We start from the raw sequence: 107,225 nt of genomic DNA, 5'->3' as shown, positions 1-107,225 counted from the left end.
TCTGGTTGTTACATAAGAATACAACATGTTTGGTTGTTTCCAGAAGTCCACACACTGACAGAGACCATCTGGATGCCCGTGAGTTTCAAATTGCTTGTTGGACCACAAAGCCCCAGTCTCAGCCACATTAGATCATCATCATCATCACCATCCTCTCTCCCAGAGTTCATCATCAGCATCATTCTTTGAGCAGAAATAATACTTTCCTCTGCACAACCCCTTCCACTCCAGTTCATCCATGTGAATGCCAAAACATTCATACAGAGGCTTCAGAGCAGCAGTTTCTCTAAACAGAAATTCCTTCATAAAAGCCTCGAAGTGCTTATCTAACAGTAAACATTTCCACAAACCCTTTTCCTAAATTGATTTGCATTTTTTTGTAAGCATGGTTTCAGAGGATGCAAAGCCAAGGAGCATGGCTTTGTAAGTTTGTCAGTTTGTCAGAAAGGAAATGGCTTAATAACACTAGCCTATATGTCGTTTTTAAATCCACCTTCTGTTTTAAAAAGGTCAAACATAAAGATGTCAGTTAAGAAAAAACTGGCCTCAGAAATCACATTCGTTCTTTTTCACATAAACTTTACATGTTGTTGGCCTTAGCCTCTTATCTCCTTCCTGATTCACCTCATTCTCCTCCCTATCATCTGTTGCCAATAGACCACACTGATCTGTAGATGCCTGCTTCCCCTGGTGGGGGCAGTGAAGGATCTCTAACAGCAGCGGCCCACTAAGTATTCATCAGAACTAGAGGACCATGGGAGAAGTAATTAGATAGCGCCAAATCAGACCATCTGGGCAGCGTTAGACACCATGACTAAGTAAATCCCTGCACTGCATGGTGGGTGACTGAGGCACCTCTTGTACTTAAAAAAAAAGGCTATTTCCTATTCTCTTCTGGATTTTCTGCCCTTTTAGTGAGGTCAACTATTATTTTTATTTTGTCATTAGCAGCAGCAAACCAGCTTCCCCAGGCTAAAGACAACCACGTCAGAGTGCACCTTTGTTTTGAATTTTAAAAACCTCTATGGCTGGTAAACAATTGGAGGACATTGCAAACTTGACTTTGTTCCTATGAATATATTTTAACTGCACTATAGGAGCTTCATGATGAGCAGATACCAGAATGTAATTTCCAGCTAAATTTGAGTTGAACCGTATTGTCACTTCCACTGACAACACTTACATTTCTTTTCTTTTTTTTAAAGTAGCCTATATATTTTTTTTTGTGTGGCTTTTTTGCCTTTATTTGATAGTACAAAGTGAGATAGACAGGAAAGGGGGAGGCAGAGAGAGGAGGAATGACATGCAGGAAAGCCCGACGCGGGATTCGAACCGGGGACACCTGCGTTGAGGACTGCAGCCTCTACATGGGGCGGCCGCCTTAACCACTGTGCCACGCACCACCCCACACTTACATTTCTTACTTAGTAGCTTACAGTAGGAATGCTAAATCAGAAATGTTACTGATACTGATACAAAATCTGAGATCATCCTGACATAAATATATATTCTGGTCACTAAAATCAGTATCTTATGATGATAATAGATCAAATGTAGCCTACTTGCTGCTACACGTACTGGCCTGACCTGACTCTATAGTTCCCTCAACTTCTACAGCTTCATAACATCTTTCAGCTCACTGATCTCATCCTGCACATACAGCTTCAACTTTCTGTCCTGGCTAACCAATCATTGTGGCTGCACGATGGAGCAATTTACTGCAGAACAGCTCTAAAACACACATATTACATGCTCAGCATCAAATCACAGGCAGACAAAGTTATCAGTGAGCTGACTGGACACAGTGCAGCATTAGCAGCTAAACAAGCAGATATTGTGGAGACTGGAGAGCAGAACAGAGTTCAGAGTGAATATTGGACTTGGATTCATCAGGTGGGTGAATGCATTTGAATGTTGCCCTGTGACGACACACAGCCTGTTTCCACTGTGACTTTGCTGAACATTTTAAATCACACAGTCAAAATTATAAGGCAATACATTATAAAGTGACTATTTCCCAATGCAAGATGAAATGAATTTTTGTTCAGGTCTATTTTGTACATGATCTTATATTTCCCCAAGGTTATTGAGAACAGTGAAACAATAATATTTAAGTATGAATAATAAGTCATAGTCATAATGATAATATTCTGTAATGGTACCTAGAGACAAGACGTATACTGCATTCTGTTTCTTCATTTAGAGCTTCTTGTCTGATGTATCTTTAAACTTTTTTCCTTCTTCCACTTCCCTTGTGTTCTTTTCTCCACAATAAGGAGCTGCTATGAAAACTACTACTATCAATGATTTAAAAACACAGACACATCATGTTGAAAATGAATTACATGCACACTGACCTCTTTACTGTAACTGATGACGATCTGACTTCATTGGACTCATGACCTTCATTTAACTAAATGTTATTTGTATAAATGACATGTATAGAACATGTCATTTATCAAATATCATTTTTATATTAGACAATTTGTAATGAATTGCGTTGACATTGCTTTGTGTGTTTTACTGTGTGCTGGTGCATTTTGCAATTAGACATATTGCCTTTTTAATCTTTTTAAAAATGTTTTCTCTCTCTGATGAAGCTTTAATCTCCACCACATGTCCAAACGCTTAAAAATCAGATCAATTACCAAGTCACATTCAGTCAAGTCACATTTTTCTGGCAATTTACCCACAAACCCAAATTAAATTCAAAGTAAGCATCTGTCTATTATGACGATGGACGGCCAAAGTATAGTGTGCATCGGTGTTGTGGTTGTGTTAATGCATGTACTTGGGTACTGTGTGTATGTGTGCGTAAGAGAAAGAGAGAGAGAAAGGGGAGAGAGAGAGAGAGAGAGAGAGAGTGCGTGCATTTGTGTGTCTGTGAGTGTGTAATTAAAACAAGTGATTTTTTTTTACACACAGATTATCCCTCTATCCCAGCTGGTCAGAGTTGGATTTGACCACCCCGACAACCAGAGAGAGGAAATCTCTTTGGGGCTAAGTCCAAATTGGCACCCTTGATGATTTTTTTCCAAACTGAAAATGTAGGAGTGCTCAACTATTAACTTGAATCGGCACTAAAATCTAAACATAACAAAACATTTTTTGTGTTAAAACTCACTGAGGTATGGAAAAAGTGAGAGTCACAAACACAAGTGGCAAAAAGTTTCTTTGTTTTTTTATGATTATGATTCTTTTTTTTATGGTTGGTCACTATTAATTGTAGTTTCTGATGATGAATCATGTAGCAGCATCACTGTGGTATCTCTCTCTCTCTCTGTCCCTCCTCTGTAAACTACTTCAATGACTACATCATCATTCATTCATTAATGGCACAGATCATTTAGACTAGGTTGTGGAGGGGTTTTATGTGATTGTACTGCAATTATAAACAAATTCAAGGTTTAAAGGGCAATACACTCACAAGGACAGACAGCCATGGAGATGCAGAGGTTCGTGCACATCTGTCCTGTTTGTTTTTTGTTTTTTTATACACATGGACTCAGGGAGATTTAACAGCGCCCTGCCTTGTAATGAGGTCAAATCAGCTAACTGGTTGCTCATGTGAAAATGGAGACACTGAACAGTTGTGAGTTTTCCCTTAAAGACCATGTAGTATGTTCTGAACAATATCTATGAATATAAAACATACAAATAAAAAATAGCAGTACATTAAAGATTATCTATATAAGTCTATTTATCAGAATTTTCCAATCATGAACCTATGACTTGAACCGTGCTAAGAGTTGGAAAACCCAAAAATATGGAAACAAGCTTTATTACCGTTTAATAAAACAGTCTGTGAAATGATCAACCTAAATGCAATACAGACAATCAGCTTCTCAAAGTACGTCTTTTATATAAAAATGAACACAGTAAATTTATATTATTTGATCATATTGTGTTATGGCCATCATGAGAGTCACTGAAGTGATCTTTCAATATAAATACATTACAAAAAAACAGATAAAAATGATCTTTACATACATACATTACACAGCCTCAAAGCTCTTTACACAGTTAATTACAAAATGAGCTTCCGGTGCATTCATTCATTTCCAATCCACATCCATCAGATCAAATTAAATGGTCTACAGAGATTCAGAGAAGTGTGCGGATAACAATCAAAATCAGGCACATATTTCAGGAATTATTAGTACACACAACCCGTCTTTGTGATCAACACACAAGTTGAAACACAGCAAAAAACTTGTGCGGTGTTTGACTAAAAAATAATAATAATAACAATAAATTTGATTTTGATTAAAACATTGTATTTCTGCATATGAAGATAGATAAATGTAAATTGATATTAAGATATCTGAACTGGAAATTGTGCTTTTTCATGTGGGTGTGATAAATTAATTTACTTCTATTTTACAGCCACGTATCTACCATTACATACAGTGTATATCACTTGAATTCAATCAAAGTGCATATTTTATGGGATCATTTGAATAATATCATAAATGAAAAGAAAGCACACAAGAAATGTGTTAAATTGATTATACTCTATATGTATTGATATCAATTTGATTAAATCATATTAGTAACTCCTGAATAAGAACTTTATAGCAGCTACAATTTCTTATTTCTCAGGTCAGCAGCTACAGTATAGACGCTTACTGGGAATTATTTGGTAGATATTGCATTCTGCTCAATATTCTCCATCTGGTTTTAGCCCTGTCTCTGTGTTGGTGCATGAGCTGCGAGGCTGCAGTATGTTGGTGAAGCAGGCAGCCACACAGCTGAAACCTCTGAGCCCTTGTAGCGTGGGATCTTTATCATTATCAAAACATCTGGACATGTGAACATGAGAATTTTTAGTATTTATATAAAATGTGGAAAAACCTACAGAAAATATTTTCACAAAAATAAATGTATATAGATATACAGTATATCTTCTTTATATATATATATCGTTTTTTTTTTTTTTTTAGCTTTTACAAATATGTATCTCTGTCACATGGCTTAGTAATTCCCACTGCTTCATCTGTCCAAATGCAGAAATGTATTAGAAATGTAACTAATGTTGAGCTGCATTTGCTTAACCCTTTCTAGATGCTTTTGTTTTTACATAATAAGAGTCTCTTTTAATTACTTTCTGTTTGACTTTTCTTTTTTTTTTTATTCGGTCTCTGAGGTTTTATTTGTCTCTTTAGTGCCATGCAGGTAAAATGCAGATTTCATTGTTAAACCAATTGTATGATAAAAAATAATTTAACAATCACAAAAGTTTTCTATGGCAGAGCTTATGTTGGTTATCATGTGGTGCTATGACTGAACATTGGTAAAACATACAAGCCCATGTGTTATTCATGTTTTCTATAGGTGGACATTAACAATAGTGGGCATCAGTTTGTGTTTTTTTCTTTCTGTTCCTGACAAATGCTGAAGACAGGTGAGGACAAGTTACTTCAGAGCTCTCCTCCGCTGACGGAGGTTGTGACTGTGTAACAAAACTGGTTCTTCAGTCTCAACAGAGGCTGTGAGCTACTTAAAAATATTGCATATTTCCTCTGGATGTGGTAACATATATAAAAAAAGTTCTTCTCTTTGACCATGAGTTATTTTGAGCTATATTCTCTGCTGTAAACAAAACAGACAAAAACCACACAATCACTCTCCACGCAACTGCATCTTAAAGAAAAGTCTCCTCATAGTGTTCACCACCAGACTCCCCGACTTCAGAGTCTCTGGATATTGATGGGACAACCTCGGAGGGGTCACTGACTGCCCTGGTCACGCTGTCATAAGACGGTGGTGAGGACATCAACGTGTCCTCTGTGGTCTGTACCACAATCTCCACCCCCACAGGCCCGTAGTGCTGTATCATGGAGGCTATCAGCCCTTCTCTCTCCGGAGCGTTCTCCACATCCACCACCGTCTCGTAGTTTATTTGTCTGTAGAGGTAGGACGCCTGTTTCATCTGCCGGCGCACCAGATGCCTCCTGTAACACCTCTGGATGATGATCGCAGACACCTCCTCCAGCTTGCGGCGCAGCGTGGAGGTGATGGGCTCGTGGGAAACCTTGGAGGGGTTTGTCATCATGAACTTCTCCTCCATTTGCTGCTTGAGGGCATCCATGTCACCGGATTCTCCGAGGACACGCTTCGTGAAGGCAAACAGTATGTCCAGGCAGTGGATCCTGTCCCCACTGACCATGGGAAGGTCCATGGCGATCAGATTGAGTCTGTTGGGCTTGGCGATGCGTAGCGGCTCAGACAAAGTGTCGGCAAAGTTCGACAGCATGGAAAACTCAATGAACTGCGTGGCCTCGGAGTCAAACTTCTCCCAAACCTCGTAAAACATCTCAAAGTCGTCTTCGCTCAGTGGCTCTGTGCTTTCCTCTGTGGCAACACTGAAGTTCTCTAGAATGATAGCTATATACATATTTACCACAATGAGGAAGGAAATAATAATGTAACTGACAAAGAAAGCTATGCCCACCGACGGGCTGCCACAGTTCCCCCGGGTGATGGTGCCGGTGTTGACAAAACTAGAGTCACACTCAGCAGGGGAGTTGGACATTATGGGACTCAGGAGGTTGTCCCAGCCTGCAGAGGTGCTGATCTGAAAAAGGCAGATCATACTATTTCCAAAGGTCTCAAAGTTAAACATGTCATCAATCCCATCTTGTTTCTTCACATAGGCAAAGTTCGCCATTCCAAAGATAGCATAGATGAACATGACGAGGAAAAGCAGGAGACCAATGTTGAACAGTGCTGGCATGGACATCATTAAGGCAAACAGTAAAGTTCTTATTCCTTTGGCTGCACGTATGAGTCGAAGTACACGTCCTATCCTCGCCAGTCTGATGACTCGAAACAGGGTCGGAGACACAAAGTACTTCTCAATGATGTCTGCGAGAACGATCCCTGAAAAGAGAAAGAAACAAGACAAGAATGAGTTTGTGTCATTTCACTATTAAACAATTGAAATACACTTAAAGCTGCACTACAAAAAAAATTATATTCACAATAGATCAAATGACTATGAGTAGTGTGAAGAGGTCATTCATTGCATTAAATCCACAAACATGTTCCCTCCTCTCAACCTTGTTTTCAGCCCAGTTTGGAACATATTTCAGTGAAGCCGGTGCATATTCTCACTTGCCCAGGTCATAGTATTTCAAAGGAGGTTAAATCGAAAGCAATTGGACTTAGTTATTTGTCTAGGAAGACGTTTCTGGTCCTAGGACCAGTCCCAGCCTGGTCAGTTACGTACATGAACTGATGAAGCCTCTTGGATGAGAGGTGAAACGTCTTCCTAGACAAATAACTAAGTCCAGTTGCTTTCGATTTAACCTCCTTTGAAATATTTCAGTGAAAAAGCTCTAATAACACCAGTATATGCTCCCTGTCCAGCACTAAACTGTAGTTATCACTTTGATTATAGCTGAGGAATATAATTAAGCATTAAAAACCCGCATATTCCCCTTGGGGGTCGATGGAGACCCCAAAACAGAGCTTAAAGGAGAGTGTTCCTGCCTACATTCATCAATTGGACACAAACACAACAAAAGATTAATGTTAATGTGGGCGGCAATGCCTACAAGGCATGTAAATACTTCACCATAATGACTTCATACGATGATATGGCAATAGTCATGTTTTCATTACCCTGCCTGATGAGCAACTTGAAATTGAGAAATGTAAATGAAATGAATGGAAGACAAAAAGAAACACTTTTTCCATTCAAAACAGAATCAGCTGATGCAGCTGAAAGTTTCATACACATTGTAATTTTCATAACACATTTATCTTTATCTTTGTGACATGATATTTGAATAATAGAAAATGTTCAGGAGTTTTTGAAATGTGGAAGTTCATGAGAAGTTAGCACAAATAAAACAAAATGTTAAAATGGCATCCTGCTCACCATCAATAAATTAACTAATAATACTGAAAACTACTTAGAGCGTATACTTGTGAGTTTCTGTTGTTGTTTTTACAGTGTGTCTCGACCTACCCACAATCGAGAGAACTATCACAACAAAATCAAAGATGTTCCATGCAACTGTGAAGAAATAACAACGGAGGGCGAAGAGCTTGATCAGGCATTCGGTGGTGAAGATCACGATGAAGACCATGTTGATCTTGTTGAGGACGGACTCCATGCGATCCGACTGCTCATCAGTTTCCACCATCATGGTCACCATGTTGACGATGATTAGCATCATGATCATGATGTCAAAGGCTTGCTTGGACACGAGATCGAAGAAGAAGGCTTGGAGCATGTTCTAGGATTGAACAATGGATGCGGTTAGTGAGACAGTGAGATTTTAGTCATCAACAGGCAACACACAGTTCAATATAAATAATTTAAAAAAAAAAGGATTTTTACCGAAGGTCTCGGAATGGGTTTTTGTGGCTTTTTAGATCCTAATTTCTTCATTGCATTATAGTACTTCTTCTGTTCTTCTGTCATGAAGATATCCTGTCCACCTAAGTATAGGCCAAAACACTTCACATTATTTTTACAGTAAGAAAACAGAATAATTTCATAACAAGTTGGTCCAACCAGATCAGGGTCTTAATATTTGCAGTACAAGTTACAAAATGTCAAGATTTTTTTTTTTAAAAGACCAAGTGATCCAGGTCTGACATGCGCACTGTTAATACTCATCTTTCTTTTCTGCTGATTGAAATTGTCAATAATGACACCGATGAAGAGATTGAGGGTGAAGAAGGAGCCGAATATGATGAAGACAACAAAGTATAGGTACATGTAGAGGTTGATTTCTCTGATGGGCTGCTCCTCCACCTGAAAACAAACAGTTTTGTGAGTCCTCACAGTAACATGTTGATGGTGTAGTGCAGTGTTTTTCAACCTTGGGGTCGGGACCCCACATGGGGTCGCCTGGAATTCAAATGGGGTCACCTGAAATGTCTAATAATTGATAAAAAAAATGACTGATAAAAATATAAAAAATATTATGATTAAAAACACCACACACAATCTTAACCAGCTGCATTTTATACTTTCACTGTCTCGAATATAAATCAAGTTCAAATAAAATGCAGCATATAAAAATATCTGAGCTGGCGCATCTTGATTGACGGCCATGATCATGTGATTGCAGGGTCGCCAGAAATGTGTGATGTCAAAATGGGGTCATGAGTCAATAAAGGTTGGGAACCACTGGTGTAGTGTAAGCCATGTAAGAGACACTTACACCTCTGGAATCAACAGCTGCATGCATAATCTCCATCCATCCTTTAAATGTAGCCTGCAATACAATATGACATTACACAACATTACTGTCTGCACATCGACCACTGGCTTTATTATTTATAAAAAACAATATCACAAACTCAACCCACCACTTGCAGAAGAGAAAGGTAGCCGAGTCCTACGTTGTCGAAGTTGACCTTGACTTTTGTCCAGTAGAACTGGGTGTCGTTCATGGCGAGGCAGTCAGACTTGTTGTTTACCACAGTGACACTGTGAATGAAGCCCGTTCTGTTCACACACTTTCCGAACTTGCCGGCGAACAGGTTGACTCCCATGATGCTGAAGATGAGCCAGAAGATGAGGCACACGAGCAGCACGTTCATGATGGAGGGGATTGCTCCTATAAGAGCGTTCACAACCACCTGATGGACAACAAACAAGAAAAACATCAGTCTCACTTTTTCATTTTGTTCATTATGGGACAGTTCACTGAGTGATAGTTACACAAATTCTACTGTTATATCATAAGACAACTTATTTACTCTGGTTTCAACATAGGATAGGATAGAAAACTTTATTGATCCCCAAGGGGAAACTGCTTTGCCACCCAATAAAAAACACATACATCCACTTAACAAACAATACAAACAGTTCCATACCATTGCACAAAAACAGCTGTATCAACATGATTGGATACTTCATACGACAGAGTACTCAAAACAAGTGAATTAAATTGATACAGGCAAAGATAAATAAATAAATATACACCTCCAGAAGGTAAAAAAACAACAACAAACAACCGCTAGTTAGTGATTGTTGTTAAAAAATCTGACTGCTGCAGGAACACAGGAGCGTCTGAGTGGTTCAGTAGAACAGAGGCATCACTAACCGCTCACTGAAGGAGCTTTTGAGCTCCTTAAATGTATTGTGAAGTGGGTGGTTTTTGTAGAGAAGGTCCTTGTTCTCTTCTCCACTATTACCTCAAGCTTGTCTGGGTTAAAACCAATCACTGAGCCAGCCCTCTTGATCATCTTATTAATCCTGTTCTTGTTGTCAATAGATAAACTGCCTCCCCAGCACAGAACAGCATAAAATAAGACACTAGCCAGCAGAGGTTGCGCTAGACTTTTTCGTCGCCGGTCATTTTGACTGACGGGGTCATAAAAATTCCGTCATAATCTATTTTTACCGGTCACTTTATTTATTTTTTTAAATGATAATAATGCCATATTCAATAGCATTCAATTTTAATTCATGTTTAATTCATATCAAGTCCAAACAAATTGAACAGAGAATGCTCCGGAGCAGAGTCTGCGTCAGAGCACATCTAACCGTGGGTCAGTCAGTGAATGCGGGGGTCACTTTCTGCCACTCAACATCTAAATACAACGTAAATACCTGATGATGACATCAGTTTTCTGTCAACAATCAACATGCTAACCCATGTGTTATACCAAAACATCCAAAGGAGCACGTTTTCACATAGGCACCGCATAGTGCACCGGCGTTAGCTCTCTCTCTCTCTCTCTCTCTCTCTGCCTCTCATTTCTCTTTTACGCACGCACGCACGCAGCCACTGCGCATCACTGAAACAACTGAAGCTATAGACCACACAGCCAGATGCAGCACAAATTCAGACAAGACAAAACCCACTCAGCTTTACGTGTTATAAACAATGCCACGGCGGGCAGAATACATTAAAATAAGGCTTAACGTTACCTTTGGAAGAGTTGTGCGCGGCAGTGTGTGAAACGGTGTCCTGCCCCCCCACCGCTCTACCTGTACCGAGACACACCGCTGTGTAGCTACAGCTACGTAACTTAACAGCTGACTACTGTCGGCCCCTCGGACACTGCAGCTGAATCTCGCCCGTTAAATCATTATCGACCGTCATATTTGCACTGACACGACTCCCATCAACATTTAATCCACTTGAAGGAGTTTGAATACTGCGGGGAAGATTTCTGTCTTCTTCTCTGTTGTTAGTGTTTCTGTGTGTCAGCGTTACAGCGCCACACACGCTCCACACAGGCCTGGTGTATGTACTACAGCGTTCTACTGAGCGCACCAGCCAGCTGTGAGTTTTTTTTTTGTTTTTTTTTTAAATCTAATTCTCACCGTAGTGACTTTGTGACATATAATGTTTTATATCGTTATCCACCGCTCCATTTATTGATTATCCGCCGGCTTCATTGAACAAATGCACATGGCCAGACAGACATGACTGTGAATTGCAATCTGTCAAAATGACGGATGGCCTCAAAATTTTTCCGTCACCGTTTTAAAAAAACGGTCAATGACGGAAAATATCCGGTTAACGCGACCCCTGCTAGCCAGGATGCCCTGGTAGAAGATGCCTAACAGCCTTGGGCTGATGTCAAAGGATCTAAGTTTCCTCAGAAAGAAAAGCCTAGACTGAGCCTTCCTCAATAAGACCCCAGTGTTTTCCTTCCAGTTGAGCTTACTGTCCAAATGGACACCAAGATATTTGTAGGACTCCACAAGTTCTATTTTTTGATTATTAATTGTCACTGGGACAGCCTCCTCTTTCTTCTTCCTAAAATTGATGATAAGCTTTTTTGTCTTACCAACATTCAGCTGTAAAAAATGTGTATCACACCATTTGGCAAATGAGTGTGCCTCTTTTTTGTAGGCCAGGTCATTGCCATGCTTAAGCAGACCCACAACAGGATGGCTGACTATGTCTGTAATCAGCTGTATAAAGTGAAAATTAAAAAGGAGATAAAACTGTCCCTTGTGGAGCTCCTGTATTGGTTAAAATGATGTCTGAAGCTTTGTCAAGCCTGACATACTGGGGATGAGCTAGAAGATAGACTAAAAGCCAGGCAATGGTTTTGTTACATGCAATTTAAAATTACTTAATTTATCGTCTAAAATGTATGGCTGTATTAAAAGCACTTGAAAAATCAAAAAACAGGATCCTGACAGAACTGGCTGTGGTATCGAGGTGACTGTGAATGTTATGCAGCATAAAACATAACTTTGTCTTAACTGAGCCTTCAAGTTGTCCTTTTGTAAATTTCCTACAGAAATGAAATCACCTACATTTAAAGGGTGATTCCAAGTAGACAAGTAGAAACGTACCCATCCCATGTCCAGTGGTGTCATATTCTTAAGTTTCATAGTTAAGACCGGACAGGGCCAAGTGTACAGCCATGCTAGTTGTTCTGTGAGGCTGTATTTTGCAGCTAAACGTTGAATTTAGCATGTTAGCATGCTCACAATGACAAAGCTAACATGTGGATGTTCAGGTGAACTACAGTCATTGTGTCACCACGTTCTCATTCACTTCTTCCTACTCACTATCCAGGTGGTTAGTGACCTCATTGATAAAATCAATAAATACTTTCAGACACTACTTGGGTCATTTCCTCTGTGCAGTTTTCCTGCCAGTGGATGATTGAATATTGCTTAGTTAGTAACATTGGCTGTGCACTACTTTTCACGATGCGTTACTATGAGCTCATTACAAGGGTTACAATAATTTGCACTATAGCTACAGACAACATTACAAATGGCGGACTCAGTATATTGGATGATATAGGGGGTCACAATCTTAGTTTTACGTCTTAGCATGCTAGCATTTGCTAATTAGTGCTAAATCCGAAATGTATCAAAGGAGCTGTTAACCAAGTTTTTGGACAAAAATACACTTTGATCTGATGATGGCGCTAGATGAAAAGTGAGCACCAAATAACAATTCATCCTGACGGGGAGCAGAAAGCAATGTCTGAATGAAAATTCATCCAGTAGTTCAGACATTTCCCACAAAAAGACAAAGGCCAATCCAAGTCAGGAAAGAAAAGTTACAGAAGTAAAAATGTAATTTCTCACCCGCATGCCCTCAAATCTGGACAGAGCTCTGAGAGGTCTCAAAGCCCGGAGGGTCCTCAGGGACTTGATGGCAGCAAAGTCTGAATATCCCAGTGAGTTTGCCACCAGACTTATCAAGGACACCTGGATGGAGAACAGAGAGGCAGTTGACTGTGGGAATCATAAAACACGTTAAAAGTCTATGTTACTTAATGTTCATGTTTACACCTTTGGAAGGAAAGTAGGAATATGAAAGAACTGACTCTGAAAGTACTGAATAAAGCATTATGACATACATTAGTCATGGAAGTGCTTATACATTTTCTGATAAAGTACATAACATTTAAAGAAAATACTTGACTGGTATAATATCTAATGAGCCATATTTTATTGTTTTAGTGTATTTTGGGACATTCCACAGTTAGGAACACAATTATTTCATTTTTGAGGTTTAGGTTTGTTTTTGTTGTTGTATCACCTTTTAGCAAATTTAGATTTCCACTCTATTCTACATCCAAAACAGACAAAACAAAATGGTATTCCGCTGTCGAATGACCCTTGGATGAATGAAAATGGCGTGATATAAATGAAAGAAACAAGAAATCCATGTCATGATTGATGATGACAAAACACAGACAAGTATGCATATATGGATGAATAGTGTCCATATTTGCATACTCAGCTATATATGCATATAAAATATGTATATATATCAAATAGAGTGAGTTTTATAAAGAATTTATATCCGTCTTTGCCAAATTTGTTTCCCAATTTGCATCAAATTGATCCAAGTTCATTAAAAACAATTTGGGCTAATAAGGTCCCAATGGTCTTCTTTATAAAAGTCTATTTACAGATGTGTTTGTCCAATATATCTAAAGAAGATACTCAAAATTAATTATAAGGACTAGAGAAGTCTGTGGCTCCAGAAAAGTAAAGAAAGACAAATACAAAAACACAGTAAAAGAAAGTAAAGTAATACTTTTTTTTATAAAGAGAAAAGAAAGGTGCTAGAGTTGCAATGATCAACAAGATTGGTAATTTCTTTAAAAACAGGCATAACAAATAACACTCAGCACATGAATTAGACACAACAGTTAAAACATGAGTTCAACCACTGCATTTCTAAATTGCAAATGAAACTGTTTGTTTTATGTTTTATTGGTTAAATATCAACTACACCAGATCTTCTGTAGATAAACCTCAGAGTACATGGCACTGCATTTGTTTTTGATATAAAAGCCAAGGTCCTGAAGTAAATGATTCAAATAATAAACAAAAAAAGTGTAAACTCTCTTTTATGGAATTTCATCATAAAATGTATTTGTTTGGAAACAAGACGGTGGCTTTTGATATCGCAACAGAAAGCACTTACGAGTGAAGAAACACAGACGCATTTGTGATGCAGATGCAGAAGTTTTTCCAAATCCCATTCCAGCCCATACTCACCTGGGACCTGCTAACTACAACTTACCCTAACAATAGAGCGGTCTGTGGATATCTGTGTAACAGCAGGTGAAATCAGAGGAGAAGTCAGGCCTCGGGCTGCATGCCTCGGGCACTTTGGATGACTACACACTACGGCGCCACATCCATTTTACCCAAACACAGTGACATGCTCGCAAAGTGTGACGTCACTGGAGCTCTCTTTTAATTTGTCTGGACAAATCTTGGCATTACAATAAATGTTAACTGCTGTTTTGTGTGTTATTAGCAGTCTGCATGTAGAGTTTATTTCAAATAGGAGGAAGAGATGGTCGTTTTTGTACAAAAATTCATCAAGAACGTGTCCAGGTGTTGCAAAGTATAAATGAACTGTCAAGTGCTTTCCTGTAAGTTATATGACACTTACCCAGCTGTAAGTCCCACAAACATGAAAGCCTACATTCAGCTACAATGGGAGGCATTACAGTTCAACCTGATGTGATTAAGTGACACAATAAAAACACAAGAGATACAGAAAAAAGTCCACTTACATCCACGATAAGGAAGTCGAGCCAGCACCAGTAGTTGGTGAAATACTTTTTGAAGCCGTATGCGATCCACTTAAGGAACATCTCAAGCACAAAGATGTAGGAGAAGACTTTGTCGGCGTACTCCAACACCACCTTTACCACTTTTCTCTTCTCAATGTAGATATCCTCGAATGCCTGCAGTGATACAGGAACAGCCATGTGAGAAACACGACTTCATCACAAAATCATCAGTCTGGGAAGTTCAATGTTTTTTGCTGTTGAAGAATCTGAAGATATAATGAGGATTCAGGTACCAGTTACCTTTGCATTACAACATATCACAATGAGAAACGTTACTGTGCTGTACTGTACTGTGGAGGTAATATCATGATCAGGCATTTAACTGAACTGGGATCAGACATTGGAGTAAAGAAAATATTCTTACATCAGCCCCAAATTTTCTGAAGTAAATTTGAGGTGAACTGTTCATGTGTGAATGTTATTATGTTGTTATTATCATTATGTAATGTACGTTATGTCAGCCTCAGCATGTTGTCCACCCTCCCACAGCTGTGTAAGCGTGTTAAGTTACTTCTGATACAAAGAGTGAAATTAGATGCAATTGCTCAGAGAAACAGCTCTAATGTGATGTTGTGTGATTACACTGTAAACACATAACATCAGTTACTCTTCCTGGTAAAGCAGCAGCTGCTCAGTGAGTCTTTGCTGCCTACACAACTCTGGGACTTGGAGTCCAAACCCCCACCTCCTGCTTACACCTGAAATCTTTAGGGCTGTGAGTTTAAATGTATTCAAAAATATTATGATTATTTTATTTTTCCAGTGGCACCTCGTAGCCTTACCAGAGCTCCACTGCTGAGCAGGATCATGAAGATGATGAAGGTTTCAAACCAGCTATGTTCCACGATCTGGTAGCAGGTCTTCCTGAGCCTCCACCAGGCCTGACCCAGACCACGGGTGGTGTTGATGTCACAGCACTGACAGTACCTCATGCACACTGAGCGGTCATGTGAAAGCAAACCAGCACACCTTTATTATTATTATATCACATGAAAGAGCAACCTATGACTACTTGTAAAGTAAAATAAAGTAGGTTAAAGGGATACGCCAACATTTTTTTTCGTGTCTTGTCTCACTCCCGAGTCCATGACAAGCAGATAGACACCATCCTTTCGACTGTGCGTGCAGTAGCCTAACAAGGGAGAGCCCGTATTGCCCGTAATTAGCTTAGCTCAAACACTGGAAGTGTATAGGTAGTGTTCAAGGGGGCAGTTGTCGGTCTGAGAAGTGAAGCTCACTTCCGCGTTCAAAAAACTGCAATCCCCTCGGCTGTCGCTGGGGGCTGGCTCCAGAAGGGAGCAACTCCAATTGAGCCCCATGTTAAAATAGCCGACTTTACAGCTTAAAAAAACATATTTACAGCCTGGTACATTTTATTTTTTTGGTCTCAACCGATTTCTACCCCCGCACACACTCTGAGGGGGGTGAATATTTTTTAAACTCTACCGTTTTACTATTATTAGGTGTAAAGTTCTGGCCAATCAGGGCGCGGAAACGTTGAGTGACAGGTCCAGAGACCGCTGCTTCGAGGCCAGTGGGCGGGCTCTCGGCCGCACCGCTCCAAATATGGCAAGTAGAATCCAACATGGCGCGGTTCAAACCCCCGTAGTAGCGGCACAAAACAGACTCCCCCAAACCAATGGGTGATGTCACGGGTGCTACGTCCATTCTTTTTACAGTCTATGGTAGTGTTAGCCTGCCTCCACCTAAAGTCATCAGAGACAGCAACTCTAACGGGCCGATCTTCGTCTCAGAGCTGACAAAACTCTCCGGTAAGGCATCTTCAGCGGTCAAATGCCGGTAACAGGACGACATTGGTCAAAACGGAGGGTTCAAGCAAAGACGGTTTATTTTGGTTCAAGCTAGCTATATCGAGGGTAGGTTAGCTTCTTATTTCAAAGTAAAAGCACAAATTCTATCGTCATTGTTTTCTGAATGTAAAGGGCAACGGGTGTTTTATTTTGTGAAAGTAACCGGAAGTGCGGCTAGCTTGAGTAGCACCGACTTCGTCCGAACAAAATTGTAAACAGCTGGTATTTAGACAAATTAACGACACACTGCTGATTTAAACGGCTATGTTCTTGCCTAAAAATGTTTGAAATGTCGATCAAGTGATATAATTACAGAGTTTAGAGCTAAAATGAAATCAGCTTCTGACTGCTGATTTCGGCTCGGGTAGGAGGCAGGCTAACACTACCTATGCACTTCCAGCGTTTGAGCTAAGCTAATTACAGGCGATACGGCTCTATCTCCCTTATTACTGCACGCACAGTCGAAAGGATGGTGTCTATCTGCTGGTCATGGACTCGGGAGTGAGGCAAGACACGAAAACAAATGTTGGCGTATCCCTTTAATAACTTTATACTCACAGTCAGGAAAGCATTCGTCTGGCTCCATGCTCTCATCGGCCATCTCTGAAAAGTCGTCAACCTCATCTCCGGGCCTCCTCAGGTCCACTGTGCTGCCCTCTGATAGGCTGACCTCCTCCTGAGAAACAACAAGCCTCACTGTCATCAGCCACTTTGATTTCATTATCTATTTTTATTGGGCCTCTCTCCTGCACGTGGGACCAGTGATTGGACGCATACCTCCACAAAGTACCACACAACTGCTAAACACCTGCCGTGACATCACTGTCTGGGACGTGGCCGTAAGCCCACTGTGTGTTTCAAGCTTCAACTGGAACAGAGCAGTGCAGCAGCATCTCTGTCCCCTGCATTCACCGAGGACTCATCCCATCAAAGCCAGCTCACCTAGACGCACTGCCTTGCTTTTCAATCTCTGAGCCTTAATACAATTTTGATGAGATTTTCGTGTGTTGTAACAGCAACATATTTAACATGATTTATGGGACAGAGGTGCAGTTTCAATCCTATAAAATGGTAAATCTAATCCAGCATTAAAGAGCATCCACAGGACCTGGAGACAGGAGATTACCAGCGTAACCATCTCAGTGTTTGAAGAGAGAGAATGTGCACTGACACAATTTGACGTATTTTGATGAGTTAAGATTACATACAATGGCGGGATTAGTGATAATTTCCACACACACTGAGCTATTTGCTCTTAGTCCCGTGACGTAGGCAACACTCTCTCAATGGTTACAATCTTGCCATTTTTCTAGTGTTTAAAGCTCTAGACATGTAAAACATAGCCTTCGTTACTGCTGAGCAGCTGCTGATGTCCTGTTAAGCTGATGGAGAGCTGGAGGAGAGGTTGTTTTTTTTTTTTTTTCATTTCCATTTTCCCTGATGCCTAATTCTGGTGTGGTGTGTGGAGTGGAGCATCGCAGGGAAAAGAGGAGGAGAGAGCGCCAGACTGCAGCCCGCTCAGCTCAGCCTGGCCCTGCCTGGCTCTGCTCAGCTGTGTCAGTTTAATCTGCTCTGCAGGGCCTGGCTCCACATCTGGCCTGCTGCTGTCGTCCTGCCAGAGAGGACAGGAGCAACACACCCTCCACCTCAACGGACCCCCGACCCACAGCACTTTCACCCATGGAGGAATGTAGGAGGAACAGAGAGGGAGGGACGAGAGTGAAGAGAGTGAAAAAGAAGGAGACTAACGGGAGCCTGAGAGAGACATTTGCTCAACTGATCCACACGTCAGAGTGGGAGTGTACGGTGGTTATGCAATCTAATGGGTCAAAGGCAACATGAGCATCTTAATACACACTAATAACCGGGTGTGATTATAACAGTGAATCTCAATGAGTCACATTGCTTTTCTCATATTTAAACAGTGGTGCCAGTGGTCCGAATAAAATGTTAAAGGAATGGCATTTTAGTGAAAATGCGTGTTTGCTTTTGCTGAGAATTATATGAGATAATTTAGACCACTCTCATGTGTGTATTGTAAATACGTAGATAACAGATAAATCCACCTAGCTCACTAATTATTACCACACAATATCTCTACATTTATTTAAAAATTTAAGTTTAACTTAGTTGACAGCTACTAATACAGCTGAGCATGGAACCCTCTGTAAAACCAGAACCTGTTATTTCTATTAGTCTGTTTTTGTACAGATTAAAGAAACATGATATAACGTGTTAATTAGCGAGCTTCAAAGCCGCTGGGAGGAGGATTATGTTTCCTGTTGACAGAGCCAGCATAGCGTGGTTGTTGTTGTTACTCTTTGTGAAATACTGCTTGTACTAGCTGTGCTATTAGACATGAAACAGTGTTTTTTCAGCATGGTGATCCAGCCTCTTATGGTGCGTTCCAGGTAGGCTTTTCAACCCGTAAGTCACGACTTCAAGTCACCAGTTACGAGTTTGTAGCGTTCCAGGCAAGTTACGAGTTACGAACTGGGAACTGGGAGTAGATCGATCTAGTACGAGTTCACAGGTGGGAAGTTACGAGTTTGACTGTACGTTCTAACGGGTAACCATAGGAACAGGACGGAAAAATACGAGTTACGGGTTGCCTGGAACGCACCATTAGAGCTCTTACACACCCATGCTCCCACCACACAGGTGTTTTCAATTAACCTGTTTGCTTAATTGTGCTCTCCACAGCACCTGGCACCTTTGAGATAGTAGTACAGTGATTGAAGTAGAGCTCTGCCCACCTTCAACATGAGCAGATATCCTTATATCCTAATATCCTAATATAATCAATTGGAATAAATGCAAACAGCTGTGTGGGGTGTGGGGAGTCCAGGGTCTGACCATGCTTATACAATCTCTCAACATTTTAGTTGTGCCACACTTTCATGCACTGCTTTTGAAGACTGCTTGTGTCATAGCACCACGACTAGACTGCCCCAAATGTATAGGCTTTCTGGCCTTCTTTTCCTAGCAATAATGGATGGGTCCTTTGTGCTCCATCCTATGCCAAGAGTCTTTTGTGTCAGTAATGAAAGTGAACAGACAGCCAGAGGATTACATTTTTAATGTAAGTGTTGGGTTCCAGCTCAATTCAACAGCTAACAGTGAAACTGTTAAAACTCAAGGGCCTTAAACCCCAGAGTCTCTGATTAGAAGCAAAAGGAGCCGTGCTTTGCAACACAACAAGTGCTGCACGGAGAAAATCTTCAATAGACCAGACCGTCTCATTTGAGTTCAGCCTGCAGCAGCTACAAAGGGTCACACATTCATGGAGCACGTCCTCCAAAGGACACAGACCCTGAGGTAGGACACAACTTTGGTCAGAACAAAAGAAGCTCAGGTGTTATTAACATGAACAGTGGGTCTATTTATTCTGTGCAATGCAACCTTGAATCAGTATGAATACCAGTGACCATGAAACTGAAGCAGGAAATGTTAGGAAACCATCATTAGTTTTATTACTAAACATGCTCTGTCTTCTCTGACCTTGGCCTTTAAAGGGAGCTTCAAGTCGAGTCAGGTCCAAGATTATGAGCCTTTGATATGCACACTGTCATACTGAGACAAGGCTTCACAGCTAAGGAACTCTTGCTTGTGTCTAATGATATTTTATCAGTACAAGGTACAAGACTGAAACCATAACTATAACAAATGCATACATTTTCCCTGTATCATATTCTCCAAGCCATTGACTTTAAAGGGACAACGAGGAGTTTTGGAAAAGCGAAGCGTTTTCACACTACATTTATGAGCCTCCGCGCGCCGCGCACCGTGAATTTCTTTGACCGGCGCAAGACAGACTCATGTTTTCATTCATCAAGAATTAAAGTCAGAGGTTCAAAGACGATCACATACCGTTGTAGTTCCGACCATAAATGGCGATTCGGCGGCGTTATTATCATGACTCGCCGCGAAACCGAAAGTAAGGAAACACTGGTCGGCTCGCCCAGCATTTCCGCCACCACTAATAATAACAAAATAACGATAGAGACAAAACGATATATTTATTGAAAATGGGCCCATTAACAAGTGTGGGTAGCGTAGATTCATCCACATTAACGTGAGACTTTTTTATAACCAAATAGAAACTCCTCGTTGTCCCTTTAAACAAAATATGCTCTTCACTATGTGTCCAGTTCATATGAATGTTACATCATCCTTTTTATGACCATCCTCTTGTCACACAACTCAGCTTTCTGAGAAACTTTGCCAGATGTTCACTGCATGATTTTATATTAACTATTAATAACTCGAACTGGGATAAAACATCTGGATCCACAAGTTATATTTGTCGCCACCCACCAGGACGCTCGTCTCCATCAGAGTTCACCTTGTCTGCTTGACAGATTAAGAGCTTACGTGTCCGGAAAGCCTCCACATCCGTGTCCACTTCACAGCCCACACCCACCCACCTGACTACACCCCACATGTCCCTCCTCCATTATTTGAACTGTTCACCTATTCATACCTTCAAACTAGAGAGCAGTGCGTCAAAATTGACCAAGACAAATGATCCCTTTTAACAGAAAGGGTGTCCCCCAAGGTTTGATTTTGGGTCCGTTGTTCTTCAGCTTGTTTATTAATAATCTGCCTACAAGCTGCCTGGAGGCTGATTGTCAGCTTTATGCAGATGATAGATTCATATACACATCAGCTAAATTACCTCGCAAGGCAGCCATGATCCTGACTGCTCACTTGACTGATGCCCATCAGTAGCTGCAACATTATCATGTTTTGAATTTAACTCCATTCGAAAACAGAGCTCATCTGAGAACTTCAAAATCAAGCTACACAATGAAGAAATAGAGCTTCAGCTCAAGTTCATAGGAAAATGTAAGATCCACAACTCCAATCCGATAGACATGTAAAGATCTCAAAAACTAAATACCACCCTTCATTGCTTCAGATCATTTAGACACTGCATACACACTCACCACTGTTATCTATCCACCTGTGATCTGTCTATGATTTCTTTCATTTTTTCATATTGTAACACACTACACTGTGGGCTCAAGTGTCACCATCACCAGTCAGACCCCTCACTCACATCCTTATACAATTAGCAATTGTCTTCTGGCATCAACAAAACAAATCTACTTCTGAGTTCCGAGAGCTTTACCCATTTTTGTTTCCTCAAATTAGATTTTAATGTAGCAGTGGTCTCTCTCAATATACAGTATATCAAAAGGCAAGACAAACAATGAATGACAAAATTGCAAAAATATCTTATTGTAGCTTCAGCTTTTCTCATGAAGAACTATGAACTCTTGAACTCTTGAAAACAAATTAAATCCACACACAGACTCCTTTGGTGCTGTGCTGCTGACATTTAATATAAATAAAATATAATAAATAAATAAAATAAAATAAATAAAGTTTATTATTTAAACAGAGCTGTTCTCATTGCTAGGTAATTTTATCTTCTATCACTCTCAATGTTTGACTATTTGTCTACTTGTTGCCATTGTTGCCTCAGACTGAAGTTGTTTTGTATGTATCAAATCACCACATTGACCCATATCTACGACTAGTTGATTTAATTGTGAGACTCCAGAAGCTGACACTAAACACAAAGATGATGTTTAAATCTGTGTATCTATTGCTGTGACAGATTAAAACAAAAGTTACAGCATGTGGTTTTCATCACTAATCAAAGTTAGGATATCAAGAGCAACATGCAGAAATCTGTTTCTAAATATGACATACTCACCGGCTTGTTGTCTTCATCCTCTGATGACTCTGAAATCTCCTCCTCTTCTAGAAACTCCACATCTGATTCTCCGGGTGCGATGGGAACAATGACAGTCAGGTTTGGGTTGGTCATGTAGCTGTCCTCCTCTGGGATGACGTATTTCTCTCCGTAGCGTCCGCAAACTCCTCCATTGCTTTCAACATGATTGGTAACCAGCTTGATGGCCTGACTGGCTTCTTTGTCTTTGTGTTTTTGACGCTTGATATTGCGGTTGTAGAAGTCTCTGATGTGTGTGCTGAGCCAGCTACCACCAGAGTGGATACGGGCTATGGCGATCTGAATGTTATTTAAATCACCATCTTCATCTGGAGCAGAGAGGTTGTCAGAGCTGAAGGAGCTGAGCAACAGGGCCAGGAAGAGATTCAGCACCTGTTAACAAACCAAAGAAAAGGAGATTATTAGATAATCGTTGCCATTTGAAGCCTTTTCACCTGAAACTGTTTACTTTGTGTGCATGTCAACATTTATATTTCGCATCTTGCACAACACAGTAGCCCACATACTTTGTCAACACTGGAAAATCCTGCATTTTAAATACAAGAGGATGTTTTACCCAGATGTGCTCAGACACATATGGCTTTGGGTACTTTCAGCTACACTGAATTCAAAGGTTCCAAGCATCCAACTCCCAAGTAATCTGTGTCCTCGGTTAGAGAGCAGCAGCATCATGCACATCTCTGTACTGTATGTATGTGTGTGTGGTCTGCATGTGCACTGCCTGTGTACATGTGTGATGTGCACAGTTGGTAAGGATCATCTTTAGCCACTGAGCCAGTCAGAGATGGGGAGCATGAGCAGATGATTAGTGATGAATGCCCTCCGACCTTCTCGCCCCTAAGCATCCTGGATAATCCCTTGGATAAACAGCTTTCCCACGATTCATGTGCAGAAGAGGTTTCTGTCCATTAAACTCCATAAGGAAAAGTGTTGTGATCTAGTCTGTGCCTTAACAAGGCAATAGAGTGACCAAAGGTGTCTGTACCTCATTGGTCACTGCTGTTGAAAGGGCAGAGGTGAATCCTTGGAGGGAGTAAAAAGTGTATTTAGAGGATCAGAAGGTGTAAACTGGTGTGAAACCACCTACTTGTGATGCAGTCGTGCTGCAGATAGACTGACCTTTCACTGGGCCCCATTCTTTAAATTACTGTTGTTTCTACTGTCATGCTCTGTGCTCTGCTGTGGCACAACATATCTGTGGCATATTTAACACTCAAAATAATATTTTGGAACAATGGATCTTTACACATAAGTAAATTAAAAAAAATCTTCATTTCTAGCCAGTGAACACAGATTGGACTCGACTTGACTTGAATTTGTGGGCTTAGTGTCGTGTTGTGCTGTAGCTAGCAATTATGCTGTTAAATACTGAATCCTTTTTTTTTTTAACCTCTTTTTACACTGTCATTTATTCTACTCTCAACATTCTTCTAGTATTGCACTTTATTGACAGTTGCCTTTTGTGTTACGAGTTTTATTTATATATATATATATACAGTATATGAGCTATATTTGTACATTCCTATGTTCCATCATGCTACCTCTGCTGTGTGTGATTGATTGTATGTGTATGGTCATGGTGGATTGTAGAAACTTAATTTAGTTTTTTTCTATTTGATTTGTTTTTTACAACATAAAGCCACAAAAGGGAACTCAAATAGAGATACTACGGCTGTGATGCTGTCCTAAAAGCTTGAAGCTGTAGCTTTGGCCTTCACCTTAGTAGTTAAGCTAGGTGTGCATGCTAACATTTGTGTCTTTCTTTCAACAGATAAACGTGCCCATGTTATCTTTAATCCACTCCTGAATGTGTGTGCAAAGTGGATAAATAAGACACTTCTTTTGTTCATTTGGTCCTATTTTTCAACTAACCCAGTGACAAAGAAGATAAAAACAAACTAAGGTAACCATAGAGGTTTTAAAGCATGTCTGACTGATAAAGGACATAGGATTAGGAACAAACTAGCATTTAATGGCAGAGGGAACAGAAGGCATGCTGAGAACAGGTGTTAATATCCAACAGTAACTACACGCTCAAAGCCTCGTCGCTCCATTTTATAAAAGTCTGCCAGGATTTTACGAAAGAAGTGAATGGACAGCAGTGCAGACGATGCTCATATTCCAGTGTGTGATACTATTCTGATATGTTTCTCTTGTTTTGACTGGATAATAGTCTCGAAATCTTCAGAATCAGAACCAGTGATCTAAAATTAAATGAAGGAGAATAAACAAACGGGAAAAAGGAAATCCTAAAAATGGAATAAGAAAAAAAAACATCATAATAAGAAAATTAACATGAAAATCTATGGTGAAACAGTGTTAAACCTACTTTCTAAATGTGATGAGTTAAAATTAGACTGAAAACAAATAAATGCTGCCAATCCTGACTCTTCAGGGACTTTTTCTTTTTTCTGTTCTTGTTAACTTTTGCTCACATGACACAGCTGGACAACAAATCAGCATATGTTTGGACCAACAATATGCATCCTTACAACGGAACTTAGTGACTTAGTTGTGGGCAAACACAGCTGTCAGACAGATTAATCATTTTTTATAAAAACAGCTACATGTAATGCCATGCAGGCTGTGTTTGATCCTGTGTGCGACTCAATACCTGGAACAAAACTGGAACAACAGTGAGGCTGATCCTTTGTACAGTACTTAGGTCACAGTTTCACCCATAAGGCTTAGTTCATTAGCAGTGGATAAAATATTCAGGCCTGTTGGACATGAGGCTGAGTAAAGCTGCTCCGAGCATAGAGTGTGTCTGTTGTGGCTAGAATCTGCATGACAGCATGTGCAGATAATACTTTAAACATATATGACTTGGGAGGGAGAACAGATGGTTTATATGTCGTCCAGACTTGATCTATTTTGAAGTCCGCTAATGCTAATCTGCAAGACAGTTAGCATGATGCTGTGACATAACCACTTCCTCCGTGTGTGTTAAAGAGCACTGAGGAAAAATTCACAATCCGCTGGCTTTTGTTGTCTGGTGTGTGTATTTTACATGTTGCTTAGTGTCTGGTGGTGTTTTGGTGTTACATGTCGTTCAGTGTTGGTGATGTTCCTATTTATGTTGCTCAGTGACAGAGTGTGAAAACGAATTGCCCTATGGGACAATAAAGGCATTCTATCTTCTACACAAATGTGTGAGTTTGCATCATTTATCACAGTGAGGCTTTTCAAGGTCTCATCTTCATAATATAAAATCACCCGTCCTCATTAGCGCAAAAATAATCCCTGATTACTTGTGACATCATCATTTGGATTTGATTACAGTTAGTTGCTCTAGTGGTCAATTGACCATCTCTGTACTTCCTCTTATCATATAGTTACCGTTAAAGAATCAGGCCAGTATTACTCAATACAACATAATATTAGTTCATATTGTTTGTCAGCTTGAAACTGGCAGTGGCTCACAAGTGTTAGTAGCTACGCTAATGCAAAGTCTTGTCCTGAGGTTTCAGTAACCAGTGAAAGAGCAGTGTATATCCAGATGGTTGGCATTAGGTGTTGGCAACACCGGAGAGACTCAGCCACATGTTCAAGTGTCAGACAGACTCAGACTCAGATGAGGAGTCTGACCAAAATGAGAGACTAACTGTGTGTTCACACCAAAAGCGATAAAATCGCCTGTAGTCGCTCCTATCGCGCCGCTTGCCAGCTCTAGCAGGCCCTTGCACCAAGCGACCAAAGGGGTGGGACTTTCAAGCTGTGGTGCAGATGTGTCCATTCAGGCTCTCTCAATTTCTCCCGCTGTGAGAATCCCAGTCCGCAATTGGCTGTCGCCGCGGTTGCGCCGCTGCTCATTTGCATAAAGTTGAGCCTCTCTCAACTTTCGTTGCTCGTCGCCAGCGTACATTTAAAATGAATGGCAGCTGGTCGCTGCGGTCACTTTTGGTGTGAACGCACAGTAACTGGCAAATATCTCAACTGTGCAGTTAGTAGGATCAACTCATTGTTACCTTTGATCTTTTCATAGAATTTGTTGATAATAAGAAAAGTATATCGCCAGACTTATCTGTAAGTAAATGAATACTCACCACCAAGTTCCCTATGACCATGACCAACATAAACACCAGGATGCAGAGGGGCTGCCCGGCCACTTCCATACAATCCCACATTGTCTCGATCCACTCGCCACACAGCACCCGGAACACGATTAGGAAAGAGTGGAAGAAGTCCTTCATGTGCCAGCGAGGCAGCTGACAGTCCATTGAGATCTTGCACACACAATCCTGATAGGCCTTCCCAAACAGCTGCATGCCCACCACAGCAAAGATAAAAACGATGATGGCCAGCACCAGTGTCAGGTTCCCCAGGGCTCCCACTGAGTTGCCGATGATCTTGATGAGAGTGTTGAGAGTTGGCCAGGACTTCGCCAGTTTGAAGACTCGTAACTAACGACCAGAACAGAGTGAGAAAGACAAATGATCTTTACATCATCTATACAAGACAACACTGGATGTTCATGACGGAAAATTATGTTGTCAGATGAATGTTATCAGTGAGATAACACTGTCACGACCCATCCATCCATCCATCCATCCATCCATCCATCCATCCATCCATCCATCCATCCACTAATCCAGTGGTTCTCAACTGGTGGGTCGGAACCCAAAAGTGGGTCGCGGACCCGTTCTGGATGGGTTGCGGACAGCTTGGCAAAAAAGTAAATAATATTTAATGCACATCTGATGTTGGACATGTCTTTTATTTTGAAAAATAACTTATTTTGAAAGGCACACGAGACACGTGAACACATGCAGTTGTAATGGTCCTCCTCAGTTTCTTATTGCAGTGGGTCTTTATTTTGTGCAATTTGATATTTATTCACTTTTGTGAATATGCTCTGAATGCAGAGATGCATTAGAAGTCAAATATATCATTTTGTTGGTCTCCATTTTGTGCAGTTTGATATTTTTTTATTCACTTTCGTACATGCAGTTGTCATGGTCCTCCTCAGTTTCATTCATGTGCCCTGAAATGCACTTTGCTCAATAAAGAGCAAAATGAGTTTTTTTAAAGGCTTAAAAAAAAAATCTTGGTTTGAATTCTATAAAAGTGGGTCGCGTCTTAATGACCATGGGAAAATGTGGGTCCCAGAGTGAGACTAGTTGAGAACCCCTGCACTAATCCATCCATCCATCCATCCATCCATCCATCCATCCATCCATCCATCCATCCATCCATCCATCCATCCATCCATCCATCCATCCATCCATCCACTAATCCATCCATCCATCCATCCATCCATCCATCCATCCATCCATCCATCCATCCATCCATCCATCCACCAATCTTTCCATCCATCCATCCATCCATCCATATTGCTCTGTTGAGAGTCAAAGCTTGTTTTACCAGTCTAAAAGATCGTAGCACAGACAGCCCCTCTACATTGGAAAGACCCAACTCCATCAGACTGAGGCAAACGATGATGCCGTCAAAGATGTTCCAGCCATGTTGGAAGTAGTAGTAAGGGTCCATGGCAATCAGCTTCAGCACCATCTCAGCTGTAAAGATCCCTGTAAACACCTGAAAAAAAACACAGCGACAGAAACAAGTTTCAGTTGTTTAATTTCACATTTTTGCCACAATAAATCATCTAAACAACAAAGAGGCTGTAATAATGCAGCAGCCCCTTGGTAATAAAACTGTTTCACCAGTTCTGTGAAGTAACAACAGCATCTGCTGTCAAAATGTATTTTGTATGTGTTTTATTTCACCATCTCTGTTTTTTTAGACTTTGACTTTGACTTAGACTTAGACTTTGCTGATGATGCACTTTTGCTTTCCTTACACAGGATAGTGAAAAGGACGAGCGACACTCTGTCCCGCTACGTGCGCGTGCATGTGTGTGTGAGGGGAAGCTCAGCTGTGTGCCGCATGCTGGAGGTGGATGCAACACACACACACACACACACACACACACACACACACACACACACACACACACACACACACAATTGGCCTAGTGACAATGGCAGAGGGAGATAAATGTTCAGTGTGGTTAAGTCATGTGACAACATGAGTAAAACATCAAGAAAGTTTTCCACCACAGAGCTTGTTTTGGGTCTGCCCTAAAATCACACTGTTTTTCAGAAACTCAATTTCCAGTCTAAGGTATCTGTTCAAAATTTTTGCTTTTGAAGTTGTCACTTAAGAATGTAAATATATGACGATTTATGCAATGTTAATTCTTTTTACTTTCACTTCAAAATGCAGTGTAGCTTTTAAGAGGTGTCAGAACTAAATGATGTCAGAGAGCTGACATGCTGTATTGTACTAGGAAATCTCACTGCTAGTGTTGCACGCAAAATCAATAATTTGGCTTGATTCCTAAAGGTAGACATCTTTATTTTCTTTTTTTGGTTAATGGTTTTCCTACTGTTTCAAAGTTATAAAAATGTGGCAGCATACTGTGTCCAGTACATAAATAATCCTCACACACACAGGAGATGTGACCCCTGAGCAATATACCTGCCTTAGATCACTGAATATTTTAACAAAACAGTTCATGTAAAAAAAATACCAAGATGAGAAAAATATACTATTAAATCAGATGAAATATCAGGGGCTGGGAAAAGAGTGTTATCATGGAACAAACTCATGCTTTTGATAACCTGAATGTATCAATTTACTAATGATGAATGTGAATATGAGCATCCATAGCTCCTAAAAGAGAGCACCAGAGGGTGGAGGTAATGCACCGACAACACTTGCCAACTGCCAAATAACATCAGAAATGTGTTTTACGGTGGCACCCAGACATGCATACAACATTAGTGCTGGCAACTAAAACAATGGATGACGTCCAACACTGCGAGGGAAGCAGGCAAGCAGAGGGGATTGGGTACCGCATCTGGCAGCGGCCACTATGAATGTGCACCCTGCCCTTCACAGATCTTCTTGTTTGTTTGGTCGCATTTGTGTGGGCCCCCAGAGGCCGGCCTCAGCTCTGGCAAAGGATCCTCATGACCCTACAAGTCCAGCTCAGCATCACTGGCTATAGAAGTGCAGCTGTCTGATACAGAAATACATTATCTGAATAACTCAACTCATTCATTGCTCATCTACCACCTAACAACACTTAGGTGAGAATGTGTTAAATGCAGCATATCTGCGCTCTGTTATCATTAACCCCGCCCCCCCCACTTACCAGATTGCCCACTGAGAGCATGGTGTTGAACTCATCAGTCATGGGGTAGTGCTCCAAGGCCATGAAGAGGGTGTTCAGCACAATGCATATGGTGATGCCGAGATCCAGGAAAGGATCATTAACCATTAACTTCACCCAGTCTTTCATCTTGAGCCACCAGGGGCAGCAGTCCCATATCAGGTACTTCTTGGCAAATGTGTACCAGCAGGGATGACACTTTTGCCTCGACTCCTCCAGCTCTGCAAAGAGGCACCATTATTAACTATTCATCCTCAGACTTTTATGTTGAATTTCCACTTGAAAAATTTGTTTTCACTTTCTTTTCAAAAACGAGTGGCCATACTCCGAGTGTGAACAACATGTGAATTACAAGAGCAATCCTGAGAGGAAGAGAGTTGGATGAGATGAACATGTAGGTCAGGTTCATGTCTTCTAAACTTCAATAACCAAATAAATAACATTCCTATTCTTAACCCTTAAAGGGATAGTTCACCAAAAATTCAAATTTCACTCATTGTCTACTCACCCTCATGTCGACTAAGAGCTGTGAGAAGTTCTCCGTCCCCTCTCTGAGTTACAGGGGGGTCCGCGCAGCAGTATTTGTCCATATAATGGTTGTCAATGGATACCAACTTTCTTCGTCCAAAAAGACACACCAAAAAACATCCAAATACCTCCATACTGCTCGTCTGTAATGTCCCTCTTGTATTGAAGCCCCGACATGAGAAATTGTTCCGCTGGTCAGTGCAAATCACGCGAGATTTGCACTGACACAGGAAGAGCAGCGAACCGAGACACTGGAAGCTTCCGCTACAAACAAGCTTAAAATATAGACTACATTCATTTTTTTCGGAACAATTTCTCATGTCGGGGCTTCAATACAAGAGGGACATTACAGACGAGCAGTATGGAGGTATTTGGATGTTTTTTGGTGTGTCTTTTTGGACGAAGAAAGTTGGTATCCATTGACAACCATTATATGGACAAATACTGCTGCGCGGACCCCCCCTTTTTTCACAGCTCTTAGTTGACATGAGGGTGAGTAGATAATGAGTGAAATTTGAATTTTGGGTAAACTATCCCTTTAAGCTTTAGAGAAGCTGGAGGGGGTTTCTTACCAACACAACAGACCCATTTTACTCCTTTTCCATTTTTTGCTGAAGTCTGCTGTTTGGCGCTTCAGGACGGTGCCATGTCATAATTCCGAATTCCGAAATCTCAGTGTTTCGACATCCCATTGTTTTCCGGCATCCCGTTGTTCCAAAATTTCAATGTTTCGAACCCTAACCATAACCATCAGTATCTGATACAAGTGAAAGAAAACCTGTGCCCGTGCACACTGCACATCAGACAACGTTATTGTCCGTAGCCCTTACCCTAACCCCCATAAGGGCGGCATTAAGAGAACCTCTGGCAAAGAAAAAGATCTAGAAGGGCTCCTTTATCCCCAATTCCATTTCCATAATCAACAAGACACAGTAAAGGGGATCTTGAAGTGCAGATGTTTCCTGTATGTATGTATTTTTACTATGTGATCATTGTTGATTTGTTTTTTCTTATGTAAGTCTTGCTGGCGAGTGTCTGTGTTCTTTTTATGTAAGTGAGACCAAAGATGAAGATTCCTGCCTTGGCGGAACAATAAAGTTTTCTATCTATCTATTCTACCTATCTAACCTGCCGCGGGGAGTCAGCACCACGGAGAGCTCCCCAAACAACCCAGACCCCAGCGCGTTGTTTGCACACAACTTGACGCCTAGTATACCGTAATCACATATCGGAACAACAGGGCGTCAGAACAGTGGGAAGGTTGAAACACTGAGATTTTGGAACAATGGGTTATTTTTCGGAATAATGTGATGTTGGAATTATGAGTGGACGCCCTTCAGGACAGACATGGGAATGGTAGCGATCCTTTGGTCAAAATTTTGGCAGCCGTGCTTACATATAGCTCTGGAAAAAATAAAGAGACCACTCCAAAATGTTGTTAATAAATCAGCTTCTCTACATGTATGGCAGCCATCGATTCCAGTGTCTATTGAACTCCAACACAAGCACCTCACTCTACTTAGCTGATCACCTGAACCAAATCAATTTTAAATATGAGGAAGATTATAAATAAATAAATAAAAACACTGCTGTGATTAAAAATTGGGATTATTCCACCAATGTTGATTTCTAAACTCTTCCTAAGTTTAAAAAGTAGTGTTGTGTTGTTTTAAAATGAATATGAACTTTTCTTTGCATTATACAAGGTCTGAAAACACTGGAACTTTTTTGTTACTTTGACCAGTTGCCATTTTCTGCAAAAAATGCTCTAAATGACAATATTTTTATTTCCAATTTGGGAGAAATGATGTCAGTAGGTTATAGAATGAAACAAAAGTGTTAATTTTACCCAAACAGATAGCTATGAATAGTAAAACCAGAGGAACTGATCATTTTGAAGTGGTCTCTTAATTTTTTCCAGAGCTTGTATATCTAATAACCAAATAATAACCAAAAGAGCTTACCCTCCATGGCATCACTGAGGAAGCTGACAGAGCTCAGCCCTCTTTTTCTTTGTACTGGAGGAGGATCTGTCACTGTTGGGGAAGGCTGGAGGAAAGGCCTGGGAGACGTGTCCTGGTAGATAGGAAACAAAGATAAATTATATACAAGGCTTTCTACTCACTTCTATTTAGTTTAGTCTAGAAACACATAACACGTATTTTACTTTTAGAGGATGTTAAAATGACACCCAGGCTTTTATCACTCACCGTGTCTTCTCTAACCCTCTCCATGCTGTAACCAAGCATGGAGGTGGGCGTGTGCAAACCCACGGTGGTGACTCCATTCTGGTCGAGGGAAACGTTGAGCCGACCGTTGACGGTGAGGCTCGGGGTGAAGACTTGGGAGCAGTGACTCCTCACGCTGCCCGTCCTCCTCTTCCAGGGCGTTGCTGTGGAATTGGCGCGACTCCTAAAGGCGTCCCCGTGAACGCTGTACTCGTCATCCCCAAAATCGGCCTCCGAGTTGTTGCGCGCCCGGAAAGCGCTGAAGATGCTGACCTGGCTTCCTCTCCTGGTGCTGAGGGGGTGAGAGGACAGCGTGGCCAGCAGAGGGTGGGCTGGGAGGGGAGACAGAGGAGGCTGCAGAGACACAGAGGACACCACGTTATCTCTGATCACCTCCGACATCAGAGGCTATTGTTTATTGTTTGTTTATTGTTTATTGAGGATCCCCATTAGCCGACGCACAAACGCCAGGCTAGTCTTCCTGGGGTCCTTTTCAAAATAAAATACCAATACACCGATCCAGTTACAAAACATACACAGGTCCAGTTACAATAAAAAGAAAGGAAAAAAGAAAGTTCTCAAAATGATAACATGAAAGATTAACTCTTAAGTCTAAAAAGTGACTTCACATGTTTCTTAAATGCTTTTTTACTTGCAATAGTCCTAATATTTAAATGAAGAGTATTCCATAACGAAATGCCTCTATATACAACAGTGCTTTTCATTGAATTAGTTCTTGGTCGTGGTTGAAGCTCTGGTACTGTAGTGGTGAACATCAGTATTATAACCAATCTGATTAAAAAGAGCTGTAGGATACTTGTTATGAATAATGTTTCGAATAAATAACAATGAACTGCTGGATAACCTATGAATAACCTTCAGCCATCCAAGACAAGAATGCATACGGTCAACACGGTCAAGCTCAGACTTGGGTGATATCAAGTCCAACTGTGGAGAGATCTTACCATTGGCTCGTCCAGTGGGTCAAACTTCTCCTCGGCAGCTTCTTCTTCTGTTTCCTCTGACAGCGTCCTGTGAGATCTTCTTCTTCTGCAGCTGCTACGTCGTATACTTCCCATCTTCTGACAGAATGGAGAAAGCTCTGGCGATAACACTGAGTCTGTCTCCTGGGCTTGTCTCCTTGCTGCCAACTACACACAGAAAAAAAACAAAAAACGACATTACAGGGTATGTTGTTTGCCATGAGATGAAAACATGCTGCGATGCACCTACTCTTTGCTCTCGTCGAAGGTGCTCCATGGCCAGCTGAAACTCCCTCTCTTTCTGCCAGGCTTCAGCAATTGTGGCCTGATTCTGCTCCTCGTAGGCCATGGCCACCACAGCCAGGATCAAGTTGACGAGGTAGAAGGAGCCCAGGAAGATTACCAGCACAAAGAAAACCATGTAGGTCTTCCCCGCCGAGCGCAGAGTCTGAAGGAGCAGACGGGATGTCAGTAAAGGCCGTTTGCATTTTTTATACTTTTGACATAATGCAGATAATGACATGATGTAATGGTTATAATGGCAAACATTTTAATCAATATTTTATTTCATTGCTGAGGTAATGTGAGTTTTTGTTTGACTTTGTGTTGCTCTCTCCTTATTAAAGGGATAGTTCACCCAAAATTCAAATTTCACTCATTGTCTACTCACCCTCATGTCAACTAAGAGCTGTGAGAATTTTCAGAGTCCTCCGTTCCTTCTCTGAGTTACGGGGGGGGGGTCCATGCAGCAGTATTTGTCCATATAATGGTTGTCAATGGATACCAACTTTCTTCGTCCAAAAAGACACACCAAAAAACATCCAAATACCTCCATACTGCTCGTCTGTAATGTCCCTCTTGTATTGAAGCCCCGACATGGGAAATTGTTCCGAAAAAAATTAAATAAGATTAAGATGCTTTATTGTCATTGTATATCATACAACGAAATTTCCATTTGAGGCATTCCCAGGTACCCATAGCAGCATTTAAAATAAGTCTATATTTTAAGCTTGTTTGTAGCGGAAGCTCCCAGTGTCTCGGTTCACTGCTCTTCCTGTGTCAGTGACCGGCGGAACAATTTCTCATGTCGGGGCTTCAATACCAGAGGGACATTACAGATGAGCAGTATGGAGGTATTTGGATGTTTTTTGGTGTGTCTTTTTGGACGAAGAAAGTTGGTATCCCCCCGTAACTCAGAGAAGGGACGGAGGACTCTGAAATTGTTCACAGCTCTTAGTCGACATGAGGGTGAGTAGATAATGAGTGAAATTTGAATTTTGGGTGAACTATCCCTTTAAAGCCTGCCCTGCCTATACTTGTAATTATATTGAGATACTACATTACTGTACAGACACTATAGGTCAAAGGAGGCAGCTACTACTTTTGTCATGTTATTGCCTTATTGTTGTTCAATATTCACTACCCTTTTATCTCCTGTTTTCTATGTTCTTTTTTGTCTCAATTCACTTTTAAGTGATACTTAGCTCTGTGTTCACTGGCTTGTTGCTAGTTGAGTGTTTTTCTCACTGACAACCACTTTCTACTGCTAAAAGTGTTTTTTCTAAAAGAATTTTGAATCAAATAAATATTAAAGCTGTGTACTGTTAAAACCAAAACAAAATTGCAGCTGGAAAACCAAAACAAAGAGCTGAAAGACACTAAACAGCTGAGACAGGTGCTTATTCTCTGTAGGTTAACTTGATAATCACATTACACTGATGTTAATAGAAATATTATTATTAAGGTTATCCTTTGCACACACTTATAACAGCTGATTTACATCTAGTTTAATAAGAGTTGTTTTCATCCTGCTGCTAATGTTTTTGTCTGCATAGACTAGAAAACTGATTATTATTCTGGGGAGGTTAAAAAAAAAAAAAGCACAGATTATTGGTAGAATGGAAATCATATATTCAAAAATGGCACCTGATGGAAAAGTTTTTCCCAGTAGTCTTGTGTCATGAGCCGGAAAAGAGCGAGAAAAGCCCAGCCGAAAGTATCAAAACTGGTGTAGCCATAGTTTGGATTTCTTCCTACTTTTAGGCAGTCAAATCCATCTGGACACTTCCTGTAATGCACAGACAGTTAAAAGGCAGGGGACATATGATTATAGGACAGGACTGATAAACAAATGCAGCACACAAGTGAATGGAAAGCAGCTGGGACAGATATAGCTGTGGTTGCGTGCGGGCTGCTTTACCAGAGTTAAAAACATCTCCAGTATCTACATGTAGCCCGGTGGCCTTTGACTCCACAGGGGAGAGAAGCGGATGAGTCAGTAAGTACATACACTGCTATCATCACCATTATTTCAACTGAAGAGGGCACTTGAAATTCATTCCAGGCAGGAGCACTAAAATGCACTGGAGCAAAAGGGATTACACTGAGCCAGATGGATATCAAATTGCAGTTCAAAAAATGTTTCAGCTCGATGCCTCCATCTCTGATCTTCATTGTCAGCATAGTGGCATTACAGCAAATATTTAAGTCCAGCAGCTGAGAACAAGCTGGACTGCCATGTCAAGCTGAGTGCAGAATAATTTCGTAATGGCTGGGAAACAGCTGGGCGGGAGAGCGCTGCTGTGAGAACAGCTGTAGATCTCACCAACAGGCCAGCTAAGCAGGAATGCTCACTAATATCCAGCAGTGAGGACAGAGGAGGCTGCGTGAGGCCAGCGACATCTTCCTGTCAGGCTGTTCCTTCCCTCTGTGGCTCTGCTCAAGCTGCCATCAATCTGCTGCCCGCTTTTCATTCACAGGACAAAACATACAAACCTGAAGATACTACAAGTACCGTCTGGACTGCACAGCGGTTTTACAACATTTACCCCATTGACCACATCATGATGCTTTGTGAAGACATTGCTGAAAACCAATTGTCAAAGCATACTACTGTATAGTCTACACACTGACATGCCACCTTCCAGGAGGCTTTTTTTATTTTTATTTTTTTCCTCTCCACATGTAAACAACAGGGTATACATTAGGGGTGGGAGAAAAAATCGATTCACATAAATATTGCAATATCTTTTTTGACGATTTTTAAATAGATTTTTTTTTTCAAAAATCAAAAAATTTTTTGAATTATTTTTTGTTTTTTGAATTATTTTTGTTGTTTTTGAATGTTTTAAAATATTGTGCAATGTGCATTTGTTAGCCTTTTTTACATACAGAGAGTACAGGTTTTGAAAAGGGTTTAAGTTCACTTTATAATGTTAATGTTAAAAGTATGTTCAGTGTTTCCCACAGGATTTCAGGAGACCATGGCGCGGGGGGGGGGGGACGGGGGGGGGACGATGGGTCGTTGGTCCGACGGGGGGGGCGATATACTGTAGCGCCGCAGCTGAGCAATTAGCGCGATATAGCGCATTTAGCTCTCCCCTGTCTGTGTATCTATGTGCAGGCAGAGATCAGAGATCAGAGATGGTGTTTCAAATAACCATGCTAGTGTTTCACCAGCTCTCATCTCCGCCAGTCAGCCTCTCAAACTGCCGCCTCGCTTGCGTGCGGGCGCACCGCACGTAGACACACGTGAGAAAAAAAAAAATTTGAAATTTTTTTTTTTTTTTTTTTTTTAATTTTTTTTTTTTTTTTCTGTGAGAGACTGTGGCGGGCCCTAACGAGCCGCCACAGTCTCTTTAATTAATGGGAAACACTGATGTTAATTTATAGGCTCCTACAGTATTTGTGTGCAGATAAATATTAAAAATGCAGACTAAAAATCGAGAGAATCGGCAATATCGTAGAATCGCAATTTAAATCGAATCGCCATCCAAAAAATCGTAGAAGAATCGAATCGGGAGAAAAGCATATCGTCCCAGCCATAGTATACATAGAGATCCATGAATTACATTCTACGTGTGGAGCGGCTGAAAAAAATCAGATACAACTGAAAAGGGAACAACAAAAAAATATTATTAAATTATTAAATTACACTGTATACAGATCCAAGAGAAAAGAATATGAATAAGACAAATCTCAAGTATTTCCATCTGTGTCCCATCACGTCCATTTCTCCCATTTAGTCAAAAAGACATTTTCCTTCATTCTAAGTGTCATTCTCTCCATGTTATGGACTTCTCTAATGATTTCTAACCATTCGTTCACAGCTGGTGGCTCGGCCTTATACCATCTTCTTGTTTTTTTTTTTTTACATGTGACCACCAGTAATATTTTTATTAAATAGGCCTATCTGTCTTTGACCAGGACATAGTGATTCAAGTTCCCAAGGTACATAACACTACATTCTTTAGAGGCTTTGAATTCACAACATTGCAACTCAGTAAACTGTAAAATAACTATGCTTATCCATGGAGATGCTGTTAAAGAAATTATTATTTAATTTACGTTTCTTGTACAGATGAGTTCACTGTTAATGTATTTTTTTGTATTTTCAGAGCTGAAATGTTGAGTCACATGATTCATCAGTTGACCATCACAATACTGATCAACACATATTGTTATTTGTTGATCAATATTTTATATGGAATAATAGTAAATATACCACAGTTAAAGCTCCTCAGTTGTTATGATTTACTGCTTTTCTTTGTCCTATGTTACAATTACAGTAATACAAAAGCCTGAGGTGTATAACTGTCACTAATCTGTGCTTTAGGAATCAGTGATGGTAAAATGTATAAATAAATAAATAAATAAATAAATAAATGTATTTACTTATTATAATCTAATGGAGACTATGTTTGCATAGATTGTTTATATTACAATAGAAAAGGCGATTTTAGGTCCAATTTGTTGCTCATCTATTTATTCAGAGCACCATGTTTTTCTTAATAATATCTAATTGCTGTTGCCTAAACATGCAAAGCCCACAAAAACACACACACAAAAAAACACTGCCTAATGTTGTGGTTGCTAATCTTATTACCACACCGTAGGCCGTTGCTGTCACTTAAAAGCGTCTATGTGAATGTGAAGCTTCCCTTGCAATTAGATGCTGGTGTAATGTCCCACAGGTTTCTATGGTAACTGCCCTGGAGACTGAGGATGCACTCCTGAAGGAGAGCTGCTGCGACACATGTACCCACTGTGGGATCTGAGTGAAGCACTAACGACATGGAAGACCACATGTCATACTGGTGTTTTCTCTCTTACTACACTCTACTCATTAGTCATACACAGCAGACAGTGAAATATTAAAATCTATTACTCAATATTAATATTACTTTATACTGATAGTTATTATTTCTCTTTAGAGAAGGGATGTCACGATTACTTGTTTTCACAATTAATCGCGGTATTAAACGCCACAATAAGTTAATCGTAAAGATTCCCAAATACCGTCACTTCCCAACCATATCAGCAGATGTGTGCCAAAATAAAGGTAAATGTTCAGGTACTGGTCCAACTAATGTAACATTGAATTGATAGGAATTTAAATGTTAGTGTCATTTGTATTTTTAAAAAAACAAAACAAAAAATGATATGTAAACATTTGGTATAGATAACAATTTATGACCTGAATATTTCAAACACTTCCCCTGGGGATTTAGCCTAGAAATCTAGATGCACCCTAGGGGCAGCAAATATATTTGCTCTGTAGGTGGGTCTAGAAACGAGCCATAGGAACTTTTTGAGTCTCGAACACCGATTGTGTTCACCAATCACAGCGCTCTATCTGTTTAGAGAGTCGTTGGGCGGGCTTAACGCCATGACGACATACTTGCGACGGTGAAAAACATGACAAGATGGCTTTGGCAAAGGAATCGTTTGAACTGGCGTTGGCATCAACTTTGAAAGAATTAAACTTGTCATTTTCTTTAAAAGTTGAGCAAGAAACTGCACTGAAGTCATTCATTTCGAAGAAGGATGTATTTGGTGTTTTGTCGACGGGATATGGGAAAAGTTTAATCTACCGACGTCATCCAGCTCTTTGCTCTGATTAGTCATAGCGCTACCCTATTGCCTGCAGAAGCAGTTTGAAAGACAGCCTTCATCCCGCCCCCTGGATTGAGCCGAGGTCTACCGGTCGTTGCCAGACTATACATGTTAATGTTATAGTCTGGCAACGACCGGTAGACCTCGGCTCAATCCAGACTATACATGTTAATGTTATAGTCTGGTTTGTCAGGCTACTGGGGATTAATAATTGGTCCTATATTAATAGATACTTGAAATATTTTGTGTTAACAATGAGTAATGTAATTATTTTTTGACTATATTTGATTTTACACATTCATAGTGTTAATGCATAATAATTAGGGCTGACCCGATTATCATATTTTGATAATCGTAGCTTCGCGGACATAAAATCGATTTTAATCGAAGCTTCGACGGCCGCGGGGGTGCGCGACTGGGGGCGGGGGGCGGCGGGGGTTTGCGCCGTAACGTCTGACCGGGGGGGGTGGGCGGGATCGTAGCAGAAATAATGAAAGTAATGGCAAACAAACACTGCATATCTCCAAAATCAGGCAGGTTTCCGGGATGCCAAGTAGTCTATTCATTGTAATGTAACAATTGCCGATGAGAACCGGTGTCAAAAAGGAAAAAAGGAAGAAAAACAAAACAATCGACTTCATGATCGATTTTCCATGGCAACGAACGAAGCTTCGAAGCTTCGATTTTTTTGGGCCAGCCCTAATAATAATTGTGATAATCGTAACACCGTGATGATTATTTATCGTCAATAATCGTACCAAGAAAATGTATAGTCGTGACATCCCTACTTTTGAGTATCTTTTGAGGAAATTAACCTGAAACTAGAGTTAAGTAACCTTCACTCACATGCTCTTTGAGGAACACCTGCTGATAGTGAGTGGAGCCTCAGCTCTCAGTTCTTTGAGGTTTCAATTTCCAGATGTTGGAAACCTTCCTCTGAGATTCTGCACCATATTGACATTCAATACTATCTCCTAGTTTACCACATCTCACAGGTTTCGACTGGATTCAGATGACTGGGAAACAATGTGCTTTTCTGCTCAGCACAGTTGTAAAGACTGGTCATTTGAGATACGGTTAAAAAAAAAAAAAAAAAGTGTCTGTGTGTCTGTGTCTGAGTCTGAGTCTCTCCTCTGAGCTCTCATCAAGGTGTTAACATCTGTGTATCTGCAGCTTACTGGATGTTTTAGGCCCATTTTAAGCAAATGGTCATCACCATCTTACATAATCAAGGCAACACAGCCATCGGTGTGTAAGAGAAAGGTCTTCACTATGCATGTTTCATATTCTATTCAGCACCTGAGAGCTCGATACAAAGCAACACATGCACACAAATACATTGCAAATTCAGAGAATCATCAACCTGATAACACATGTGCTGCAAATCCCTACACACACAAAAAATAAATAAATACACAAGGATCCTGCAAAATTACCATCCATTTCCTGTAGTTTGTGTAACAGCAGAGAGACATCTGTCAGTGTCGACAGTGTTTTCCCCTCTATCCCGGGCGGGACTCAGGCAGTGGGTGTTCATGCCCACATCAAACCAGTCAAGGGCAAAAGTTGAAGCTGTCTATACAATCAGTCATAATCCTTGATGCACAGTGGCTTTAAGATGCCGGGGATAAGCATTCGCCTCAACTCTACAGTAGCCGTGATGAGAAACAGCCAGGACTTTTGAGCAAATCATTTATCACAAACTTGTTAACCGTCAAGGCTGAAAATATCATTTCAATATGTGTGTGTGCATGTGTGTCCACTTGTGTCTGGGGTGTTTGTGTGCATGTGTGTGACTGTGTGTCAGTGTGTGTCATCATAACGTATCCAAAGCTTTAATTTGGAAATCTACTCAGGGATTACTTGTTGGAATACACTCAAAAGATTAAGCATCCTCTATGTTTTACGTCCTCCATCCTGACCTGCTTAATATCTTGCCCGTCTCCACAGTCAGCAGCAGAAAGTTCCATCTAAAATGTCACAGAAGTTAAAAGGCTGTCTCATTTTACAAACCAAAACATGAGCTAAACCTATGGTTACTTTGCTTCCTAACCTGGTAACCATGTCATGAAGCTGCGCCACTCTGTCCTTCATATCGCATCAATCTAACTGCAAAAAACACAAGCAAATGCTACATACCATACTGACAGAATAATGTTTAAATCAAAGGGACAAAAGGACTAATCCTTGTTCTCTTGTTCTCCATAGAGCCATTAACACACCCATTAGATGAAGAAGAAATCTATACCACTGATGTGAATGCCACTGAATGTGGATCACAGTGCTGTTAAAGCTCCACAAATGGTAGAAACACAAACAATAACAAGCTGCAGACCTAAAAAAAGAAAGAAAAAACAAAGTCCAATTGCAGTGACTCGTAGGTAAACTCTGGGACAGCTGCATAGGTCTCATCAGTACTAGTCTGATCTTACTGACCCACTATTTAAGGGAGTTTAATGACGTCACTTCCCCATGAATGCCCTCAGATGGATCCTCTTTTCGCTCTGACTTGAACACAAATTACTGAATCAGATTTTGCTTCTTGGGAGATTAAGTTCCTGTGTTTTTGGAGGAGAGGTTACAGAGTGAGATTAAAAACCAAAGGGGTGGCTGCACTGATGCCAATAACCACCTCCTCTGTTTGTACACAATAACTGTTAACTCATTAAAATATCATATCACTACCAGTAGAAGCTGAATCCCTTGCAAAATAATAATAATAAAAAAAAGACTTGTTCATATTTGAAATTCTGTGATAAAAAAAAAATCAAGGACCTCTAGGTTTCTGTTAAACCTAGATGAAAGAAACTTTAGGTTTATTTAATAGATCTTTTTATTTTCTTAGACTCTCTTTCTGCCCAGAGGGGGAGGGGAGCTGAAAGCTGCTCGCCTAATCTTGCATGGCCAAACAAAGCTGCTATCTATCTTTCTCATTTTTATACAGACTTCTCTGTTGCATCTTAACCTTTGTTAATACAGTGTTAACACATCAGTTATGTAATGTCTTACCTTCAAGCCTAATTCTTATTTTGCCAACTAGTTGACCTTTTACATAGGCTACCTAACATTAACAATAATGCTAACAATAATTTTTAGTTTTTCTTCAGACTTTTCCCCTGCACTTCAACAATCTACACTTTTTTATTATTAATAGTAACATTTTAATATGAAATACACATGCTAACAACATATCACCATGGCTGTTTAGGCTAACTCTTAGCCAGCCAATTAGTTAACCTTTTACATTGCAATCGTTAATGCTAATAATAAATTTGGCCTTTCCTCTGTGTGTCATCAAACTGTGGTTCTGGAGATTCCTCCTGTGGTAGGAACAACTGGTTATGTGTACTTAATCACATGTTTATATTTGTGTGGACAGACTGAGTCAACACAATGAAAGACACAGTTGTGACAGCTGTGGCTTGATCCCTTTTGTTGTAACAGTGATAGAAATAGTTCCAGAGGAACACAACATTTTTATCTTTTTGTTGTTGTTGAGAGAAAAGCCAGAATTCCTTATCATCATCAATTATTTTTCAGTAATTGTAAATGTTGTGAAATAAACATCAAATTAATAGCTTTTTGGGATGTCAGAACAAGTCAGGTTTTTTTCTTGAGAATGACTTCAACAATAAATCAATTATCAAAATAGTTCAGTGTGATCTATGCCATAATTCATCAAATGGAGCTCCGATGCATTGCTTATCTTCTGTAGCATTTACCTATCATGATATAGAACATGAATGGTATAGAATGATTTTTCTACACTATAAAAAAAAATCCCCACAAAAGCTTAATATCATCATTTTATGTTATTTGCTATCAGCCATCATCATGTATCATTAACAAGAGCACCTAATGGAGGCCATTTGTTGAAGCTGCAGGATTTCAAATTCACACAGATGGGTATTTAGTTCACTATAACCCTTGAACTGGGCCTGGCATGAGCAGAGTCATCCTGTTGTGCTTGTTTCAAAAGCATTTGGATTTACAGGATTATTCAGTGCGTAGGCTGAGTAGCAATATTTGGATGGTTTCACACTGTGCCTTTGATTGGGAGCAAAATCTGTCACTTTACAGTTAGAATACCATCAATGTATGTCTACACTTACACTTACAGTCATCTGAGTGAGCTACAGATGCTAAAACTTTATATTTAACTTTCAAATCGAACTTTCTCTCTTTTTTAACGAGAGTTGACACTTCACATCACCACAGTATCCCCTCTCAACAATGACAGGGTATCAATCTGAAGTGATCCGGTCCGCTCCGGTTAACCTAATCATGTCATAGAGCTTTTGAGATGATGAAATCTCCAAAGACCCCCCTCTCTCCAGCTGGCAACTCCATGTTTCTCAGTAAAGGGTTCCAGTGGAGCCAGGGTGATTATCCACACCACATGTCGTCTTGTGTACAGCCTCTCACACGCTACACCCTTCCCTCTGTCAGGATCATGCCTCTATACATTAAGTCACAGATTGACAATATCAAGCCGAGAGTGTGTCATCTATTGTTCTGTCTGTTTTTTCTTGTTCTGCAAAAACTATCTGTACCAATCCCGGTGCTCAAGCTCCTATCCAATTATACACATGACATGCATGGGATCAAAAGCCATTAGATACGAAACATTTTAATATTATGTAATAGCCTGCAGATGATTAATAACAAGCAGTAAGCAGGACACTCACTTACCCTGCATCATTTCCATATCCACATATTAAGGCATCCTTTGCTCCTTCAACTTTGTAAAAATTATCTAAGGAACAGAAAGAGGGAGTTAAGGACACATTTTTTCTATTAACTTCACCTGATAATACTGAACGATACATGCAGTATTTAGAGCTTTAAACATGTGTGATATATTGTTTTTGACTTACCTTCACTGCTGAGGAAATCTGCCCTGGAGCTCCATGTCCTGTTGTTACAGATGAAGGATGCATTGTGGCTGTAGGAGGAGTTGATACAGTGCGCCAGGCTGCGGACGCACTTTTGTCGCAATAGCCCCATGAAAAGCTGCAGGCCGATGAGGGCGAACACGCTGAGACAGAAGACAGTTAGGATCATCACATCCGCCAGCTTCTTCACAGACTGGATAAGAGCCCCGACAATGGTCTTCAAACCTTGATGAAAAAGATAAAACAATGTTTTGAATGTTTAGTTTCACAGTGTCTTTGAAGACATAACTGGAAATGAGAAGCATAGAAATGATCTGAAGAAGTTTGAGCTGATGATCTTACCTGGGATAACTGAGATGGTTTTCAGGGCTCGTAGTACTCTGAAGGTTCTTAATGCAGAGACATTTCCCAGATCTACGAATTCTGTCACATATCTGCAATTTAAAATGCAGAGTGAGAGCAGATTAAACAAAGAAGGTCTTCTGTGTGTCAGGATCTTTTTTTAATATAGATCTACACTAAAGAAAATTAAAACTGTGTAGTTCTCATAGAACGTGTCTGGCACATGCTCCACCAGGTGAATGAGCGAGGCACCCCCACTTCCTGTTCTGTGCATATAAGTTCTACACGATGACACGGGCTGCAGGCAGTGCACCATATGCAGCCAGATGATGCTCTCAAAACAGTCAAATAATCAAGTATGGGCCTTTTAATCATATTTTCAAACTTAAAACTTAAAAACGGTGACCGAAAAGGGAAGTCACATTGTCGTTAGCCTAAGTTCTGTGTTTAATGGCACAGGGGGCACATACGGGCGGTAAAACATTAATTTTCATGTCAAGTGAGCAAAGCAGCCAGCAGGCAGGTCACATGTTGGGATCATCGTTTCCAGCAGCGTTTAATTCGGGACAACACTCCCCTATGGGAATTCATGCCAGTACACACAGTACTACATGAGTGTACTGTCTAAAATAACTAATTTGAGAAACGGCAGCTGCAAACACAACACTGACGTACAATTTAAGTTTTATATCTAATCTGCATCAACTATTTAGCCAGCAGACAAAAAGCAACATTAAAATTCACCTACAGTCGTGTTTCTGTCCACCTGGCAAATGTCCCAGGCGAATTCCCATGTCCACTCTTCTTTTAACTCTGTTTTTGGTCTCTCTAACTTCTGGCCCTTTGGCCTTAGCTGCTCCACTTTGTTCACTAGTTGGCTGTTGACTTTGCCAGTTTTCAGTTTGGTATAAAGGACATCACATAGGTTACAGGGATTTTTTTTTTAAACCACTTTAGCTGAACAAAGCCAAACAATGCTGTAAGAGTGGGTCTGCAGTCTGTGGTGCAGAAAACCCATGAGCTAAAAAGATGATAAAATGCTCTTTAAACTGCAGGGAGCTGCTGACTGAACTGATCAATAATTCACATTAGTTCCTCACTACAAGCAACTCTTTACATTAAGTTGTTGTGTGGTCCAAAGTGAAGATAAAAACATTGATTACACTCTCCATAAGAGTTTAACCAACAGAGGAGCATGTATGTGGTAACATGATAGATGAATTAGCCGACTGGCCCATTATTAATCAAATTAATTGCTGCAGGTAATGACAGCTTTCAGAGAGGGTACAACCAGTACAAGTGATTTTGTCTCGCTGTTTCCAAACAAATAAATGTCCTATCAGGATGATTGGTCTCAGACAATGCAGCAGCATTGAGAGGTCACCTGTCTAATCTGCTACCTGCATCATGGCCAGTGAGTCATGGCACACATATCTCTGACCTCCACAATAGGCTTATCTTTCATGGTGTTTCAAATCAGGATAACTGACTGACTACAGTCACTTTGACATGACCGAGAGAGAAGGGATAAGCTTTTCTTCTCTGTATTATTGCAATGCATAAAAACTGTCCCAAGACAGAACCTGAACACACAGCACATTTTTTAATTTTAAATTTTTAACAAATTTCAGGTGATGATAATCTGTGTGATGGTGTTGTAACTTACGCCATGACAATGACGCTGAAGTCCAGCCAGTTCCATGGGTCTCTCAGGAAGGTGAACGGCAATAGACAGAATCCTCTTGCTAATATCTTTATCGCTGACTCGAAAGTGTAGATGCCTGTGAAAGTATACCTAGAAAATATTCATGGAGGAGGAAGACAAAGCAGTTTTAGGAGTTAGTACAAAACACAATACATTTCAGCTTTAACATAAATCACAACAGTAACTGTGAAGACTGACATTTTTTACTATGGAAGCCATGATAAAACATTGATGTGCAAAACTCTTGGCCAAAAACGAATTAAATGCAAAAATAATTTGTAGTTACAATTATTCAACTGATGTTACAGTTTAAAATAAGATAGTGACTGACCACAAACACATACAATACACAGAATACCGAACTTTACATAAAAAATAAAATAAAAAAAGATGTGGTGAAGACATTCCAGTGAAAAGTAATAGTTGTTTCATTCTTGTCCGTCTATGTTCTTGTCACAGTCTTCTTCGGGGCTGCCACAGTCAACAGCTAGCCTGGCTATGTCCAGACTCTGCTTTCTAAACATGCTAAAGCTAAAGCTAATAACAACAAACATAAACATCTTATTTAATCTGTACCATTTGAAGTTTAATGTGGGGGATATCATGGGCTGAAGGCATGGATGGATGTATTTGGATTTGGATCCAAGGCTGAGGGTCGCAGCCCAGAGCAGGAAGTTTCTTCTTGGAGTCTCTACTGGTTACTTAGCAACCTCACAGTCTTCTCAGCCTAGCTAAACTATGCTAAACTAAACTGGCGCGTACAGGAATTAGACTATTTCTATCTTCCCATTTTAGTTATTTTAATAAAGGCATCCTCTCTTCTTTTCGCATTAATCACAGTTTATTTTAAACATTACAAAACCTAAATGAAAACATTAAACTTTTTTTTTTCAATGTGAATATCATGCTGCATGCTAATGCCTCTGACCCACTGATAATGATAAACACGTCTGTCACATCATCATGCGCAGGACAAAATATTTCTGAAGATGTTTACGTGATGACTGTCATTCCACACCACGACATGAATATGTGGCGTTCTGAAATACTACATGCATCATATTAGGCTACTCACTTGTGAACTGACTCTTCAGTCATCACCGGTAAAGCAACAAACCCCAGCAAAGCTCCACATTAGAAAACATGTTGTAGCTACAGTTTCTGTCCCAGGCAAAGTATTTAGGATGAGACAACAAGCTTAATGTACAGCAGCAGTCTGACTTACTCCAGGTACTTGGTCCATGGTGCCGGATCAGACATGGCCATGAAGAAGCAGTTGGTCAGTATAGTGAACATTATGAACAAGCTAAACAATGTAGAGAGGAGGTCAAGGAAAGTGAACTGTGACGTGTTCACAAGAAATTATTGGCTCATGACAAAAACTGTAACTGACACAGAGACAGTAACGCAGTCACAATGTTTCTCATAATCCTATGATATATACATCAAGATAAACCATCACTGTGTGCGTGCCAATGGCATTAGACTATAGTATAGGCTATGCAGATTACAGAAAATGTAAGTAATTTCCATTTAACATTAAATCAGGAGGGTGATATCATTCTCTCCTATGGATGGATGAAGCCACAACAAAGCTCTGTCGACTGCCGAACAATCTAAGATTTGGGATTAGAAAAATGCAATAAAAAATTCTTCAATAATCTAAACCACGTTATATAATGTTATTGCAAAATGGTATTAGGACTGTTAAGTAGTTGTCCACAGTATATTATTGTCAGTTACAATAACTTCTGTGAAATCAATAACAGCTGATGGACAGATTTAACTGATAATTGGATTAACAGTTGCTTTCTAATCTATAACATATCAGAGGAATCCAGAGGAAAGATTCCCTTCTACATGTAAAGTACAAATCAGCTGTCTGAGAACTAATAGGCAGCCGTCACATGATGTGAAATCTCCTTGCTCTTATTTCATTTCAGAGATTAAAAGAGGGATATGAGGGGATTTGTTTTGCGATGCCAGAGAGGACCATTACAAAGCTGTTTCAAAAATGGGACAACGGAAAAATCCAATAGAAACCTACAGGGGGAAATCGGTAAATATTAGAAATTGGCTTATCAGCCAGTATGAATAGCGGTTTCTGGACCTTTTCTGACATAGAATTATTATTTTGGTGGCAATGTTACATCGGATTCTGTCCTGAGAGAGTTGCCTGATTATTACTGTTACACGTCATTCAGTTTTTTCTGTATCCTCATTTAGGCCTATATTTCAGACATTCAAACCATCTAAATTGACATTCATCAACTAAGAAATAAACAACTGAGATCATTTGACACAGGTTCTGGGTAATCAAAAAGGATATGAATGGACTAAAATTTTTATGGCGATTGTTCTGATGAAGTGAAATGGACTAAATATGTAAAGTGCAGATGTGGCACTGAATCTGAAGATGGCTTTCCCTTTGTTAACTACTATAAAAGTCTGCAAAAAAGAGAGAAAAAAAACAGGCATTAGTCATGAGAAAAATCACATATTTCAAATACAAGTGCTCACAGTCTATAAATAAAATATGCTGTAACATACCATCTTCTTGTAAATACATTTCCAAAACCAATTTTCCATGCACAGACACATATCATTGTTAGTTCTGCAGAGAAACCCGACAGCATCTCTGAGCAGCAGTTCAGCCATTTTCTTCGTGCAGCAGGGATGATATTGTAGCTGCTGTGTTGAGTCTACCAGTGTGTCTACCATATGTGTCAACTTCCACAATAAACAGTACTGCCTCCAAGAAAGCAGTGAGCCCCCATACACGCAGCAAGCAAGGCCAGCTGAGATAATGGAGGCAACTCCAAAGCAGGCTGAACCTTTCCCCAACAGATGTGGCATTTATTTAAATATTTTTAGTCTTTGGATAATCCTCCCATCCAGCAGCGCATCACATGCCAAAACAAAGAGACCCTGAGAATGACTGCCACGTCCTTTTTCATCTCTCCATAAGCGGCCCATTAATGGGTAGCAGCCTGATCTACCGACTCTGCAAATCAAAACTTGCTAATCCTATTTCTGTGTCCACAAGAGATCTAAAAAGAGGCAGCCATTGCTGCGCCTCGGCTGCTCTAAATAAAACACCACTTGGTAAATTCAATGACAACATCAGCTGATCTGGAGGATCACTACCATATCATGCTCACAAGCCCAGATGAGACATGTATTGTTAATTTAAAGTGCAGCCAGAAGTAAAATACGCAGAAGTCATGGGTAAATCAAATCTGAGGAAAGCTTAGGACAATACAGTGCATCATTGATACTAGGCTGAATGACAGCAATTCAACATCAGTTGCCAGTTTTAAAGAAAAAAAAATCTGAGCTGGTTAAATTCTTAAAGATACATTATCAACGGGTATTTTTTTGTTGACTAGTCACAGTGTGACAAGTTACTGTGTGTGCAAGTTACTGTGTGTGCAAACTGAGACCAAACAACTCCTTGACTTGAATGTAAATAATATGAATGTTGAGAAGGTCAGTGAGACCTCCCCTCAACACGTCATAGTTGTTATTTGTCATATCTGAAACAGAATTTATATCTTTAGCAAAAAACCAAACATTGAATGTACAATTGCTGATACATCTTCTTCTTCTAGGTCAAAAATAAACAACAAAGTGATGAGTCACTTTTCTGCTCACCCTGATGTGTTCTTGACTACTATTCAATACACTGAGCACTGTAGTTGGTCATTTAGTCTTGACCAGATGTTTTGCTGCTACTTAACAAGGCACCAATGTTTGGTACTGTAATCCACAGATGGAAATACATTACTTCTACTTAAAGTAAATCATCATACACACTGCACATTTAAATATTTACATCTTCAGAGTGAACAAATAAGCTTGGGGCTGGCTGTCACAGTCAAGAGGTAATAATAGACAGGGTAATGTAGGCTACATCTTGAGATTTGAAGGTAAAGTGTTTTCTTTTTCTTTTTCTGAAACCCTGTAAGTTTGTGTGGATTGAGAACTATATTTTCTTAGTTTTGCCAACTCTAGTTTCATCACTGCCTTTGAAATGTCAAAGTTAATACAGCAAACAGAAGTCTGGATGATCTTATGAAATGGTATCTCAGACATCAGCCATCATCTACTTCTGTACACTTAATTTGAACTTATTCAGCCAAACCATGGTCTGACATATTTGGAGTTTTTCCTAACTTCATTTCATGAAACAACCTAGAGTAATGTAGATCCACGTGCCTGACCTATTTGCATGCAAATAAACTTTCACCTCTACTGAGACAGGTAGGCCTACATACACACACATTAAGAGCTACCACTTGACCAGCGTCTAGCTCACATACAGAGACAGAAACTCTCACCCTCTGGTTCCTGTAGTAAAATGGATCAATGTCCTCCAGTGGCACCCCAATAAGTCCTGTAGGGATGTCACCAAAGATGCGTGGCAGCTGCTTGCCGGCCTCCAGGTCGAGCCTGGGTTTGGGTAGCTCTGCGTTCCTGTGAGTCTCCTGGCAACCCTTGGCGTTCTTGGCCTGCTCCTCCGCAATCCGCTGCTCCATGGCAGCCAAGGATTCGCGAGTGAACCGCCGCAAGCCATCAGGACCCGTTGGTAACAGCATGGCTGCCATCTTTTCATCCTGATTCTTCTGTACTAGAATTTACTTACAGCTAGATGAGACACAAGAAAAGAAAAGATGGGAGGAGGTGAGAAAACAGTAATCTTATTGAATTATACAGGCGTATAAAAGACAACAACTTAGCTGCTTGGACGACTTTTTCTATCCACTGTAAGCACAACAAGTTTAACATAACCATAAGTTTCAAATGCTATGAAATAGCTTGAATTAACATCTTTATAATGGATGAAATGACTCTGTAAAGTGTGAAAAATCTTGTTGTCACAAACCCACAGCAATCATTCTCATTGTTTTGGTCTTGCTTCAATGTTTACAGTTTATTTTTAGCCCTACTCTACAGTCTGGTCTTACTGGTGTCATTAATTCAATTTTTCAACAGCAGCAGCAGCTGCATACTGTCATTAAAAAAGCTTGGATAAACCACTGTGAACTGCACCTGCTCAGCAGCAACAAACAGCCAACAAACAAGTAGCTGCACTTAGCAGCTAAAGAGCCAAATATTTAGCCCAGGAGTTTGCAAACAGGTCTAACAGAAGAGTGAATGATGGATTTACATCATGTTGGTGGTCACAAACATGACTCCAAATGTGTCAGTTCTGATAGTAGCCAGTGTTTGCACATTAGCCATATCAACTTTATCGAAATACAACATGGCATTGTTATTTACAGTTTGTAACTCTACTGTACATTATATCAAAAATATTCAATCATTACAGGTTTTATAGCTAGATTTTACATTTTTGGAAAAACAACAGTTTCTCACGAACAGGCATCTACACCATCAAAGTGATTAATTTGTGCTCAAAGAAATAAGTGCTTAAAATAGAGTGATTCTGTAAAAACATGTCTGAAAGGGATCTGCAAATATTCTAATCTCTAATCTCTTACAAGGAAAGCCCAGTGGTCTCATAACACAAAATGTGGCCTTTATGCCTCCACCACCGAAGGTCCCTCATGTCTCTATTTCAAACATTGTGTAATTGCAATATAAAAAGCTAAAGTCAAAAGCTGGATTGCCTCTGACTTCCTGATTGGAAGATGGTACTGAGGGAGGTCCAGAGACAAGATATAAATTCTTTACCCTTCCCGATGACCATCGCTTCCTGTTATCCAACTGTCTCTGTCAAACTAGGGCAGCCATAGTTCTGAGTCAGAGGGATTAAGCCCACAGTCTGTAGCTCTGACCAGGGGTTTTCACCAGCTTTGATTTAGCATGGCAATCACTTGCTGTTTGCCTCTGTTGAACTGAAGGAAACTGCAGGGGCATGACATCAACTTGCTAACAAACCTAAAGGTAAACTCATCATGGTATCATTTTTATGGTCACACTTGATAGCAAATCCCAAAATGCCTGACTAGCTCTGTCTCAGTGCTCGTACACAGGCCAAATAATAACTTTTAAATCACTGTTGAGAAGACACTATAAGACACACCTCACTTTTTCATACACCACATTGAGATTTTACCTTATAATAATGTTTATTTACACATCCCTCTCACTATTTGGAGTCCTGTTTCAGCAACTGGCAGATGCAAATCCAATATGTTGTGTCCTTTAGCTCTGGTTTGCTGTCCACCTTTAGCAGCTCAGTGCTTGGCTACAGTATGTTCATCTGATAGTTACTAGATTTGTTTGTATGCTCTTTGGGTAGCATGTTGGTTTATTTAGGCTAATCGTTTAATAGAAACAGTTACTTCTTGCAGCTGGAGGTGGAGGTGACCTTAAGAGCTGTGTGAATAAACTAGAACATTATTGTTATTGTTAAAACCAAGACAATGAGCTGATAAATGTTTAAAATGCTCTACGGAGCATTGATACATTGTGCTTGCACGCACACAATGATGGTTTATCGTTGATACTCCTCTGAAGGATTATTAGGCTATAAGGCAAGGTAAGGCAAGGCAATTTTATTTGTATAGCCTAGTTTGTCTCAAAGGGCTTTACATGGCATCACAACAATATCCTCTGTCCTTAGACCCTCACATCCACTGAGGAAAAACTCCATGGAACAGGAGTTTAACAGGGAAAAATTGGAGAAACCTCAGGGTGAGCAACAGAGGAGGGATCCCTCACCCAGGATGTCAGACGTGCAATAGATGTTGTTACATACAAGAAAACAGTAAAAGCAGCCACTTTTACATTACGTCCAATAATGCATTGTTCAATTTTTAAAAAACAGATTACTATGAATTCCATTTTCTACCTTGGACATCTAAATTATAATTATATTAAAGAATGCTAAAGGCTTCATGAAGAAAACTGTAGTTTTTCGTGCACCCATCAGTCCAAATTGCTGTCATGTCAGGTGGAAATGTGTCTGTTGTGTCTCATTAATACATACCAATATATATATATATTGGATACATCTCTTTCTTGAGATTTTTTTTAAAACCTTATGTGGGACTTCCTAGAAAAATAAAAGCAATAAATTATTACATGAATAAAAGTTGAACCATGAACCCCCACAAAACTGATTTTACAAGATACAAAATGTAAGCAGAAAAAAATGTGCATGCGAAAATATAAGTAAAAAATGATTAGTAATCATATTGATTTTTTTTTTTTAGAATTTTGTAGTAGGGAATTGAGATGTTAAATGGTTTTTAAGATCTGATATCAATACAGTGAACTATCAGCTGCCTGACAGTGAGGTCGTAGTCATTGTGGGATTACAGTCCAAAGCTCTGTCTACAAATATCTCAACATATTTCAGGTCATCTGCTACATTAAAACACTGCCAGAGAAGTTCCTCTTTGAATTTTAAAAAATGTTTTAAAAGAGCACATTTGCTTTGTTCATATCAGCAAACTCTGCCTATCTGGAGGAAACATGAAGACAGTTTGCAGATTATCTGATCTGAGACCAAAGCCACTGTCTAAATAAAGACAATACCAAAGGCTTCTCCACTACCCCAAATTTAACCTCTCATTTTAGCCAGTGACAATCTGATATTTTAATAACTGAAAAAGCTCTCCAAAGAGAGGATTACATCTCTATGCGCCCCTTTTGACAGAGAAATACTATTGTATCCTTTTCATATTGACTAAGCTCTGTGAGTTTTCATCTCCTCCTGTCCTGAAATGCATTGATCCCTTCACACGTCCAGCCAGACGCTAGTTATTTGCTTTCACTTGATCTGCTTATTTGGCCCAGGTTGATCTCAGATCAGCTCGTCTCATATACTGAATCCAGTGCTTTCCCATTTGCTGTCAAAATAAATAGGTTAAGGTCTATTTCCAACGTCACAAAGCAGATAAACGGGTTCAAAGCAGTGACATCTCTGTCACGATGAGACAGGATGTGACGAATCGTTCACAGGCAATCGCAGTGTCTCCACTATCAAATGTAACAGGACTGAACAATTAAAACAAACTTCACAGTGACTTGCACACTAATGAGCACATAGAAACTGCCTGTATCTGCCAGCGTGCACGCCAGCTCACTTTAGGGAGGGGACGGTTGTAAAGAATTAAACAGCACAGAGGGAAAATATTTCAGTTGAATGACATTTCATTCACATAACAGCCAGATGTGATATCGTCATTATCAGTGCAAATAATTAAGATAATTAGATTGAAAGTAGAGCGGCGGCATTGAGTGGTGGTTTTGACACGCACACACAAACACACAAACACAAATACACACACACTCAGCCTGACATACTACTAGGGAAAGGTATAAAATGACTGTATTGAAGAGCTCATCAACGACCACCACTGTGTCCATGAGCAAGGCACTGATTCACGGGCTGCTCAGCATCCACCATCACGGCTGTTTATGAACGTTAAAATGATCATGTCATACTGAGGTGTTTCCCCTCTCATCCGTTGCTCCAGAAGTTAAAATCTGTACTTTCTGCATGTTTGACCTCCTTATCATTAAAGGTATTTTTGTATGAATATAGATTACGTATGAAGTTTTAATGAGCTAGTATTTAATATTTCAATCAATAGAATAATCTGCTACAGACTTGGAGCAGTATAGTGAGTATACAATACATTGGTCACTTGAAGCTCCTGCATGTATAATTTACACAGAGCATGCATCACCTCCCTGTATTTTTTTGTTGTTGAAACTTGTGGAAACTCTAAGTCAACAGATGATGAACTATATGATGAAGCACATGCTGAGGTTTAAAAAGCATAAATCATAATACTAAAGAGAACTAATCTCTTTTGAACACAGTGCAATGTCTGTCACAGTGAATGGCTTACTGAATGAAAACAAGTCAATATAATGAAACAAGAAAAGAATTTATAATCAATTCATCTCAACAACCACGTAAAAGTGTAAGTTTCAGTAACACCACCGGATACTTCAAATCTCTCAACTTGTCCGTCTGTGCTAAGCAGGAAATTATAATGTTTGGAAACAAAAGCTGGTATGAGATTTGTTGTAACCCTCATGAATGTCACAGTCCTCCTGGGTAGGAGCTGTAGTGCGTCATGTATGGTATTAGTGCAAATAGGAGACTGATGTCATATCCCTGTCAGGGTCTCAGAGCTGTCCAACCTGCCTTTATTTGACAAATAGCCTACATCCTAATTTGACTGTACTTTTTTGTTGCCATGCGTCACAAAGACAGAGTGGACAAGAAATGATCACTCAGTGTGTCTGTTAAAAACAAACTTTGAGTGCTTTGTAATCAGGATTTCAATAGACCTGATCTTTTCAGACACAGTCCCACGACACAGGAAATTCCTGATTAAACTAAATTTGTATAACTGCGTTGAATAGTGTGAAAATGCACCAGACCAAATAAGAGGAATTTCCCTTTCAACAGATTTCTAGAGGAGGCTACAGCATCTTCTATCAAGTGTTTCCCTGGTTGTTTTTGCAGTGTCACCACTTTGCAGCCAGTTTGTCTGTCACACTCATTATTTCTATGAAAGCCATGCTTTACTTTGTCAACATGTAGCTATTCCAACATGAAACAAACAGCACAGCAGGACAAACAAAGCTTTGTACTCTCTACTATGACCACCTGACCTCTTTTTGATAGTCTGACCTCAGTCTCACTTTGTGTCCTACACCATGAACGTTGTCAGTCGACTTCTTGTTACTTCTTATTTGTACCTCTGACAAAATGTCAATGCAGCTTCTGTGTTTTTCTCAACTGGCTTTCATAACAGTAACTTTGTGTAGTGGAATTTATTTATTTATTTATTACCTGTAACACATTTTTGTTATTTGAGTTTTTGTTAAATTCTATTTTGTAAATATCTAAAAAACAGAAAAAACATTTGTTCCGTGTTTCCTATGAGTGTTCTGGATTTAATATTGCAGATTGTGTCCTTAAAATAGGCCAAGTGTGCTAACCTCGTCATCATGGGCATTATGTAACATGCACTATTTCTAAAACTTTGACCGAATATACCTAAGGATATTTAACCAAACAAACAATTATATAAAAGCTTCCTGTAGTAAAAGCAGCATCTTGAATGATGTGCTTTTTAAAATTATTTTTGCTCAAATATTATGGTTTTGAGCTTTTGTGGATTTAAGAGGTTAGATCCCAAAGAGGGTTATTTCAGGATATGATAACACAACAAGCATTTCGGTGTTTATTCACTCGTAGTGATTTATTATATAATCTGAAATTAGTGGTTTTATACACTACTATGTTCTATGTGTATGTTGCTCTTCTCATTTTACATTTTCATTTCTGATTATATTGTCTGTCTTGGTATGGATCAAGAATTCAAACTTCAAATTCACAGAAAAGTGTCTATAAAAAAATGTGATATCCCCTTCAAATACTGAATTTAACAACCAGATTTCAGCTGAAACCACAAACGCAACACAAAGTTTCAAACCAACCTCCCACCACAGCCTGGAGGTCAAAGTGTAAGCTACATATACTGTATGTTCTTAACGGTACATCGACCTCTCTGAGCTTTACACTGTGGTCCTAGGTGCACAGACTGAACTGATGACCTAATTCTTTTGCAAAAACCTTTCAATGTAATTGCAGCAGACAGCTTAAATACGTACTGTACTGTAGGTTATGGAAGGTATAGACCTAAATGAGACAGTGGTGAAAGTATTAATGTGACTAGAGTGATGACTAAAATGACATGAGACTATCAGATGCTCATGTCCATTTAAATCCTCTGTCTCCAGAAACACTTGAGTCTTAAAGCGAATCCTTCATTAGACAAGATGATGATCACAACAAGTGTCACACTCCGGCTGAGGATGTTGCCAAATAAGGGAAATGGATGAATCCCACTTCCTCAAATATCATTATGTAATGTCTTTCCCATTTAATTTCAATGAAGTATGGAAATGGTAGAAGTGTTTTGCACTAAAGATGCTTGTCCTTCCTGTGTGGTATCTGTTTTTAACAGATTTTGCACAGGGAAAGCCCATGAAAGTGAGTTGCTAAAGTAAGTGTAAGCCTTTAATGCTTAAGACTCCAACATAAAACAGTAAATGGATTTTTTTTTTTTTTTTTGCATTATGCACTTTCTGGTATTTAGTCTCTCTTTTTTTTTTTTAGGATTACACTGTAGTCTATAACATAAGCTATGTTTGTGTTATTTTTTATAGATTAAATAGGCTGAAAAACCGGAGGTTTTTTCTGAATAATAATTTGTTATGTTTTTTTTGGTTGTTTTTTTTTACCATACAAAAAAGTAAACCATCACCATCATCAAAGTGAAAACAGAGAAAGGCAGCAGAAAAAAAAAACATTTAAGGAAGAATTTAGTCCTTGCTTATAGCCACACACTTCCTGTAGCTATATGTTAAATATTAACGCCAGGATCTACAGGTCCTCACGGGGGATACTTACATATGAAACTCTGAGGTTTACACCATAGTTTCCAGAGTTAAGTTCTTCGGGTTTCAGGAGAAGGAGCAGCCAAACCCTCCGAGCAAAATCCATGTCTTCCACTCAAGGCTTATTCCCGCTTCATCGTGGACCAAACTCCAGTCAACAGGGCAGAGAAGTGTCACCAGGAAACTCACTCAGCTGACTTCTGCACAAACACCACAGGTCTGATCACCTTATGTTAGACATCTTGACACCTGCCACAGTGGGGGGGGGGGGGGACGCACAAGTTGCCCGCTTCCGTACCACTCGAGTGGCTCTGCCGCGTTCATCCCACAGAGGAGAGGTCCTGAGCCGCGGAGTGGGGCGGATGCTGCGCGGCGGCAGGAGAGACGCACCTCGGTTTGCCCTTGAGCAAGAGAGCAGGGGGGAGGGAGGGAGGATGCTGCTGCTGCTGCTGCTGCTGCTGCTGGACCACAGAGGATTACCGCTCCTATAGGCGCACCATGTCACACTCAAATATGACACAGGATGTAGTGAGAGAGCTGGCGCTTTTCCCACAGCACCAAGTATAGAAAATAATATCAGTAAATGGGACACAGGGGAAATGTCAGCTTTATTTGGCCTACTAGGATTTTTAGGACCGTACGTTAAAGACGTGTTGACACAAATTAGGCTGCTCTGATTTGTCAAAACCTTATGTGACTCTTAATGATAAACATAGGAAGTAACCTCATGTCAAGTTGGTGGCTACATTCGTGAGGATGGGGGGCTGTGGGGGCCTCTGAACCAAAGCAAATTAATAAGGTATTCTTTCGGTCATAATTCATGTTGAATTTACTTTACATTTAGCCTACACTGCAGAGACAGATAGTCTCCCTTGTCAAACATAGACTGAAAGAGGTCAAACACAGGGAGGAATTGATCAATAAAAGCACCTGGTGTTTGATTTCGAAACATGTTTCACTTGAACCAAACCTTAAAGGGCCGTGATTCTATACAAGTTGTTTAGTTTTGTGTTTCCATTGGGATTTTTTGCACTTTCCTGCATGTTAGTGTTTTCAGTGTCATGTTGCGCCCTCTAGTGGTCAAAAACAGACTTTCAACCTACCTGTGTTGCGTTCACATCAGTGAGAACACTGAAGTCATACCCACGTTATTATTATTTTCTGGTCGTTTTTAAAAAAAAAAAAAAAAGTCTAGGTTGTCATGGTGGGAAATTAAATAAATCTGTAGGCTACAAATAAAAGGAAATGTATGCCTAGACATTAGCGGTTCATAGTATTGCTTTGCTTTTATGGGCCCTAATATATATTTTTTCTTTACAGATTTCACAGGTTTCCCAGTTCCGCCAGAGTTGAAGACGGACACCTGAAAAGTTGACAAACCTTCAGAGTTTCCGCAGCGAAAGCGGGGGCAGAGTATAAACCATAGACTGTAAAAAGAATAAACCAGTATAAACCACATTACCCATAAAGCTCAGGTGCATATGTTTTCTATTTTCCCGGATGTAGCATCACATGAACTGACTGTCAACATGCAAGATGGCCACGCATCACAGGCAAAATGCTGCTGGGCGGAGAAAAGTACAGGTAAATGTTCAGAGTTACATTGCTACTGAGTGTTTGGCAACAACAAAACGAGGCTCTCCTGCCCGTCACGGTGCTTCACGGAGACTTTACCGACACCGGAAACCGGCCGGAGAAGACAGCGCTGCCGTTACGAGTCATGACTCAAGCCGGGCTAACACAGCTAGCTTGGGTTACGGTGGCTGTTAGCGGCTCCTGCTAGCGCCACGGTGAAAAGACTACATGCTTTAGTAAACAATCCGTACACAACTAAAGTCCAGACACGCTGTAACATAACTATGAACCTGTCTGTGAGCGCCGGTGGTCGGTGTCTGTCCGAGCGGCGGGTTGTGCTGCTAACGGCGCTAACAGTAGCTTAGCTGCACTCTGTGTGGGCTCCGTCTAATTGCTGGAAGCGCGTACGTATCTCAGTGATTTTTTTCCGCGAACCTCGCTATAATACACTAATATCAAGCCACATTATATTTTAAGCACTGTGTTTGTCCATTATTATAATGCTTGTGCAGAGAGTTAATATCTAAAATATATGTCAATTAACTCGGCCACACACGTCGGCGGCTAGCTTTGCAAGTGCATTTAACATTGAACTCTGCACAAGGAAGTAGGTGTGCTCACTGCTCACTCCCTTCCCTGTGTGTGTCAGGTGTCCTATGTCATTAGAGATGAGGTGGAAAAGTACAATCGAAATGGGGTGAACGCGCTCCAGCTGGACCCTGCGCTGAACCGGCTCTTCACCGCTGGAAGGGACTCCATCATCCGGATATGGAGTGTGTACCAGCACAAGGTAAGACTGCTTCCTCTCCTCAGGTCAGTTATAATGAAACACCCACTTTACACCCAGACAGCTGTGTTGTCACATGCTGTTTATACCCACACCTGGACTCGTCTCAATGTCTGCTCTTATTCACTGCAGCAGGATCCGTACATCGCCTCGATGGAGCATCACACAGACTGGGTTAATGACATAGTTCTCTGCTGCAATGGAAAAACATGTGAGTTTGATCATTGGCTGCTGTTTGATTTAGAAATCAGGCTCTGTGCCCTGAAGTTCCCACTGCTGCATTTTACTTCCTACAGTTCTGACTGGTTTTCTTCTGTCTGCAGTGATATCTGCCTCATCAGATACTACAGTCAAAGTGTGGAACGCACACAAAGGCTTCTGCATGTCCACGTTACGAACACACAAGGACTATGTGAAAGCTCTGGCCTACGCTAAGGACAAGGAGCTGGTAGCATCAGCCGGTCTGGACCGCCAGATCTTTCTTTGGGATGTGAACACGCTAACAGCACTCACTGCTTCCAACAACACTGTCACCAGTGAGTAATGGTTGTTTCTCTGACAGCTGTGCCCATACTCTAATTGTGATACTTGTGCATTTGACATGAATTAGTGTTTGGTAATGGCTTATATTTTTTTATTTTATGTTCGTGGACTGACTCTATTTTTTCCCTGCAACAGCGTCTTCACTGAGTGGAAACAAGGACTCTATCTACAGTCTGGCTATGAACCAGATGGGCACAGTCATTGTCTCTGGATCTACAGAAAAGGTCTGTGATCCCATTCACATTAGTTGAATTAACATGAAATAAATGCAACACTCGTGTTAACTCAAATACTTTTATTCAGTTTTATCTTGAGGTCAGATGTAGCAAAAATTCACATCACATCTCTTAAACAAACTGCTTTTGAATACTTTATTAATTTGATTTAAACTGGTGCATGTGTGCAGATCAGACAGGTTACAGAGTGGTGTAAGGTTGTATGTCTGTGCATATCCCAAATTCATCTTTCTTCCGATGCTTTCTCTCTGTTCTCAGGTACTGAGAGTGTGGGATCCTCGAACATGTGCGAAACTGATGAAGCTTAAAGGACACACAGACAACGTCAAGTCGCTGCTGTTGAATCGAGATGGCACACAGGCGAGTGAAGACATTTGATATGAAGAGTGGTTGGAGACTGTTAAGCAAAACCTCCCAAATGTTAATGTTTTCGTCTCTTCTGCTTCCATCCTCTCAGTGCCTATCGGGCAGTTCGGACGGGACCATCCGCCTGTGGTCGCTTGGCCAGCAGAGGTGTATCGCCACCTACCGGGTGCACGATGAAGGGGTGTGGGCCCTGCAGGTCAACGAGGCCTTTACACACGTCTACTCTGGAGGCAGGGACAAAAAGATCTACTGCACTGACCTGCGTAACCCAGACATCCGTGTGCTCATCTGTGAGGAAAAGGCCCCGGTGCTCAAAGTACGAACACAAAACTCAGTAACTCCAAACAAATGTTCTGTTATGCAGTAATGGTCCAACTCTATGAAATACACTGATTAAAGCAGAAGTAAGCGATCCGGTCCTTTTGGCTAACTTCCTGTCAGCAGATGGAGTTGGCAGTCCCCGCCCTCGTCCCTACGTCACCACATTCACGCGCATCCCTTGGCTGCACAAGGACCGCCCCTTTATGCCGTTCTTCTCTCCTCATTGGATAAAGGTTGTAGGATACAAGGAAAGTTTTCTCCTCGGCTTACAGCAGAGCAGAGTGACTGACAGACCCGTGTTTCAGACCAAACACTCTATATAAGTGATTGCTGTCGGAAGATATAACTATTTAAGACTTATAATAACACAAACATTCCTCTTACTTCTGCTTTAATGAACACATATGGGACTTAAAAAGAAAAAAAAGTGTAGTAACCTTTAATTTAAAAATTTGACAGTACAGGTCCTGTCTCTATACCAACACTTCTTTAAGCTGGTGTCTACAGTGTACATGTAAATACTGGGTCTGGTAACTTTTATGTATTTTTTTTTTTTTAATGTGTAGGGTAAGGGCAAGTCATGTCCAATGCATGAATGTTTTGCTTTTACCTTGAAGCTCTCAGCTCTCAGCTCTCATTTTAAGGAATTTTGTTGCTGTATTAAAAGTTAAAAAAGTTTAAACTAGAGAATCGAAATAACGATCCTGGCATTCTCCCCTCGGCCAACTCTGTGCTCATAGCTAACCATTTAGAGTCACTCAACCCTTTTTTTCCCCATCTTTCTCTTTGCCCAGATGGAACTGGACAGATCTGCTGACCCACCTCCAGCTATCTGGGTCTCCACCACCAAGTCATCCGTTAATAAATGGGTAAGCATGCGTGACACCTCTGAGATCTCTGGGGGACCGACAACATAATGACTGGAACTCAGTGCAGACACTGACTAGTGCATGTGGCACCTCATCTCTTCAGCTGGAACCCTGTAATATGTGTTTATATGATAAACAGTTCCCAGCTTTATGATGGAGTGCTATATTATTATATATTTTGTTATATTAGTCACCCTTGTTTCTTGTAATGGAGCAATTATCAAAATCCAGGACAGTCAGTAATGATTATTGTGTGTGTTGTTATTTAGTCTCTAAAGGGAATGCACAACTTCAGATCATCAGGGGAGTATGACAACGACTGCACTACCCCTCTGACACCGCTGTGTACTCAGCCAGAGCAAGTCATCAAAGGTGAATTTGTGGTTTTTGTTTTTTACAGCATTTTCCAAATGAGTCATAGTGTTATTTTTTTCACCAAGTAAAATGTTCTGTTGTGTTTTCAGGAGGTGCCAGTATTATCCAGTGCCACATTCTGAACGACAAGAGACACATACTCACCAAAGATACCAACAACAATGTGGCTTTCTGGGATGTCCTTAAGGTGAATCCGTCATAAAGTGAAGGCGTTATTATGAGTTTAGAGGGTGATCACATCTGTGATCGTGTCATGCAACCCTCAGTGAAACTGATGGTTTAAATTACAGTCTAACAAATCTTGTCACTTAGAAGAGGATTGTTGTGGTTGTTTGGTGCTTTCCTGCCATGATGAGCCATAAACACTGAAGATAATATCTTTGGTTTGACTTGATGTGCTTTTTTGTTTTTACCTTTAGGCTTGCAAGGGTGAAGACTTGGGGAAAGTGGAGTTCGATGAAGAGATTAAAAAGCGCTTCAAGATGGTCTATGTGCCAAATTGGTTCTCTGTTGATCTGAAAACTGGGGTGAGTGCCAAACCTGGTAATACCACAAGTTTTAATCTTGTCAAGCAGTTGTGCCTTTTTTCCCAGAAGTCCCCTCTAAGCCTGGTTTAGTAGTCTTACAGTTGTGTTGTGTTTTTGTTTGATGATGATGAATAGATGCTCACTATCACACTGGATGAGAGCGACTGCTTCGCTGCCTGGGTGTCCGCAAAGGACGCAGGGTTTTCCAGCTCTGATGGGTCTGACCCAAAGTGTAAGATTTCAGACCTTTATATACGATTACATATTAAATGGTGCAGAGTGGAGGCTGTAACTCAATATTGCCTGACTTTGGCCCTGGGTCTCTGCAGTGAACCTGGGAGGACTGCTGCTGCAGGCTCTGCTGGAGTTCTGGCCCAGAACTCGCATCAACCCCATGGACGAGGAAGAGAACGAGGTGAACCACGGTGAGGAGACCAAACACAGTCCAACCTCCGCAGTCGATGACGTCTGTTGATCCATTCAATTTGCTTCAGTCTTTCTCACAGCAGGATTGTTTCCTTGTGCCCACAGTGAACGGAGAGCAGGAGAACAGGGTCCAGAAGGGAAATGGATATTTCCAGGTGCCACCACACACGCCAGTCATCTTTGGAGAGGCAGGAGGCAGAACTCTATTCAGGTATTTATTTTCACTAACAGTGCAGGTTGAATGTAAGTTGAGAGCACTGGCATTGGATTTGTTATGTAATCATGTCTTACCGTTTTATATTTGTCATATTGATTTGTCATGTCATATGAAATGTTAGCAGCTGAGTGACTGATTGCAGCACATAATTGCCCCTGATGTCTTGTTTTGTCTGCTTCAGGTTGCTATGTAGAGATTCAGGTGGAGAGACTGAATCCATGCTACTGAATGAGACAGTCCCACAGTGGGTTATTGATATAACTGTAGATGTAAGTATGATGGCTCTCTTCTTACACATATGAAGAAGGTACAGTGTTTCACCTTCTGTGAAACCTAATGCCCCTTTTCCAGTTACAGCTCCACTCCACTCGATTTAGGTCCTTTTCCATCACAGCTGAGTCCTTCATAGTTCCTCCTAAAGAGTCGTCATTTTTTCTATCCTCTCGTCGGCTCCAAACTCACTGCACCTCGATTACGGGCCAGGTTGTGGTTTTCCACACAGCAGCCATTTAACTGTAGTGAAAGAATAACAACAGTCTCATACTCAGTACAGCTCAGTGGGTGCTGCTGCCGGTGTGTTTTTAAAATTAGCGCCTTTGACTCTCGTGTCTGAGTTCGCGCGTGCGACTCTTCCAGTGATGACGTTTTGGCCAATCAGTGGAAAGTAGGGATGTCACGATTATAAATTTTCTTGGTACGATTATTGTCAGAGAAATAATCACGGTATTACGATTATCACGATTATTATGCATTAACTAATTTCAGAACACTATGAATGTGTAAAATCAAATATAGTCAAACTATAATTACATTACTCATTGTTTACACTAAATATTTCAAATATCTATTAATATATGACCAATTCTTAATCCCCAGGGGAAGTATTTGAAATATTCAGGTCATAAATTGTCATCTATACCATGAATGTTTGCATTAATTTCAATCGTGTTTTGTTTTGCTTTTTCTTTAATTAAAAATGACATGCCAACATTTACGGTATTTAGGAATCTTTGTGAAAACAAGTAATCGTGACATCCCTAGTGGAAAGCAGTCTGTTGACGTCATGTTTTGGTATCGTCACGGCTCGCTTGGAGCCCGGGCTGAGGCGTTACCAAAAAGGTACCAGGTATCAGGTACTAGGTGCTAGTGGAAAAGCAAAAAAAACGAGTCGAGTTGAGTCGCACTAGTGGAAAAGGGCCATTAGTCTTCTAGCTTTAGTCTGTTGGACCTGCAGGTTTGTTTAATCAAAGGGCAAACATGAGTGTGTTTGTGTTGTACCATGATGTTGAAGGAAAAACTTAATGGTATTCTCAGTAACTTATTTACTACTTACCTTGTAAGTATTTCACAACTGATTTACAATGTTGGTAACAAAATACAAACTAATTATCATGATTGTAAATGCTCTTTGGAAAATTCAAGAGGAAGAGGTTTTGCCTTCTGAGACTTTGCATGTATTCCTGCCATGTTGTACTTTGTTATATTTACATGTATTGCATAATCTTTCTTCTTCTTCTGTTGCAGAAAAATATGCCCAAGTTCAACAAAATCCCGTTCTACCTCCAACCCCATTCCTCTTCTGGTGCAAAAACTCTGAAGAAGTGAGTTTTTCCCTCTTTCTTTTCTTGTAGGATTTATAAAAAACATGTATTTCCTTTTAACAAACAAAGAACTGCACATAAAGAAACTTCATCTACACTGACCTGGATGCTGCAGCTTTTTAATATTAGTTACAACCTGTCCACTTGGAGCTGATTTCTGCCCGCTGTGCGTTCTGCAGGGATCGCCTCTCGGCCAGTGACATGCTCCAGGTGAGGAAGGTGATGGAGCACGTTTACGAGAAGATCATCAACCTGGACAACGAGTCGCAGACCACCAGCTCCACGGCCAACGACAAACCGGGGGAGCAGGAGAAGGAGGAGGACATGGCCATGCTAGCTGAGGAGAAGATCGAGCTCATGTGTCAAGACCAGGTACGCACACGGTGTTCGCCAGTACATCTTTACATGAGCTCTGCATCTCTAAATTAGGATTTATTTTATTTATTAATACCCTTTTGTTTATTTATTTTCATCTCTGAACCAGGTTCTGGATCCCAACATGGACCTGCGAACAGTTAAACATTTTATCTGGAAGAGTGGAGGGGACTTGACGCTTCACTATAGGCAGAAGTCCACGTGAAAGTCATCAATTTTTAAAAAGAAGAACTCTTTGTCATTTGCCAATCACCACCCACCTCTGACATGTAGTACCCTAAACCCCATTGTGTGGTCAAGAGTCGCAGTATCAATGAGAAACCAGTAAAAATGTGTGAGGACGTGGCTCATGGTGTATCATAGGGAACTGACCAGTAACAGGCCGGAGCAGTCAACAGACACCTGGGAGATCAGTGGTTCATATTGTTTGTTTTGTTTTATTTTTACAGTTTGAAGAATGGACTCCAATATTTTCACCACTTCACACACTGATTACTTTCTTCTTTTTTTTTTTTTTTTTTACATCTTTGACTGCTATGTTTGTTTCTTTCCTCCCGACTGGCATTTTATTTTGAAGCGACCGTGCTTGTGTCTGAGTGTGTGTGTGTGTGTGTGTATATACACATGGATGTAGTAGACTGTTCTAGTACATTCCAGAAACTGTCCTCGTTCTACAAACACCCAACACCCGTCTCAGCAGTTTCACCAGTTTAGGAGTACAGTGGGTCTCTGGGTAGCATCACAGTCCCTCGAAACCAACCTAACCCGTTCTGTTGTCAACGTGGTTCATCCTAACCTGAACTTAACCTTGGCTTAGACGTCTAATCATTGAACCTCATTGACAGAAACACTTGTCTTTGTCTCTTCTGTTTAGCTGTGCTGTTCTCAATGGACTGAATGTTCTTTTTTTTCTTTTTTGTAAATATATGTACAACATTTTTGACTGATTATTATTTTTTTGGTTTTGCAGCAGTTTTATTTTGTTGTTGTACAGTTTACTTAAGAACCAAGTTATTTTTCCAAATCCCTAGAGCACATTTGTGATCATGAAGGTAATTTGACTTGGATGTTATAAATTGCATTTGTTGTATTCACTACAACCCAGAGATTGCAGTTTCACGCTGAAGAATGTCAGTCGTCGTCCAAGTCATTGGGGAAATTATATATAAGGTATATATCTTTAACAATAACTCGTGCTTACTCGCTCTGTGCTTGGCTCATGAGCAGTGACTTTGCTGACAGTGAGGGCTGTTCCTAATGTATATTTCGTTTAGATTCAATAGGAGTTCAATGAAACATAAATATAACTTGAAGGGGAATCTCATCCAAGAGAATATATGAACATTCAACCACTGTGGGAAATTCACCAAAGTGAAATAAACGCTAAATACCCATTTCTCTCTTAGTGTGTCACCAAGCAGAACAACAAATCCTTTCATTGTAAATGTTCTGGAGTTAATTTTTGCCATGAGGAGTGTGTGTGTGTAAAGCTGCAGTGGGGACGCATCAAGTGAGCTCTAATTGGCCAAAAGCAGGATGGGTACCGTAAATTAGGCCACAACACTGCAATATCCCTGTTGTAATAATTTGTGAAATATGTATATTTTAGGCATTCAGAGAAATAAATTGGAATGGTTTAACAATGAGATTGATGGGAATTATAGGTGGATGTTTCTTGAGTTGTAATGTGTTGAGCTGATGAGTGTGAAATAAGACAAAACAAGGGACAACTTTTTTTTTTTTTTTAAGTCAAGTGATATGATTGTTTAACCATCGAAGATTCACCCATTTCACATTCATCAAAAGACTCTGCACTCATTCCTAATAAAACATACAATTCATTGATAAAATATCTGCAAAAATACTTTTCCTTATTTTACACACTAACACCTACATCGACAGTGGAAAAAAACATTTAAGTAGCCCCCTAGAAAAACAGAAAACTATTCATCAGCAGTATTACTGTGTTATCACACTTATTAAAAAGGCTTGTTATCTATTGGATTTACATAATGAACGCACTTGCCTGTGAAGTCACAGGCAGTTCTCATCTACTGTTGCATAGATTACAAGGTAAAAATAATGGGAAATAAAACACAGGGACATAATTCCAGCTTGACAGGAAGTTAAATGGCTTTCAAAGTGATCATGGATCGCAATAAATTAAACTGAAGACAGATATGTCAAAATGTGAACTGGCTGCTTTACCTTAATACAAGTGGACAAATATTTCCCTCATCCCACAAGAAACATATTGTAAAACCCAGTCAATGTAAATGTCCCTCCCTCCTATAATGAAGCTTTATCTAAAAGCTCTATTTGTGGGACAGAGTTGCGGATGATGCTTCTTTAACAGATAAAATTGCACCATGACACATCTCGTCTAAAACAACCATCTGGTTTTAAAATGTATAAAAACTTTAATAGTGTTACACATATAAAGGTGCAGCTGGTCTTTGCCGTAGTAAACGCATTTTGTTGTGTGTTTTTTTTCCTTATACAACGTGTTTATCTTTGGAAGTATTCAAGTAGTCGTCACATTAGTGGACCAGAAACAAAGACTCGTCACCCGTATATTCTTAATTTTGCACCACACGAGGACAAAACGCTGATAAAAATGTCTTTCTTTTTTTGGCTTTAAATCAGCCGTAACTTTCAACTCTCACATATAAAACAGAGAATATTACTATAGTGCCTCAAAGTTTTTTTTTTCTATGACATGTTAATGCTCTAGCTGGTTTCTGTAGTGTAACTAACCTCATCATGTACACTTAGGTAAGACTATCAGCTTTCCCTTGGTTGGCCTGTACTTTCTTTATAGCGTTTCTTTAAAAAAAAACATTTAAAAAGTGATTGTCGAGCTCACTCTGGATTTCTGTACTTTCTGTGTGGCCTGACACGAGTTTAATCAAGATGTGCTTCCTCTGGCTCCTCGTCATGGTGCTCGTGGCTGCACTGCTGAGCAGGATCCACATCTAGAAGCTCTACAGACTCCTCTTCTGATCCTGAAGCAGCTCCCTCCGCGGCAAGAGCGCCAGAGTCGTTGTCCGCCGTCGACTCGTCAGCGGCCGAGGCCTGGAGGAGGAGATCCACAGGAGACGGGCAGGGAGGGTCTTCAGCCGGGACTGGGGGCTCAGCAGGAGGATCATGGGAGTCCACAGGGAGAGGTGAGTCACCCATTGGTGGACTTGGGCTCTCACTAGACTCGGTGGGAAAGCTTTGTGGGTCTGTGGACTCTGCGGGCAGTTGATGTGGTTCAGCTGGCGGGAAACCTGAATCAGAGAAAATGTCAGTGGAAGCCAGCGCAGAGGCCAGGTCCATGGTGACTTGGGAGCTCAGCTCTTGTGACTCGTTCTGGTCCTCAGCTGATGATGAGAGCAGCACGCTATCCTCCAGCTCCTCTGTACAACAAGAAACCAAATCCAGTCAGGAGAAGTAAAGGAGAATTCCGGTCATTTTTGACCCCTAAATCGTTGTCCTGATGGTCACCCAGTGTTGGGAGGAGCAAAAAATGCGACTAAAATTGATGCAGGCAAACCAGAGTTACACCATTGGCTAGACGGCGCTAGGGATAGCCACAACGCTAATCTATGGGGGAATTCTTTCAACCACAACAAACACTCAAAAAACACGAGTCGAATCATTACGAGACACCACTGAACTCATATAGTGTAGCCTACAGTATAAACATTGTGTTTTTGCATGTAATCACCTCAGACAGCCGAACTCTGAAACATCCTGGAAAGACATTACTATCCGATCACAGAGCGCCTGCTCTCCCCACCACAGAAACAAACACTTTTTCCTTGTTGTGATGATTTCTTTACAAAAATAAACGGTGGAGCAGTGCAGTGGTAATGTCCAAAATATCTCTGACCGTTTATTTTTGTAAAGAAATCATCACTACAAGGTGATGTGATCAGATAGTAATGTCTTTCCAGGACGTTTCAGAGTTCGGCTGTCTGAGGTGAGTGACTACATGCAAAAACACAAAGTTTATACTGTTTATACTGTACACTATATGAGTTCAGTGGTGGTGGATTCCAGTCATGTACCATAGATATTTGATTGTTTTTTGAGTGCCCCCATAGGTTAGCGTTGTCGCTATCCCTAGCGCCGTGTAGCCAATGGTGTAACTCTGGTTTGCCTGCATCAATTTTAGTCGCGTTTTTTGCTCCTCCCAACACTGGGTGACCATCAGGACAACGATTTAGAGGTCAAAAATGACCGGAATTCTCCTTTAACAAAAGTGGCTAAAAGAATCTGAAAGTGAAAGGAGCTGCTGCTGTGTTAACTCACCGACACCAGAGATTTCACCTTCCCTCTCCTCGTGCATAGCCAGGGAAGTGTTGGTCATGTCGATGGACGACATGGACAGATCCAGCCTGTCCGCCACATCTGCAGCTTCAGGGTTCATCACTGCCACCTCGGAGTCTGAGAAACCTGCAAACACAAACACCCATTATTAGATTTTGATGGACACACAGGTCAAAAGACAGAGACCTTCTTGTTTTCAAACAACTGACCAGGGTCCATGACTCTGTGGACGGGTGGAGGGAGAGGAGCCTCCTGGATGCTGACCTGCTCCACGTCCAGTACTTCTTCACTTTGGCTTGAAGGTGCCATCAGAGGCGCCTGAAAACACACAGAGGTGAGTTTGATCTAACTGAACATCAGAGTACCACACTGAGTCTCCAAAAAGTTGTATTGGCACTGAAACAACAATAAGCCATTTCTTGAATGTGTTCAACATTCATTGATATCTCTTTAAGTATCCATAAATGATTGAATTTATCTGTTGTGGAAAAATGTATTTCCTTTCCTTTTTTTTTGTTGGTCTTAACAATTACCCTGTTTATTGAAAAAATGATTAAAATTGATTATTCACATAAAAGTAATTACTTATTGCAGCACAAATTCAGCATTACCTCTGTGAATCCATGTGTGGGCAGAGTGGGAGAAGGTTCCTCTTCAGGTTCAGGGGTGGGGGGCTTTGGAGTCGGTACACTGGGATTGACAGGGATTCGGTGCAGGTAGCCATAACCGATGCCACAGCCCAAACTGAAAGGAAACTTTTTTATTATTTCATATCATATTATTACTATTAAATTATTAATACATTTTATAACATAAAATCATGCCACATAACACTGGACACTTTCAATGTAAATGACTGGCTGACTGACTTTGTTTACCTTCACAATGACTGATTTATTTTAGGTGTATCATTGGAACCAAATTTAGTTTTAAAGGGATAGTTCAACATTTTTGGCAAATTTGCCCATTGCCATAATCCCCATAGATTTAGGAGTAGTTTCATTACCTTTAATTGTCGGTGCAAGCTAGTTGTTTTCGAGGCAAATGCAGAGACTGCTGGCCGAAAAATCAGCGGTTTTGTATGAATTTACTTCGAAAACAACTCTGTCTCGTAACATTAGGTTATTGTCATTATTGGTGAATGTGCAGGTCACAACTTGTCCACCAGAGCGTTTTGGAGTTGTTGGATTGTGTATTTGATGAGTTTGATGAGGGAAACCAAGAAATCCCATGAGCCTTTGTAGCGTAGCTCTGAGCAGCTCACGGCTCTGCTCCGCCGTTCTAAAAATATCTTGCACCGACAAATAAAGGTAACGAACCTACTGCTATGACTATAGGGATTATGGCAATGGGCCAATTTGCCAAAATGCTGAACTATTCCTTTAAGCACAAGAATGAATCCAGGTGACACTTTCTCTTCATTCATCATGAAAACAGTCTAAGTAGTGAATGTTAAACACTACTAAGTGACTAAGTGACCATGAAATTGTCACACATCTGTATTGTTGCATACCTGCCCTCTCCTCCCCACGCTCCATTTGGCGTGACCACCACTTCCCTGCAGCCATCTGTTTGTATGTTGTAGACCAGCAGCTTGAGCGGCTTCCCTTCATGGGCCTCGACCAATGAGAAGAAGTCTTCTGACTGGAAATCAGAAACTCTGAATCAACTACAACTCGACTTTTAAAGATGCCTTTAAACACAGCTTTATAGAATATAAATATATATATCAGGGATGCAAACGGGTCAGGACCAAAAAAGAGAGGAATTTACCGGGGGGGGGTGCTCACCATTAACAAATAAGTACATTACAATATCACGGAAAAGTCAATTTCCAGTAGTTCAACCCAAACCAAGTATTGAGTGCATATAGATGGACATAGTTTTCAGAAGGCCAACATTTCTAGATTAAAAATGCTTTTTAAAAAAATTCCTTTGCAATATTTCCATTTTGGAGATACTGATTTTAATAGTAATAATTATGACTAACATTCAGTGAAGACCTAAAACTTTAGGTCTTCACTGAATGTTAGTCATAATTATTACTATTAAAATAAACTGAATAAATAAAGACATGGGATGTTTCATTCAGTGTGTAATGGACATATAGGCCTCTATAATGTGTTAGTTTCACTTTAATTGAACACATTCTACATCGCGGAGGCGACGTCTTTCCACTCAGGGCTTCCTTCACCTCTGAAACGGGGCAGAGCTCCGTGGAAACACCTGCCTGACACAGCAACGTAGGGAACCGTGCATGTCCGCGGCGCACAGCTCCACGGTGCACGGGGGGAAAAAACGGCGTCGCCGTCACACCGACTGCACGCGGATACGCGCCGCTTTAATGAGCGCGCACGTCGCGTGTCTACATTGGAGGTCGGCTGTTATCAGTATAATCAGAGACCATGAATGAGTTTGCCTCAGTTTCACGTGATTGTCACTGTCAGCCTGTTAGAAAAACATTTTACTGACCCCAGCTGAGACGCTGAGACGCTGAGACCCCCCCCCTCCCTCAAAACAAAAACTCTTCGGATCTGAACGATTCACACATGTCACCTAATTGGTCATGAAAAAAGCGAGTTTCGCTTTTCGGCGCGCTGTTTGCATCCATGATATATATATACTAATGGTCAAATAAAATGCCAGAAATGATCTCTGGAAATATATGTGAACCCAACACAGCGTCGCATGATGATGTTAAATTGAGCCTTACATCTTGCAACACCTGATCTGCTCCAACTATGTAGTCAGTGTGTGGCTGAAGGCCGGCCAGTGCAGCAGGTGAACTCGCCTCCACGTCCTGGGGGAAATCAATTTCAGTTATAGAGCAAACACAATATGAAGCTACTGTATGAGCTGAGAGCAGAGAGGCTCAGGCCAGTTTTACGAGTTTTCCTGGATGAAGCAGCTCACCAGGACGTGCCAGACGTTCTCGCTGGCTCCTTGGTAGCTGCAGAAGCGAACACTGGCGCCCAGCAGACCCTGTCCTCCCCACATGGTACTGGGCACCACCTCCAGCTCACGAACCCTCGTGCTTTTGGTGCTGTACACCTCCATCCTCACTGCTTTCTCCATGTTGGCCTTCAGGATCTCCTTCAGCAGCTCATTCTCCTCATTCTGGGATAAAAGAAGGAGAAAAGCTTATGTTTTTAACATCTGTGCACCCTTTATTCACACTCATCTTGTGGTGAATGACTAATTTCAATGCTTATTATCAGATAATCAACTAACTTACAAGTCTTTTACTGTCCAAAGACAAGATGAAGTCGAAGAAGGGCTGCAGTCCGGCCTTCTCTGCAGGTGAATTTGGCTGCACCTGTCAAAACAGACAAGCATTTTCTATTTATTTAAGAACTGGAGGGAACCTTTATACATAATATGCCACTAAACTCAATAAATACAACAAAGGATGATTTATATTATGAATTAGCTGATTCAATATTCAAATTGTAACATTGTTTCCTCGGGCCCAACAACATCACTTTGCTTGATTGAACTGACCACCTGTTGCAAAAATAATGAAGTCAGAATAATGTAAAACAGACAGTAGAAAAGCCATTTGACAAGCCCAGACAGCTGGATCGCTCACGATTAATCGATCGATTTGGTCCAATAACCACTTCAGCACTAAAACAAGGTGTATGCGTTTATTAGTCTATTTCTATTTCTTTGCAAAGCAGTGAAAAGCTTGAAACAAGGAAATTCATCGAAGTTCAGTAACATATCTATTGTAGTTCATTATAGACGTCAAATTATTAGCTACACAGGTATTGATCTCCCATTCAGATGAAGCGCTGAACACCACTTAGACGGACTAATGGAGTATTTGATTTGAGACGAGTTAACTGGGATTAAAGTTTATTTCTGACAACATTAAATAGCAGGGTAAAGGTTAGTGTTGTATAATGATATCCCCTCGCTCTGGGGGCTGAGCAGTGACCGGTGTCACCACCACCACGTCAGTTTTCCCCGGTGTCTCCTCAGCAGCAGCAGCAGCAGCAGCTAGCTCTCTGTTAGCTGCTGTACGAGCTGCACCAAACCCAAACAAAGCCGATAGTTAAAGGTCTTACGCCGTGAACATGGTATCCGTACGTCCCTCCCTCTGACGCCTCTGAACTCTGTGACAGCCCCATCTCTTCCAGTAACTCTCAAATATGAATATTGCAAGAAAATAAGACGAGCGTGAGAATTATCACGGCTGACAGTTGGCGGCCATCTTGTCCTCAGGCCAAAACAATCGAGCGCTGCTGCTGTCGAGCGTGCGCGCGTTCACGTACACACAGCGCGCGCACAAATGATAACAATGCAAAATAATGTAAAATTATTCCCAAATATTTCATATTTGGGAATGTTTTAGGGCTTGTTTGTTTTTTATTTTTGTTTGGTTGTTTCCTTGGTTTGGTTTAATATTTTATTTTATTTTATTTTATTAAAGAGAATAGCAGACCCAAACATACAGAGACCAAGACGCAAAGCAAACTGTGAAAAGTCATTTTTTTTCTATGTTGAATGTGGGAAACCTTGCTAATCCCTTAGTATTATGTGATTTTTCATGCGTCCATGAGAATGGAGGGGGTCATCCCTATGTTCCCCAGTATGTGACCAGGGAACATAAGTACACTCCCGAATGGAGGCACAAGACTCCAGCAGATGTCAATTACCTTGTTAGGTTGAATCAAGTAGACAAGGAACAGAAAACTGAAGTGGGTGTTTGTGCGAGTTGTGGAACTTTGTAACTTGCTTATGATCACTAAAACCGGAGCTCGTAAAACAACACAAAGCATTCAGCCTAATCACTAAATGAAAAAACCATCAGCATATGCTTTGTGTAAACAAGTTGTTCTTTTTATACCCTTGTATATCCATTGTTATTGTTGATATACACATTATATTGATATATGTTAAGTGTCTGTGTATGTGTATTCCTTATTATAAAAATAACTTACAGTTATGAGGCCACAACTATTCACACAAGTGTTTGCTTGTTTGTTTATTTTATAAGAGCAAGTTGTGATAAGATTTTCTAAAATGGCTCCACAAAAACACCACAGCAGTAGACCTTTTCCACAGCAGTCATAGAAGGAGAAACACACCTATGAAATTAGTTAGGTTAATAACAACCTCATTCCATTCATGCCAGCCAGTTTCAGGCTCCTGGTATTGTGTCTGTCGATTCGCTGGAATGTCTTACTGGGACACTTAATGGAGATAAGACAAAAATGTGATTATTCTGTTTTCCCCATAGAAGAGTATGAATGTCTGCTGTGAATAAGGGCCATTATGGCATAGCTCAAGTCCAATAATCAGCAATGTTTTGCAGCACTTCCCAATACTCTGGCCTGTTAGAACCTGCGGACTGAACTGAATCTATATGAATGAATCCGTGCAGTCCTGGTTTCTTCATGCTACCTCAAAACCAATGACTTACACAAAATTACCACTCAAACAAATTTGATATCAATAAATAAAAAATGATTTCTTTTATTATTCCAGTACAGACATTCTAACCATACATATAAGGGATAATCCACAATGATTCTTGCCGTTATCAAAACTAATTCACAAAATGCAAACATGAGTCAAAGTGGATTATCCCACTTACTGTACACCATGGCCAGTGGCCGGCAAAATATAGCTGCTTTTATTGATATCCTGGGAAAATATGGCCTTGAAAGGTAACATTAACTTTTGAAAATTATGCATACTGCTCCATTCATCAGAATCCAATACTGTCAGAGGCCACGGTACAGGAGGAAATTAAATAACACCTCATTATATTGATTCATGGAAAAACATATATTAGTTTATTCAGGCGTGATTTCTTTCTCAACAACAAAGGCAAATTATCTTTATGAAATAGAAAAAATATCCAGCTTGGAAAATATTTCATCAATCACTCTTTGTACACGGAAATATTCGTACATGTACATATATATATATATATAAAACCAGTGCTCTTTACAAATAATTACATATAGCTTTTGTAATCCTGAGTCACCTATAAAAACTGATTATCTGTGAGTGAATAAACCTGCTCTGGGCTGGGTTCAGTCAGGCCGATCAGAGACTCCAGGAGGTAGGTGCTCGACTCACACTCTGGCAGATTGACAGACCTGAACAGCTGGAGATGGCCAAAGCTGTCTGGATGCCTGTGTCCTTTAAAAGAGCTGTGCACCGGCCCAGAGGGGTAGTCGCTGTCGAAGAACTCCAGGTCGGAGTCGGAGGACAGACTCAGGTCCATGTACCTGCCTGATGAATAGTCCACTGTGGGGGAGGGGGTGTTGGGGAAGTCCTCGAGCGAGTCGCTGTCAAACGGGTCTCTGGCCTGGTTTGCATTTTCATCAAGATAATCCGTCAGCGAGGTCCTGCTTCTATTGTCTGTGAATGTGTTTGCTGTGGGTGGTCCCGTACTGTCAGTAGTTGTGCCGTGTGTGGGGGAGTTGCTGTTGTGCCGAGGTGACGGCTCTCCCATATGCATCAGCTGACTGCACATGGAGTAGTTATCATTTTGAGAGTCACAGATATTAAGGGAACGAGCCAAGCCCCCATCAACCTCGGGGAGATTCTCACTCCCCGTGAGGCATCTCCCTGCGTCAGAGTCAGAGGAGGAGCAGGAGGATTCAGTCATGTCGCTGCTACAGCTGTTCTCCTCCACTACTAACCGCTCTGGGATGAAATGGAAAGAAGGAGTGGAGGGCAGGGTGAGAGAAAGACCGTCTTCCTCCATGCTAAATGCAAAGGGGCAGCTCTTGTCCTGTGCTTTCTGCGCGGTGTGAGCCTCATCCCGCTGCTCGTACTCCACGTGCTCCTCCGGAAGCTCCGTCTCCGTCCGCTCGTCTCGGCTCAGCGTTTCATCCTGCAGTCGCTTCTCCAGCTCCAGTCTCATGACAGTGTGGATGTAATGGGTCTGCACACGTCTTGAGTCGAACTCAATACGTCCACGAGTGTTTCCACAACCGTCCTTAGTGCAGCCACACGGGAAGTTTAAGCGGTCCACCTGTGTGTGTGGAGGAAAGAGAGAGTTGTGGGTCATTAAACACAACACAGATTGTGACACAGCGTCAGAGGTTTATCACTGACAGACAAACGCAGATAAAGTTTGATCTGTTATATTAAGAGAAAGTTGCCTCCTTATCATAGGTGTGCTAGAAAAAAACACAAGCACTAAGTGGGGTAGGCGATATGAATGAAATCTACAATTACAGTATATGTAACATCATACCACAACACTGGCATATTGTTGGAAAATAACAAGAAAAATATTGTAATGGATTGAAGGCGGAAATGTCCAGTTTTTCCCATTTCTTTTACTTCTACAGTTCAACTATATAATAATTGAGAACATTCAATAATAAATTGTGACATGTGTTTTTTTGAGCTAAATAATATCCTGACCTTGATGGGTGTCAATAAGGGGCAGCTACCACAGAATAAAGGTGCAAAAAGTAAAATCTCTAATGTTGGATAAATTGTTTTATAGTGTATATATCATTATATTGCTTTGCAATAAGCACTAAAGATACATGTTTCATAACTTTCTTAATTAAAGACTGATATGCATGAGATGCTTAACCAACTTTCACTAGAGTTTTATATTCAAATTTGTTCACCTTTCAAATGCCAAAGATGAAACATCAAACCTCACTAATGTGCCGCAGAGACTTGTCATGGGAATAATTTGAATTCCTTTTGTTCGCCTCTGAAATAATTATGTGAACATATAAGGGACACCTAATGATTACCTGGCACTTGATGCCTGCCAGACTGCATGCACAGGTCTCTGGCTCACAGAAACCTTGGCAGTCACATCCACATTCCTCTCTGGAGAGACGCAGGGCGTGAAGCTGCCTCTTCTCCTCCCGGTCGATCCGCTTCACCCCCGCCGCCAGGAGCAGCGCCTGCCGCTGTCTGGAGCTGTACGGTGTGAGGAAACCTCCGTCCTTCAGCTCAGCATCGCTGATGTGGAAGTCGCCCTCTTCATCTGGGATCTGATCCACAGTGAGCCGGTCTGCTTCTTGCTGGTCCATGGCCCCGCTGATGATCAGCTGGAACCCAAACAACAGAGACAGTGAGAAAACTGCTGCACAGATGAGCAAAGTGAACTAAACAATCATCAAATTCGAGTGAACCTACTCTGTGTTTCAGCGCGCTGAACCTCTCTTGTCTCCGTCTTTCTCGGAGCTTCTCTCTGCGCCTTTGCCTCCGCTCCAGTGCGTGCTCTGCCACCGTGTACCTCTGGAGGGCGCTGTGCCTCTGCGCCATCCCCAGGGTGGCACCTCCACGTCTGGGCACACTGGTGAAGCCCTGGCAGCGTGGGAAACTGAACACCGTCACCTGGTCAAAGCGCACACTGCTCTGTGCACCTCCAAGCTTAGGCCTCTTAATGATGGACCGAACTGGTTGGGTTTGAAAAAGACACACAAAACATTATCAATCAATCAATCAATCAATCAATCAATCAATCAATCAATCAATCAATCAATCAATCAATCAATCAATCAATCAATCAATCAATCAGGCTTTATTTGTATAGCACTTTTCATGCCCACGGCAGCTCAAAGTGCTTCACATGATAAAAACACGGAACATAGGGAACACATCGAGGAAACGCTATCTTACACTCAATCATTTGCAATGGGGAAAACACTAGATAAAATGAAGTAAAATAGACAGGTGTAGTAGGATAAAATAGAATAAAAATGGATGAATTAAAATAGAATAAAAAAGTAATAATAATAGATAATAATTTGTTTGTTTTATAACGATAAAAATAATAAGAATCAGTTAAAAGCAAGGCTAAAAGAAAAAAAAATGCTTTAAAAAAAAAGGAACAGCACAACAATTAGACGATCAGAAATCTAGTTCTTGTCCTTGCTGGAACTCATTGTAGGAAGCTTCATGAACAATATCTCCAACTGTCAGAGTGTTAAATACTTTGGCAGATGCTTTGGTTTGTGTGGGCCTCTGACGGCCACCAGGGGACACACTGCACTGGCTGCTGCTCTTAAGTGACTTTGGTCATTAGTTGAACATACTGTACATGTGGGAAGGAAATACCAAGAGAGGGCTACAGCTGGACAGATCAACAGCAGACAGTGAACAGAGGTGAAGCTGAGAGTTAACTGCTGAAAGGTTGACCAGGCAGGATGTAATTAGACTCCTTCTTCCAGTTTAGTTGTTAATATCCACCGGGTTACCACCGTTTGCTTTGACAGTTTGGTTTCAGAAAATTGTCTTGACCTTCACACATAACTGAGGCTGCACTCCAGCAGCCGTAAACAACCAAGAGCAGTTGATTAAGCTGCTCTCTGCAGCTCCACACTGGGGCACTGTTGTTTGAACCAGTTGTGCAGCTTCACGTCAACAAACCTCAACTGTAACACATGAGGTTTTGGAGTGTGCAACTGGCAGAATATTGTTTACTCATTGCAAGCCTTGTGTGCAGCTGTGTGATACCTGGGTGAGGACATTTGATATGACTTGTTTAAAGGGACCTTGCTATTCAAATTGATTCCACGCTGCACTATCGCTCAGGCAAATGAGCTTCCTCCACGCAACTGGACAGACAGTCCAGAGAAGGCGAGTCATTCTGGGCACATTATCAGGAATGGCCCTAAGGTTAGCGTTTTCATATCAGCAAGTCATAACAGTGCTGCTGCAGGGTGATAAGAGACACTCCTATAAAACACTGAAGCGAAAACGACCAGATAAGGAAGAGGTTTGCATTATTTGAAAGAGTGGCTGCTGGGCTTTGGGGACTTACTGGGTGATGTGGTGGGTGAGGAGGGGCTGCGGGGGCTGAACTCCTGGTTGTCCGAAGAGCTGCTCTCCCCGTCCGACTCCCACTCCGAGGAGGCAGGGGAGGAGAGAGAGGATGGAGGAGAGGAGGAGGAGTAGCAGGGGTTGTCCTCTACCTCGGCAAACTTTCTCTTAAGGATGTCTCTCATTGTTTGGCTGCAGTGGCTGATGTACATTCTGCAAAGACAAAAGGCACATTGGTTTAAATATTTATCAATGCACAAGATCAATATTCTAAAACAGGTCAGTGCTGTGTGGCTTCATCCAAAGAATGGCATTCATTTCAGCATTCAGCATTCCTACTCCCCCGAACATGAAACGAGACATTATATAAGTCTAATGCAATGACAGCAGCAGTTACACAGCGACAATGTTTGACAGAGTCGAATACAACGTCTTTTGAATATGACAACTGCAGGAATGAGAGGATATTTCTATTTCCTGCTGAAGGCTGCTGCTCTGCTGGTTGAGCCGGTGTCAGGCCGTGAGTTTGTATAGGCTAATCACATCTTGATAGTGATTATCCCACAAACTCATGTTTCATAAGTGTGCAAATGTGGGCTGAAATCCTACTTTCACTTATAACCAGCTGAGCACTTCAGAGAGTTTAAAAAAAAAAAATCAACAGCTCTTTTTTTTTTCTTTTTCCTGCAGAGTAATTAACATTCCACTGATGCCTCAAGTTTTTTGTGAAGAATACGTGGAAACAGACCGTCCAATGGCTGAAGGGGGGGGGGGGGGGGGGGGGTAATAGTTCAAGTGGCTGTTATTTTTGGATGTGAACATGGAAAATACATCCAAATGAGTAATTTCAAGGTTACAAACCTTAGCCAGGCGGCTGAGAACTACAAAGTTCAAGAAAGTATGTTGTAAAAGGGGAGTGATGTAAGAGAAGAAAAGCTGCTATTCGACTAGTCCAACCTGGTGAGTTACACAAGTCACGTTAGCAGTGTGTGTAGAAGCTGTAAATCCATGTTCTGAAGCCTATGCGTGATTGGATGTAAGACAAACTGCTGTGGTTTTTTGGTTTAATGCTAAGATGTCAGTGTTATTCTGCTGAATAAGTTCCTGATGAAGCAGCTTGGTCCATAAAATGTCAGAAAAAAGAAAAAAAATACTTCACAATTTCCCAAAAGTCCGAGCTGATTTGTTTTTTTCCCTCTGTGCAACAATCCAGAGCATAAAGGTATTCAGCTAATATCACTGAAGTATCAGGAAACATATTTACACATGGGTGGGAAGCTGGAATTAGAGTTTCTAGGGTTTGGTCTTGAAAAGTTTGATGCTAATTGACAAATCCATCCAGCTTCTGATTGGTTTAGGTTTTTCATTTTAAGTGACAGTTCTGGGAACAGTCAAATCTCTGTGAAGTCGTTCTCTGAAAACAGAATAATCGCAATTTAACTTGAACTCCTTCCACTCAACAATCACAACCATTTGACCTTGGGATGTTTCATTTCCATTATGATCTAATAGGCAACAGTAATACAAGCAGCTGACCACTGACACCAACCGAGCTGAAAACAACAACAACATAACATACATGTTTTCTAGAAGACAGAGTACACCACGTAAAACTGTGACAGTGCAACTGGCCAGAAAAAAAGGAGTATAAAGTGCTAACTGACATTTATCTGCACTGACGGGCTGGACCAGCCTCAGTCCTGCTCTGACTCATTCAAAAAACAATGTGTTTCAAATTGTCTGTAATAAGCAAATACTCAAACACCAGTGAGGTTGGGTATGCGTGTGTGTGTGTGTGTGTGTGTGTGTGTGTGTGTGTGTGTGTGTGTGTGTGTGTGTGTGTGTGTGTGTGTGTGTGTGTGTGTGTGTGCACTCAGAGTGAGAAACTTCCTGGATCCATCAGCAAATAGGAGGTGAAACAAGAGACAGCTTATTGTGCCATTTGCAGTGTTTACACAGTAGGAGCCTCTGCTACACAGACAGTAGGTGTAAAGGGATTTATCTGCGCCGAAAACACATGTGCACGTCTGTTCAGTGCAACTCAAAGTGAAGTGACAGTATTTGTAATCACACCAGCACTGCAGCATCTGCCTCTTGTCCCAGTTACATCACATGTATTACATTTAATATCTGACAGAGCAGAAAGGCTACAGTAGCCTACATGTAGGCTTCCACTGAGACCACATCAATAATTTAAAGGTTCAAAGCAGCAGAGGCATGGGGTGCGCGTGCGCGTTCACGAGGGGCAATAGAAGGTGAGATGGGGGGGGCATAGTGCATTAATAGGTCAGATTAGGTCATTTAAACAGTGACATTAGTGAGAAATAAACCACATACAGAGAAGCATAATACGTTAAAGGGCCATACTGTGTAATACTTTGCTGTGTTCTGGTAACACGCTTTAAATCCCTACAGGAATGTAACACGGATGTCACACCGAGGTTTCATTGGAGAAGAGTGGTTTCCTGTTTGGCATAATACTAGTCATTAGGCAGCTGACCTCTTCACCCCTCCCCGAGACACACGGCGACCATGTCAACTACAATGACAACACTGTCCCCCCACCCTGTCCCCTCCTGTCTCCACAGACTGCCACAGGCTCATTTAAAGCACAGCAAACTTCCTCTGCCACCACAGCACTAAGTTTGTGTAAACACTTAAAATAAAACCCACACCAGTCCAACACTCCACAACTGTGTTTAAATGGTCAATGTTAACAATAAAGTGCGTGCTAATTGTCCAATATTAAAGGCTACATGTTTCGAGATAAACATCTGCGAAGTTCTGACCATAAAATGCGATAAGGTGATTATAATCACTGACAGACACATTATAAACCAAGACGGGAGTCGTGCGGTGACTTCTCGTTAGTTACTCACCACCAAGTAAAAGGCAGCATAATAACGAAGGAAGGCTGAATTTGACACGAAGTTATGTCTCTTGTCCGCGGTCCAGCCAATTGAGCATTGTGTGTCCCTCTGTGTTTATGTGAAGCTTCACAGTAGTACTAGTGTGAACATGAGAGCACTGGCTGGGAGCTGCCAAAGAGTCAACACGGAGCTTCAAGATAGTTCACCCCTCTCTGAAACCGCCGCAGACCTCACACATGCGCACGGCTCGATGTTACTGAGGATATTTGTGTTGGAGAAGTCAGACGTAAACTGTTTGTACGACTGACACCTGGTAGTCCACTTTATGAATCAGCAGCAGCGTTTTCACTTACTTAAAGCAACTTCAGGTTTTTAATAGGAGGTGGTTTTGACGTCGTCCGGTCAAATCAACTGAAACTCGCAATGAAACGAAACAACTGAAGTTCACACGTTATCAAAAAAAGTATTACCAACTTCTGTGTGAACAGTCGTAACTAAAACCTGCCTTTACCAAAGCCACATAACTAGCAGGTTAATCTTTACTCTTTTTCTCGACGACGCCGGAAGTCCCAGGTATTGAAGGAGAACTCCTCTCGCTTGCCGTACTCTCTGCAGCTCCCCTGTCTGTCTTGACGCAGGCGGTGACACACTAGGGGCAGGAGACGCTCATGACTGACGCTGCTGCCCACAGATTCCTGTCTGCTGCGATCACACTGCGTCGTCACAACAATGATGTGGTGGTAAATAAATCACATGTCCAGCCCGATGATTATCATCAGCAGGCAATCAGCGATTAGAAACGTGTGGGGCCACATGTGCTGGCTCAAGAGTGTTTATGTTTGTTGTTTGGTTTATTGTTTGAGCAGCTTGTAACTTGGATCATTTCTTAAGCTTTCCAAATCATAAAAAAAGTTGGAAGAGAGAGTTTGTCATTTTCAACATTAGGTAAAATTAGGTGGTAAAATTTTACAATGAGGTATTAAGGTGTTTCCCATTTCTATGACCTTTCTTTATTTGTGGTCTGTCTGGTAGGCCTATTTTCTGTTTTTGGAAATTACTTGACATCTTTAAATGGTGACCAGAACTCTATTACAGGTGACATGCACTCCTTGGTATTTACTTACTATATGACTCACAGGTGTTCTTCAGTAATTATGATTTTATTCTGACACTCCTAAACGCCAGGAACTCCCTGAGGCGTAGAGGAGCTGTATGTGGGCAGGATTATGGACTTTGGTGTAAAGCCTCTGCCTCTTCTGCCCTAGGAAGAAATCCTCCACCCTGCTTCCACGCTGCACTCCATTTCTTATAAACAGATGTAGGCATGAATTGAACTTTGTCCATGCACACGCTCATTTTGAACACAGGTTGGTACAGAGTCCACTGAGTGAGAAAAAGCAAAGGGATTAACATTCCAGTGTCTCTGCTTTTAAAGATAATCATAGGCTACTCTGTGTCCCCGACTGGGAGGAAAATGAAGCTCTGCGCACAGAGTGAGGCGGACAAACAGAGCATCAGATTAACAGATGGACAGACAGATGAACGGAAAGACAGACAAGTCCAAAACACTCTTGAGCTTAAGCTTTGACCCCCGTGTTGATACACATCAGTGCATCAGTGAGGAGTTAAACAAAATACCAAATACCTGTTGGTGCAAATGCTGTGGCCAGAGGTAGAACTGCTTGTCCCGACCTCAGCACTCAGTGGAAGTGTGTTACAAAGACTGTGACCCACTTTGGCAGGGATCACTGTAGTGCATGATGTGTGTGTTTTCTATTCCACTGACCTGGGTGGGTAGTAAACACTGTGCAAGTGTGCAACTGCAAAGCAAAGAATTAATACAGGGCAAACAGCACATGAATAAGTAAATTATCATTATCATCCTTTATTTGATTTGGAGTCTGTATGAATAATACAATGATATTAATCTAAGTGTTTGATGTGATGTAGATTCTGCATCTTGAGGGTAAATTCAGTGTGTGCATCCTCTCTGAGATCTCAGAGCGACTTACTCATAACACATGATCAAAGTGCTACGTGAGGCTGTGGGCTATTTATAGCACCATCACACTGCGTGGACAAAAATACATTTGTGCCTTACAGTTGGAGTTTCCTGTTCCTTTTTGCCGGCTGTTGCCACGCACAGTGTGACTTTGTTACGTGTGGCGCGTCCAGTGGACACTTGCGGAGAAGGAGATGAGTCATGTAGGACAATTTGAATTTCACTAGAAAAGCAGTACGATAGTCATTTCTTGTTCATCATGCATTGCATTTATTCACTTCCGTAACCTGATTTCTTTACATTTTTTGTCATGTATGGACAACTGATTGCGCCACAGTATAGGCTCATTATGTCAGAGCTGTTTTCCCCAACAATGTCTCCCACTCATATTCAGTGTCTGACAGATGATCCTGTCTCACATCTGTCGGAGAACAGTGAGAGTAAACCATTACTCTGCTTTCAGGCCAGAGTCCATGTTACACAACCTATGGCTAACTCACATTCTGGCAGCCTCTCAGGTTGCTGCCAATGGCTCTTGTGGCCCCGTTTTCTCAGTCAAGCTGTGCCAGCAGTGGCCCACATACAGCAATATACTGACAGAGTTGACAAAGCTTCAGGCATGTGAAACTGTGCCCCAGTGTCTCCTTCCTTCCTGTGGATTCTATCTCAGGGATTTGCCCTCCTTTTAAGGACCCCTCTCAGTGTTAACAGGCATGACAGGAAGTATCAGGTAGTGTCGTTGCTTTCCAGTCAGGTAGTAATGTAAGGTGCCAACTGCCATCCGGATATTGTGTTTTTTTCCCCCTGATACTTACTTCCTTGATGGTTATGATAGACAGTCCTAAATCATAACCATAAAAATATACCGAAGGTACATGAAGTACAAGTATTTCTTTTGCAGAATGGTCAAATTCATAATAGTGTAGGCCTATGTATGTGATGTATATGTAATTATTAATTCATGAATAAATTGCAACCCGTGAAAGTATCCACGATATCTATCTATCTATCTATCTATCTATCTATCTATCTATCTATCTATCTATCTATCTATCTATCTATCTATCTATCTATCTATCTATCTATCTATCTATCTATCTATCTATCTATCTATCTATCTATCTATCTATCTTTTTATTTTTTATTTATTTAACCTTTATTTAACCAGGCAGAATTAATTAAGAACAAATTCTTATTTACAATGATGGCCTGACAATCTATCTATCTATCTATCTATCTATCTATCTATCTATCTATCTATCTATCTATCTATCTATCTATCTATCTATCTATCTATCTATCTATCTATCTATCTATCTATCTATCTATCCATCCATCCATCCATCCATCCATCCATCCATCCATCCATCCATCCATCCATCCATCCATCCATCCATCCATCCATCCATCATCCATCTATCTATCTATCTATCTATCTATCTATCTATCTATCTATCTATCTATCCATCTATGGCACTTGGAGACATCTTGGCTCATTTTCACACAGCCTCTGATGTCATATTTTGACAGTCGTCACCATGGTCGCAAGGGCAAATAAAGCCCAGCCGTTTCTATTTAGAGGGTGGAAAGGCAGTGAATCATTATATTGGTCTTCATCATCAGCATGACTGCCATCATCATCTTTTTTTTTTATTTTTATTTTTTTACGTCAGTGGTATTAGCTCTTTTGATCCATTTTTTTCTTGCTCCAGGTTCACTGACCTAGATGTTGATGTCTTTGTCTGAAGCTGGTACGTCAGGCCTTAATCAAATGATGTTAGATTCAAGTTTTCAACAAATTTCCAGGACTTATTTACTGTAAGACGCTGAAACTTGTTTCAAATCTTACTGTAACCAATTCTCTGTAACATCAAATATTCACAACTTGGTGACATTTTGTATTTCCTAAAAATATACGGGTAGTTAGATCAGTTGGATTAGTTGTCTGGTAACATAAGCTTACAACAACAAGCGTGTGGATCCCCTATATTCTCTATTGTATGTATAACAATAGGATTCAGTCACATTGTTTAACCCTTGAAATAATAAAGATGTAACCAAAATATACCAACAATTAATCAGATGTGATGGATTAGGTAACTTTTTAGTTTACATAGAAAGCAGAACACATTTTCTGCTGACATGTTGCTGACTGGTCGCTGTTTACCTTAGATCATCTCTCTGGAGTTGGTATTTTTAAAATCTGCGGTGTGAAGCTTTTGTCTCCCCCAACTGGCAGTGAAAGTCACTGCAATGTTCAATGCAGAGACAGAATCTTCACAAACTTACGTAAACACAGACCTACTAAACATTGTTGGTTAATAAAAATCAGTGCTACCAGTGCATCAGCATAGCAAGGTCACCACAGACACCACATTTAAACTGGTGTCACCCAGGAAGATCTATCCCATGCTGACAGGCTTATTACATAATCAATATTGTGTTACTAACTTGTTTGGCAACAGCTCTAGTATTCATTTAAATCTAAAAGTCCTGACCTCCAGCTGTGATAATAGCTACTGTATTGGCAAATGTAACAGTGAATAAACTAGCACATTCCTCCAATGATGAGGAATGCTAATATAGCATTAGCTGCACTAATGTTAACATTGCTGTCCCTGCCTCTTGGCGACAGCACCCACAATTTTTTCATGTTGCCTTTTAACACGACTGCTAAGATATCTGTTACCAAAATCTATGAAACGATTGCAAGTTTTGAATATAGTGTACAGATAGTCCAAAATTTCACATGTTGATTGAACCCTGAACTCTGTTTAGCATGCACACATGTGACATCACCTCCTTGTCTCAAATGAGCTCCAATGCGAGTTGTCGGCGCTCTGGGTACAGTGACGGTAAAACAGTGCAGACAGAAATCTCAAGAGATAACCAAAACTGCTTTAGCACTGGAAGGAACTGTTGTGTTCATGTAGCTACCCATTGTTCCTGTTAAAAGGCTCGTATGGAAATTAGGTTTCCATGAGCTTTAAACTCAACTGTGTGCCAAACCTCTATCAAAGAGATGCTAATCTCACACTTGCTCCGTTGTGGAAACGCCGTCAAATAAAGACTTTGGATAAAATTTCACCACAGTGACACCTTAAGTGATTATGTCAACTGCTGTGTTTTTGTTTGTGCAGTGGTATTCATTCAGGGGGGTGACACCAGAGAACTTCCTGTGACACCCTAACAGCACGGCCTGGCCTGATGCCAGTTTTACCTCTGACTAATCCTGGGGCTCATCCAGGGGAAATATCCTATCTCTGCAACCTGCAGTCCAAGGAGCTGCCTGCAGAGCAACATGTAGGCTGAAAAACTGGTATGTAAGAGATCTGTGTTATAATGGCAGTAAACAGCATACAGTGCACATGTAGTACAGTGAACCGCAATGCATAATTCAAATGCCCTCACTTAACAGCCTTGTCATTACTAGGATCAGTGAGGCTCAAAGCTGCTACTCTGATTAAGGCAATGCACTGCAGAAAAAGTAATTGTAGCCTAAATATTTCTGTCATAGGCCTATCATATGAGCAATTTTAGCAAATATATCCTATGTCTATGACCACCTATTTTTTTGCAAAAGCAAGTCAAGCTGCAGCCCAGAAAGCACAGTAGGTTACACAACTAGAGCTTTCAACAGAAGTGATCTTATCTGTCTCTGCATGTGAGCAAAGCAAGCTGTAACAGCAAAGCAGCTGTGTGATTGGGTTTGACATTCCCTCTCAACAATGAGCCTGTTGTCAACATCAGCCACAGAGCTGTGGTGACCTTTCTTACAAACTCACAAACTGGCCTGTGTGATGCAACGTGGACCCAGGAGACATTTCCCCCTGAAGGAGAACAGTAAAATGTACCACTGGGGTAGAGATGTATATCTCTTTATGTTTTCACTGTTTGATTATGCATTCACATTTACAGACCAACAAAACCGTGTAAAGTGTGCACGCAGTTGTGTGTCTGTGTTATCATTGTGCCACTGATTGCGTTTGGCTGTCAGCCCTGCAGTGGGAGCTCCTGTGCTCTCTGAGCTCCAGCACAGTGTATTCTGCTGTTGGTGTTGGCTGTCACATGTGGCTCCATGTGAGGCTTTTGCAGGAGCACACAGCAGCAGCAGCAGCAGGAAGGAGACCTGCTCTGTTCTCAGCTGTTCAGGCCAGCACTGACTGTTCTGTGGAGCCATGTGGGTGAGACTGTCTGACTCCCCCGTCCCCCTCCCCTCCACACTCAATCCCTCACCGATTGTCTCTCTTCTATTGCAGCTGGCAAAACACGTGCATTCAAGGCTGACAACGCAACTGTCAGATATCGGATGGCGTTTTCACTGATCACTGGAGTTTGAGTCATTACTGAATTCAGTAATGTTTGTTGTGATACTTGTTCATTGACCTGTGCACAAACAAATATAATCCAACAATCCATTAGTGCTGCAAAAAGGTGTCGTGCATACATGAGTGCTCAGCTCCCCTGATATATGAGCATAACAACACATGTTCTGTCAACATGCTGGCAGCTATGATGCCCTTTAACCACAGTTTGTAGATAGGTGGAGGCGTGTTGCTCTGGTGCCATCTCCTGGCTCGGAAATGATATTGAGAAAAAAATCAATGGGTTGTTTTTTTCTGTTTTGTTTTGTTTTGTTTTGTTTTTACAAGGAAATGACTGAACCGTTCTCTCCACTTGAGATCAATGTGGCAAATGCTCATGAGAAACAAATGTGGCCAGATGAACTAAGTGTTATGCTGAATGATGACTAAGCAAATCTTGCTCAGAATTTTAAAAGAGGCTTTACAGTAACACAAAATGTGGAAGGAGCCAAGTCACCATATAAAGCAGCCTTAATAGATTACCATCGGATTGTAATAGCACCCTCATTATCTGTTTTGTGTGTTTGTTTTTTGTCCACTTGGTGGCAGTAAATTGTAAATGCTTTTCTATGTTCACTGTAAGTCAATATAATATAATTATGTAAAAGTTCTTTTCTGTAATGACATCTTTAATATACACTGATGTATTATTAACAAAAATATAGATTACAGCAGCTTTAATGTTAATATTTGATAAATAAACACCAGGTTTTAAGTATAAAGCATGTTCTAGGATTAATAGAGCCAAACATCAGTGAAGGCTGATGACCCTGCAACTGACCCACTGGCACCGTCCGAGGTAGCCCGTAGATAGCTCGCTACCTGTGCTTACATACTGCACATTCACAGCTGCTCGTATCATCTTATGGAAAAAACTGAGATCACCCTTTGTGTGAGATCTCTATAATATAAAATAATACTTTATTAATGACAAAAGGTATTAATACAAACTTTCACAACATAAATTTAGGCATTTGCATTTGCATCATATTTTCAGGTTTGTGGTAGGCTACATCAGGTATCAAATCATTCTTTAACCCATTTAATCATCATTGAGACACTACAGGCAAAAACAATGTTTTTTCATGATCAATTTTGAGATTTTGGACTATTTTTCTCATGTATTCTCAGAAAAGTCAAAAGAAATGGTAGAAAATCCACATTAAGGTGGTTATTTTACTTCATTTTGTCTCTTTTGTTGGTAGATTTCTCCTAAATTCACCAAAAGTGAACATGCCACTGTGGCATACTGTGCTGTGCCTGTTGTCTGACCCATGTCATGTCAGGTATCATTGTAAAGCTCTCTCTCCTGAGCAATTATGTAGGCTTGTCAATTGTCATTTCCTTTGTATCCGCAACCAATCATAAAAGTGTGATTTATTAACAATCTATAGAATTTTACAGTACAAGTCTTTAAAGGCCGTTTTCTCAAAAAGAGTTTTTCCTCAGACTCTGAGCCCGAAATCTCCACTTCAGCAGCACTTACAGACACCAAACCTTCCAGTTTCATTCCTGTCTATATTCTGAAGGTTTTTACAGAGGGGATTGTTGATATATCATTCAAAGCCTGATTTATACAACATTTTATTCCTAAAAACATGGCAAAATTGGATTTTTTTTAGGGCTGGTGAGAGTATTTTCAGAGTGATAAAAAGAGATATCCAAAATCCCCTCAGTAAAAACTTCTGACTCTAATATGTCAACAAAATAAAACAAGAATTTTGAAAGGGGCTTTATCCAATTTTCAGATTTCGGTTCTGGAAATCTGTATGCATATTTCATCAGATATTGCCTCATTTAGGCCTACAAACATAAAATTTGACAAAACTTGTAATACAAAAAATATTTGTCTTAATGTAAGCGATAAACTTGGGAAGTTTCATGGTGATATCTGTTATTTAAAATGTTTACCCTATTCACCTGCCCCTTAATCCAGAATTTTAGGAACTTGAACTGTCAGAGAGTGTGATATGTGCACTGTGAAACACAGTTGACTAGTGAATTTTAAAGACAGTTAATGGTTACCTCATGTTTCCTGCTCAAGAAAAAGTAAAAAGTGAAATATAAAGTTCCCTCTGATTTATTGGTGTATAAACTTCATGTGGCAATAGTCTGGCAGAGTTGTAACTTCACTGAGCTGCAGCAGGCTGTAATCAGGAACAGGAATGAACACTACATGCAGCATCAGCTTTTTCTGCACTTTGGTTGAGTCCTGTATCGGCAGAATGGAAACAGCAAACTGACACATCATCGTCTAAGCACATTAAGGAATAATGGCATGTGAGGTGAATGAACATGACTCCTGCTGCGGCAATAAAAAAGACCATGGTAAGCATGTGAGGTGCAGATAAAATGCTGCTGCTCTGGGTTTTGGCATGAGATACAGTAACAGAGTGGCTATGCCAGGCATTTCAGCACTGACATCTGACTGGACCAGCTGTCGTGGTTCCTCTGCATCTTTTTTTTTAATGTTACACACTGTCATCGCTGTCATTACCACTTACTACAAAAAATAACATGTTTCATTTACAGAGAGACAATCATTTTGTGATCCTCTTTCCATCATACAAATAATCCCCTGCAGTGTTTTATTGACCAATCAGAGAAATTTATCAGAGCTAGTGAAGGTACCAAGTCCTTATGTCCGGAAGCCTCGAATCACAAGGTGTTAAGGACTTTGGTCACAGGAAATGACCGTGTCTTGTGAGAGATGCTCCTAAACCACAAGTCAGTCAGAAAGACAGATATGCACAGGCAACTTCTTCTTCTCCTCAGGTAAATCTATTTTGATTTTTTGCAAAAACAGAACAGCAGGAATCTATTTGCAATGATAACAATGTAATTGTGTTATGCTTTGTAATTTATGGGTTTCTACCCCCAAATGAATTTATGGAATATGAATTAGAAAATAACCTTTTCTGCTCTAAGTTTCCTTTGTGCCTGTTTTTGTTTTGAGAGTGGGGGAAGTCTTTTAGAAACAATATAATCATATCTTACTACAATGTAGCACACAGTCAGACTGAGGTGCTGGTTTGGGTTTGCTGCCTCAGTGCAGACATTCAGAAACATTAACAAAGTCATATGACTGTCACTGTGACATAGTTACACAATAACTCAAATGAAGTTTAGTTGTGTGTTTCAGCACTAGTAAGGAAGATGAACGAATAAAGAATTTATATGGATTTATATGGATCTTTACTGCTCTAAATAATTTGTAAGCTGTATGATGAGTGACCAAAAACATGTTTGTGATAAAGTGATTTAACTCTTCCTTACCTTAGCTGCCTTTAGAGGGATTACCATGGAGACATTTGGTCTGAGGAGGACCCAGTCCCTGAAGAGTCTCTCTTGGGGTCAAGAGAGGTCAAGGGTCTTGCCAGCGCCAACCCACTGGAAGAGGAAGTCTGTGTCTGAGCTGGTGCAACAGTAAGTGCTACAAAATACATGTATGCACATGAATGCTGTTCACCTTACAACGTTATTTACCTCATCTGACTGCTTCACGTTCATTCATTTACACACACTGGAAGCTTCCCAGTCCTGTTCTGGAGCCAGCAGGGAATAAAGTTGAACATTTGTGTCATATTCAAGGGTGTAAAGACAATTTAATTCATTTTATTCCTCACAAACTCCCAGATGATGCTTGCACAAGCATCATTTCTGATTATTGTGCCAATATATTTCTTCAAACAGTTACCAAAGTCATGCTGACCTAAGGACTGACAAAGCAGAACATAAATTGCAGGTAGTGCATCTGTTTGTTTTCTTTTTGTCATCATGAGTAACAGTATGTCAGTCATTAAAACCACACTGTCCAAAAGCTCAAATGAATATCAACCTCTGCCTTCCAGGCGTCCGGCTTCAACCTGTTCAGGAGCCGCTCCATGGACGTCCTCCCTCAGAAGGAGTCCTCAGGGACCAGGGCTCTGTGTGCCCTGTTTGAGTCCAAGGCCAACCTGCAGGAGAGCCACCACAGCAGCCCTGGGCTGAACCTGAGGTCTGCTGCTGGCAGCCACACGAGGAGAGACCCCCCCCTGCAGGACTGTAGAGGTCATAACAACCCACTGAAGGAGAACACTACACAGGTGTGTAGAATACCTGCACAAACATGAAGAAACACAATATATCACAATGTTTCACTGCACTTGGTGCTTTACATTCTATAGTGTTACAGGAACCCCCCAAAAGACTAATTAGCAATTAAAGGGATAGTTCAACATTTTGGCAAATTGGCCCATGCATGATCCCTGTTTTAGTAGTAGGTTTGTTACCTTTAATTGTCGGTGCAAGTTATTTTTAGAACGGCGAGTTACGCTACGGAGGCTCATGGGATTTCTTGGTTTCCCTCATCAAACTCATCAAATACACAATCCAACAACTCCAAAACGCTCTGGTGGACAAGTTGTGACCTGCACATTTACCACGCTATGAGATAATAATGGAACGTTACGAGACAGAGTTGTTTTCTAGATAAATTCAGGCAAAACCGCTGATGTTCCTGTCAAGTGCAGTTTTTTGGCAAGCAGTTTTGTAACATTATTATCTCATAGCGTGGTGAATGTGCAGGTCACAACTTGTCCACCAGAGCGTTTTGGAGTTGTTGGATTGTGTATTTGATGAGTTTGATGAGGGAAACCAAGAAATCCCATGAGCCTCCGTAGTGTAGCTCTGAGCAGCTCACGGCTCTGCTCCGCCGTTCTAAAAATAGCTTGCATCGACAAATAAAGGTAACAAACCTAATGCTATGACTATAGGGATTATGGCAATGTGCCAATTTCCCAAAAGGTTGAACTATCCCTTTAACAAACAATACATAATATTCTTGTAAGACTTCAGTATCAGGCCTATATTTTCCATCTGGTGGTATAGGATTGACTTGAAGCTGGTCCTGGTACGCATGTGATAGCCCAGGTCCCAAACACATTCTCCTGAAATCTAAAGCCACTCTGGCACGCACGTGTATTTTTTTTAAAGAATAGTTTGACATTATATGGTTAAGTGGATGACTGACTTCTCTTATCAAGCCAGTAGGTGGTTAGCTCAGGTCAGCATTAAGGCTGGGTACGAGGAGAAACTGCTAACTTGGCTATAAACCATGCAACACTGAAACAGATGTAACTGTCTCGATAACATTGCATGTTGTTGATCCACAGGGAAGTTCCCGCGCAGACGGAGTAAAGACCATGAAAGGGCTTCAAGAGTCTTACAACAGAGCGTCCAGATACTCTCACGGTGAGCAGCGGTGCTATATTCCATGTTTACAGCCTCTGTGATCTGGTTTCCTCAAAGGCATGAGCTCACTGTTGGAAACCTGTGAAAGCCCATCCAGTCATTTAATGTTTGTATCCCTAACAGTCCTTTTAATGGTTTCTGATAGACTAAGGGGAAGTTACAGATATTGTGAAATTATAAAAAGACATGAGCTTACAGTGTATCACATAAATCTTAATGAAGTTTTAAATCCTGACAGAGCTGAGTAAACAGTAACCTCTGTGTTCTTTGACCCTGAGAGTTGCAAGGAAACAGCTAAATAAAGACAAGGATGTAGTGGTGCAAATACATAACTATGTGTTGGCACACATGCTTAAGATAGAAGTGAGGCTGTCACTGACGGCTCTGACCGTGACGCAGACCTTGGTCGTCTGAGCTGCTGTGGAACTGATATCACCCCAGCATACTGACGATTTGACCCTGAGATGTGTCTGGTATGAATAAGACACAGGCAGGAATGTGAGGGGACATCTATGGTGTCTCCTATAGAGTTTCTGAGGATTACCGGCACGATTTATAGTGAATTATCCTAAAGAATGTTGAAAATCTTTTTATATTCTTTACAAGGCATATTTCAACCACTGGATTGAATGATTACGATATGAAAGAGCGCCCTTAGCAGACTCAGCATTGTACCGTCTAACCAGAACAGGACGTTTAGTGTGTTTGCCCACTGACACAGATACTGTCCCACCCAGTGCCCGTTATAGTGGGTGACAATGTAGCTGTGGGAATGGGAGGTGGAGGGGAGCCCCAGTCCCCCGGTGACTAACAGAGGTGATTGACTCAGCCAGAGCAGCAGCAGCAGCAGCCGCCAGCCCACCCTCCCAAAATAGCCAAAGTCTTCCACTGGGGCAGCGGAGCCTGATAAAAATCAGCTGTCACTGAGGCCACAGGACTAGAAAGCGATCAGTCACAGAGAACTACGAGGCAGAGAGGAGACAGGCTGCGCCACACATCACATCACACAGGCCTTGAGAGTCAGTTACCCAGCACAGAGGGGATAAACAGGGAAGGAAGTGAGAGCGACGCTGGTGTTTTAGTGAGTATCTCGAGTGTTAACTGGGTTGAAATGGTAAATGTTAATAGTATAATGTAGTTTTGTGTGACAGTTTTCATGTTTTATCCAGTGAGATTTGATTTCTTTGGATAAGCAGAATGGATGTTGATGGTCGTAGTGGACACGCTTTGTTTTCATTTCAGCAAAAATACATTTCATTTAGAGAATAAAACATTAGAATAAACAATTTAGGTTTACAACTAATGATGAATTTATGATTTGTTCTATAATGTAAAAAAAATGTGTGAAAACTGTATGACAAAGATATATGATGAATTCAAAAAAATTAAGAATAAACATTTGATGAAAAGACCATAACTGAAACAATTAATTTATTATAGAAGTAGCTTCCAATCGACTAATGACTTAATGGTGTGATTATAACACCTGTAAAATGGTCTAAAATTGAATTATTGGCTTTGTCAACTAGTGAAACAGAGATGATGCAGATTCTTTCCATTTTGCATGTCTTTCCTAATGAGAGATTTGATGATGCCGCTGGCATCTTCATTAAGTCTTAAGTTGACTATCAGTTTTCAGCCGCTGTCATAGACGTGTCTGAGACAGCAGGTCAGAGAACAGTATTACTCTGTTATTGGCTTTACTTCTTTCCATGACTGTGAACTGCTGAGTGAGATGCAGCATAAAGGTTAGAAAAAACAAGAAGGAAAAAAATGTATATTGTGCCGGGGTGTGTGCGCTTTGGGGGGTCCGGGGCCCTCCGGAGTGAGCTACCTTCTGGCATGCAGATTTTCATTACAGTCTGTGAATGTGGCTACGATTGGCAACAGCTGATGGTGGTGAAGGTGGTGGTGGTGAAGAACAAATACCATTTGCATTTCACCATCATTTGTACAGCTGCCAGCAGCCCAAAACTCCCTGACATTACTGAGCCGCTAATAGCTCCTCTTCATTCCTGCAGAATGAACCCAGATCAAAGAGGAGTCAGAAAGCACCAAGAAATGTCTTTAATTGATAAGAACAGGATTTTACAAACAAGATCAAACTGTTTGTGTGTGAATGTATGGATGATAAGTGATGAAGTTGACCTCAGTTTAGTGGGTGAGGACGCGCATGGCTCTCATTCTGTCTGCTCATCCATCTATGCAAAATGCTTTAAGTCCGGACTCGTGAGAGGCGCCAGCTTGTTGGTCCGTCCTTTTGTCCTGGGAGGGCTTAGTGTGTGAAAAGAGGAGGTGTGCTCAAATCTGGACATTAGTTACAGCTGGATGGCCTGTGCAACACACAGGCCTGTTGACCTCTACCCATATTGTTCACTGGGCTGTTGTTGTTGAAATATTTTCTGAATCAAACATATCCACTTTATTCCTGACTAACATAACTCCACACTATTTCACCATTAGGTTATTGTTGTTTTCTTTTTATGTATGTTTAGAGGATATTTCCTTACAACAATCACGGTACTATAGCAGCAACACTCAGCTGCAGGTTAAAGCTGAAATCATTTCCATGTTTTTCATGGGGTCACATTCCTTTGGTCAGGAGTTGATGGTTTGATGGCTCACATAAACAATGTGCAAACAATCTGTGTCACTCCAGCTGAGCTAGCAGTTGCTGTTTTGTTTTGCTGTCTCTCTCTCTCTCTCTCTCTCTCTCTCTCTCTCTCTCTCTCTCTCTCTCTGTCTGTCTCTCTCTCTCTCTCTCTCTCTCTCTCTCTCTCTCTCTCTCTCTCTGTCTCTCTCTTCTTGGGTGTCATGGTCAATCCACTGCATGCAATTTGGGGCACATCCCAGGCAGCAGGCGAGCAGGCTGTGTGGGCCTATTAATCTTGTCAGCCCCCTGGGATCAAAGCCTTCCTAAACTGACTAGTTTGTTATATATTTTCTCCTTGGCACAATAAATCACACGTCCACTGAGCTGCTCAGAATCACAGTTTGGAGGCCACACTGCAATGGACGACATTGTTTCCATATTAACAAGGAGCTACAACAGTGATAAGAAAGTTTCCAAGATAATATAAATAAATACACATACTATGAACATCACTATAAATACACACACTCAGTGTTATCATTAAACTTGTTGCTGACACTAGACACCTAGACCCTCTCTGCTTTGTTTATTTTGGGACACAGTAATATCTGAGTCCTACTCTCACAAGAGTCAGTGTATCGACATTTGAGACAATCCAAATGTTATTTTACCACAGTTATTGTTGTTATTAAGCCAGTTACTTTGGTACTTTGGCTGTAAATCTTATTGTATTTATATTGTCTTTATGCTACAGGTGATAAAATTAGCCCATCACTGACCAAGGGAGGATCCCCTGCAGGACTACCCAGAGACAGGATATCTACTTCCTCCTCGGTGAGAGACAGATCAGCTCTCTATCTGTCAAGAGCAGCAGCTATCGACTCCACAGGAGGCTCAACACAGCCAGTGAGTTCCAGAAATGCCTCTCATTCCTCCCCACACACTGAGGTCAAGGGCTTCAGTGGGGAATGGCCACAATGCTCTGACAATAGGAGCAACTCCACATGTTGCACTTAATCTACTGCATTCCTCAAATATAGCACATGTGCAGAACAGTGCGTAGTATGTACTTATACTGAAAATAATGCCTCTCATGATCCAAAGCCATATAAATCACACTTTCTATTTCTGTTGTTCAGCAGGAATTCATTGGTTCTCCACTGACAAGTTCTAAAAACAGTAAGGTACTGTATTCTCCTGCTTTATTTTCATCCCCTTACTGAAGTGTGGTTGCTATTAACTGTGTGCTGTGGTAGTTCACTGTTTCACTCTGCTTGCATGACCAAAGACAGTTAACCTTTGACCTAGAACTGAAGCAATAACATTGCATTGGCTTGACATTTACATTATGGATCATTATAATTGTAATACACTGAATATACACCTCATGAAAATTCCTGATGCCATGAATGTAGCAAGATTATAAAGCTACTTCAGAAGATTACAGAAACAATTGGGGAAGCCATCCTTGAAAAATTATATGAAATTAAAATTTAATATGAGTGCCCAAGATTTTTTTTTTAAATGTCTGAATCTACTACGCTGATAGTGATGCATGATTCATTATTTTGGCTCAGTATTCCACTACATTAAATCAAAATGAAACAATGCCAATTAGTACTGACTTTCATCTTCACCTATATGCAGGGCCATTGTATAGGGGAGAAAGGTGATGATAATTCTAGGGCCCCAGCGCCCAGTATGGCCCACAAAAAACCCAGTAGTCTAATCTTTGTATGACTGAATTATTCTGCATAAGACCCTGACTAATACTCATAGTAATGCTGCATTAGCATCAAAACAAAGTAGGCTAAATAAAAAAATGATAATACATACGTAGTCTAAGAAAAAAAAGTTGACAAGTCAGGGGGCAGGGGCCCACTTGAGTATTTTTTCAGGGAGCCCAGAATTCCTAGCAACGGCCCTGCCTATATCAGTAACTGATCAAATAGCTGTAAGTGAACTTTCCGCTCAAACTTAATGAAAATGATTCCCTGACTCTGCAATTTCCCTCTGCAGCTGCTCTTCACAGCATAGTTGTTGGCCACAGCAGGCGACCAATTCTTGCAACTATAACACAAAATAGAAAACTGACTGCAGGATGGCAATGAGCATTTATTAGAGAAAAGCACAGTGGCGTGAATACTGGACTTAAATTAATCAGGTAGAGCAACTGATTGCATTGTACGTATGTATTTGTAACTTGTGTTTGCTGCCCCCAAGTAGACAACAATGCAGGTTTAAATGAATGACTAAATACTCTCAAAATCCTTGTTTTTATTGTCCAAAACATATCCGCTTACCAAATACTAAAAAAAGGGACTATATGCAATAAAAGATGTATTCTTCCAGATGGTTCTAGAGAGAAAAAAAGAGTTTGAGCTTAAGTTATAAATGTTACTACACTCACAGTCTAGGCTGTGTGTCTGGCTGATGTCTGCCTACTAACCCTGGTGTGACAGAAGATGGTTTGCAGTGAAAAACATCAAGTGAGGATCGAGAAAGGTAAAGTATGGCTTCACTTGCCAAATGCATGACATTATATTATTTGCATGTACTTTTTCTAATATTGTTTTCATTTACTGAACTCTGACAATATTACTCCCCTCTCTTTTCATTTCAAGATGGCTGACATAGCCAGGAAAGTTACAGTTTCACAACCCCCTCATGATGAAGAAGACCTGCCTCTCCCTCCACCTCCTCCTGTACCTCCTAGACCCCTGGACTATGAAGGGCCTTCATCATTGACTAGCCTCCCCGTTCCTCCACCTAAAGAAACCTTCTCCACATTCTATCAGCAACGGCAGAAGAATGAGCTGAAGAGGCTCTTCAAACACATCCACCCAGACCTAAGGGCAAATCTTGATGATGTCGTGGATGACGATGTAATGAAGGCGGTTCAGTCAGAAAACACAGCAGATACAGCTAATCAAGGTGAAGTGCAGTCCATGAGGTGGATTTTTGAGAATTGGACCCTAGACAATATTGGGGATCCTCATGCAACCAAGAAGCTGCTGGATGATGAAGAGTTAAAAGGTGGAAATGTCAGGAGCACGTCCTCAATGTTTGAGCATGCTGACAGCAGCCAACAAATGTTTGCTCAAAGACAGACGTCTGTCAGAGGTGATGTGAGAACATCGACGTGGCTGTTTGAGACTCAGCCTTTAGATGCTGTAAATAAAACCAAAAGAGAAGAGGGTGAACTGGTTGAGGCAGTGTTGAAAGAACCCATCCAGCCAGGAGATGTGAGGGGGACTCGGCTTCTCTTTGAGTCTCAAACACTGAGTGACTTGGGTCGCTGCAACTCTGTAGAAGACTATAGCTTCCTGAAACTGAGATCAGAGCTCCAGGAGCAGAAAGGAGACGTCCAGAAGACTGTGAAACTCTTCCAAGCAGAGCCTTGCTGTGCCATCAGAGACAACAGCGGCAATATTCATGAAATTAAATCCATTTGCAGGGAAGAGATCAACAGCAACAACATCAGTACTGCCCGCTGGCTTTTTGAAACCCAGCCTCTGGACTTGATTAATAAGGGAACTGATGGAGTGAAAATAATTCGGGGTATATCACTGGAAGAGGGGCACAGAGCAGGAGTTGACCAAAAGAGGTGGATGTTTGAAACACAGCCATTTGACACCATACAAGAGGTTGAGGGAGCAGCAGACAATTTTAAAGGAACTGTGGGTGAATGTGAAGGAGAGGCTGATGTTGTCAACAAAAGGAAGTTTTTTGAGATGAAACCTTTGGCAGCACTGAAAGGAGATTCACCAGAAAAGGAAGACATCATTGGAGGGGATGTCAAGACTTCTCTGTGGCTGTTTGAAACTCAACCCATGGAGACTCTTACTGATACCTATGAAGTTGGGCGTCTGAAGAAAATTACCCTTTCAGCTGATGAACAAGGAGAAGTGAAAGGCAGAAAGCAAATGTTTGAGAGCTGCAGTATCAAAAAGGATGCCTCGCTTAAAGAACAAGAGATTGAAAAGGGTGATGTAAAGGGATTCAAACATCTTTTTGAAACGATTCCTTTGGGCAAAATTGCTCATTCTGACGAAGAAATTGTTGAGAAGGAAAATGCCATTACACCAGGAGATGTAAAGGGTAACAAAGAAATGTTTGAGACAACTCCTTTGTATGCAATCAAGGACAGCTCTGGAAACCTCCATAAAATCACAACAGTAAGCCGAGAAGAATTCATCAAAGGGAAGGTCCAAAACTATAAGTGGATGTTTGAGACCAAACCTTTACATGAGCTTGCAGATGAAGAAGGAAATGTCGAGGTAATCAAAGGCATTACCAGACAGGAGGATACAATGGGTGATGTAAAGACGGCAAAGTGGCTCTTTGAAACCCAGACAATAGATGGGATCCATTCCAAGTTCAACAAGACAGAGGAAAATGCTTCAGCAGCAGAAGAGCCAAATAAAGGTGACGTCAAGACTTGCAAATGGCTGTTTGAGACTCAACCAATGGACATTTTGTATGATAAATCAGAAAAAGTGATGGATAAAGAAGCCATTGACAAAACCAATGTCAAGTCCTTTACTTGGCTTTTTGAATCACAGCCTCTAGACAGCATCAAAGATGGTGAGGAGTACAATCTGAAGCTCTGCAATACCATACAGGACTCAGTCAAGTCAGAGGTCGGTGTTCAAACAGTCAAACATCTTTTTGAAACGGAAACCTTGGATAGAATTAGGAAGGAAACAAATTCAGAACAAGACATGAGATGTGTCAGCCAGGTCAACTTTCAGTCAGGAGATGTCTCACGAGTCAAAGAACTTTTTGAATCTCAGTCCCTTGATGAAATAGGATCTGAAATGATGAGAATGTCTGATGAACAAACCCAAGGTGAGCACATAGAAAAGGGTTCAGTACACAAATTTACTTGGATGTTTGAGAACTGCCCCATGAACCTGATCAATAAGGACAATGATGCAGAAATTCAGAGAGAGAGTGGTGCTGAGACTGGGGATGTCCAGAACAAGAGGTTTATATTCGAAACTTCCTCATTGGACAAAATCCAACATGAACCCCTTGAGCAGAACTTGCTCACTGCGGAACAGCCGGAAAGCAATGTAGATGTGAAATCAAGCACCATGATGTTTGAGTCCATGCCACTATATGCCATTAGAGACAAAGAGGGGCAGTTTCATGAGGTCACAACAGTGAAAAAGGAGGAAGTAATGAGTGGTGACGTACGAGGAGCAAGGTGGATGTTTGAAACAAAACCACTCGATGCAATCAAAGCAGAGAATGAGGTTTATGTGATCCGAGCTGTCACCCAAGAAGATGTTGAAAAGGGAGATGTCAAGTCAGCCAGATGGAAATTTGAGACGCAACCTTTGGACTCCCTTGCCAGCAGAGAGGAGCCCTCTGTCAGGGTCATTGAAGACTTTGGCAGCAGCAGTGTGCAGCTCAATAAGCAGATATTTGAAGCGGAGCAGAAGCAGAAGTTTGTGCGAATGGTTAGTGTTACTGATGTACAGCAGGGTGATGTCAGGACCTCCACCTGGCTCTTTGAGAATCAACCGATGGAAAGTCTGAAAGGGGAACCTCAGGAGCAAGGTCCAGTAAAAACTGTCCACAGGGAGGACAGCCAGAAAGGAGATGTGAAACGCTGCACTTGGATGTTTGAATCTCAGCCACTGGACAAAATCAAGGAGCCTGAGGATGCCTCAAAGCAAGGAGTTGAGGAGGAGATACCAAAAGCTGATGTGAAGTGCACTACCTGGCTCTTTGAGACTACTCCATTGGACAAGATCACTGCCAACAGTGTTGCTGACAGCCTGCTGTATCTACACCAAATGTCTTTTGTTCACTCAAGCGGCATCATAATAGAAGCAAATGAAAGTAGTAATGTAAACATGGCTAAATATCTGCTTGAAAGCAATGAAGGTGTGACAATCCAGAAAGAAGAGGTTGTTGGGGGTAACATCAGGAACATCATGTTACAACTCTTACTTAAACCAACCCTAAAGCCTCAAGTTACTCTTCTGAGAGAGGTGGAGAAGGGGGACGTGAACACAACAGTTGTAGAACTTCCAGTCTACCAGTCACCCACAACTATCAACCTTGAGAAAGATCAAAGGATACAAAACATTGTCCAGATGATTGATGAATTGCTTGTTCAAGACAAGGTTTTGAAAAAAGGAATCGTAATGCAAGAGACTGCAGGGGGACAAGCAGAGATGTCCGTTTATTCACTCATCTGCAACAGTGAGACCAGAACTGAGAGTCACATCATCGAGAGGGGAGATGTGAAGTCAACGATTGGAAATCTGTTAGCCACTGCCAAAGGTCAGAGGACTGCAGCATCATGTAGAGTGGATGACAATGAAAAGGGAAATGTAAACTTGTACAAAAGTTGCATTGAGAAAGGAGATCTGCACTACCTGAAGAGTCTTCATACTGAGTTGTCAGGGGATGAAGTTGATAGTGACAGTGTTCTTGCTAAAGAACAGACTGAAATCGTTCACGGGGATGTGAGAGAAGCAAAGAGAAGTCTCTGCCAGCAGAAAGAACAGGTGGAGCGAACCATTTCTGATGTCTTGCCAGGAGATGTACAGAATACCAAAAAAGTTTTTTCATCGGAGTGCTCTTTCAGTGTTGACACATGTGTTCCAAAGGAAGAAATAATCCCTGGGGATGTCTTAACAGCGAAGCAACAACTTGCAGTAAAGCAAGCCGTCATGGTGGAAAAAGAGGAGATTGTGGCCGGGGACATCAAAGCAACACTGCAGTCATTGGAACGTGCAAAACAACAGAGCATGTGTGTGGAGCGGGAGATCATTAAACCTGGAACTATCTATGACATGGATCTATCGACAGAAAGTCCTGACATAGAGGGAAGCCCTGCACAAAAAGAGGTCATTATATCTGGAGATGTGAAAGCAGCTAAAAAGTCCCTTGAAATGGCTAAACAGCAAAGTATGCATGTGGAGCGTGACGTCGTTGTTCCTGGAAAAATATACAACATCAATGTCTCGGCACAAGAGGGAAGCTCATCAGCAGCGACGCAATCCAGTTCATCTTCCTCCAGATGCCAGCAAATCAGGACTTGTCCAAAGGTCAGTGATGCAGCGACAGGTCAGGGAAGCCATGTTTCCTATGAGGCTTGTCAACAAAGAGCAGATGTAGTTAGTACCTGTGCACCAGAATCACTGCCACCTTTTGTAAGTTATGAGTGTAATGGCCAGACGACAGAGGATGAGACAGAAGAAGTTATCAGAGGAGATGTGAGGGCAGCTATTAGGTCTCTGCAGAATGCAGCAACAGAACAGAAGCTCCTAGACAAAGAAGATGTTGTAAAAGGTAATGTTCGATTGGCTCTGCAATCTCTTAGAAATTCTAGTGTAAACGTATCCAAAGGAGATTATAAAGCTGCAATGATATACAGAAATTCAGGTAGGACTTGTTCAGGGAGGAGCGAGACTGTTCACAAGCAGTGTGTTGTGGTGTCTGTGCCTCCATCTGACACAACATTGTCTCCTTCAATTTCAGTAACCTGTGAAGGACAACCACGCATTACAACACAGAATTCAACACCCAACCCTGTAGCAAATGGAAACTCAATATCATCCAGCTCTGAGTGTGTAACTCCACCTCCACTCCCTCAAAAGACTAGTGAGAATCCACAGGAGCAGAAGCCAGCTTTACCACCAAAGCCACAATGGATGAAATCAATAGCTGTAGACGAGGAACCAAATATTCCACTTCCTGCTACTCCTGAAGTTGCTTCCCCCATCGATGGTAATGGGAAGAGTGCAGAGATTCCTCCAAAACATAATTCCAAGCAATTCCCTTTGCTCTCTACAGATAAACTACAAGCAAGCAGAACCAATGAAGAAATCTTACATGAAACATACCACAAAAAATGTGTTAATAAATCAGTGCAAGATTCAAGTCAGTCAAATGAACATCTAATAATCAACTCAGTGACTCAGGAAATCAAGAAGCAAAAGAAAACAGCACCACTTAAAGGGGACAAATCGAACTGCCAAGTAATTAACAGCACTGTGGAAATGGAGAGGAATTTAATACAGAAAATTAATGCAGCTGAGGAGATTCAGATGTGTATGAAGAGTTATGCAGAAGATGGTAAACATGAAATGAGCATGGGGTTGCAAGCCGCTCTACAGAACTTTGAAAGAAAGGAAAGTGAGTCTCTGGACAGAAAAGTCCCTTTGTTATCCAAAAGGGTTAAAGTAATAAATGAGAGTGACAATAAATGTACAAACAAAACCATTATTCAAAAAACCAAATCAAATCCTGAACCTATCAAAAAACAACATAGCACTGAGGTGCAGGTGTCAGACACCAACAGTCAGACTGATATGTGCCATTTACAGCAAAATTATCTCAATGGACAGCATCAAAAGCTTGAGGATAAAGTTGTTCTTAGAGAGAAGAAGGTAAGGGAGACGGAGGATGAGCGGCGGCAGAGGCTTTCTGTCCACAAGGAGGAGATCATGAAAGGAAATGTGAAGGCAGCAATGGAAATTTTTGAAAATCTGAAAAAACGAGAGGAACTCCAAGGAATCCTGTCTCAGGTCCAAGAGATGGAAGGAGAAACCAGCAGTGTTGACGTCACCACCTTGAAGACATTATATGAGAATGTCCCTGCTTGGGTAGCCACTCCAAGCAGAAATGCCAAGCAAAGTAAAACACAGGAAAAGAAAGTTGAAGTAGAGACACAGGATGATGATTTAGAAAGTATCTCCTCAGTTGACACTGCATTTGAAGATCTAGAGAAGGCAAGTAAAGACATAATTAATCTTAAGGAAGAGACTCTTGCAAAACTTCTTGACATTGAAGAGGCTATTAAAAAGGCCTTGTACTCTGTCTCTAATCTTAAATCTGAGGCTGACATTGCGGGCTTGTCAGGACTTTTTGATGAATCTTTCCAATCTGAGCGAAACCATCAGTCGGCCAACAACATCAGGAAAATAAGTATCGGGTCAAGCAAGGCCAAATCAGGCCAAACAAAAGAGATCACTGATGTTTCAGATTCAAGTTCTTCCAAGAAAGAAGTGCCTAGACACAATAACACAAAACAAATGCACAATAAGCCACTGGTCAGACAGTCCTCTTCCCAGTCCTCCCCGTCATTCATCTCCATTCACTCAGCTGCCAGAAAACCTGCTGAACAACCAAAGCCAACCATGTCCACATTTAAACCAAAAACAGAGGATAGTTCCCAGGATGCAAAAAGTGAGCTGGGACAGGAGTCTGCTGCAGTGTCCTCAAAAAATGGTACAAACAATCCTGTACAACGGAAGGTCAGTGTGCTTGAGGTGAAAACTGTGCCAGAGCAACCTGCAGGGATCATCGGCACAAAGACTGTCAGTGAGACATATGAAGAGACCGACGGCTTTGGCAACGTATTTGTTTCCTCCACGACCTCAACATTTGTCACCAAACAATCTGACACTAATTCATCTGCTCTGTTTGAAGTAGTTGGGAGTCCAACCAGATATGAAGTTGTAACGTCCCCATTATTGCGAAGATCTGGTCGCCCTTTTGAAAATAATGCCAAGGAGGAAGGAACAGTGTTTGTAACATTTAGCCAACCAAAGGACAAGCACTAAACAAGCCACTTATCAGAGAGTGCAATTCCCAGTCCTTTACTTTTAGAAAAGCAGTTATTCCATTTGTATATTTATCACAATATGTTTAAACTAAAAGGTTTTGTTAGTCATAAAACTGATTATCTAAAAATATTTAAAAAATGTTGACTTTTAATTGAAAATTGTGTCTTATAGATTTTATACTGTAACCACACGATCAAGTGTTTCTCCTCTTTTATTAAAGATTAGCATATAGTTGATACTGTATGTTCTGTTGTGTAAATGGTGAAATAAATGACAGTTTAAAGACCAGGTCTTAAAAACTGATTTCTATTTTTTTGCACTGGTGCCTCTTCATCCTGTCATTTCTTTTAAATCTTAATGGGTTGAATATTGTCAATAATCATGGAACACCATGTCACCAACCACTGATATTTTATTTATTAATTTACCTTTATTCAACTAGGATGTTCCATTGAGATCAGAAATCTCTTTCACAAGGGAGACCTGGCCAAG

At 40.9% G+C, this 107,225-nt stretch overlaps 5 protein-coding genes across 12 annotated transcripts; 2 read left to right on the top strand and 3 right to left on the bottom strand.

The window, feature by feature from the left end:
• Window positions 1-5,405: 5,405 nt before the first annotated feature.
• On the bottom strand, window positions 5,406-58,195 carry LOC146971051 (sodium channel protein type 2 subunit alpha-like). The gene is made up of 27 exons (XM_085805026.1): window positions 57,796-58,195; window positions 50,723-51,029; window positions 48,712-48,830; window positions 47,608-47,697; window positions 46,344-46,472; window positions 44,678-44,769; window positions 44,318-44,560; window positions 44,133-44,196; window positions 35,472-35,613; window positions 33,796-33,993; window positions 33,528-33,713; window positions 32,545-32,916; window positions 32,299-32,410; window positions 29,789-30,027; window positions 27,991-28,164; window positions 26,673-27,029; window positions 22,588-22,998; window positions 17,421-17,538; window positions 15,834-15,988; window positions 14,992-15,165; window positions 13,037-13,159; window positions 9,331-9,603; window positions 9,183-9,236; window positions 8,629-8,770; window positions 8,351-8,451; window positions 7,976-8,246; window positions 5,406-6,882 (listed from the first exon to the last, which is right to left on the bottom strand). The coding sequence occupies exons 2-27, from the start codon at window positions 50,987-50,989 to the stop codon at window positions 5,645-5,647; spliced, it is 5,844 nt and encodes a 1,947-aa protein (XP_085661152.1). The 5' UTR covers window positions 50,990-51,029; window positions 57,796-58,195; the 3' UTR covers window positions 5,406-5,644.
• Window positions 58,196-59,301: 1,106 nt separating this feature from the next.
• LOC146971050 (WD repeat-containing protein 48) lies at window positions 59,302-67,646 on the top strand. Of its 2 annotated transcripts, none has more exons than XM_085805022.1 (18): window positions 59,302-59,366; window positions 60,007-60,147; window positions 60,280-60,355; window positions 60,468-60,680; window positions 60,823-60,911; window positions 61,182-61,283; window positions 61,381-61,605; window positions 62,405-62,479; window positions 62,749-62,851; window positions 62,944-63,041; window positions 63,274-63,381; window positions 63,517-63,613; window positions 63,711-63,806; window positions 63,913-64,018; window positions 64,206-64,293; window positions 65,549-65,625; window positions 65,805-65,997; window positions 66,110-67,646. In XM_085805022.1, the coding sequence occupies exons 1-18, from the start codon at window positions 59,319-59,321 to the stop codon at window positions 66,203-66,205; spliced, it is 2,031 nt and encodes a 676-aa protein (XP_085661148.1). In that variant the 5' UTR covers window positions 59,302-59,318; the 3' UTR covers window positions 66,206-67,646. The 2 variants fall into 2 exon arrangements, with proteins under 2 accessions (XP_085661148.1, XP_085661147.1); XM_085805021.1 differs by having other exon boundaries at window positions 60,277-60,355.
• gorasp1a (golgi reassembly stacking protein 1a) lies at window positions 67,627-74,539 on the bottom strand. Of its 2 annotated transcripts, none has more exons than XM_085805024.1 (9): window positions 74,388-74,539; window positions 73,553-73,633; window positions 73,231-73,434; window positions 73,031-73,117; window positions 71,831-71,961; window positions 70,929-71,061; window positions 70,527-70,635; window positions 70,300-70,443; window positions 67,627-69,401 (listed from the first exon to the last, which is right to left on the bottom strand). In XM_085805024.1, the coding sequence occupies exons 1-9, from the start codon at window positions 74,448-74,450 to the stop codon at window positions 68,905-68,907; spliced, it is 1,449 nt and encodes a 482-aa protein (XP_085661150.1). In that variant the 5' UTR covers window positions 74,451-74,539; the 3' UTR covers window positions 67,627-68,904. The 2 variants fall into 2 exon arrangements, with proteins under 2 accessions (XP_085661150.1, XP_085661151.1); XM_085805025.1 differs by having other exon boundaries at window positions 68,663-69,401; window positions 70,300-70,434.
• A 1,559-nt stretch (window positions 74,540-76,098) lies between these two features.
• On the bottom strand, window positions 76,099-83,142 carry LOC146971048 (cysteine/serine-rich nuclear protein 1-like). The gene is made up of 5 exons (XM_085805020.1): window positions 82,959-83,142; window positions 80,081-80,292; window positions 78,451-78,713; window positions 78,060-78,362; window positions 76,099-77,314 (listed from the first exon to the last, which is right to left on the bottom strand). Exons 2-5 carry the CDS (start codon window positions 80,289-80,291, stop codon window positions 76,316-76,318), a joined length of 1,776 nt encoding a protein of 591 aa, XP_085661146.1. The 5' UTR covers window position 80,292; window positions 82,959-83,142; the 3' UTR covers window positions 76,099-76,315.
• An 8,903-nt stretch (window positions 83,143-92,045) lies between these two features.
• xirp1 (xin actin binding repeat containing 1) lies at window positions 92,046-107,016 on the top strand. 6 transcript variants are annotated; one of them, XM_085805018.1, is made up of 8 exons: window positions 92,046-92,090; window positions 92,597-92,741; window positions 93,009-93,063; window positions 93,104-93,400; window positions 94,469-94,547; window positions 97,895-98,046; window positions 98,283-98,324; window positions 99,765-107,016. In XM_085805018.1, exons 4-8 carry the CDS (start codon window positions 93,200-93,202, stop codon window positions 106,728-106,730), a joined length of 7,440 nt encoding a protein of 2,479 aa, XP_085661144.1. In that variant the 5' UTR covers window positions 92,046-92,090; window positions 92,597-92,741; window positions 93,009-93,063; window positions 93,104-93,199; the 3' UTR covers window positions 106,731-107,016. The 6 variants fall into 6 exon arrangements, with proteins under 6 accessions (XP_085661144.1, XP_085661145.1, XP_085661142.1 ...); XM_085805019.1 differs by lacking the exons at window positions 92,046-92,090; window positions 92,597-92,741; window positions 93,009-93,063 and having other exon boundaries at window positions 93,153-93,400; window positions 98,280-98,324; XM_085805016.1 differs by lacking the exons at window positions 92,046-92,090; window positions 92,597-92,741; window positions 93,009-93,063; window positions 93,104-93,400; window positions 94,469-94,547 and adding an exon at window positions 95,482-95,628 and having other exon boundaries at window positions 98,283-98,319.
• The last annotated feature ends 209 nt before the right edge of the window (window positions 107,017-107,225 follow it).

Source organism: Trachurus japonicus, chromosome 17, assembly GCF_045865225.1.
Source record: "Trachurus japonicus isolate A0001 chromosome 17, Traja_1.0".
Lineage (NCBI taxonomy): Eukaryota > Metazoa > Chordata > Actinopteri > Carangiformes > Carangidae > Trachurus > Trachurus japonicus.
This window is presented reverse-complemented; position numbering and strand designations above follow the sequence as displayed.

Coding starts and splice junctions, on each gene's coding strand:
- LOC146971051 (XM_085805026.1), bottom strand. CDS start 50,989: ATGGCAGCCATGCTGTTACCAACGGGTCCTGATGGCTTGCGGCGGTTC. Junction 28,165..29,788: donor TGCTCTCAGTGGGCAATCTG/GTAAGTGGGGGG, acceptor GTTTTTTTTCAG/GTGTTTACAGGGATCTTTAC. Junction 8,771..9,182: donor CAGCTGTTGATTCCAGAGGT/GTAAGTGTCTCT, acceptor GTTTGTTTTCAG/GTGGAGGAGCAGCCCATCAG.
- gorasp1a (XM_085805024.1), bottom strand. CDS start 74,450: ATGGGGCTGTCACAGAGTTCAGAGGCGTCAGAGGGAGGGACGTACGGA. Junction 73,435..73,552: donor CTTTGGACAGTAAAAGACTT/GTAAGTTAGTTG, acceptor CTTTTATCCCAG/AATGAGGAGAATGAGCTGCT. Junction 69,402..70,299: donor AGGTGAAATCTCTGGTGTCG/GTGAGTTAACAC, acceptor CTTGTTGTACAG/AGGAGCTGGAGGATAGCGTG.
- xirp1 (XM_085805019.1), top strand. CDS start 93,200: ATGGACGTCCTCCCTCAGAAGGAGTCCTCAGGGACCAGGGCTCTGTGT. Junction 94,548..97,894: donor AGCGTCCAGATACTCTCACG/GTGAGCAGCGGT, acceptor TTTATGCTACAG/GTGATAAAATTAGCCCATCA. Junction 98,047..98,279: donor CAGGAGGCTCAACACAGCCA/GTGAGTTCCAGA, acceptor TCTGTTGTTCAG/CAGGAATTCATTGGTTCTCC.
- LOC146971048 (XM_085805020.1), bottom strand. CDS start 80,291: ATGTACATCAGCCACTGCAGCCAAACAATGAGAGACATCCTTAAGAGA. Junction 78,363..78,450: donor TCAGCGCGCTGAAACACAGA/GTAGGTTCACTC, acceptor TTTGGGTTCCAG/CTGATCATCAGCGGGGCCAT. Junction 77,315..78,059: donor TGGCAGGCATCAAGTGCCAG/GTAATCATTAGG, acceptor CCACACACACAG/GTGGACCGCTTAAACTTCCC.
- LOC146971050 (XM_085805021.1), top strand. CDS start 59,319: ATGGCCACGCATCACAGGCAAAATGCTGCTGGGCGGAGAAAAGTACAG. Junction 62,852..62,943: donor GCCAGAGCAAGTCATCAAAG/GTGAATTTGTGG, acceptor TTGTGTTTTCAG/GAGGTGCCAGTATTATCCAG. Junction 63,807..63,912: donor AGAGAACGAGGTGAACCACG/GTGAGGAGACCA, acceptor TTGTGCCCACAG/TGAACGGAGAGCAGGAGAAC.